General features: G+C 37.3%; 1 protein-coding gene and 1 long non-coding RNA gene across 2 annotated transcripts; one reads left to right on the forward strand and one right to left on the reverse strand.

Moving 5' to 3' along the window:
* Positions 1 to 40,692: 40,692 nt before the first annotated feature.
* On the forward strand, positions 40,693 to 43,523 carry LOC125228267. The gene is made up of 4 exons (XR_007177271.1): positions 40,693 to 41,169; positions 41,632 to 41,769; positions 42,216 to 42,352; positions 42,803 to 43,523. It is a non-coding gene; the product is annotated as an uncharacterized LOC125228267 (long non-coding RNA).
* Positions 43,524 to 60,949: 17,426 nt separating this feature from the next.
* On the reverse strand, positions 60,950 to 108,290 carry LOC125227788 (titin). Its single transcript, XM_048132127.1, has 7 exons — positions 107,997 to 108,290; positions 83,437 to 83,513; positions 73,710 to 73,751; positions 73,389 to 73,595; positions 72,684 to 72,956; positions 64,243 to 71,923; positions 60,950 to 62,461 (listed from the first exon to the last, which is right to left on the reverse strand). Exons 2-7 carry the CDS (start codon positions 83,501 to 83,503, stop codon positions 62,356 to 62,358), a joined length of 8,376 nt encoding a protein of 2,791 aa, XP_047988084.1. The 5' UTR covers positions 83,504 to 83,513; positions 107,997 to 108,290; the 3' UTR covers positions 60,950 to 62,355.
* Positions 108,291 to 121,896: the final 13,606 nt, after the last annotated feature.

Genomic DNA, 121,896 nt, shown 5'->3' on the forward strand with positions numbered 1-121,896 from the left:
CTAAAAATTGTAGAACCGGTCTCCGGCATCGTGGCTCGGAGAGCGTCGGAGGAGTGACCTCAGTTGGCCTTGACAGCTGCGCACTCGTCCACCGGAGCCTCCACTCTGACTCAACCACCACTAGCCTCACCTCACAACATTATAATAAAAAGCTCTCGCTGCAACTATGCGTTACATTACATTGCCATGCCCGCACGCTCGTAAAGGAACGCGTTATATTATATTACCTACAATGTCGTCAAACCGTGATTTGTAGACGTTCATTAGTCGTGGAAAAAGGACGATTCTTAACTTCGTTTGTCGAAAGGACCGTGGATGTCTTATGTGCGTTGCCCATTTGTTATTCTGCCCGAAAAGCACTGCTGCAGATTGTCATGTAATAAATAAGATGTTGAGTCTGTTGAGTATGAAAGTAAAATTAGTTCAACCTTTCTTAAACACTAACGCCGCGTTTATGGTTCAGCGATTATATGGACAAAAGTATTGACATAAGTGGCTTGCCATAACATCACATAGAAGGGACAATGGACATTCCATTAATGGCGGGTGGAGTAGTGGGGGAAGGGCGTAGAGGGAGAAAATTTGTATTGTGCCATGATTTCTAGATATTTAATGAATAATTTACTTGTTCTTGATTAAATTTCTTCATAGTGTTCAATTAAACATTTATTCAATTCAATTCAATCCAAAATATCTTTATTCATGTAGGCCTAATTACAAGCTCTTATGAATAGTTCATTACATATATATTATGATCTTAATCTAACCTAATTATCAGAGAAATTTATTGTTGTAATTATTGTTCATAATATAAGTAATATTGAGTCTATAATATACAATTTCATACAAAAATAATCGTTAAACAAAAAAGCTTAATCTTACTGGTGGTGCTGGTGGCCTTGCCGTAAGAACATGCGACTTTCCACTCGGAGGTCGCGTGTTCGAACCCCGACTCGTACCTACCAATGAGTTTTTCAGAACTTATGTGCGAAATGTAATTTGATAGTTGCCAGTCGCTTTTCAGTGAAGGAAAACATCGTGAGGAAGCCGGACTAATCCCAATAAGGTCTAGTTACTCTTCGGGTTGGAAGGTCAGATGACAGCAGTCGCTTTCGTAAAACGAGTGCCTACGCCAAATATTGGGATTTGTTGTAAAAGCCAGGCCTCAAAGGATCCCAGGCCCCCATGAGCCATGGCTAATGCCGAGATAGCGCAAGGAGGAAGAGGCTTAAATAATCTCACCCTGAATCATATTTTATTCTTATTTGCAAGGGTTTACTAATTTGTACAGTCGTTTTGTATGTAGATGCTTTGAACATCATCTTGTTGACAAATTAACATGGTAAATGATGTATGTAATACGTATTTGTATTAGATAAATAAATAAATAAAGAAATAAATATTATAAGACGTTCTTACTCAGATTGACCGAGTCCCACTGTAAGCTCAAGAAGGCTTGTGTTGTGGGTACTCAGACAACGATATACATATATAATATACAAATACTTATATACAAAGAAAACATCCATGACTCAGGAACAAATTTCTGTGCTCATCACACAAATAAATGCCCTTACCCGAACCCGCGACCCTTATTCGAACCCGGGACCGCGGCTTAGCAGGCAGAGTCACTACACGCTAGGTCAGACCTGTCGTCAAAGATACCACCTGAATTGGGCTTGGTGCCTTTAAATGGATAGATTATAACTAAGTTACGATCAATTCCTAGTAGCCGTGTATACTAGATGTTGGTTACACGAGTAATAGTAGGTAATATTTAGATGCCTCTTGTCTCTTTCTTAATAAACGTTGCCTATCAGATGACATTTTAAATAGTACGTTTCTAAATAAAAGAATAGAATATAAAATATTTATTTGGCACAAAGATACATAATAAAAACAACAAGTAATTAATAACAAGTAGGTACACCAACTAGCGTAGCAGGGAAAATTTATTGAGTAAGTAAGTACTTAAAGTAGGCCACCTTTGTGATCTGTTGGAGCTCGATAGCTGATTATTAAGCGCCTATTTTTTCAGAAAAATTATAAAAACATAGACCAAATCTATTATTATAATGGTTCAAACATGGTGAACCGTATAAACTGGGGATATAAACGCTTAACGTAGGTAATTAGGTGTGTATTCCCAATTATTTCAAACTCTCAAGATCATCAATTTTAGCTGGTATCTTTTTTCACAACTTCCCAAATTGTATAGTTTCTAGGGAAAAAATGTAGTCCTAAGGCTATACTATCTCCCATTTCTGGGATAGTACATCATAATGTTCCACCCGGTATAATAGTTATTACTAAAAGCCTGAAGAAAAATCTGAATAAGTTTCTGACATTACGCAAAAATAACATTAAAAAAATACCAAATAAATGTTTTTGATGTTAAAAGAAACAAAAGGCATACGTTGTCAAGCATTTTAAACAAGTGATTTACTTATTCTAAATAAGTAAGTGTTCTGACAACGATACTTTACAAATTGAGCTCTTAAAAACACGAAGTTCTATTTGTAGCCGTTATTAGTCACTACAACCAATGCGGGCGGTTCATTAAACAAACAAATGCAATCTATTAGTTTAATTTCATGCCTACAAACACTGAGCAGGAATGTAAAATAAACGATATAGGTTCAATGGGTCTCGGTTAATTATTTATGATTGTCATAACAATTTTATCATTGATAAAAATAGTACTGTAGATATATGTATGTAGGTACTATCCTAAATGACTATTATTATTTTATTACAATAAAAAATTTCGTAGTACGGGAGATACCATAAATATTTTAGTTTAATTACCACTTCGTGGTAGGTAATTAGGTATTCATTTTGTTATAATATGTATGTACGAGTATGTAAAGGTGCATCAGACAGACACACGCGCAGAAATTGTAATTCATACCTACTATACCTGTCACAAGAAATAAAGATCATCATTAGAGGGGTGAAGTATAGACGCAAAAATGTAACAAAATACTACGAATTTCTTTGAAATTAGCTTATACTGAGGTAGCCATAGGGTTGCCAACTTTTTTTTAGGGAAATATAGTATTTTAGAAAATTCCACCTAAAAATATAGTACACCGAAATAAAATATAGTACGGTACACATAATCGATAACCAAGTCGTAGAGATCGTTCTTTCTGTCCACTCTAAGGGGCTCCATTCGGTTTTCATCAATTTTTGACAAGTTTTGTGTTGCATTGGTTCTCTTATTTAAGTATCGTCGAAAGTTGTATGGCCGAATATAACTTCCCAACTCACGTTTCGCGCAATTTTATTCTGCCGAATGTTCATTTCCCAACTTATTGTTTTATTTGCCAAGCTCATATTTACCAACTTAACATTTGACCTTTTTTAGGGTTCCGTAGTCAACTAGGAACCCTTATAGTTTCGCCATGTCTGTCTGTCCGTCCGTCCGTCCGCGGATAATCTCAGTAACCGTTAGCACTAGAAAGCTAAAATTTGTTCCCAATATGTATATAAATCACGCCAACAAAGTGCAAAAATAAAAAACCGGCCAAGAGCGTGTCGGGCCACGCTCAGTGTAGGGTTCCGTAGTTTTCCGTATTTTTCTCAAAAACTACTGAACCTATCAAGTTCAAAACAATTTTCCTAGAAAGTCTTTATAAAGTTCTACTTTTGTGATTTTTTTCATATTTTTTAAACTTATGGTTCAAAAGTTAGAGGGGGGGGGGACGCACTTTTTTTTCCTTTAGGAGCGATTATTTCCGAAAATACTAATTTTATCAAAAAACGATCTGAGTAAACCCTTATTCATTTTTAAATACCTATCCAACAATATATCACACGTTGGGGTTGGAATGAAAAAAAAAATCAGCCCCCACTTTACATGTAGGGGGGGGGTACCCTAATAAAACATTTTTTTCCATTTTTTATTTTTGCACTTTGTTGGCGTGATTGATGTACATATTGGTACCAAATTTCAGCTTTCTATTGCTAACGGTTACTGAGATTATCCGCGGACGGACGGACGGACGGACGGACGGACAGACGGACAGACAGACATGGCGAAACTACAAGGGTTCCTAGTTGACTACGGAACCCTAAAAATGGAAAAAAATGTTTTATTAGGGTACCCCCCCTACATGTAAAGTGGGGGCTGATATTTTTTTTCATTCGAACCCCAACATGTGATATATTGTTGGATAGGTATTTAAAAATGAATAAGGGTTTACTAAGATCGTTTTTTGATAATATTAATATTTTCGGAAATAATCGCTCCTAAAGGAAAAAAAAGTGCGCCCCCCCCCTCTAACTTTTGAACCATATGTTTAAAAAATATGAAAAAAATCACAAAAGTAGAACTTTATAAAGACTTTCTCGGAAAATTGTTTTGAACTTGATAGATTCAGTAGTTTTTGAGAAAAATACGGAAAACTACGGAACCCTACACTGAGCGTGGCCCGACATGCTCTTGGCCGGTTTTTTAAAAAAGCAAACTTTCATGTTGTCGAATGTTTTACTTAGCGTAATATATAACTAGTTTATTTATTGTATGTAATGTACCAAATGTTTTATTGAACACCAACAATGTATATGGCGTATTTCGAAAAATATGCAATATTGAGTCTTCTATCGTACCTATTAATATTCTTAATTTCAATAGTTACCTACTTACTTTTTTTACAAGACCCATATAAAAAAAAATACCCATATTATAATCATTTGTTTTGTCTCCGCTGTATCTTTTTTCTGTATCTCTTGCTGAGGTGTGCCAATAAAGAGTATTCTATCTATCTATCTATCTATCTATAAGTAGTATAAGTACTTATATTTTTTATGAAATTTGACATTGTTTTAAAAACATTTTTACTTCAATGAAATCTATACTTTTATAAAAATGCAAAAGCGATTTTAATTTTAAACTAATTAAGGCAAAAATTTTGACCAAAGAACCAGTTTCGGTACTAAAATAGTTCAACTTTGATGCTAAATATCACAGAATCAATGAGCTGTGAAGTAGGTACCTAATTATGGGATGCTAGTTTGTTTAAAGACGATTCTGTTAATATGATATGCTTCAGAAACTATCGTAATATTCATAATAGCAATGGATTCAAATCGAAGCTCATCGGAGTAGAGAATCCCCTTAAGAAATGTCGTTATTTAATATATCATGGAAAAAATACAAATGTTTGCAAACAACGGTGGCTTTATACGTAACTGCAATATTTGAAGGATAGAACGAAGTAATGAAATGTACAGTGAAGGTTAAATATGAATAAAAGCGAAATTTTTTTCAATATCAAAACGCCGCTCCTGGCGGTTTCACCCTAGTGTAAATTCGCCACTGGCATGGACCCCAAAAATATAGTACTTTTGCGTACTATACACGGTGTTTCCGTTATCACTCAAAACCTCATTAGAGGTAAACATTAAAATTAAACTGACAAACAACATCAAACTCGTAGCGGAAAAAATAGTCGTCCAAGTAACCAGCCAGTATGAATACCCCTAAATACTGAAAAAGGTATACAACCTCTAGCAATGCGATATGCACACTGTTGTATTACGAATTTGTAGAATGGGCACGTAAAAAATAACTAATAATACAAATTAAAAAAAAATATTTTACCCCCATCAAGATATAGCTCAATCGATTCTACTCTCGATTCTGAACAAACGGTTTTCAGGTTTTGAGTGTTAAGTGAAACACGGTGTATATGCTTCATATAGAATATAGTACGCTGGGCCAAAATATAGTACAGTACTATATTATATAGTACGGTTGGCAACCCTAGGTGGCCATCAGGCATGAGCACAGTTTTTTTATTTACTCTTGTTGTGGCGTGGTAAAAATACCTATTTTGCTAGCCATAATTTTTCGGATACCTATAAATCTTTTCGAAGGGTAAAAACAGTTACTAACTTATAATAGTTATTTGTTTTACAAGGCAGGCAAAGTTGTTGTTTAATCGCACGTACCAATATCGATACTCGAGCAAGCGAAAGATTCCAATATTGAACCGCGAGCGTAGCGAGTTTAACAAACTAAAAGGGTAAACAAACTTTGGCACCGAGTGAAACACAAAAATGTTCACCACACCAACACGAACAAAATACTGACTATAAAACATCAAACTAAATCAAATCTGTCGATTAATTCAATATTTATGATTCAAAATCATCATTTAAACCTAGGTAAATAGGCTAATTTCCTATACTTGAAATAATAATAGTTCATTAATTTCCCTTTCGCACGTGTATCGTACGACGATTTTTAGTACAGATGGCCATCCGAAGTTTCGACCTGGAATATAATGAACTACAAAAAAACACGATCTGTACTGAAATAGTACATTGTGCAACAAGGGAGGTAAGGGAAACATTAAAGACGCGTGTCACGACTGCCGCAGGCAGGAGTGAATAATAGACACAAGTCTTTAATGTCCTTACCTCCTGAGTTGCACACAATGTTTTTCATCACATTTGAGAGAAAAATACAGAGGAAACAGTCATAAGGCAAAACCTTCAACCGGCGGCGTTGCGACCAGGGTGGCTAGACGAATGGCACAAACGCTCACGAAACGCTCACGAAACGAAGCGCTAGTAAATATCTATCTCTATCGCGCTTGCGTATTGGCGCGATAGAGCCAGCGGCGTATCGCTTTCGTTTGGCGTCGGAGAAATGCCATTCGGCTACGGGGCCTGGCTGGCTCTGCGGCGCCAATACGCAAGCGCGATAGAGATAGATATCTACTAATAGCGCTTCGTTTCGTGAGCGTTTCGTGAGCGATTGTGCCATTCGGCTAGCCACCCTGTAGTGTATCTTGATCTACAAACACTTTTTGAACGAAAACAAACACGAAAATACTGCATATAAATTAAATGCAATGTTCAAAAAAGCATATAAATCATAAATTAATTTTTATTAAGCAGAAACGTCTGCTAACGATTCTAAACATTTTTATATTAAAGGAAAGATTTAGTAGTAGGAAGGAAGGATTTAGTATGGGTTAGCACATTGTTACTGGTGAATTCTCAATATAACTTGAGACTCCAGTGCCGTTACAAGATGTAATAGTCTGTCGGTAGATGGCGCTAGACGTCACCCCAAGACGTGTGTACAAAAGGAAAGGCATGGAAAGATTTGCGAAGTCCGGCGTGGCTTCCGTAGCTCAATTGGTAAGAGCATTGCACGGATTGCAAAAATGGTGCGGGTTCAAGTCCCGCCGGAAGCGTAAATTTTTCCATTTTTTCCTTTAATATAAAAATGCATATAAATCATATAATTGAACTAAAATGTTACTTATTTTTCATTCATTTAAATATTTTGATCTGTTGTACTCTCCGTTGCTAGGCAACGGTGGGTGCCTCGCTTACGCACGCGGTCAAGCGCGAGTAGAGAGCATATTGTCAGACTGTAAATTATAACAATTTATCTGAGTTAAATTTACGAAATAAATGCAAAACACACTGAAATAATTGTAAATCATAAATAAAATGCATTTTTCATACCGTATAATATCTTTTATAGCTTAACTAGCTTTTACCCGCGGCTTCGCCCGCGTAATATAAGTATTCATTAAGATTTTCATTTGGATCCGTAGGGACCGTAGGTTTCTCTGTAGGTATATTTATCTGCGATTATTTCGATTGCACATAATACTTTTGCTTGCAATGATTGTAGAAATATTACACATCGACCACAGCGTAGGTAATTCTATATACGCTGGGGAAACCTTTATAAACATCCCACATAGCCCCTATTTCGACACTATGATCGGTGGGTAAAAAGTACTTTTTTCTATTATCCCTTACAATTTTTTACATTTTGCTTATATTTATCGCAAACGTAATCTTCAAGCAAGCAAACAACGATCGTCTTAGAGCACATTGATTGTAAGAGACCGCCGACCGATTATCCGTATCCCGCTAACGATACCCATATTATCCGTATCCGTATCGCTATCGCTATCGCTATCGCTATCCCTATCGCTATCCCTATCGCTATCCCTATCGCTTTCCCTATCGCTATCCCTATCGCTATCCCTATCCCTATCCCTATCCCTTATCAAGATGTTTAATGATATAACACTTTAAGTTCTCGCGCTTTGTACACATATTTAAAGTCACATACAGGTCGAACGCGATTAATTAACATTATTTTTACCTTTTTTCCCAACGTTTCGGCCAGGTTGCACTGACCGTGGTCGCGGAAGACTGACGTCCCAGCAAAATGTCACCGGAGATGTAAACAACACAAAATTACCCGATATTAATTTATATAAATGTTCGGGGTAGACAAATAAATATAATCTACCCGCTTTTAGTTAATGTTTATTTCCCACCATAATTATTTTAAAGGTAATAATTAATCGCGTTCGACCTGTATGTGACTTTAAATATATGTTTAATGATTTCTTATCAAGTGCTAAAATATAAAGTTTCATGGTTTTATCATTTAAAATTAAGAAATCCCATACAAACTTTCAACCTCTTTTTCAACCCCTTCATCCCTTTTTTTAGAAATAAAAAGTAGCCTATGTTCTGTCTCAGGGTCTAAAGATTGTCTGTTCCAAATTTCATCAAAATCGGTTGCGTGGTTTAAGCGGGAAAGCGTAACAGACAGACAGACAGACAGACAGACAGACAGACAGACAGAGTTACTTTCGCATTTATAATATTAACTAGCTTTTACCCGCGGCTTCGCCCGCGTAATAAAAGTATTCATTAAGATTTTCATTTGGATCCGTAGGGACCGTAGGTTTCTCTGTAGGTATATTTATCTGCGATTATTTCGATTGCACATAATACTTTTGCTTGCAATGATTGTAGAAATATTACACATCGACCACAGCGTAGGTAATTCTATATACGCTGGGGAAACCTTTATAAACATCCCACATAGCCCGTATTTCGACACTATGATCGGTGGGTAAAAAAGTACTTTTTTCTATTATCCCTTACAATTTTTGCTTATACTTATCGCAAACGTAATCTTCAAGCAAGCAAACAACGATCGTACGTAAAGAGCACATTGATTGTAAGAGACCGCCGACCGATTATCCGTATCCCGCTAACGATACCCATATTATCCGTATCCGTATCCGTATCCGTATCGCTATCGCTATCGCTATCGCTATCGCTATCCCTATCGCTATCCCTATCGCTTTCCCTATCGCTATCCCTATCGCTATCCCTATCCCTATCCCTTATCAAGATGTTTAATGATATAACACTTTAAGTTCTCGCGCTTTGTACACATATTTAAAGTCACATACAGGTCGAACGCGATTAATTAACATTATTTTTACCTTTTTTCCCAACGTTTCGGCCAGGTTGCACTGGCCGTGGTCGCGGAAGACTGACGTCCCAGCAAAATGTCACCGGAGATGTAAACAACACAAAACTACCCGATATTAATTTATATAAATGTTCGGGGTAGACAAATAAATATAATCTACCCGCTTTTAGTTAATGTTTATTTCCCACCATGTTTATTTTAAAGGTAAAAATAATGTTAATTAATCGCGTTGGACCTGTATGTGACTTTAAATATATGTTTAATGATTTCTTATCAAGTGCTAAAATATAAAGTTTCATGGTTTTATCATTTAAAATTAAGAAATCCCATACAACCTCTTTTTCAACCCCTTCATCCCTTTTTTTTCGAAATAAAAAGTAGCCTATGTTCTGTCTCAGAACATTATTTTTACCTTTTTTCCCAACGTTTCGGCCAGGTTGCACTGGCCGTGGTCGCGGAAGACTGACGTCCCAGCAAAATGTCACCGGAGATGTAAACAACACAAAACTACCCGATATTAATTTATATAAATGTTCGGGGTAGACAAATAAATATAATCTACCCGCTTTTAGTTAATGTTTATTTCCCACCATGTTTATTTTAAAGGTAAAAATAATGTTAATTAATCGCGTTGGACCTGTATGTGACTTTAAATATATGTTTAATGATTTCTTATCAAGTGCTAAAATATAAAGTTTCATGGTTTTATCATTTAAAATTAAGAAATCCCATACAACCTCTTTTTCAACCCCTTCATCCCTTTTTTTTCGAAATAAAAAGTAGCCTATGTTCTGTCTCAGGGTCTAAAGATTGTCTGTTCCAAATTTCATCAAAATCGGTTGCGTGGTTTAAGCGGGAAAGCGTAACAGACAGACAGACAGAGTTACTTTCGCATTTATAATATTACTAGCTTTTACCCGCGGCTTCGCCCGCGTAATAAAAGTATTCATTAAGATTTTCATTTGGATCCGTAGGTTTCTCTGTAGGTATATTTATCTGCGATTATTTCGATTGCACATAATACTTTTGCTTGCAATGATTGTAGAAATATTACACATCGACCACAGCGTAGGTAATTCTATATACGCTGGGGAAACCTTTATAAACATCCCACATAGCCCGTATTTCGACACTATGATCGGTGGGTAAAAAGTACTTTTTTCTATTATCCCTTACAATTTTTTACATTTTGCTTATACTTATCGCAAACGTAATCTTCAAGCAAGTAAACAACGATCGTCTTAGAGCACATTGATTGTAAGAGACCGCCGACCGATTATCCGTATCCCTCTAACGATACCCATATTATCCGTATCCGTATCCGTATCCCTATCCCTATCTCTATCCCTATCCCTATCGCTATCGCTATCGCTATCGCTATCGCTATCGCTATCGCTATCCCTATCCCTATCCCTATCCCTATCCCTATCCCTATCCCTATCCCTATCCCTATCCCTATCCCTATCCCTATCCCTATCCCTATCCCTATCCCTATCCCTATCCCTATCCCTATCCCTTATCAAGATAACACTAAGTTCTCGCGCTTTGTACACATATTTAAAGTCACATACAGGTCGAACGCGATTAATTAACATTATTTTTACCTTTTTTCCCAACGTTTCGGCCAGGTTGCACTGGCCGTGGTCGCGGAAGACTGACGTCCCAGCAAAATGTCACCGGAGATGTAAACAACACAAAACTACCCGATATTAATTTATATAAATGTTCGGGGTAGACAAATAAATATAATCTACCCGCTTTTAGTTAATGTTTATTTCCCACCGCACGACACACAAAAAAAAAAAAAAGGTAAAAATAATGTTAATTAATCGCGTTCGACCTTATCAAGATGTTTAATGATTTCTTATCAAGTGCTAAAATATAAAGTTTCATGGTTTTATCTTTTAAAATTAAGAAATCCCATACAAACTTTCAACCTCTTTTTCAACCCCTTCATCCCTTTTTTTCGAAATAAAAAGTAGCCTATGTTCTGTCTCAGGGTCTAAAGATTGTCTGTTCCAAATTTTATCAACATCGGTTGCGTGGTTTAAGCGGGAAAGCGTAACAGACAGACAGACAGAGTTACTTTCGCATTTATAATATTAGTATGGAAGTATGGATAATAATTCAATTCAATTCAATTCAAAATATCTTTATTCATGTAGGCCTAGTTACAAGCTCTTATGAATAGTTCATTACATATATATTATGATCTTAATCTAACCTAATTATCAGAGCAATTTATTGTTGTAAATTATTGTTCATAATAATATTGAGTCTATAATATACAATTTCATATAAAAATAATCGTTAAACAAAAAATATATAATTAGGTATATGTATATATAAAAATACATGTCTAGAATATTTCTAGGAAAAATCCAATGTCCAAAAAAAATACAATATTAATTTCATCAACAATAATAATAATAATAAACGTAAAAATAAGAAACCATTTCGAATAACAATTAATCCCACGTTGTTTTATCATTCATGTAGTCTTGTGTTGTATAATAAGCTTTGGAAATGAGTACACGCTTTACATGATTCTTAAATTTATTAATTGACAAGTCAGTAATATGATTCGGAAGTTTATTATAAAATCGAACACAATTACCCATGAATGATTTTTTAATTTTACAGAGCCGTGTGAAGGGCACCGCGAGTTTATGTTTATTTCTAGTATTTATATTATGTACATCACAGTTTTTCTTAAAATTACAAATGTTTTTATGTACATACATAATATTCTCATAAATATATTGACAATGCACTGTCATTATATTAATGTCCTTAAATTTATCTCTAAGTGAGTCTCTATGGTTCATTTTATATATTGCTCGAATAGCCCTCTTCTGCAGAATAAATATGGTATTTATCTCTGAAGCACTGCCCCAAAGTAAAATACCATATGACATAATGCTGTGAAAGTAACTAAAATAAACTAATCGAGCTGTTTTCACGTCTGTTAACTGACGGATCTTGCTCACTGCAAAAGCTGCAGAACTAAGTCTATTCGAGAGGTTAACAATATGGGGACCCCACTGAAGTTTAGAATCTAAAGTTATACCAAGAAAAACTGTACTATCTACCAGTTCTAATTCCTCATCCTTCACAACGACACTTGTTTGCTCATTCCTTACGTTACTATTAGTGACAAACTTAATACATTTAGTCTTTTTTTCATTTAATAATAAATTATTAGCATTGAACCAGTTCACTACTTTAGAGATAGCATTGTTTACATCACTGTGAGCTTGTTGCTGTCGTTTGAGTTTGAAAATAAGTGAGGTGTCGTCTGCAAACAATACTATATCATGGTGGGTCTTTACAAGGAATGGCAAGTCATTTATGTAGATAAGGAACAGGAAAGGCCCCAATATTGATCCCTGTGGTACACCCATAGAGACCAATGACCCAGTTGATCTCTGTCCATTGACATCTACCCTTTGTATTCTACCATTTAAGTAGGACTTGAGTAAATCTAGTGCTGATCCTCTGACTCCATAATAATGTAGTTTCCTGATCAATGTTTCATGACAAACACAGTCGAAGGCCTTAGATAAATCACAAAAGATACCTAAAGCATCTTGTGACTCCTCCCAGGCATCGAAAATATGCTTAATTAGCTCAACACCAGCATCGGTTGTCGAGCGACCCCGTGTGAAGCCAAATTGCTTATTATGCATTAAATTATTAACGTTAAAATGTCGTACTAATTGAGAAAGAACTAATTTTTCAAATATTTTACTGAAAGTTGGCAGCACAGATATTGGTCTAAAGTTAGTGGGGTCAGAGTGGCTGCCGGATTTAAATAAAGGAGTTATTTTGCTATGTTTCATTAGATCAGGAAACTCGCCGCAGTCAACACTGTTGTTGAATATAACTGCTAAGTCAGGCGCTACAACCTCAACTAAGGATTTTACGGCATGGACGGAGACCCCCAGAGGTCACTAGTTTTTTTGACATTAATTGATTGAAATGCCTTTACTATATCTGAGGTACAAACATGTTCAAAATAAAGGTCTCTACAACACTCAGGAACGTTTTCCTCTAATAATGTGACGGCAGATAAGGGTGATGAATTTAAATCCTTAGTTGTGAATGCTGGTATCTCGGTGAAAAATTTTTCGAACTCTGTTGCTACTTCAAAATTGGAATCTATAATTTTGTTATCAATATTCAGTTTAATATCTTTTACTGCGTGTTTCGAGCGACCAGTTTCCACATTAATTACTTTCCACGTTGCTTTAATAATGTCAGAGCTATTTTTTATTTTATTACTAAGATAATTTCGCTTAGCGATATGACAATCTATCTTGAACTTCTTCGAATATTGCTTAACATGTTCTTTAAATTCATCACTCGTATTAAACCGCCGTTCTTCATACAAGGCATACAATGCACGTCTTCGTTGATGTAACTCTGCAGTAGCCCACTCACTAAAAACTGATGCACCACTAACTACGACCGATTTTGAAGTAAATATTGCATTATAATGTTGCAGAAAAGTGTGAAAGAATGAATTATACATACTATTAGGACTCATATCGGAAGACAGGGAGGGTAGCGCCTGAACCAAACTTTGCTTCATTCGTTCCACGCGGTCGGAGGTTACTGGTACAAAAGTTATTTGTTTTCTCAAAGTATTTTTCCTTAATGTCTCAAATACTATCAATTGGCCTAAATGGTCTGATTCTAAGTTGCTAATTACATCTTTAGTAGTAGGAAAAATATCAGTGAAAATATTATCTATACAGGTGGCACTAGTGGCAGTCACTCTAGTAGGCTCCATAAAAATATGATTGAGATTACATGATTTGAAAAGATTCAACAATCTGATACTTATTGTTGAATTTTCCAAAATATTTACATTAAAGTCGCCGCATATAAGTATTTTTTTACTAGAAGATGATATTTTAAGTAGCACAGATTCCATAATTTTTTCAAAAGTTTCAAAATTACTTAATGGCGGCCTATACACACAGACAACAATAAATTGCTCCAATTCTACAGCACTTAGTTCTATAGTCCGTTCAACAGACATGGAAACAATATCCTTACGTTCCTTAAATTTTAACTGGCTATTTATTATAATTAACGACCCACCATGTATGGAACTATGTCTGGTGAACGAACTTGCCACCTGGTGATTATTAAATTGAGGCATTAATTCATTGTTTTTTAACCAGTGTTCAGTAATGCATAAAATGTCTACATAAAATTCGTTCATGAATAGTTCAATTTGTAAATCTTTTCCTCTAATACATTGAATATTTTGATGCACCAGGTGGATATACTTTCCTTGCTCACAGTATTGATTCTTATAGTTACTTAAAATTAAATTGCCAGAGACAGAATCTTTTGTCTTAGAAGCTAGTTTAAATCATTGGTTATGACTGGAACCAATTCCAAGTTCATACTTTGCTGCTCAATAGGAGCAGAGTTGTCTGCCAAATTCTTGGCAGAAATGTCAAATAAATAGGATAGCGATAAAGCTATTTGTCTTTTATAATAATTTGAAAGGTAACATTTACCTTTAGTCAAAAACACCATAGGTATATGGTATTTACTAACAAATTTGTTAGTGTCAATTATGCTAACCTTACTACTATATGTACAAAGATTATATAAAGCTACATTCAACTTATGTCTAGTGTTATTTTCTTTTTTTTCTGCCTCTGACATCTGGTTACAATAGGGAATGTAAAGAAAATAATTTCATGCACTGCCAATGAGTTTAATTGTTCATAATATTTTACTAAATTATTTTTGTTTACATTACCCCTATTCCCCATAAAGATAAGCAGTGTTGTCTTACTATTGATATTACTGTCGTTTAAAATTTGTTTAATGATATTTTCAAAGCTGCTATGATATATATAATATATAATATATATAATATATAATAATATATATAATATATAATATATATAATATAGTAGTAAGTAGTATATAGTAGTATATAGTAGTATATTTATAATATTAGTAGTATAGTAGTATGGAGTATGGATTAGTATGGATGGATAGTAAGTATAAGTCATAGTATAGTATAAGTATATATAGTATATATAGTATATAGTTAGTAAGTATAGTATAGTATAATATTAGTATAGTATATAGTATGGAGTATGGATAGTCAAATTTTGGTTGTGCAATAAAAATCCTTGGCAGATTGAAACATCCTTTGCCTGAAGTATTGTACGGATTGTATTAATTTTTAAAACTAAATCCATTATTCCCTTGGGAATAAAATAGTAGGTACATTATGCTTCAGTAGGTACACGTAGACGCAATGATACCTTTAAACAGCAAATGTGATGAAATAGAACATTACGATACAAGTGCGTAAAAAAGGAAGTTCGAAACGAGTGGCGATAAATTAAAACACGACCGAAGGGAGTGTTTTAAATCGACACGAGTTTCGAATTTTCTTTTCGCACGTGTATGTGCAATATGTTTTAACTGTTTCGCTGTTGAGACTGATTATCTTAGCCTTTTAGAAGAATATTTTACTTTATGCTCTAGAGCATAAAATGCGATTTTATGTCGTCTACGCACGATATAAAGGTGCACTTTTTGAGCATGAGAAGTGAAAAATAATTTTGATATGTTGTTCTTGAAACCTACTTTTTCCAATCTGTTGCTTGACACTTTTTGACATAGTCTATCAATATTAGATTATGCCCCATAATGGCATAATCACTGTCAAAAAAACATTTAGTACTAATAAATATAAATACGTTGTTTATTTTTTAATGGCAATAACTATGCAAATAGGTGAAATCCATAAAAGTTTATATGACATTTTAGTCTTGAAATGTAATCAGGTATACGCTGTTAAAATAATTCAGTTTCCTTATACAGGGTGTTTTTTTTTTTATTTTTTTTTTATTTATTTGGGCTCTCTTGATACAAAGGCAAAGACGTGTAATGGACTAATGTAAACCTAATACGGGCGAACCTCTTAATGGTGGTGAGTATAGGACATAAAAAATAGAATTAGATAACTTTTACTTAAAATTGAAATATTTTTTTATCCATACAAATTAAAGCGGCCCGCAACGTAATGCAAACATACTCGCGTTAAACGCTCATTGACAGTTGTCATTGATTGTCATTGCAGCCACGTTTACAGTACCTTGCTACTTGGAATTTTTTCAAAAATTAATTATAGGGTGAAAGTTAAGACTAACTCAAAAACAACTCTTAATTGATAATAACAATATTGAATTATATGCCTGGTTTCATTTATCGCCCTTATTAGGTTTACGCACTGTATTACACAGTGTGTCCAAAAAAAATCATCGTGATTAATTATAAAGTACTGCTCGCAAGTGGAATTTGTCACAGCTATCAATAAAGCAAGTCGATTTTACCTCCTTTAGATGCTACGTAGGGATAATGGTGATTTATCCGTATTATTACTAAATTACTAGGTTAAGCGGATAAGCCTTTAAACTGTTGCAATAGCACGAATATTGTATCAACCGATCGTGGAATTATACGTACGTAATAATGCAGACTAGTGATTTAGTACAGGTTTTGCTCGCGAGGATCTATATTTCTTAGTTCGCATCGAGGGAAGACGTTATGACTGAAAGTAGAATCGATAGAATCGCTGCATTTATTTTATATTTGTTTCATAAATATTTATTCAACTTTCAGTTTGCCTATAACAAGGTAAACCCCACTGTCTAAGATAAACAATGTATTCTATCTATCATAAGAATATCATCGTTTATACTATTACGTAGCTTCACGGCGATTAAATGGCTTGCACATTATTTTAAACTATAAACAGTAATTAATAAGACCATAATTACAGTAAGATGTACGAAATGTCAGCTAGTTACAGTTTGGAATAAAGGATGATTAACGCTAATGCGACCGGGACGAAACTACGAGTACCTATGTGTTAATTTCTGTAGAAAAAGTCACGCGATAGCCACAGTGATAGTCACCCCAGTGATCCCGAGACACATTTTTCAGAAATTTACACATTTTCCCACACGAATCAATCCTTAAGCTATTTTATTGCATTTAAATAATATTTATTTTTAATTTATTTGGTTTTTTAGCAAAATAAATCTATAGAAAACGAGAACAGAAAAAAGCTAGATACTCTATTAGGGACAATCGACTACAAGGAGATGTATCTACTGATTCTACTGTTTCACCTTACTGCATTGTATGTAATAAGCAGTGATCGGGGATTTGGATGCCTCACACGGGGTGAATGACCTCAAACATTATGCTAGTACGGATATGCCGCGGGATTCCTGGCTTTTTGTGGTTAGAAAAAGAACAGGTTTTTTATCAAAATTTTACGTACCTACCTTTAAATTATCAATTTATTGCTATTACGGGTCAATATTTATAATGCGACATCAAATCATCATTGTTATTACCTACTGCTGAATTTATTTTTCTTAATAAATTAAGTATAGGCCTCACTTACAATAAAATATGTGATTTATTTAAAAATTAACTTCATTGTCGATAAATAATTTAGTGAACATTTCACACATTACATTACGCTACGGTAGTTGCTTACCACCAGGCGATCCTTCTGATCATTTGTCTACTATGACATAAGAAAAATTATCACGTTCCGGACGGCATATCCATATCACTGTTTCTACTTGACATCCCGCAGTGTGGCATCCAAATCCCCGATCACTGGTAATAAGGTGGAAAAGTGGATACATCTCTTTGCATTAGACTGAACATCATAAAAAGTTATTTCAGAAAATTCATAGCTTCTATTATATCCTATCGTGTAACCTACCGTAAGTATTATTGGAAGACATAATTATTTTATTATGTATTTTTTGACGGTCATGATGGGAAGATAAACATAATTTTGACATGTAGCAAATTTATAGTGTAATTTTTGTCCTGAAATATTGAAATATAAATCTTAATCTATTAGGTACTGGACTAAGAGCCCAGAGCCGCCAGACCTTCCTCATTTTTTCAAGGATGAAACTTTGGGATAATGTAGCGTTCGTATCGACGTTTAATGTCTGCATATTACCTAGTTCGACCCGTCTGCCATATTTTTTTCTATAAGGTTTTTTTTAGAAAACAGTTCTCAAAGCTGACTTTTATATATGTATTAGAAAATACTGTTAGGATTTGATAATCATCAATTCCTGACCATTTCCACCGGCCGTAACATTTACCAGACACTTGAAAGTCTCTCTAACTTACCCTAATTCCTTAAGTTACGGCCGGCGCAAATAGTTGGGAAATTATGATTATCAATTTCTAAATAAAGACGATCCCCCACACTCTCAAAAAGGCCGGAAAGTCGTTACACATTACGGCACCTATTGTGTACAACAAATTGCCAAAGTTTATAATAGAGGCTATTAGTTTCCCAAGTTTTAAGCACAAGTTAAAAAAATGGCTCATAGAAAAATGTTTCTACAGTCATAAAGAATTCATTGAATATAAAGATAATACTAACAATGTATATGAATAATCCAATTTAATAATAATCAAATATTAATGATAATAAATAATAATGTTATATGTAAAGAATCGCAGACTATATAAAAATGTATAGTTATTGAACAAATGTATAAAATGGAGATAATGTGTATAGATGTAATTACATAAATATGTGCAATAATCTAATATGGTAAAGTTATGACCTGTAATTTTCATTACCAATAAAGAATGTCTATGTCTATGTCTATGTCTAACAGTATTTTCTAACACATCCTAATATAAAAATCAGCCTTAAAAATTTAAGGAAAGTTATTGTTTAAAAAAAAAACCTTATAGAAAAAAAATGGCCGACGGGCCGAACTAGGTAAGAATTGCAGACATTAAACGTCGATACGAACTCTACATTATCCCAAAGTTTCAGTGTGCATCAGAATGACTGACCAAAGTGGCAGATCGATGTTGGAGTACCATCAGCATTTACTACCTATTTGCTACTATTTACTACCTATATTGATATATTTGCTACCTAAGTTAAAAAAAAGATTTTCCAAAAATAATGTGGGCAGTCATTCTGACGTCAGGATGACTGCCCAAACTGAGTATGTCGGGGTTGGACCCCCTAATTTGCAACAATGTATATACTATGATTTACTACCTATTTGCTACCTACACATATATTTTTTTCAGATTTTTTAGGTAAAAAATAACGATTTTATGAGCAAAGTATTATTTTTAGAGATTTCTTCCATAAAGTGGGCAGTCATTCTGACGTCAGGATGACTGCCCAAACTGAGTATGTCGAGGTTGGACCCCCTAATTTGCAACAATGTATGTACTATGATTTACTACCTATTTGCTACCTTCACATATATTTTTTTCGGATTTTTTAGGCCAAGATTAACGATTTTATAAGCAAAATAGTTTTTTTGTAGAAATGTGTTTCATAAAGTGGGCAGTAATTCATACTTCAAGTTGGACCCCCTAATTTGCAACATTCTATGTCCTATGATTTACTATTACCCATTTGCCTACTTACATAATATATGTATGTTTTCAGATTTTTTAAATATGAAAAATTGAATAAAATGAAATAAATATAGGCCCCAAGGCCCCATTTGCCTACCTACATAATATTATGTATGTTTTCAGATTTTATTTATAAAAAAATAAAATGAGAATATATAGATATTATATGTAGGTAGCAAAGGTAGTAAATCATAGGACATAGAATGTTGCAAATTAGGGGGCCCAACTTGAAGTATGAACGACTGCCCACTCTATGAAACATATTTCTACAAAAAAACTATTTTGCTTATAAAATCGTTATTCTTTGCCTAAAAAATCCGAAAAAAATATATGTGCAGGTAGCAAATAGGTAGTAAATCATAGTACATACATTGTTGCAAATTAGGGGGTCCAACCTCGACATATTCAGTTTGGGCAGTCATCCTGACGTCAGAATGACTGCCCACTTTATGGAAGAAATCTCTAAAAATAATACTTTGCTCATAAAATCGTTATTTTTTACCTAAAAAATCTGAAAAAAATATATATGTAGGTAGTAAATCATAGTATATACATTGTTGCAAATTAGGGGGTCCAACCCCGACATACTCAGTTTGGGCAGTCATCCTGACGTCAGAATGACTGCCCACTTTATGGAAGAAATCTCTAAAAATAATACTTTGCTCATAAAATCGTTATTTTTTACCTAAAAAATCTGAAAAAAATATATGTGTAGGTAGCAAATAGGTAGTAAATCATAGTATATACATTGTTGCAAATTAGGGGGTCCAACCCCGACATACTCAGTTTGGGCAGTCATCCTGACGTCAGAATGACTGCCCACATTATTTTTGGAAAATCTTTTTTCTAACTTAGGTAGCAAATATGTCAATATAGGTAGTAAATAGTAGCAAATAGGTAGTAAATGCTGATGGTACTCCAACATCGATCTGCCACTTTGGTCAGTCATTCTGATGCACACGTTTCATCCTTGAGAAAATGAAGAAAGTCTGGCGGTTCTGGGCTCTTAGTCCATACCTAGTTACCTACATTAGAGAAAAGCCGTTTCAGATAGTTAAATAAATAAACTATGTAACTCTACGGATCCCTTGTTCTCGCAGCAAAGTAGGTTTACTCACACTAGGGAAAATCCAATTCGCTCCGTCGTGTATACGCGCGCACACAGAGACTTGTGACTTGAGGGAAAAATAAAATTTCTCGCTAAGTTTATAATGGGAAAACTTTGAGAACCACTTAATTATGTTAATGTTCGAAACAAAATTTTATAAGAGACGTTTATACATGGTAATGTTTTAATTTAAAAACATTTAAATTGACTTTTCACATGGTGTTATGCTTGAAGATAAGGACTTAGTATAAATGTACACACGTACATATAGGGATGTCTTATGCATATATCTACTCGTACGTATGTAGAGTCAATGTTATTCTCCAGCGCGAAGGAGGGTGGGTTCTTACAAGGCTGTATTGTTTTAAAGTTATTCTGAGTTTTAGCATGTACCGTTGGGCGGTTCTAATCAAAATGTAAATGGTGATTTGCAATTTTATATTTTCATTTCCATGCTAAGATGTCGATATTGGGTCAGTACATTAAGTTTCTTGTGTGAACTTGTGGTATAGATAAACATTTATAAATAGGTGTGTGCATTTCTAACGCATATGAAGTCCATATGTGACTTTTTATTGGAAAAGGGTTCTCATGCTGACGGAAAGGAATATTATGTTTCATTTGATGTTTGTGTGCTGGGCAAACAGAAGAGAGTTGATAAGCAAAACCAATCCATATAACTAATCATCAAAATGTAAAAAATTAATAAATAAAAATTAAAAAACACGACTGCGATTTTAAAGCGAACTGAAAAGATGAAAATAATCTTTAGATATGCTGGTCAGAGTGGTCAGTCAACTTGATTAATATGAATTAGAATAATGAGTGTTTAGTCAGATTCATAAATAGCTAAAGCAAAAATTAATGCTCATGGAGGATATCGTGACCGTACCTGGATATTTTATTTCCATTGCAGTCGGGGGACAATGGACAAAAATCTGACAAGAAGGTCCCCCGACTGCAATTGAAATAAAATATTCAGGTACGGTCACGATATCCTCCATGAGCATTAACTTTTGCTTTAGCTATTTATGAACCTGACTAAACACTCATTATTCTAATTTATATTAATCAAGTTGACTGACCAGCATATCTAAAGATTATTTTCATCTTTTCAGTTCGCTTTAAAACCGCAGTCGTGTTTTTTAATTATTTATTTTATTTCTTACATTTTGGTGACCACACAAACGAACCATAATTAATATTGTCTTCGGTTACCGCGATAGTTACTCATGAAATAAAACTATGGAAACGGATTAAATCGCGTATAATGAATTTAAAATTAATCCGTTTCCATAGTTTTATTTCATGAACCATAATTATTTTATTTAGGTCATGGTGTTGGTTCTTGATATTTTAGCATGAATAAACGTGTAGGTTATTTAACGGCATTCGCTTTTAGACACTTGTACTTTTGTTCTGTGCTTTAAGCACTGACAACAAACCTATTGCATAGCCATAACTCGAGTACGGAGGACAGAGAGAATGGCACATCGTAACAACAACACTCTTTCTCTGCATCCCCACATAAACAGATCCTTCACTTGCCCGCAAAACTACAAATACTTACGCTTTTTTTAACTAATACTAATGAGTTACCACGTAAAACTCAGCAGAATAGTAGTGACGCAGCCCTGGCCCGGCGTTGGACCGCGTACATGGCCTCACTCGATTCTAACTATGAGGGCCTTCAACCACGTGCGTCGGGCTTCGCCCGACTCTATGTATGAGGGCGCCCTGGACGCCCGGCCTTCAATTGAGTGCGTCGGGCTTCGCCCGACTCTATGTATGAGGGCGCCTTGGGCGCCCGGCCTTCAACCGCGTGCGTCGGGCTTCGCCCGACTCTACGTATGAGGGCGTCTTGGGCGCCCGGCCTTCAACCGCGTGCGTCGGGCTTCGCCCGACTCTATTTATGAGGGCGCCTTGGGCGCCCGACCTTCAACCGCGTGCGTCGGGCTTCGCCCAACTCTATATATCTCTCTCTCGACGACCGGTCTGGCGCAGTCAGTGGTGACCCTGCCTGCTACTCCGCGGTCCCGGGTTCGAATCCCGGTAAGGGCATTTATTAGTGTGATGAGCACAGATATTTGTTCCTGAGTCATGGATGTTTTCTATGTATATAAGTATTTATATATTATATATATCGTTGTCTGAGTACCCACAACACAAGCCTTCTTGAGCTTACCGTGGGCCTCAGTCAATCTGTGTAAGAATGTCCTATATTATTTATTTGTACTATATTATTTATTTATTTATATGAGGGCGCCTTGGGTGCCCGGCCTTCAACCGCGTGCGTCGGGCTTCGCCCGACTCTATTTATGAGGGCGCCTTGGGTGCCCGGCCTTCAACCGCGTGCGTCGGGCTTCGCCCGACTCTATTTATGAGGGCGCCTTGGACACCCGGCCTTCAACCGCGTGCGTCGGGCTTCGCCCGACTCTATATATGAGGGCGCCTTGGGCGCCCAGCCTTCAACCGCGTGCGTCGGGCTTCACCTGACTATCTATATATGAGGGCGCCTTGGGTGCCCGGCCTTCAATCACGTGCGTCGGGCTTCGCCCGACTCTATGTATGAGGGCGCCTTCGACCGCGTGCGTCGGGTGTCGCCTGATTCTAAGTATGAGGGCGCCTTCGGCGCCCGGCCTTGGACCACGTGCATCCGGCTTCGCCTGACTCTATGTATGAGGGTGCCTTGGGCGCCCGGCCTTCAACCGCGTGCGTCGGGCGTCGCCTGATTCTAAGTATGAGGCGCCCGGTCTTGGACCGCATCCGTCGGGCTTCGCACGACTCTAAGTATGTGGGCGCCTTCCGGCCTTCGGCCGTATGAAATTAGTCAATATGCTATCTCAGGCTCGGAATGAATAGCTTTGAATAGGTATAGAACTCTCAGATATTTAGAAACTTTATAGAAAAGTTAAAGCTAGTATAGCTTCTTGAATCCATACAACAAATTATACGCGAGTCCCAGAAAACTACCAGTACCTAATGCCAAATGATCTACAACTACAGATGAATATTATACTATGCGTAATGAGATTCTTCTAATTGTTATTCGGCCAAAGAAGCCGTCGGCGAACCGCTGTTGGCCTGCCGAAAATGATTGTATTTTTTCTCGGAAAATCAGTCGGGCACCTGCTTTGATCTGTATATCGACGCAGATTTCTTTTGTATCTTTATGATCGTATTGCCTAATAAACAGACGTAGATGTACCTAGATTAAGTTTTAACGTTTTCATCCCTATTCGCGCGATTCATAATCTATTAACTATTAGGTCCCCGAATAACACCTATTTTTATTCCGGATACCTATATTTTCTATTATCCTTAAAGTCTTCATTTTAATGTCTCATTCAATAATATTTGTTTTTATTAGATTTGTTTAAGTTACATATTTTGAAAACTCTTAATCTCTCGAAACAGGACATAAACGAATATAATGTGTATATATTATTAATCGGCTTTAAAAGCTCTTCATTTTGATACCCCACTCGATAGGCTTGCAAAAAAATTTTTTTCTAAAGTTTGCGCATTATGACGTAATACGCCCGCCATATTGAATTTTAAGTGACGTCACATATCCTATGTTCATTGGGGTGACGTAAGGATTCCAATAATACATCAATTATTTAAATCGGTTAAGGTAATCTTGTGAGGTTTTTAGTTGTTCCATTTATTACGTAATTATAAATAGATGTACCTAGATAGCGTTATTTTATAATCATTATAATGCTTTTAGGTTATTGATTTATTTATGAATGGTTATTTATCTGACGTTTCGACTATTACTGATTATTATTATGAGTTTATATTTATTTCTACTGTACCTAGCATAACAATTAAGAGTTACTTTTCCCCTATGTACCCCTTACATTTCATTAAAGTGTCAAAAGGGCTCTACGTGTTGGCATCGGCTCCGCGCACGCCTCGAAAAGGTTCAGAACACCGATGGTTTCGTGGTGGGAAAAAAATACAAAAAAGTCTAATTATTAGTTTTCATATCATATGTATTATTTTGGTGTTTTAGTAAAAGTGAAATGGGAATTTGTAAAATACAAAACGAACCACTAACGTGTCAGGTTTTTTTATAATAAATTTTTGTAAGTGCTCACTCAGTCCACACGTTTTGAGAAAGTTAAAAATGTAAATATCTTACGATTTGTAGCACCTAAGACACTCGAAAGTACTTCAACATTTAGTAAAAATTTTTACTAAATATCCACCATCTAATATTTTATATTCGTTGTCTGGTTTTAAAGATATTCAGACATAACTTTTCTCATACAAATGTATCAAGTAGTGTGACCACACTATGTCGGCTCCTGATTTTCCCCACCTTCCCATTGTCATATTGAGATTGGGGAGTTTCGTTCAATTTTGATAGTAGTTTATATTAAACTAATACCATATTAATTCTCCATCTGCAAACTGTTTTTAGGTTATGTTCTTGGCCTAGTGATGATGTGTATTGTGTAATTTTTATCGACGTCAGGATAATAACCATATCGACATTCATGCATTAAAAAGGACATGAATGATAATTGGTAAGAAACAAAGAATATAATACTTCACTAGTAAGAAACCAGAACCTGGTAATCTAATCGTGCTAACAGATGAGCGTACCGGATTTGTAAGTGGGAGCGAGAAAATAATAACTATTTCTCGCTCCCATTTACAAGCTAGCAAGCATCCATATGGATGACCTTGGTGCGGTACGGTCGTGTGTTAGCATCTTTACAGCGTGCGTAGCCGAATGGCATTACTCCGACGCCAAACGAAAACGAAACGCCGTGCCAGTTAGTCTGGCTCTGTCGCGCCAATACGCACGAGCGATATAGATGTCGATATGGTTATTATCCTGACGTCGATAAAAATTACACAATACACATCATCACTAGGCCAAGAACATAACCTAAAAACAGTTTGCAGATGGAGAATTAATATGGTATTAGTTTAATATAACTATTATCAAAATTGAACGAAACTCCCCAATCTCAATATGACAATGGGAAGGTGGGGAAAATCAGGAGCCGACATAGTGTGGTCACCCTACTTGATACATTTGTATGAGAAAAGTTATGTCTGAATATCTTTAAAACCAGACAACGAATATAAAATATTAGATGGTGGATATTTAGTAAAAATGTTTACTAAATGTTGAAGTACTTTCGAGTGTCTTAGGTGCTACAAATCGTAAGATATTTACATTTTTAACTTTCTCAAAACGTGTGGACTGAGTGAGCACTTACAAAAAATTATTATAAAAAAACCTGACACGTTAGTGGTTCGTTTTGTATTTTACAAATTCCCATTTCACTTTTACTAAACTATACACATATAATAGCGGTCTAAATCTTATGTTTTTCATCAAAATTCGGCTTTTCAAAAGTGTGAGGATTGAGTGAGCATAAGAAACTATTTGTAAAAAATTAAATACGTCACTAGGTGATCTAATATTTATAGAGGTAGGTTGGCCTATTTTTTACTAAATGTTAGTTAAATGAATATATTCACTGTTTTCGTTGGTAGTTTGTGAGAACTGAGTGAGCACATGTTAATGGCTGTATCTTTTGATTTATCTTTTTACAAATTCAGAGATTCGTTTTACAATTGTTTTAGAACTTTTACTAAATGATCAGCATATTTTTTTTTATTTTCGGAAGGTGCTCACTCAATCCACACACACACATTATTTTGGTGTCAGGTGCTTTGACATTGACACCAAAATAATACATATTCCACAATGCAGGTAATTAATAAAGAATGTACTGAAAACCAGCAACTTTGTAATATCTTCGTTATTGTAGCTATTCGTTTTCTTTACTCTGGTTTAAATGCATTGCGCTATTGACTTTAGCAAATTAATTTAACTTATACTAATCAAAGTTGAGCCAGTGTTTCTGCAACTTTCTATTCAGGCTCCCAGAGAATGGAGCTTTCAGTATAAATACACTATGCCTCTTTGGTAAATGTTCGACTCATTTAACTTCATATGAAGTGATATAAGTAGATTTTAATTTTATTTACCAATTAAGATGGTTTGTAATAAAAAAAAACCTCTTAACTGAATCTTTACTGCATAATAATATATCTAATCTAATTCGTTTCAGAGGTGTCACCTGAATCAAGTTCATGGTATGGGTAGGATGAAATAAATCATAAACATTATCTCATTTCCATTTTAATGAAAATATAATTTCCTTGGAAGAAGGTACATCCAAAGTTTACATCCGTCATTTTGCATGGGCCAACGGTCGAGTGGCGGTGGCAGGGGTACAAGGGGGGCGGCGGCGGGTGGAGCGGCGCCACCCCGCGCCCCCACGGGCCCCACGCGGGATCGATACGTCATTTGAGCTGGTCGCCATGGAGACCGCGAACGGAGCGGGGCGGCGCCGCGGCTTCGGGATGGTGGGTGCACGGAACTCCACGGGCCCGCGGGCCCCCGCCAAATGAAAAAATAGATACAGCCTTATTTGGGACAAATCCCTCTATAAAAACAAGCCAGTTAAGATGATGCGGAATTGAGATGTTTTTTGTTTATTACGTTTGGATATTACTTTAACTTGAATGTTTACTATATTCTATTTGGCTTCCTTTTATGGTTGTAATTTGGTTTGGCCCGCAGTCCGTTCACCGTATGATAGTTGATAACGAGGTCAATGACCGAACACGAGATTTCATAAAGCTACGACCCGCATATTTTGTTTAGGAAAAGGATATTAGATTTTTTTTGTAAGAACTCCGTAACTTTATTAATTTACGTTACACACACCTCAGTTAATATGTTTAGGTACGTTTGATTTTTTACATAGGTGGCTAAATATAAGATAACATTTTTCATCTTAACACTTTCGCTACCAAGAACCCGACTGTCGGGTACACCGCTCGTAGAAGCGTAGCCGATTACATGGGTTTCCCCGTATGTAGCGAAAATGTCGTAGCGCCGCGTAGAGCCCGGTTTCGAAAGTGTTAAGTATACTAAAATTATATATTGAAGCCTATTTTAAACCTTATATGTATATATCTAATAAAATGTATAAATCCTTTTTTTATATTTTCCTAAGTCCATCTTTTATCTTCCAAGCCCTTTATTTTCAATTTACGCAAATAATGTTCAAAGGTTTGTAAGCAGATAAGTCAAGGTTGTAGAGTTTGATTTGCTTTAAAGTAGGTGGCTTAACCCCGGATCGTAACCGGCTAATATTCCCCAATACGCCGGGTTCGGCGGTACGTTGACACTACTTCACCCGCGTTTGACCTAAGGGTTGTTCTGATTCAAAGTTGTTTGAGACGTTTGACGCTTTGAAAATTATAGAGGAAATATAGATCAACATGCAATCCGTATGTAGGTTTACTATAGTAACTTAAATTAGGTATAGCCCACTTTATAGCAGAGGAATGTATTCACATACTATTTTGACTATAATATTTCATTATCAGTGTCTAATTTGATGGAATCTAGCCATCAAATACGTGAGAAAAATAATCCGCCACGGCTCATGCGATCTCGGGGTCATCTTTGATAACTAGCCCCAAGATTTGCGAAGGCAGTAGTTTTACAAAAGCGGCTACATTCTCCTGCTTTGACTTTACTGCTACTTATATAGTTAGCTATCTTTATGTACTTACAACCTTGTACACCGTGGTTTTTTTTTGTTTTCCGATTCGACACGCAGTTAGATTAACAGGAACCACCCGGTATAGGTATCGCTTTTTGTTCAATTCTAAACAATAGTATATTGTGCAACAAGGGAGGTAAAGGGGGGAGGGGAAGTTTGTCAAAGAGTGTTAATAACTCTCGACAGCCGTAGGCTGGAGAGAGTTATAGACACGAGTTTACAAAATCCTTACCTCCTGAGTTGCACACAATATTTTTCATCACATTTGAGAGGAAAACACAGAGGAAAAAAATCATAAGGCAAAACCTTCAACGAATGGCGGCGCGACCAGTAGTCTATTTTTACCTTTATCGAATTCTTCATATAAATCCATTGTTCTTGATTACAAACGCTTTTTGAGCACAAACAAACACTAAAATATTGCATATAAATTAAGTGCAATGTTCAAAGAAGCAATTGTCAAAATATTTGTCGACATTTTCTGATTAAATTATCTGTTGTACTGCCCGTTGCTACGGCAACGCGGTCAAGCGCAAATTGAGATGGCCGTCACAATTTCCTGCCAGGTTACTAATTATAACGATTTTATCTACGTGAAATTTACAAAATAAATGTAAAACAAAATATGTTAGCACACTGGGTATCGCATAGTATCATATACAGCCACCAATACCTTAAAATGCGTAATATATTATAATAGTTACCAAATAACCTGTCTTCTTTTTTTTGTATTCAAATGTAGGTAGTAAAACTAACATTTTTTGTAATTTAATGGACCGGTATTAAATTATGTACTTATTAGGTAATAATGAATTTAGGTACAAAAAAAAAATATTGGGGGACATCCTACACAGATCAACATCAAGAGGTATTGAATGTTTAGTTGTAGTTCACTGGTAATAGACACCTATGTAAGTTGTGGTTACCTATAATTAGATAAGCATCAGTTAAGACTTTTGTAACTAGATTTAAGAGCATGCAAGATGTATTATCTGTTGGTAATCCTAAATAAATAAAATAAAATAAAATTAAAACACACTGAAATAATTGTAAAACATAAATAAAATGCATTTTTCATACCGTATAATCTACTACAATCATAGAATCTAGCATGACGAGGAATCCGACCCGCACTCTTGCTTTACGAAAGGCCATGATGACCAAGGGTGTCCACTGTCCACCAACGAGCCACATTGGCAGTGATGCGGCACATTTGTCACTGCCCCTACCGGCAAACTGGCGGCCAGAGGAAAAGTGACGTTGTCCAGAAGCGTATCCAAAGACGGAGATGGCAGGGCCAACAACCACTGACCCGATTCCCACTCTGCAGCAGCAAGGAGACGAGCACGCTCAGCCAAGCCAAATGACGTTTCAAGAAGATTATTCCGTACTAACTGGCAGAGCGACTCGTCCCACTGCCTCTGCGAGCAAAGATTGGAAGGCAGGTCGCTGAGGCAAGACATGCAATGTCCACGAACTCTTGGCCTCAGCGAAGATGAACCCAAAGTTCCTCCTACTAAACCGTGCGCGCATACACTGACGCCAGCCAGCAGGCAACGCCACACTGGAGATACTCCAGATTCCCAAACGGCCAAATCTTATAGGCAGAGTGGCCTGACTCCAAGACCTCGAATCAAGAGACACATTAAGGATCAACACCAGAGAAGCCTTTAACAACTCGTCCAACTTCAAAAGAAGCTTAGGGAACTTCCAGAAGTGCCTACATCGAAGAACGTACGTGAACTTAGGGACAAACAGGCAATATCGAAAAATGGTGTAAGCCGTATGAACATTAATCTCCAGTAAGCGATCCGAAACAGACTTGAAGTTCTGAATTTTACCCTCCACATAATCCTCAAAAGAGTGGTCCAAAATGGGACACCCCAGGAGATTAGGCGACCTCTCATTCACACTATTTATTCCCGGAGCCACTTCTGTGAACTTCTCGACTATACTTCCCTTGTCCAGGTTAGTACTAGAAACGAAAAGTTCACACTTCGTGAAATTCAGAGAAAGACCAATGGAAGCAAAATCGGACGTTAACCTCCGTAAGTCACACAATACGGTATCCGTATCACCCCCCAGCGTCCCATCATCTAGGTACCATACATTCAGGCTTGATTCGAGGTTCTTTATAATAAGATAGATGGCGAGGCTAAAGATTGCAGGAGCCAAGGGATCACCCTGCTGACACCCGACAGATGAGGCCAAAAGATTCGACTTAAATAACAGCTTAGTTGCCAACTGTAGCACTGCCATACAAATTTGTATACCCTGGGCATTTTCTCCCGGACTTGCGTTAGGAGGGTGCCTCTATCAACAGAGTTAAACGCGTTTACCACATCTACTTTCAATAGCACTCCACTCCCCAGACGCTCCGTATACGTCCGAACTTCGTGGACAGCAGCATCACAACCATTTTTCGCGCCAAACCCCAACTGAATAGAACTGAACTCCTTTCCAAGCCCGTCCAAGTGAGAACGACAGGCAACTTTCGCAGCCAAACGACGAAAAGTGGTCCCAACAGCAATGGGACGTATACCACCGTACTTTTTTTTGGAGAGCGCATAAATTGGCACCGTACGAAGGTCCGGGATACCAGACGGTACCTCCCCCGCCAGCATTTTGCTCACAAGGGCCGTCATAGGACATTGAATTTTATTCAGATTTCATTCCGCATACGTTATTTGATTTAAAGACCTTCCCTTAAACTATCACCGCACCGCTCGCCGTCAGATCATCCTTGCACCCTACAACCTATTGTCACGCACTGTGTGGTTTAGGAGAAATTTGATTGATTGAAAAGAATGGTAATATTTTGCCTATTTTCTTAAATTACTTGAAAACTACACGACTAAAAAATATTTAAAACAATATATTTGAAATACTTATAAAATGCTCTTTCATTTAATATGTAACACAATAAACTTTAATTTTTAATGTACTCCTTAAAAGTGGCCCCTATAATTAAATTTTCTCAATTTAAATTACATGTCCGTCTTTGGGTCACAGGTTAACATATGTGTGCCAAATTTCAAGTTAATCGGTTCGATAGTTTTGGAGAAAATTGGCTGTGACAGACGGACAGACAGACGCACGAGTGATCCTATAAGGGTTCCGTTTTTCCCTTTTGTGGTACGGAACCCTAAAAGTGAAGTCATATATTTATTAAGGTTAATTTGTTTCATTTATAAATGTGTTAAGGCGCGAATTTTATGTAATTATAAGTAGACATCAATAACTCGTGGCATTTAGGTGGCACTTGACAGTGATGTGACAAGTTTTCTTAAGTGTTTTAATGTTAATTATTCCCTACATAGTGGGGCTTTATTGAATAAAATAAAATATTCGAAATATCCGTTTTATCCCGATATCCATATAATTCGAATTATCCGGGTACAAAGTTGGGCGGATAATTGCAAGCCCTAAACATTAAGAAAGCATTCAGAACTTCTATTCAGAGCTTTTTTACCATTACGTCAGTAGAGGTTGAAAGATCGTTTTCTTTAAATACAAACCTTCTTGAGTTTACAATGGCAATCAGTCCAGTGTGTGCGAGAATGTCCTGTAATATAATTAGGAATTATAATGGGTTTGCGCAGGATAATAATACATACATAATTATCTTAATACCCTGTATTTGTAAAGTATTGTATTTATATGTAAATATGTGCTCACATGCTCATTGCGTCATACTTACAACGTCATGCTGACTGAAAATTAATAAGTTTTATCTATAACAATGGTTAGGCCTCAATTGAACATGCCTGATAGAAATCTATTCATCTATAATAAATAATTTACTTTACCTGTCTATTGTAGGTATGAGAATGGCTCATATTATAGATAATTAATTATTATCCGTGTTCTGAAAGTTATAAAATTTAAGGAATAAGTACCTAATTATTGCCCCAACGGCATATAAACGTTTCGGCATTCGAACGTTTTTGTTAAATTATTAAAAACTACGTCATCATATACTATCCGTGTCGTATTTAGAGTTAATATTTCATGTACTCGTATCATAAATCATAATATAAAGTTGGAATAGGATTTCGCTTTATATTTTTAGATTTTTAAATTAAAATTAATATAGCCTTTATTACTGAGTTTTAAGTTGAGTTTGATTTCTCATTTTTGGCATTAAAGTTAAGTTTCATATTTTGGTGTTTGATTTTATATCTGTTCATTCGTTTATAAATTAAGTCCCGTAACTCAGTTTGCCTCCTGGCAAAGGCCTCCTCTAAATCCCTCTAGTGTGTCCTGTCCATGGTTGCTCTTCTCCAGAATGGTCCCGCTGTTAGTTTTATTTCGTCTTCCCATCTACAGAGCTGTGGGCCTTTCTTGCGGCTGTATCCTCTGGGGTACCAGTTAGTGATCTCTTTACTCCATTTTCCTTCTTTCGAGCGCATCATGGCCTGTCCATTTCCATTTTAGTTGGTCTATTCTCTGTAGGAGTAGGATATCTGTCAGTTTGGTCTTCTCTCTTATGTCGATATTTCGTACTCTGTCGCTTCTTCTGAGTCCCAAAACGCTCCTCTCCATCGCGCGCTGGCATGACGCAAGTTTTGCTCTGTGTACTTCTGTGAGGGCCCATGTTTCACATCCATACGTTAAGCATGGGAGGATACAGGTGTTAAATACTTTACGTTTAATTGTCATGCTAAAATCTTTGTTCTTCATAATATACTTTAGGGACCAATATTTTTTCCAACCACTTGTATATTTTTAGATATTAGATTAATTAATTTAATACATCTCGGCGAACGTCCTACACACAGGACGCCCTGTGACAAGATGGAGTGACGTCATCCGCATGTTGGCTGGTGCGGGCTGGATGAGATTAGCTGAAGATCGGGAGCAGTGGCGTGCATTGTGAGAGGCCATGTCCAGCAGTGGACGTGGATGAATTTAATACATGTTATTAAAGTTACCTCTGGCTGCCACGATAGACACAGACCATGAAGACTGAGCTATGGTATATTTTGATATATTTAAGAATAAGAAATTTCTTAAGATAAATATTTCGCTAACTTTCAACCCCTTAATTGCTAAAAGTGGCACTGGAATTTGAGTAGTTTCATATATCCTGGCTACCCCTTTTGGGGTACAAGAGTATGTGTATGTGTGTAATAAGATAATAATATTCCTGCCCTGGTAAGCAAATTTGATAAATTATGATTTATATCATATAAATCAGATCAATATTCTACTATTACGTCATAATTTTTAAAAATTTGAATGAATATTATAGTTATTCTTATACAAATTCAACCTACAACCCACTGAGCATGAAACTTACAATAACTTGCAGTAAGTTTACATACCTCACATTTGTAAGTTTAGAATGTAAGGTCGGAGAAATATGACAACAACATTCAACTTATTGGTAATTTGAAACTTTCAGAAAATTAGTAGTGCTATATTATTGTAACATGACAAATGAAAACTAATATTATAATATTGCAAGGATGTTTTGATTACAAGTTATTTAAATGTTCATTTATTACATTGCTGCAACAAGGTATTAGCTATATTACATATGCAACGTTACAGCAACATTAACTTTTAAACATCAAGTTTTCAATGTTACTTCAATGTCTAAACTTAAAGTTTCCCAAATGTTCAAAATCAATATTACTGCAACTGACCACTTGAAATATTGGTTTTATGCAGTTGCTGCAATATCACAAATTAAGATTTACTTCAATAAAACCTTTTGATATAACCGGTATATTTATTTTATAACATTACAGGTAATTATAAATACAATGTCACAGCAATTGCTTTTTTAAAGAATTCATTTCTCAATGTTGCACCAATTTGTAATATTTACGTTTATTGAACATTTAACATCAACATTACAGTCATTGACCGTTTTAAATATACGTTTTATAATTTTGCTGCGATATCACAAAATTAGCTTTCTTTCAATGAGTCTATTTATAAGGGCATAACATTACGGTAAATTATAAACAGTGTAAATGTTTAAGCTAGATTTTTTTACATTGTTTTTCTACTCCTCTTTTGGAGATTTCACATTCGGTTATTCTCGAGAAAATTCAAAATTGTTATTTCTTGATTAAACTATACCTACTCTGTCAAACAAGTCTGTCAATAAATAAGAACAAAGTAAACTATATGCATCCTATTCTTTAGGTGCGGTCGCTAGACGGCGGACGCAGATCTGGACAATGAATATACACTTAACCGTGCAAATTATCGGTCGACGGTCGCAGACGTGGCCTTGAGCGCATGGACGTCCGATCGAAATCTGGCTCGCTGGATGTTTTGGTCAGCCGAAGCCACGTCCCGAAGACCGTGCACACTGATCGGTCGCGGTCGCGGTCGCTCGACGGCGGACGTCCGCGTAGTATGTTCCTAGCTGTAATAGTTTTCTGTTCTGAGATTAAAGCTAGGAACATACTACGCGGACGTCCGTCGTCGCGCGACCGTGGACGCGGATCTGGATAATGAATATACACTTAACCGTGCAAACTATCGGTCGAAGGTCGTGGACGTGGCCTTGAGCGCATGGACGTTCGATCGAAATCGGGCTCGCTGGATGTTTTCATCAGCCGAAGCCACGGCGTCATACTCTGCAGCCGTACCACCTCGCTTTATTGTGCTCAGATTACCATGGTGGAATGTACCTCTGACGTACCTCTTGTACCTCGTCGGAAATTAAATGTACTGTACATGTAGTTTACCAGAAATATGGGTTTAAAAGGGGTCCGACTGGGGAGTACTACTCCCCAACTTGAAGTTAGGTTCTGTAGACCCTGATGAATAGGTCAGATGGAGAAGGCGGTATTCCTAGGCATGGCACACATAGTGTACCCTTGTTTCGCCGATAAACTTTTCATCGACAACAAATCATCGAAAATTTTGTTCGAGTAATTTTGTTTCAACTACTATTTATTTGAAATTTTCTTAGGTATTATAAATACTATTCCAGTATTCAACTAATATTTCGTCATCACCCAGCAGCAGATGGTTGCTCAAGACAGAATGGCGTGAAAGAATCTTGTAGGGGCTCTGCACCTCTGGGGTGTCCTTAGGATAGGCAACATAATATATGACTACTACTTTACTTTAATTCCCTCTTCTAAATATTTTATATGGACAAATAAAGGCCTTCTAACACATGTCCCTCATTGACTAAGTTATTTATGATTCAAAAATTAAAGAAAAAGAGAAAAACGAGACAATGATTCATGGTTAAATACAGCATTATCAAGTTGTTGGTGAAAGCCAAATATATTGCGACATGTCCTTATTCTCATAAGTAACAATAACAACCAACCTGTCTGGCCTAGTCGGTAATACTCTTTATAATACTGTGTCGGTAGTAACTTAGACTGCTAAGCCACAGTCCTGGGTTTGAATCCTGGTAAGGGCATTTATTTGTGTGATAAGCACAGATATTTGTTCCTGAGTCTTGGATGTCTTCCAAGTGTATAAGAGTTGTATATAAGTACCTACACTACAACACAAGCCTTCTTGAGCTTATCATGGGACTCGGTGAGTCTGAGTAAGAATGTCCTATATTTATTTTTTAGATCTGGCTGTCCCCGACTTGTGCAATAAGGTTGAAAATAAGGTTGCTTTTAATGATATTGAAAGCCATTCAATCATAAAGTAGTCACTATATTTAGAACTTTTAGAAGAGATGTTAGAGATGCAATCCTTTATACAAATAAAACTAAAATATATTTAATAAAATATTTAGAATTTATATAGATCCTGTGGTTGAACAATGATGGTACTGAATTTGAAGTCTTCTGCTTGTGATGGTTCTACCTGATTATTACAAATATACTCTTGCCAGGGGAGGCTCACTCAACTTTTCTTTAATACATTCCGGCAGCCGCAAGTCCTGGTAAGAGAGTTTGATGACCGTCTCCCTGCACAATAGAACTCAAAGTTGCATGCAGTCCGTTGACAGGTTGATGATGATGACAGTGCAGAGCCTTCTGTACTTGTACTTTTATAATTATGTGCTCTTGCTTCTGTCTCAGAACTTGCTTCCTTCAAATGATGGGAGGATCCACTGTAAAATAGAAGAGGTAGATTAACTAACAATAAATAATTATTATAATTATTAGACCTGTGGCCCGTCTTTCGAGAAACGGGCCCCTGGTATTTAGCAATATAAACAATTCATACTAAAAGAAAGAATATGGTTTATACTTACATAAGGTTTTCTTTGGTGTTTCTTTAGCTTTCCAGAATGGTGAATTTACCAATACTGAATCAAGTCTTCTTCTTGTTCTTTGATTCTTTCCACTTCATGTAGGGCTGACAATTCAAACTGACACTGACAGATCTGTATAATCACTACATTTTGAGTTACGTTTTGATCCACATAAAATTTCATAATATATTTTAAAAAGTATTTTTGTGTCATTAATAATTGTTGTAGAAAGAATATACATTTAAAGTGAATCGATACTAAATACAATGTGATGGTAAAATATGCACTTTAAATACTTTTTAACATTCTAGAGTGTAAAATCTGAAAATGAGTTATATGGTTTCACATATTCCGTCAATCGAAACGAAACGTCAAGGAGTTTTTGTTATGCTGACAGCACTGTAACGTAATTATAGCACGACCAGTGTTGTCAGTTCAGAGATTTTTCTCCGATTTGCGGAGAATTTGAGCCTCTAGCGGAGATCAGATACAATCGGAGAATTTCGGAGATTATGAAAAGGTCTCTAATTTTTTGAAGTTAAACCGCTCGGTAAACCTGAATGCATGAATTAAAAATATCAAAATATTCTCAATGTTCTGTGCATTTCTGATATAAAAGCGTTAATTAATTAAAAGTATTAATTCACTATAAACATTTTTCTTTGTTTAAAGACGGTCAACCAAATCTCGGCAGTAAAAAAGCCGGCAATGTAGAAAAATGTATCCTAAACATTGAAGTTGGATGAACGGAATCATCGAGGAGCCATAACACTTAAATTGACCGTCTCGAAAGCCTGCTGGCGTCCACCGTCTGAAAAATTCATAATCTGAATTTGGATTTGTATGACAGATCTAGTGCACGGATTTCCATACAATTCGCAACTGTCCGTGTTATTTTTTAATATTATGTTTTTTTTTTTTCAGATCGATCTGACAGATTGCGAATAATCTGAATTTTCATTGCACTCGATCTGATTTCATTTTTTTTATACTACGTCTGTGGCAAACAAGCATACGGTCCGCCTGATGGAAAGTGGTTACCGTAACCAATGGATGCCTGCAACTCAAAGAGTGTCACATGCGCGTGGCCACCCCATTAGAAACTTGTACACTCCCCTTTGCTGTGTTAAGTATAAGTACACAGCAAAAAGGAGTGCACAAGTTCAAAGGAGGGTTTGGGTTGCCAACGACTCAAAGGACAATAGACGGAACAAATTATTTCCTTAAGTCCTCCCGTCGTCAGCACCCCGCACCCTCGTTGAGCTCTGGGAGCCTTACTCACCGGCAGGAACACAACACTATGAGTAGGGTCTAGTGCTATTTGGCTGCGGTCTTCTGTAAGGCGGAGGTACTTCCCCAGTTGGGCTCTGCTCTAGATTCGAGCGAGACGATATCCGTGTGCCCTACCACAGAAAGCGGAATATCATTCGCTATGCCCTACCTCCTAGCGATAATATTATGACTTTTTAAGATTATGAAATGAAGACTGTATGCATAACTGACAGTTCAAACGTACACTGACAGATTTGTCAGTGTCAGCATACAAATCTTTTTTCAGATTATGATTTTTTCAGACTGTCTCTTTCAGACTCTGTTGCCGTTCTTAGTGCCCTTAGTGGATGCCAGGCTTAAGGCGGAATCGAACTGTGTCGAATCGAGTTCTCATATGCGATTCGACGCGTCGCTGATGGACGCTGTTTAATAAGAAATGCAGATGAGAGATCGCTCACGAAGCGACGCAACTTTTCATACAAATACGTAAGTTGCCGAGCAACTTCGACGACCGTGGGCGAGCTGCGCACCCTTAACAGATATGTTGTAAATAAAAATAAAAAAATTCAGCTCTGTAGGTGGCGCATTCATAGCACAGGCACTAGTTTTCATGTAAAACCAATTAAACTTGAACTCATTATTTTTATGACTTAGATACTACAGTGACAGCTTAAAAAACTACTTGCTAGAAATCTGCCTATTCTGCTGCACGTATTAATTAAGGCACACCACGCCACAGTGTGGAAAAAAAAAGGTTTTTATGCAACCTTTTTTTTGTATGCAACCTGTCAGTTCAATCTGAAAATTCTGTCAGTATGAACTGACAGGTTGGATGCAAATCTTTTTTAAGATTATGAATTTCTCAGACTGTCTATGGCGTGCTTAATGTTAAGACTAGGGAATGCAATAACCGACCAAATTTCATAACCGGTTACAATTTTTTATTATGTGAAGAATAACATTAAGTGTTCACATAAAAAAAAAACACTCACGATATTTTGTACCCATAGGAACTTGAAAATATTATAGAGAATTTATTTGCATACCTCATTCATTCTGTACACCCATGGGCCCACATACATATGTACATACATGGACCCTGATACGGGTGTAGCAAAGTGTAAATGTGTCACTTATTAATATAAATATCTGGGTGAGCGAGCTTCGCTCGGTTTTGTTTCGTATCATTGACATGTGTCGCCATCTAGTTCAAAAATTAATAGTACCTACATCGAGCGAAAGAATTCTCAGTCTTAACAACACAACTACTCCACACGAGATGGCGCGCGTTTCGCCACTAAAACTCAAATAGTGTATTTTTCTATTCATTTTAGCCTTGACCTGTGTCGCTATCTAGTGTTTGCAATAAATAGTACTTACATCGACCGAAAGAATTCTGTCTTAACAGTACAACTACTGCACATGAGATGGCGCGCGAAGAAAAACGCATGAAAACTCGAAAATTCGCGTTTTCCGGGACCTAAGGATAAGTTAGACCGATTTTTCACCCCCAAAACCCCCACATAACAAATTTCAGCGAAATCGTTAGAGCGGTTTCCGAGATCGTCAGTATAAATAAATATACAAGAATTGCTCGTTTAAAAGTATAAGATTGTATTATATTATATTCCATGTACGGGCAGAAAGTTTCAATTTCTAACTAAATGTAATGTACTCGTATAGCCTTCCCATCAGTTGCTCATACCAAGCGCCCCAGTCTTATAAGATGTGCTTGAATTTGATATAATTATTATTGTTGCACAGCTCAGCACATAATATGTGCAGTGCAGTGCATTCCAACTTTCATTATCATTTAATATGTTATCTTTTATTCGAGATACCATTAGTACAAACTCCGTGTTAAAAAAAATTAATAAATATGAAAAAATTTAAAGTATCAAAACTATTTGTCAGTTATTTCTTAATTGCATTGCATGCATATTTTACGTAAATGAATACTTCTTTAAATATACTTACTAATAAATGAGACTAATTACTAGGAAATCAAATCAAAATAGGCAATTTCGTATTTAATACCACACAAATAAATGAAATAAATACCTCGTTCTCAAAGTATTGCTTTTATAAAATTTTGTAAGGATTGTAGCGAAAACGAAAAAGTAGCGGTAAAACATTTAAGTTGGTAACCCTGACGCCCCTTGTGACGCCACGAACATGCGGTGCGAGCTGCGACTAGGGTTGCCAGATGGTCGGGATTTGACGGGATTCTCCCGATTTACGTCACGTTGTCCCGACTCCCGACAAAATGAAAAATTTCCCGAGATTTTACTTTGCAAAAACAACAAACAAAATCGAAACGTCGCACGCGTCGCTGCTTCGGTGCTTAGAAATAACAAGAAATGTTAACTTACTGAAAATTTACACTTAGTCCCATGTCCCATATTACATTATCACATATGTTTGATCATAGGTCTGTATGCCTCTCTTTTTCTTTAACGTGAAGAAAAAGGACGGCATGTTGTCTATGATCATATTTCTATTAAATGATAGTCTAAATCGACCTTAGGCTGAAATATATTCAGGAGGAGGTAATTAACATTTGATAATATAAAATAATTATAACAGACAAAAATATCATTAACATTTTTATTATGAAAAGTTGGAAAAATAACTTATTTGATTTTATTTCGCATTTCTCGACAAAAGTCCCAAAATCCCGATAAAATGTCCTTTTGTTCCGATTTTCGGGCAATTCGATCTGGCAACCCTAGCTGCGACGCTGCGAGTGCGCCACCAGTCCGCCATCTTTCTTACCTTTTTGATGGTTGTTGACTTGTAAATTTTGTAATTAGTTTTTGCCGACGTCCGTTTTTTAAGTAATTTTTGGTATTTTACAAATTGTGTTACTTTAGTGGACACGTGGAGACATGGACGCTGACTGTTGGAAGAATTCGTCAATTCAGACTGGCGCAAAGAGCTATCAGGGCGCGATGCCAGGAATTTCATTGCGAGACAGAATTCGAAATGAGGATATTCGCCAACGCAATAAAGTTACCGACATTGCAAAAAGGATTAACTCAAGTGGGAATGGACCGGCTATATTTTTCGCAGAGATGACGATCAATGGGGTCGCCTAGTATTGCTGTGGAGACCTAGCCTGGGTGGCCGAGGTGGCGGGAAACCACGAGCAGATGGTCGGATGACACATATAGAACGGAGTGGAAACCCACGGAATGCAGACCAGGATCATATAGTAAGTATTTTGTTTCTTAAGTTTTGTATGGATTCTTTGAATGAAATGAGTTCTATCGAGTTAACTGCACTTTGCGTTAGGCGTCCATGTGTTTTATTCTTAGCGCCAGGCAGGCAAGCATGGGATGGCCTAATGTTTTATCATTTATCGCACGACCATGCTTGCCTGCCAGTTCTGGTTATTTATTGATTTAGGTCGAGTTTGTTTGTTTGATTTAGTTTTTAGTTATTTAAAAAATAAAATGCCCTAGGTATGCTGATCTAGGCCTAATCAAGCCAGCAGCAGTGGGACATGTTGCCCGCTCTAACGTTATCCTGTTAATTAGATTATATGAGATAGATTAGATAGAATAAATTTTATGGTATGAGGAGAAAACCATTCAAATCTAATTGAAACTAACTACTTCTACTTGTGTAAATATATTAATGATGCTGATTTATTCAACTAATTTTATATTTTCAGCTTTAGGTATGAGTTTGTTACTTTTGCTCTTAATAACATGGAGTATGTCACAGCTGCTCCACGGGCTGCATTGAAGGGCAACAGGAGCGAAAATGTTAAAATGGAAAGGAGCTCCCCCTTTCAATTAGGGAATCTTAGGTAATATACTATTGTTTTTTATTTGCATACCATATAATTTTTACAATATGTACATATTTGGACCCTGAAAAGGGTATAGCAAAAATCTCTTACTAGTTTGTGTTATTAACTAGATTTATAGTATAAAAATTGAGGTTCCACTCTCAACTGTTTCCTCCTCTAAAACTTAATCAATCAGGATGAAATTTGAGGATTTGAATAATAATGAAATAATCTGTGTCATACCGTTTGGTTTTTTTGGCTAATTGTTGACCCATTTTGACTATCCTACAACAGTCCGACACATATATAAATGATAATAAATATTAATAATCTGTGTTGAAAAAACCAGGGAGGAAATAGTCGAGAGCTTTTGTATGGAGAATTGACCCCTGCTGTAGTAAATCGCCCGTTTCTGCTGAAGTAATTATGGATTGAATAACACTGACTCTCTTTTCTCTTTTTAGGATATGCTAAGGCAAACAGAAGGAGGCAAGGAACGGGACTGCATCAATTGCTGTCTGGAACCAATCTTGTGGGATGACTTCTGGACAGGGAAAAACAATTTCATCATCTACCCTAATACTGACGAATGTTCTAAAACGTAAGTACTTATGAACCCTTCATAAAGGGCAATGTCCATCTTTTATTACAAGCTTTTATTCAACTTGCCTTGTTAGTGTGTTAGTTTGGGTCAAAACGTAGAAGCTAAATTTGACCCACTTCCCGGTTTCCGATTGAGCTGAAATTTTGCATGCATATGTAAATCATGTGACAATGCAATATTATGGTATCATGGCGCTGATCTGATGATGGAGCAGAAAGGTGGTCATAGGAACTTTGTTATGAAACGTCGTATCCCCATTGAGTAAAAAGGGTTTTTAGAAACATCTCGGAGAGCAGTAGACAACTGTTGAAAGAAAGGTACAGTCGGCGATAAAAAAGCTTGTGCCAAAAATGATGTTTTTGCAAAAGACTTATTCATATGCGTTTAGTACAAATTGATTTAAAATAATATATCTAAAGGTTTTCTAACATTTTATAAATTTTACAGGTGCTGTAAGGCAGACATTTCCAAATGTAACGGAGGAAAGTTTCGAGACATGTAATGGTTTCAACATGCTGCTGAGACCCAACTCAAGAGACGTCAGTTTGTACTGTTTAGTCCATTCTCTATTGGGCATGCTTGTATAGAGAGGTATATATATATATTGGAGTACAGACATGGTGTTTGGTATGAGTAATATACATCCTTTTGAGTCAAATAGGACCGGTAGCCACTTTGAACTCCGTGTCCGAAAGGGTCAAAGTATGGAGCTCCCGGTACTCAGAAAAAAAATTCTGGCCTATTTTGAACTTTCGAGTCAAGTTTGGTGTCATTTTTAAACTGTTCGCTTCGTTTTTAAATTGAAGAAGATTAAAAATCACAGTAATATTATAAAGGCAAAAGTTTGTGAGCATACTGTGTTTGTTACTTCCTCACGCCACGCCCAAGTGCCTTAACAAATATTATTTATAAAATTAAGTATGGAGGAAGTACGATATACCCTAAGTTAACACGTCGCTTCTTCTTGATCGTGGGTAACACTCGGGGCGCAGTATAATGATTATTAAAAATCTTTCTGCTGTCCCCTATGCTGCGATGGCGATCGTTGCAGTACTTTCAATATTTTTTTTACATCAAATATTAGAATCATCAAAGATTACTAATAAAATAGGCTTTTTAGAAATATTTTTTAAAAATCATGATTAGTATAAAAATACGGAAATATGAGGATTTGTTTGCATTTCGTGGCTACTAAAAATTCATTATTAATAAATATTGTGCTATATTTTGTTATGGAACCCTAAAAAAGTAGTTACATAAAAATGACACTAAAATTGACTCAAAGCTCAAACTAATCGGCCAGAATTTTTTTCTGAGCAGCAGGAGCTCCATACTTTGAACCCCTCTCCCCCCTTCGGACACGGAGTTCAAAGTGGCTACCGGTCTTGTTTGACTCGGGAGGACGTGTATAATACCCATGTAGATGTAGATGTAGTATAGGGACGCCTGGCCGGATACAGGCGGGCTGTCGATCGCTGGTGCGTTCATTCAGCCCAATTCCCTGGAGTTGGAGCTGCAGGTTACTGTCCCGGCTGCCCTCCCACACTTCTCTCCTCAAATCTTCTTGTTTTCCTGCAGAACATAATACCCATACTAAACGCCAATGCTCTACTCAAAAATTCACTTTTTAGGGTTCCGTAGTCAACTAGGAACCCTTATAGTTTCGCCATGTCTGTCTGTCCGTCCGTCCGCGGTTAATCTCAGTAACCGTTAGCACTAGAAAGCTGAAATTTGGTACCAATATGTATATGAATCACGCCGACAAAGTGCAAAAATAAAAAATGGAAAAAAATGTTTTATTAGGGTACTCCCCCTACATGTAAAGTGGGGGCTGAATTTTTTTTTCATTCCAACCCTAACGTGTGATATATTGTTGGATAGGTATTTAAAAATGAATAAGGGTTTGCTAACATCGTTTTTTGATAATATTTATATTTTCGGAAATAATCGCTCCTAAAGGAAAAAAAAGTGCGTCCCCCCCCTCTAACTTTTGAACCATATGTTTAAAAAATATGAAAAAAATCACAAAAGTAGAACTTTATAAAGACTTTCTAGGAAAATTGTTTGGAACTTGATAGGTTCAGTAGTTTTTGAGAAAAATACGGAAAACTACGGACGTGGCCCGACACGCTCTTGGCCGGTTTTTCCCAATAGAGAACGGACTCTGTTAGTAGACAGTGCATGTTGTTACACGGTAAATTTTTCTAGAAGACCAAATTTATAAGTTCCTTAGTTATTCTATTTTTAACTAAATAAGTTCTTGTACTATAAGCAGTAATCGGAATAGGCAGAGTAGATATATTTATTTTTAAACGAAATGACTTCCTTGCGATAGTATTTTTTCAGTACAGATGGTATTTTTTTTACGCACTAGTGCGAGAAGTGGTTCATTATACGCCAGGTCGAAACTTCGGAGGCTCATCTGTACTGAAAAACGTCGTACGATACACGTGCGAAAAGGAAATTCGTAACTCGTGTCGATTTAAAGATTTTTATCGCTACTCGTTTCGAACTTCCTTTTTTACGCACTTGTATCGTAATGTACTATTTTGCCATATTGGAATCTTTCGCTTGCTCGAGTATCAATATTGGCACGTGCAGTTAAACAATAACTTTGCCCCCTTGTAAAACAATTAACTATTTTTTCAGTACAGATGGTGGTTTTTTTACGCACTAGTGCGAGAAGTGGTTCATTATATGCCAGGTCGAAACTTCGGACTCCGAAGTTTCGTTCGGAAAACTCATCTGTACTGAAAAACGTCGTAAGATACAAGTGCGAAAAGGAAATTCGTAACTCGTGTCGATTTAAAACACTCCCTTCGGTCGTGTTTTAATTTATCGCCACTCGTTTCGATCTTCCTTTTTTACGCACTTGTATCGTAATATACTATTTTAACAGCCTATATTGTGTCCCACAGCTGGGCAAAGGCCTCCCTAGCACACTCAACGAAGCCTACCTCATCGGAATTAATTCGTGTATAAGCGAATTTTGGTATAATTGTAGGGAATGGTGTCTAAATCCACATTCTCAAAGTACTCGGGGGTTTGGATGGAGATAACGGGTAGAGGGGGGGTGGAAAAAGTCCCTTTTTTTTAGTTTTTCGTGAATACTTCTTAAACTGTGCCACGTAGCAAAAAATGTTTCAAGACACAAGTAATCTTCAGAAAATTCTCTACAAAAAAATATGTTCACTTTTTATCTGGGATCATGAAATATGGAGAGGAAAAGATGGACAGAGAAGATTTTTTTTTATAATGCAAGTGTGATGAAAAACATTGTGCGTAACTCGGGAAGTATGAATATTACTAACTCGACTCTTTAAATCGCTCCAGCAAGCCAACTTACTCTCGTTAGTACAATGTACTATTATTGTCCGTCTTTTCCCCTCCATACCACCATTACCACCCCGACCCAAGAGTACTTTGAGTATGTGAATTAAGACACCATTCTCTACAACTATGCCAAAATTCGCTTATACACGAATTATTTCCCCCGACAGGCAGTTAAAAGTTGGGCGTGCTACCCTGTTTTCCGCCACTCGTCATGGTTTTTAAATTTCTTTAATTAACTATTTATCTGTTAAAAAGTTAGTGGACATTAGTTTAACAACGTTTTTTTTAATATTTTATTTTCGAGTTAGGTCAGTTTGCAGTGTATTTTGACCTATTTAGAACTATATTAATTACGGTAGGTTCCCGGGACGTTAGTTACGCAAAAAAAAATGTCGTAAGGAAGTCTACTTTTTATATGTTCTACCAAGTGTAGGTAAATGTACTCTGCCTATTCCGATCACTGACTATAAAGCTTATTAAAACTCCATCGAGACTAGACTTCAATCATTTTTAAGAATTAACTTAATTGCGATTATAATAGAGTTTATACTAATAACATTCACCAGGATAATGTGTCATATTCATATTTTTATCAAAATGTGCGTGTGTACTGACAAAAATCTTTTTCAGTACAGATGGTGTTTTTATACGCACTAGTGCGAGGTCGAAACTTCGGATGGCCATCTGTACTGAAAAACGTCGCACGATACACGTGCCAAAAGGAAATTCGTAGCTCGTGTCGATTTAAAATACTCCCTTCGGTCGTGTTTTAATTTATCGCCACTCGTTTCGTACTTCCTTTTTTACGCACTTGTATCGTAATGTACTATTCTGCGTGTGTTATTTTCTCACCCCCGTGAATTTCGGCAGACTTTTTTGTAAGCAAAGGAGGAGCAGCTTATAAGTAGTATAAAAAGCTATTCGCTAGGTGCATGACTGGTGCTGTTCTCAATTTGTGGGCTTTTCCATATTAAATTAAATTCTATGGTTTAAAGTTAGTTCCAATCCAACGGCCGCTGCTGGCATTGATGTTGGACAAGCCCATGATGACGTGTATTTATAACAATCAGCGCCACTCTGTCAGCACGTTGCCAATACTTATTAGGTTATTACGATTTAATAAGCTTGTAATCGTCACTTTTGTGATATAAGTATGTAACGATCAAAGTTTTCCTTCCCTTGTCACATCCCATAACAATTTAATTTTTATTATTATTCTCAGTATTTATTTTCTTTCTTAGGTTAGGTGTTTTACAATATGTATATAAAAATAAAATATAAAAACATTTACAAAACAATATACAATAAAAACATATAAACATATTATAAAAAACCTAACCTAGGGTGCCGCCAGCAGCGGGGCAGGGCCCAAGCTGCCGGTGGTTAGGGCCGCAGAGAGAGGAACCGTTGAACTATCCGTGCTGTGTCCAAGATCACCGCCTTCTGCATCCCCTTGATCCAGCCACCTAGCGAGAGTCTCTTAAGATGTTGGTCGAGACTCTTCGCTATGAGACCGTTCGCTGAAACGACTATCGGAACAATGATCGTTGATTCAACATCCCACATGGCGGTTATCTCGTGAGCCAAGTCTAGGTACTTACTGGACTTGTCCTTCTCGGCTTTCACGAGATTCTCATCAAGGGGGATATTGATGTCAACGAGCACTGCCCAGCGTTGCGGTCGATCTATTATCACAATGTCAGGCTTATTGGCTACTATAGTCCTGTCAGTGATAATAGATCGATCCCAATAGAGCGTGGCACGACCATTTTCGAGAACTGGCGCAGGTAAGTACTTGTAGTACGGTACTTCGCGGTTCACAAGGCCGTATTGAAGAGCAAGTTGCTGGTGAATAATCCTGGCTACGAGATTATGTTTGTGCAAGTACTCGCCGTTAGCAAGATGAGAACAACCGGAAATGATATGCCTGAGTGACTCTCCGGGACGGCGGCATGCCCGACAAATGTCGACCGTACCGCCCTTCAGGATATATTTCCGGTAGTTGTTCGTCATCATAACTTCGTTCGCAATTGCACAGGCAAAACCCTCGGTTTCTCCGAAGAGGTCCCCGAATCGTAACCAGTTCACCGATGCGAGCAGATTCGGGATCGGGTCCCGTGAGGGCCTTGTAGAATCGCCCGTGTAGCTGCTTGCTCTCCCATACCGCCTTGCGGTCCGCAGTACTTAGTACCACAGGTTTGCGCCAGTTCTCTTTCGCCAAGGAGAGCGGCGTGAGGTTTCCGTTTACTGCCACCACATCACGATACATCCCGCACTCGTTGTTAAGGAAGTAATCCCTGAGATTGTACACCTCACGGTTGTGGAGATCTTTGGCGTTTAGGAAGCCTCGACCTCCGCACTTCCGTGGGATGTACAATCTCATAACAGACGAGCGCGGGTGTAACATACGGTGTGTGATAAGCAGTGAGCGGACCCTCCGATCCAGGGCGTCCAGCTCAGTCTGTGTCCACCTTAGTATGCCAAAAGAGTAAGTGAGTAGAGGCATTACTCAGGCGTTAAAGGCGCGCACTTTGTTGCCTCCTGACAAAAGACTGTTAAGGACTTTTGTGAGCTGACTGAAAAAGCGCTCCTTCACCGACTGTCTAATGCCAACATCCTCAATACCCAACGACTGTGACATACCAAGGTACTTATAGGTTTCTGATTCAGAGATAGATCTGAACGACATCGTCTCAGAAAGCTGTAAATTTTCTGAATTTACAACCTCTCCCTTTTTATTAGTATTATTAAGTACAGAGACTACATTTCTGTTTTTGGTTTATTTTTGAAGATTATTATAAATTTAAAGTGTACCCAGGTATTGGCTGTTGTATTTATTTATATCTGAATGTTTTTCATGTAATGTAATGTAAATGTTTATCATGTATTTCAGTCTGAAAGTTTAAACATATTATTATGTATATTTCATGTGCTGTGGCTAGTGACGTGTATAAGAGCCCTTGTGGCCTACTTGCTGAATAAATGTTTGTATTTTGCTAAGGACATTCTCGTGGAATGCCCCTTTTACCAATACTTCATATTGTGTCTGACTGTTTTGCTTCTTTTGATTTTATTTTGACACAGCCGCAAAGATAGGCGTGGTACCTATTCAAATCTGACATCGACTATCCAAAAAACTAAACAGTCCGACACAGACAATCATTATCATCCAGATTTTAACATTTGATTACGATTGGTTAGGTTTTGGAGAACGAAACAGTGGAGAACAAAACCTTGATTTTTTCGATTTTTTAGGCACTAAATAATAGTAGTAGTATTCACGCACACTGTTTTAAAATGTGTTTGTGTGTATTATAATAGATATGTCATTGTCAATTCAAATATGTAACACCATTAGTATAAATAAGTATTATCACTGTACATTAGTATGGTGCTGGTTTTCTGGTCTGAAGGGTTAAAAGAAAAAAATGAAATAAATTATGTTGGCTGTATATCCATGTTTTTGTTTTATAAACATCAATGATTTTTGTGTGTGGTATTTTTAAAGTTTGACTTTATTTGTTTCTAGTTATTAAGCTGCACACGAACAGCAGCGAGCCTGGGCGAGCCCGCCCGCCCGCCCAGGCTCGCTGCGGTCCGCACGCAGCTCGCAGAGCACCTTGCGTGCATTTGTATTTGCGACGTCCTATCAACCACAAAAATTAATTTCCCTGCAATATCCCTATGAAATGTTGTGCGAACGATTCACGAGAAATATACAAACTTTCAAATACGTGTATTTGCTTATACAAACAAGAAAGTTAGCGAACAATATAAAAGTAATGGGATAGAGTGAGATGGCGTGGAAGTCGTTGCGAGTGCGAGAGGGACGTAGTTATTCAAATTGAGGGTACATATTTCTACATAGGTAACAAATAGCTAGTAAAGATTTGTATGGACATTCCTGATTGAATATTTGTGATAAAATTTCCCATTATGTTTATCGCGTAATTATCTATTGTGTTTACAATACACAACATAATGTTTTGAAGAAGTGTCATAACGTGTAGTTTATATATGTTTATCGGAATATATTCTATAATTAGAATTAAGTCTTAGGATTGAACTTTATTGTTTTAAGGGTCCTTAATTCAAAAACAAAACAATTATTTTTGGGTGTCAGGAGGCTAATTGCGTAAATGGTTATTGTAATAACATAAGTAAGTAAGTATCACTAAACAAGTTGAATTGTTTAGATTATCCTTATAAAATAGGTTGGCACATACCTACACTGCTAAAATAATAAACATACTGTTCCGCTGTTATGGTTGGGTATGCATAAGTACATTATCAGAGGGCGGAATTGCTCATGGCAAAAATCAAACGTCAATAGAGTTGGAACGTTAAATTTTATCGACATTTTCAGCTATCGATAAAAACAGTCACCTTTTAAATTTCTGCCTTTATTTGACCTCTGATTAGCTATCGACCATTTGATTTTGACCTCTTTGACTAGATTAAAAGAATGGTATAACATTTGAATACCATTTTTGTCACTCCTCTTGCAAAAACGTTTGAAAATAAAAATGGTTAATCTAAAACGAAAAACAGTCAACTAATGGATAAAGAAGTATCCTCGTCACTGCTAAAATCAATATAACTGATAATTTCAGTTCAATCGATAGTCGATAAAATTTAACGTTCCAACTCGATTGACGTTTGATTTTTGCCATGAGCAATTCCGCCCTCACATTATATTTATATACAGCTGTGTGCAAAATACCTAATAGCAGTCAATAAGAAAATGAAAACTAAGAGAAATACATAATTAAAAATCAATTAATTTCGAATTTCTTTTATTGTTTTACTTAAATACATAATTATCATTGATTCTAAATTACATTGAAACTTTATTTAAATAATTAGTTATTTGTTTTACAAGGGGGCAAAGTTGTTGTTTAACCGCACATGCCAAAATTGATACTCGAGCAAGCGAAAGATTCCAATAGTGGAATCTTGAGCGTTGCGAGGGTTTCAAGGCATGTAGGTTAAACAAACTTTGCCACCGAGTGAAACACAAAATTTTTCACCTCACCTACACGAACAAAATACTGACTACAAAACCTGAAACTAAATCAAATCCATCAATCTATTCAATATTTTATGATTCAAAATCATCATTTATAGGTAAATTCTACCAGTCAGCTTAAGACATAAAGTTAAAATTTGTATGAAATGACTTTGCACTCTTGTGGATAAAATGCAATTTTGCTATCTGTTTTCGATTAGCAAAGTAAGCCTTTACCAGTTGGTGTGGTGAAAAATATATTGTAAGTAAAAAAGTGGTCAAGAAAAACTGTATTTTTACCCCCTGTCTGGAATCGTTTTAAAAATGATATAGCCAATGGAAAGTATAATCCCAAATTAATTGATTTTGATTTTTTCCCCCTTAGTTTTCATTTTCTTATTGACTGCTATTATTTTGAACACAACTGTACGTGTATAGATTAATAATGGTATTATTAACACAATTAATATTTAAAGAAGTACGTTTTCCGACTAAATAAGTTTTTTATTCAAGCTTAAATGGCGCGGACGTAAAGAAAGGCATTCCCATGTTATGATTATTGAACAAAAAGTAGAAAAGTTGAAGAGAGTTGCTTGCAGGAGCAACTTCAAGAACAGGTATTTACACTGTTTGAATATGTAGGTTGTGCAGGTCGTTTGAGATTATTTTCTGTTAATTTAATGTATGTATTATTATTACATTTTGAGTCTAACAATGTCGACAATGTTATGCTTAATAATTTTATGCTTAATAAAGCGTAGGTATGTTAATTATTGTATACGCATATCTAGGTACTAATTTCTGAGTACCAAATTAGTCAAGGTACAAGCTATCTATATCTACTTACTATGAGCAAATAAAAAAACCAGAACAAATAAAAATATTTTTAAAAGTTATGTATATATTGTATATGTTATGTATATATTGTATATATGTACAATTGTACATATGTTATTTTATAATTGTTTTAAAATAGTTATCTTGTCATCATTCGAAAATTCTCTATGCTCGCGCCATCTATCGCTAGAGTCCTGAAATGCTTATTCTACTCCGTAGTGTTGCGATTGTAAAGTAACCTTAGCTCATTCGAACCCACTTTTTGGGAACAGTTTGTTGAGTTACCGCTAGATGGGGTAGGATGAGGTAAATTATAAATAAAGTAGAGGAAATAAGCATATACTCGTAAATTATAGAATGTTTTATAGACCCAAACGCCAATATTATATGATATATGTAAAGAAAACCACTACACTAGTATCGTTGTTTTCCTCACAATATTAATTTTGAATCTACCGCGTTAGCCATAGAGCATTATGGGTGTCTCAAATGACAGCTGCTGTGACATTGACAGATGACACTGACAGTTCTAACAGCGTGGTGTGAGGTTAGGTTCGTGATTGTGAATAAATCAATTTCGTGTAAAAGAAATAACAAAACCCTGAAGTAAAGGCTTTAAATGTTGTTTCTTTTGTCTTTACAGGTGAGAGGAATATTTGTTAACAGATATTAGAATAGGTTAAACATTGTAAGCGCAATTTATAAATAAAAACTTTTGTCTTTACAGAGAAACGCAATTTCGTCTTTATTTCACTCACCAGTGTGAGCTATCATTATAAAACAACATTTACTGCAAATATTTCAAGAAAAATGGAAAAACTGAGGTTTGATTTTGTTGTGAAAGCTGCAGCAGATGGAAAATCGAATCTTTTATGCATAACCTCAATAACTACCCCGGGTGGACAAACCTATGGATTACCACCGGAACACCAACCTGCCCATGTACATGAAGTAATCACAAACACTTCCAACTATGCAAAAGTAAGGAAATCACTTACTAAAAGACATCAAACAAGGAAGATTTGGATAACATTGACGGAAGAAATATCCAAAGTATATTTGGACGAAGAGGAAAACTTGCAGTTCAACGATATTTACTTGGAAGAAATTTCAGAAAAGATAGATAGTGCTGAATCTATACCTAGTGGATCAAATCATACGCTAGAGAAATTGTTGGAAAAACTACTTGATGAAAAACAAAAAAAATCAGAAACACAAAATTTAGCCAAAATTGCAAAGGATTTCATGATCGAGAAATTTACAGGCAGAAACACAAATGCTTTCCAATGGATAAGAGATTTCAATAAGGAATGTGAACGCTTCCAAATCAAAGAAGACCGGAAAAAAATTGAAGTTTTAAAGAATTTTTTAGAATTTTCTAGTGCAGATTGGTATAGCTGCATGCTCATGAAGTTTACAATCGAATCTGACTGGGACAAATGGGAGAAAAATTTTTGTGAAACCTTTGCCAATAAGGGATGGTCACCCATTAGATATGCCCTCACCTTCAAACACCAAGCAGGTTCCCTACTCGAGTATGCCTTGAAAAAAGAAAAATTGCTTTTAGAGGTCAGAAAATCAATCGACACGGGGACACTTATAGATCTTATTGCATTGGGCCTGCCTAATTATGTCGCTGACAAGATAGACAGAGAAACTTTACAACACACAGAAGACCTATACAATGAATTAGGAAGACTGGAGCATCTTGTCGGGAAGATTAAATATGACAAGAAAAATGTTACAAACCCTGACCCAAAGTCTAAGAAAATTGAAGAGAAAAAACCATGTAAAATCTGCATTAATGAGAAAAAGGGGAAACGTTACCACCCCGAGGACAATTGCTGGTTCAAAGAAAAAAATCAAAAAGCAGTTGTAAAAAGTGTAAACACTTCAGAATTAGAAGTTGAAGTCAGTGACATGAATCCAAAAAACTGAAAGTGCTGCCATTAATAAAAGTAAAGTTGGTACTAAATGACACATTACAACTATTTGGTACTTATGACCCAGGATCCAATGTGTCATTAATAAATGCTAAATTTTTAAAAATAAAAGGAAAAAGTAGTGCAACCGATATAATAACTTCCAACTTGAATACTATTAATGGTGCAAAGAAAACAAAGTGTTTGGTAACACTAAAAATAAAAATATTGAACATTGAGAAGAATATGGATATTTTTGTTGTTGAAAACTTGAACAATGACTTTATAATAGGTCTAGATTGTGTCAAAAATTTCAGACTAATGCAGGATGATGAATTGAATATTTCACAATGCAACAGTCCAGAAGATAAGAAGAAGTTCCAAAATAAAGATGATGTGGAGAAAAAGGACTCAACAATCCATACTCCAAATGCATCTACTGTCAAAATTCCTGATGAACTAGGTGACAAAAATGGAGATGCTTCTACCTTAGAGATATTACCAATGGATGGAATAGACCAATTTCAAATTAACTTCAATGAACACATAGACTCAGATAAATTTGAAATATCAGTTAACCATCTAGATTTACATCAACAAGCAGAGATTGAGAACTTGATAGAAAGATACAAATCACTCTTCGCTAAGGATAAATATGACATCGGCACTGTAAAAGATTATGAAGCTCACATAGATCTGATGCAGGATAAATATTGTTCGAAACGCCCTTACAGATGCACAGCCGAAGATCGAAGAGAAATAGAAGACCAAATATCAAAATTATTACAGAAGAATTTAATTGAGGAATCCTACAGCCCGTTTGCTGCCCCAGTGACTTTGGCATATAAAAAAGAGGATGGGAAAAAGACTAGACTCTGCATAGATTTCAGAGATTTGAACAAAATCGTTGTCCCTCAATCTCAACCATTCCCGTTAATTGAAGATCTAATGATAAAAACGGTAAACTGCAAATATTTTTCTACCTTCGACATAAATTCGGCATTTTGGTCAATTCCGCTGAAGATTCAAGATAGATACAAAACAGCCTTTGTCACACAAGAAGGTCATTTCCAGTGGACGTGCCTGCCGTATGGATTAAAAACGGCCCCCGCCATTTTCCAAAGAATATTAAGCAACATAATAAGAAAATATAAATTATCCGATTTTGCAGTCAATTTTATAGATGACATCTTAATTTTTTCAAAAGGTTTCAAAGAACATGTGCACCACATATCAAGACTACTTGAAGCGATCGAAACAGAAGGCTTTAAACTAAAATTTTCCAAATGTACTTTTGCGAACAAATCTGCAAAGTATCTAGGTCACATAATAGAGAACAATTCAGTCAGACCACTCAAAGACTACTTAACCGCAGTCAAAAATTTCCCAGTCCCAAAAACAAGAAAAAACATTCGACAGTTCTTAAGGAAAGTTAATTTCCATCATAAGTTTGTACCAAACAGCGCAATTATACTGGATCCGTTACACAATTTGCTGCGGAAGGATGTGAAATTCGTATGGTCATCAGAATGTCAGCAAGCATTTGATAAAATAAAAATATTGCTATGTACCGAACCAATCCTGAAGATATTTGATCCAGAATCGCAAATAAATATTTACACAGATGCTAGTATCAACGGAGTGGGAGCGGTGTTAAAACAAGTGGATGAAAATGGAGACAGTAAACCAGTAGCATATTTTTCTAAAAAACTAACAGAATCACAAAAAAAGAAGAAGGCGATATATTTAGAATGTCTCGCAATAAAAGAAGCTGTGAAGTACTGGCAGCACTGGCTCATGGGAAAAGAATTTATAGTATACTCAGACCATAAACCATTGGAAAACATGAACATCAATGCAAGAACTGACGAAGAACTGGGTGATTTGATGTACTACCTGACCCAATATAATTTTACAATAAAATATAACCCAGGAGTTTCTAATCAAGAAGCAGACTGCTTAAGCAGAAATCCAGTATTAGAACCGCATGACAACAAAGATGATTTTTTAAAAGTAGTGAATTTTATAACTCTACAAGATATACAAGCTGACCAAAATAAAAATACAGATCTACAGCATGGAAAGTCATCTATCATAATGGATAACAAAATATATTACAAAAAGAGTAAATCAAGAAACAAAATCATACTATCAGAAGAATATAGCAAAATTCTTATTAAAAATGTACATGATACATACTGTCACATCGGGAGAAGCCAGATGATGCATAAAATTACACCATTTTACACAGCAAGAAATATCACTGTCAATATTAAGAAAATCTGTGACGAATGTGAAATATGTATAAGAACAAATCAAGGATGAAATCAAAATATGGCTTAATGTCTCATTTGGGCCCAGCCACTCGACCGTTTGAGATTGTATCAATTGATACCATTGGAGGTTTCGGCGGATCACGGTCGACAAAGAAGTACTTACACCTGCTGGTTGATCATTTCACAAGATATGCTTATATTTTGACATCAAGAAACCAAAGTGCCAATGATTTTATTAAACTTGTAAAATATGTGACACAAAGCTACGATATTGAAATGGTGTTAACCGATCAATACTCTGGCATAAACTCAAGGGAATTTAAAGAATTTCTGAAAACAAAAAATATTAAAATGATCTTTACAGCGGTTGATACACCATTTTCAAACGGGCTAAATGAAAGGCTAAATCAGACCTTGGTCAATAAGATACGATGTAAAATTAATGAAAATGATAATAAAACAGCCTGGACTACTATTGCACGGAAATGTGTCGAAAAATATAACGAAACAGAACATACTGTTACGAAGTTTGCTCCAAGATACCTCCTGGAAGGCGAAAACGTAAACATCTTACCACCAGAATTAAAATCACAATATTCAAAAGAAGACCTGAAAAGAGACAGAGAACTCGCCTTAAAGAACACAATTAACTCTCACAACTATAATAAGAAGATTTTCGACCGTCATCGAGAAGAACATGAATTTAGAGAGGAGACATAGTATATGTAGAAAATGGAAATAGACTAAACAGAAAGAAGATGGATGAACTAAGAATTGGACCATTCAAAATTCTTAAGAAAATTTCTAATTCTATCTATGAAGTTAATGCCGGACATAAGAAAGCGGAATCAAATCTATACCACATTACTAAACTATCTCCAGTGTAACTTACACAGTGTCTGAATGAACAATTGCAAGATCATTTCTTGCAATTGTTCTCCCAAGGGGGGGAGATGTAAAGAAAACCACTACACTAGTATTGTTGTTTTCCTCACAATATTAATTTTGAATCTACCGCGTTAGCCATAGAGCATTATGGGTGTCTCAAATGACAGCTGCTGTGACATTGACAGATGACACTGACAGTTCTAACAGCGTGGTGTGAGGTTAGGTTCGTGATTGTGAATAAATCAATTTCGTGTAAAAGAAATAACAAAACCCTGAAGTAAAGGCTTTAAATGTTGTTTCTTTTGTCTTTACAGGTGAGAGGAATATTTGTTAACAGATATTAGAATAGGTTAAACATTGTAAGCGCAATTTATAAATAAAAACTTTTGTCTTTACAGAGAAACGCAATTTCGTCTTTATTTCACTCACCAGTGTGAGCTATCATTATATATAATATTGGTATTCGTCTAATAATACATTATTTAGTAACTTACTTTTTTTTTGTATCTTTTCTTATGCTCTTTATTATTTCAGGACCTTTATTTTTATTAATAGAAGCGATAAGACCGCTGATTGCTACCTGTATTAGGGTTCCGTACCAAAAAGTTACAAAAGGAACCCTTATGGCGACGCTCTGTCCGTCTGTCTGTCTGTCTGTCACATATCTAAATATCCCGAGACCTACTTATGCTATCGACTTGAAATTTAAAATATTTATACGAACATTGTTAACCTCTATAAATTGAAAGTATATTTTTTTTATATTTAATAATATTAATTATAGAAAATGGCCAATATGCAAGGGGGGCAAACTGTAAAAGTCAAGTTACTAGGTCAAGTGGAGTATCGTTAGAAAGAACTCAAACTGTACATATCAAAACTATTTTTTATATTTTTTTACAGTGAAAAAAAAAAAGATTTATGAAGGAAAATGTACATAACCCCCCCTATCTTCCATCCTTTTTTTTTTCGCCAGGCAGACATACTGAAGCGCCAATATATTATCTTTCTGACAGCAAACTTCAAAATTGACCAATTAATGTCGATTTAATATGATTGGTGGATTTTGAAGTTTACTGTAAGAAAGATCTGGCACCGCAGTATCGCGGCCTGGCGAAAAAAACGGTTCAGAATGCCCTTATTACGAAAACTACATGTATCTACACACTACATTGAACGTGTGAATTTCGGGCATTAAATTATGATTTGCTGACACGTAATACAATTATTTACTAATCAGTTTTAATAAATCCCCGCATGTTTATCATTATCACCACAGAAACGTTTCGAAAGCTTCGTATTTAGCGAAGTTTTTGAAACTGTTCAATGCTATTCTTTGGTTGCAGGCGCAGCTATGAGTAAGTCAGCAGCTCTATGATGAAAATGAATAAACATCCCACACAACACAATATGAACTGTTTTAATAGAATGCAATAATACCTACCGCATTTAGACAAGCAAACAGTTTGACCGTCTATAACTTATGTTCCGTGTAGGTAGGTATTTACTTAAGGTGACGTTCAAATGTTAAGTGCTGCTGCAAAACTGTTGCGGCTGTAGGCATCGGTAATAGTCCGTTGCTTCTGGAAAGTGATGTATGAAAATGTTGGCATAATTAATGGAAGATTTTTTTTTATTGGGATATGTACATTACAGGCCGAAGTTATTTTTCATCAACCCTCCCCATCCCTTCCCCCTCTGCGTCACCCCTCTTCCCCCCCTTAAATAGCCGAAAATGCGGTTTTTTGCGATTTCTGACAAAACCGTTGTAGATACAGAAAAAGCGTGTAGGAAAAAAGTAATCCTTGATAAATTTACTACAAATCGTTCATTGACACTTTGGTTCTAGCACTTATAGGTTTCGCGTGATCCATCACGAAAGTTGGTTCTTTACTGCAATTTTCTTTAGTGAATGTTAGGTTTTCTCCCAAATTGCTTACGAAATCTGTTTGATATTACTAAAATATTATAAACTGAAAATTCAGGGGGAAAAATCACTACCATGGGTGGGACTTGAACTCACGGCTACTGGATTGATATTCCAGGGCTCTACCAACAGCTACCAAAAGCTCATCCCCAGTCATAGATACACTATATAGATAGATCAATGGTACTCCTAGCGACTACTACCGTGAAAATATTACGTCTTAAATAGTTACTGGAGTTCCAAGACATATTGGAAATTCCACCCATGGTAGTGATTTTTCCCCCTTAATTTTATTTTAGTCATGAGTTACAATATTTTAGTTATATCAAACAAATTTCGACGATTTCGTATGCATTTTGGGCGAAAACTTAACATTCACTAAAGAAGATTGCAGCAAAGGACCGACTTTCGTGACGGATCACGCGTAAACTATAAGTGCTAGAACCAAAGTGTTTATGAATGATTTGTAGTAAATTTATTAAGGATTACTTCGTCCCTACGCGCTTTTTCTGTATCTTCAACAGTTTTGTCAGAAATCGAGAAAAACCGCATTTTCGGCACTTTAAGGGAGGGTAGAGGGGTGACGCAGAGGAGGGAGGAGTGGGGAGGGTTGATGAAAAATAACTTCGGTCTATAACGTACATATTTCAATTTAAAAAAACCTTCCATTAATTATGCCGTAATTTTAGCTAATTTCCCCCTGCTATAAGGAATGCAAAGAAGTAAATTATGCTATTCGCAATTTCGCCGCCGCACTGCTGCCGTATTTCTTGTTGCCTTCTAAGTTCCATGGCTTACCTCCGAACTCGATGGTTTAATTAAATACAGCAGTTAGACCCAACTACTTAGTCGAAATGATAATCGTTGACACCAAAACGCAATCTGTCTCTGTCGCGTCAATACAGAAGAGCGGTAAAGATATATTGATTTAAACTAACACGATCTTCACTCATATTATTAAATTAAAACGGGACTTAAAAGACTAAGGTCAGCAAAGGATGTTATTCCATATCAGATGCCAGGCGTTTATAAGATTGACTGTAGCTGTGGTAGTTCTTATATTGGAGAAACCAAACGCACCATAGCGGAAAGGGTCAAAGAACATATCGCGGCGGTCAAAAAACGACAAATAAATAAGTCTGCGGTTGCCGAGCATTTGCTAGAGTCAGGACCAAACAACTGGATTGAACTGCATAATCCCAGTCCTTTCAACTGAACGTCTTTACTATAGCAGGAAAGTACGTGAAGCGATTGAAATCAGGAAACATCACAATTTCAATCAAAATGAAGGGCAAGGGATTTCATCTTCGTGGAATCCAGTGATTAGCAAGTGTAAACGTGAGAAAACTTCCCGTCCCATACCATCGCATGTCGTGAGTGTTGTATGTAGACAGAGTGGCAACCCTGGCGTAAAAGTGACTGATGACAATCAAGTGCGGGTAGTTCGAAAAACTCGTACAGCTAGAAGATGTTGATACAACTCCCAGCCAGTCTACCCGTGACCACGGAAGTAATGTCATGTCCGAAACGTCGGGTTAAATATAAACGTAAGTTTTACGCGATTAAGTCCCGTTTTAATTTAATAATATGAGCGGTTGTCCGTCTTTAATCGCAGCTTGCAAATTTTTGTAGTTGAAGTCAATCAAAACATAAAAAATGCCTCGTTATAGCCAGCTACGATATCGATATTATCGTAAGCGTTTGAGCATTAGCCTACTCGTACATAACGTATCCTGTTTTGCCAGTAAATTTCGACAAGACAATAAGCAAAATAAGTAAGCCAGTAGCGTTTGTGGCGACTGTCAGTAAAAAAAAAAGAAACTAGCGAAATAAGAAGATTAAAAAGTGAGCCGATTTTGTTTGTACTTGTTCGACAGGTCGGCTCACTTTATATTTCGTCAATTTTACTATGTAAATATGGTCCTATTAGTGCTCTATGATACATATATGTTATTTCACGTAATAGTCACCTATTTTACTAGAGGATACTATTATACTAGTTTTACTAGGGGATAAAGTAGTTTAACCGCACGTGCCAATATTGATACCCGAGTAAATACGTTCAGAATGTAGAATTTTGAACGTTGCGGGGGTTTCAACTATTTCAAGGCACGTATAGGTTAAATAAATTTTGCGACTGAGTGAAACGCAACATTTTTTACCACACCAACACAACAAAAATATTAACTGTAAAACATCAAACTAAATAAAATTCATATTATTTTAACATTTTAAAACCATTCATATTCAAAATCATCATTTTAAGTTTAAACGTCAATTCAACTAGCCGGCTGTGTGTGGGCGTCAATGTAAAATTTGTATGAAATTACATAATATATAATAGTTAATCAATGGTAAATGGGGCCAGTGTTTTAAAGTTTTTTTTAAGGAAAACACAACACATACGTTCATTTGAAATATTTTATTTAAACTCTCTTGCACAGTAGCACAGACAGCTAGATTGTAGCTTGGCAATAACTAATTAAACAAATAAAATAGATTTGAAATAAAATTATCTATTTTCCTGAAAACCTGAATATATTTTTTATAAAAGAAAATCAATATTTTCTCGCATGGACAACCTATCTCATCATGATATACAACCAAAACTACAACTTTAAATAAATAAGATGAAATATAACTACAACTTACATACACAGAAGAAGGTTTGTACGAATTAATGCGATCGTTATTTACATCTTTACATATAATATCATTCCAAAACGACCGCAAAGTCTGTGCAACTTCCGTACCCGTCTTGATCTGTTACACATGAAAGGTCATGTATTTAAGTCTACCAGCACTTTAATATCAAAAGTTACAAAAGATCCTACAATATGCTCGTTAACATCATATTGCAAAAAGTTCTTTACAAAACACTTTTAAAAATATTGGTCACTATTACTAAATAAGTGCTAGTAAAAACTGTGCACCTTCACGAATTAGAGAAAACAAGATCAGTCGTGATGTCACTTTCTGTCAGACGTGGAGGAAGGAAAAGCGCTCGCCAAGGCAGCCCGGCGCGTGCGCCCGCTCTCGTCGACGGACGCTTTTCACCCTATCAACATGAAGTGGCTTCCTTTTTCTAACTTCTAAATTATAATAGTCACTGGTCTTAAAACATGGCTTAAGTACTATACACCTAACATATATAAATTATTACAAATTAAGTAAGGCATTTACATCAGGGATCCTTATGGGTTACTTCATATTTACACGATACTAGATCGCTTATTATAACATCGTGTAAAAACAAAGATTTTGACTAAACTTATTTCGGTAAATTAAGTGTAAATAAGTAAAAATGGTCAAGATTTCGGCGATCTAGCGACCAACGACACGAAGCTGGATGTTGTTTGTCGTTTCCATATAAATATTCTCGATATTAAATTGCTTCGCTTTGGTCAGTTTCACTTTAAAGTGTTAATAAATTTCGAAACTCTGTTATCATAAAGGCATAGTCGATTACAACTTAGCACTATCGTTTGGCACTGACTTTTGTTAATGAAAAGATAAATAATAATAATAAATTAGCCTTAATAATGAAGACCCGAAAACACTAACAATTCAGATTTAGAAAAATCTAATTCAATTTTAATCACAGTCAAGTATTATTGAGTTGTGCGTGCCATGACTTTATGAAAGTTAAAAAAAAAATTACCATATATGACACGAAATCTTACACTACTACTTCCTTCGGGATAATTTGAGCATTATTCTTGTGCATAGAAGAGTAGATGGAAGTATTATCACATAGGTCCTTCACCCTAGTGACGTCGCAGGCGAATGAGTCATCTCTCGGGGGTGTTTCACCTCCGTCGCTTCGCAGACACCGCCGCGGCAATCATCTGTCTGAGCATGGGCTCGGGCGTACACACCTTGGGGTCGCACTTCATTTGACCGTCTCCTCCACATCTGAAAAATATATATGTACATGTTTAACTTTGGTCCAGCGGGGTTTACGAAATCGAGGGTTTGGGCAGTTCTCAGGAGGCGCGTTTTTACGTGTCCAAGGCAAAAAACGTCAAAACGGACTGTTCTAAAAATCTGAATTAATTCAGGCATAATCTTTCTATTTGGTACACTATAAAATGATTTATTTATTATATGTATAATATAAGTAATAAAATATTTAATGCGGAAAATTACCTTCGGTGGGCATGTCCCGCACCCAGAATATGCAAAACAAAAAATCATAACTCAAGATGGAGTTGTTAATCGCAGTTGTTATAGATATTCACGTATAAGGTATTAGTTACCCTATCATATTTTCTGTATAAAAATAATATGTCAGCTAAACTCATCGAGCAAAGACAAATTTACCATGTGTCCCGGGCTAGTGACTGATTTCGGTGTAATTTTTTAAACATGACAGAACTCTTACAAATTAGTAGATTAGGGACACAGTGGCACAAATATAGTTAGTTTTAGCTATGTTTTAACCATTCAGTGTAGAGGAGATCAAGTACCGTTTTATAAAGGGGACTTTTTGAAGGTTTCTCAATCGTTCGCAGGGTTTGGTCCCATGTTTTTTTACCATTCGGTGGATCAATTTACTCCCATAGTTTAAGTGCATTTGTCGTTATGTACGGTACTAATAAATCCTTGAAAGTATGTTATTACGTCATTATGACACCTCCTCTGTATGCTATTGCAGTTATCTCCAAAAAAGCTATAAAATTTGATATCAGTGGAGTTGATTTCCGTGGTTTCGGTGGATTTTTTTACCACCGATATCAAAAAAAGTGACCACCGACTTCGATTGCCACGTTGTAAACTGATTAAATGTCCATTATTTTCTAACATTTCATACTTAAATAGTACGATATACTTTGTAACTAGGTTTCTAAGCAAATTAAGCCATACTATGGGTGCAAAATTCTCTACTCAATAACGACTAGCATATTACCATGTTAAATTTAGTAAAATTGCGTGATTATGAGCCTTTTTACATGACCCTTCATCGAATTAAAATGAAAAAAAAATATCAATAAATTGAATAATACGTTATATATTAAGTTGATATGTGGAATAATGTGTAAAAAATTGAATTCGGTGGGGCAAATTGATTACAGTGCCCAGGATACATAATTTCGGTGATTTTAAAATGTCACCACCAATATTTTTTATATTTAGGCTAGATTTTAATAAATTGACTGACATATCAATAAAGTAGTAAATAAAAATCAGCACCGAAATCAGGCACCGAACGTCATCCCTGAGAATCGCGCGTTTAAAAAAAATAGGTACTTTACCGTTAATTTAACATTAAGTGTTCTATTCCACATCCACTAAAATCTTTTAATACCTATAATTTGAAGTATCAGTCAAAAGGAAAAGTAATTATTTCCAGTGCCAAATTTTAGAGGATTGATCCTTTTCACTAATCTAAATGGTCCAAAGTCCAAATGTGTTACTTGTAAAAGCTATTTTTATAATTTATGTAATCCATACTAATATTACCTCTATAAATGGGAAAGTGTGTGTGTGTCTGTTTGTTTGTCCGTCTTTCACGGCAAAACGGAGCGACGGATTGACGTGATTTTTAAGTTGAGATAGTTGCATGGATGGAGAGTGACATAGGCTATATTTTGTCTCTTTGTAGCCTCTCACTTCCCTAAAAGGTGGGATTGAAGTTTTTTCGAATTTAACGCGAGCGAAGCCGCGGGCAAAAGCTAGTAAAATATAATACTTACGTGCAATGTAAACATGGTCCTGATGATGCTCGTACGACTTCTCCCACTTTGTAGCTGTGACCCTTTATTTGACACCCTCTTCTCTGCGCAGCGCCCTTATAGGCGTGAGGTAAGAAGTGTGGTGGCAACGTTGTTGTCGTAGTTGTCGTTGTTGTCGTAACGTTGAGAGTGGTCGCCATGGACACAGGGCATTCATACCGAGGACAACAGAATCCTTGGATAGGTTCTTCATGACAGCCATGAATAGGAGGAGGACAACTTTGTTGAAGGCAAATAATGTCACTTCTGAAGCAGAAGCAGAAATCGCAAGGATCATCTCGTGGTATTTGCTGTGCAGATACGTATACTTTTCCACCATATCGACATGTACCGGGACCAAAGGAATCTTCTTCTCCGTAATCAGGCTCTTGTCCGTAACCACTAGTGCCACTCGGTGGGAAATGGCTTTCTTCATCAGGTAGTGCCTCATCCGTAGGTTGCACATCGTTGGCCCCAGGTTTCGGTAGTTCTTCAGTAACATCCGGTTGAGGTTTTTCAGGTTCAGCTACCGGTTTTTGGGCTTCGTCCTCAGGTTTGCCGAATTTATCAAGCAACGGTGAAAGTGTTGTGGCTTGTTCTTCGGTAGTAGTCGATTTTGTGGTTGCTACGATAAATTCTTCCTCAGGTGCTTTTGTTTCTTGTGGTTTCTCTGATTCAGGCTCAACGCTTGGTACTAAGGGCTTCTCAGTTTCAACTGCCTCATCGCCTGTCGTTGGCGTGGACGTGGAAATTTCATTAGATTCTACGACATGTGGTTTGTCAGTATCGAGAGATTCAGGTAAAGGAGACATTGTGGTAATTTCCTCAGAAACAGGCGAAGGATCAGTAGATTTCTCAGGTGTGGTAGTTTCTGTCACTTCTGGTACGCTTTGATCCTTGTTTTCTTGCTGTGACTCTTCTGAGACCGTACTAGGGACAGACTCCGTTACTTTTTCTGTAGATACTTCAGGTGTCGATAATTCATATTCCTTTGATGGTATGTCGGAAGGACTAGTACTTGTTTCTACATCAGGAGATATAGTTTTATGCGTATGTTCTTCTAATAATACTAAGTCTGGCGTCGTTTCTGGGTATTCTTCTTTCGTAGTTTGCATAGCTTCTTCAGACACTATTGTTGTTTTATCTGGTGTTTCTACAATTTCTGGAGATTTTGTAACATCTTCTCCAACTGGAGCACTTGTTGGTTCTGGTCTTCTTGTATCTTGCATTTCTGTAACAGGCAATTCTTGTGGTACTGTTGCACCCGACTCAGTATCAATTGATGCAGGTGCTTTAGTTTCTGTTTCTACAGGAATGGGTGATTGTGTCTGTTCGGGCTGCACGAATGGTAGTTCAGTTTTGATTTCTATTCCTTCATGAGGTTTCTCTGTTTCAGAATCTGAACCTGCACCATTGAAAGGATATTCATTTGCCTGTGATTCTGTAATCCTTTCACTTGCTTCAGTTGGTGTTCCAACTTCGGTAGTAAGCGATATTTCTGTTTCGAGTTTCGATGATTCGGTGGGAGTAACGAATTCTTGTGGTTCAGATTTAGTTTGATCATCAGACTTGGTCGTCATTTTTGAGGGTGAGTCTGTTATTGGTTCTTCCTTTTCTGTGGTGGATGATTTTTCTGTATCATGTTCAGTTTCTAATGGTTCAGCTGTCTTAGTAGTAAATTCTTGTTCTGGCGCTTCGGTTATCTCCTTATCAGATTTCGTTGCTATCATTTCAGGAGCGCTTGTGACCGTTTCTGGTGAAATTTCAGCTATACCAGCAGTTGGTTTCTGAGATTCCAGTACTTCTGATGGTTCTGTTGGTACATTAAATGGTTCTGATACGGTTACTTCTGGTGATCCTGGTGTTTCTGTTACTTCCTTTTCGGAAACTGTTGATAATTCTGGAGTGGTTGTTGCCACTGTTTGTGCATCTGGGGCTTTTGTTACTTCCACTGAGGGCACCGTGTCAGATGTTTCAGGAGTTTTAGTATCAGCTGGAATTTCTGGTGCATCTGTAATGCCTTGGGATACCGTTACCCCTGTAATATCTTTCTTCGGTTCCGTTTCAGGAACTTTAGTATCATCTGGAACTTCTGGTGCATCTGTAATGCCTTGGACTTCTGGCAGCTCTGTTATCTCTTTCTTCGGTTCAGTTGGCAATGTTTCGGGAATAGTTGAACTAGTTTCGGGTACTTCCGGAGTTTCTGTCGATTCCTTCTTTGGTTCTGTTTCTGGTAATTCAGGATAGATCGTTGCAGTATCCTGAGAATTAGGTGCTTGTGTATCTTGGTCCGTAATGAAAGTCTCTGGAATGTTTGTAACTATGTCTTCAGCTGCTGGAGCACCAGTCACTTCCTTTTGAGCTTCAGTTACATGTATTTCTGGAGCGTCGCTTGAAGTATCATCATAGGTTGGAGCTTCTGTACCGTCTACTGATGGTTCAGTACCAGGTATTTCAGGAAGAACTGTTACCTTTTCTTCTATCATAGGAATCTTTGTGTCTTCCTTAGATACTGTTTCTGTTGTAGGTAATTCAGGAAGACTTGTTGTTAGATCTTTTGTCACAGGAGCTTCGGTTACTTCGTCTTTGGGTTCTGTTTCTGGGGTATCTGGTACATTGGTAGCGGCATCTGTGACCTCTGGAGCTTTCGTGATATCTCCTTCTTTTTCAGATATTTCTGGTGCGTCAGTCACCTCATATGGACGCTTGGGTTCTTCTGAAGTGTCCTTATCTAATTTTTCTTGAGATATATTTACCACCTTCGTTGCAGTATCTAGTGATTCTGGAGTTTCCGTTTGTTCTCCGTGTGACTCCGTTACAGTTATATCTTGAACAGTCGTTGTAACCTCTTGTGGTTTTGTAGTTTCCGTGTGGGATTGTATTTCCGGTTCTTCAGGCATAGCTGGAGATTCTTTATGAGACTCTGAGGCAGTTTCAGTAGAATAAGAAGGCTTTGTAATCATAGCATGTGGTTCTGGGGTTTCTGTAGTATCTTTGTGAGATTCAGTTATAAACAAGTCTGTTTCTGTTAAAGGAGGTGGTGACTCTGTTATTATTTCTTGCGGTTCCGTTTCAGATATTTTAGGCGCACTAGTAACGGTAGGCTGGATCGCCGGTGATTCAGTTTCTTCCTTCAGGGCATCTGTAGTAATTACTTCTGGAGTAGATGTAACATGTAACTCTGGGCCTTCTGTAATTTCTTTCTGTGCTTCAGTTGAGGGTGTTTTAGGGCTGTGAGACAGCTCAGCGTCAGATTCCGGTGCTTTTGTAAAAGCATCTTGTTCCGGTTTTGCAGTTTGTGATGCACTTTCTAGTGTTTCTGGAGTTGAACTTAGATCGTCATGTGCCACTGGTACGTCAGACGTTACAGTTTCCGGTAACATTTCTTGTGGTTCTTTAGTAGCAGGCTCTGCGGTCGCAGGTAGATCAGATCCTTTGTCGATTGAAGATGGTTCCGTAGGGTGCTCGTGAACTATTAATTCTGGTAGTTCAGTAACATCTTCATCTTCTTTTTCAGTGGTTGGTTTTACTGAGGTCTCTGGGGTGGAAGTAGGTGATTTGGTTTCAATATCGTCACTTGTTCCTTCTTGTGGCATACTAGGCTCTTGGATATCAGCTTCTGTTACAGAAGGTTCCGAGCTTGTTGGTTCATGGATAATTGGTACTGATACTGACGAAGAACCAGTGCTAGTTTCCGTTTGTGGAGCTGTTTTATCTAAATCAACCGCAGGTTTTTCTGTTACATCTATCGCAACAGGTGATGTTCCCAATTCATTTGCAGGTAATTTTGTGGTTGTACCAGAATGATAATCACTTTCACTGGGCTTAATTCCAATATCAGATACTGTTTCTTCCGATGTTATTTTTGTTGAAGGGGGTGATTCCGATGATTCTGATGTAATACGCTCAGTAGTTATTGCTGGTTCAGATGTACCAAATTCATCGTCTCCATGATCTTTCACAATGGACATAGGAGTTTGCGTTTGAATGTCAACTATAACAGGTGCCGGTGTTTCGGCGACTTTGTCTACGTCAGATTCTTCGGCGGGCGTTTCTTGAGGCAAAGTTATAAGCGGTTTGGGCGTCTCAGTTTGACTTTCAGTTTCGTCAGAAATATCGGGAACTGGAGCCTTTGTAACTACGTTATCATCTGGGGTAATGTTTTCAGTGAGATGGTATTCTGGTTTCGATGTACCTTCAGTAGCAATCAACTCAGGGCCTTGAGTGTCTGTTATTTGAGTAGTATCTGGTAATAACATATCACCGGCAGTCTGATCAGTTTCTTGAGGTTTACTGGTGGCAAGCTCTTCAGGTGTCGAAGGAGATGCTGGTAATTCTGTTATTATTTTGTCTTCATCTTCAGGTAAAGTAGTTTGTGCCTCAGGGGATGCTGTTATGGTAATATCCGGAACGGATGTATGATCTTCATATGATTTCGGTGTCGTTGGCGTACCCTGTGGCTCTTGTTCTTGGATTGGTTTCATCTCAACCTTTTCAGTGCTTTGTTCAGGAGCAGATGTATAACGTTCAGTAGGCTCGGTTATTTTTTCTTCAGTATCTTGTACATATTCTGGTTCCTTCGTTGGTTTTTCATGGCCGTCTCTGTCTAGTAATTCAGGAGCCAATGTTAACATTTCTGGTGTTACGGTGGTTTCTTCAGTTATCTTCGGAGAGCTGCCACGAGTTGCTGCCTCGGTTGTAGTTATGTCAATTGTCTCCTTATCTTTAGCAGCATCTTCTGGGACTTCGGTCTCTGTATCGACGATTGGTTTTAATGTTGATTCTGGCAACTCTGTTCCAGTAAAGCTTGGCAATTCTGTAATTGTTTCTTTAGTATCCTTATCAGTTAAGCTTGATATTTCTGTAGTTGGAACTACTGGCACTCTATCCTGTACCTTGGTTACCATATCTGATAGAATGACTGTTGTTTGTTTGTCGCCACTTGCAGTAATGCTCTCCTCCCGTTGACCCTCTGTTGCCTCAGTTACTATTTCAGGGCTCATAGAAATAGATGGAGTTTCATTTTCCTTGTCACTTATTTCATTATATTGAGGGGTTGTACCTGGTTCCTCATCTTTTTCTGATACTGATGCTTTGGTGGTTCCACTGGATTCAATTTCTTTTTCGATAGCAGTAGTCTTTGGTAAGTCGGTAACTGGTTCCTGAGTTTTGGTTTCTGGTTCTTCAGGTAATTCAGTTAATCTTGGGACAAATTCTGTACTAACCTCTGGTATATCAGTTATGTGTGGTACATGATCTTGTTCTTGTGTGCATTGAGTGCCAATGCAATCACTAGGAGGTTTATTAATTTCTGGAATTTCCTGTGTTTTGCATTCTTCTTCGTTGCATTCCCCGGTAGTTGGAGTCTGACTACTTTGACCGCAATCACTACCATCCTTACAATCTTGTGATTCTTGGGGTACCTGCGGTGATAATTCAGACACGCATGACTGACCTGTGCATGGTAATACTTTTTCGGGAGTCTGAACATCTTTACAGCCATCTGGACTGCTACAATGTGTGGAATCATCCTTAGAACCAGTGACATCAGGTTGAATAGCGCAGTCATCTCCTTGACAAGTTGGAATAACAGAAATTTCGCAACCATTTTCATTATCACATTTTTGATCTTGGCAACCTTTTGGATCAGCACAGGGTGGTATAATTTCCTTAGGATCAGTAACGTTAGGTTGACTTGCACAATCATCGCCTTGGCATGTTGGAATGACAGGTGGTGAATCACAACCATGTTCACCATTACACGTTTGATCATTTGAAATTCCAGTTTCACATTTACCCGATGCACAACGTTCCGGTGAGGATGAACAGCTGTCGCCTTTACACTCGTCTGTGGGTATTGATGGATGAGCTTCTTCTGGCTTTTTAGCAACTTCACCGCATCCTTGAGTTCCACATTCTTCAGGCTTAACCACACCCTTGGAATCATCGGCACAACCTTCAGATGTGCATGGTACAGATGGTGTGGTTTCTTTCTCATCCACGTTAATTTTACATTGGTCCTCTTCACACTCGATTGAAGGGGTAGTAATAGGACTTTCTGTTCCTGCCATTTGACTATGTGATTGTGGTGGTACAGTTTCTCGGGGATGGTCACAGACATAAGTAGGACAGCAAGATTCGGGAGAGTCATACATTGGTTGACAGTTATCCATATAGTCTGGTGGTGGACTACAAAGGATTGGTTCACATTTGACAATGCTACTAATGCACCTACAACTGGTGTGACAATGGCTGGTACTAGGTACAATACTGTCGTGACTATAAGTAACGCCGTCAAGTAAGCAATCACCTTCACCGGGTATTCTACCTGGTGCCAATGTGGGGAATGAATCCTCATCAATTTCGTTTTCAATAGGATTTGCAGATGTAATATCAGAAAGGTCAACTTTGCTTGCAGTAGTAAACTCAGTAGCGGTTTCAGATTGTACAGTCGTAGTAACTGATTTAATAAGATCAGATTCCGTAGTTAGTTCCACGAATGCCTCAGTAGTCGATTCTTTAACTTCTTTTTCAATTAACTGCGAAGTTGTAGTTTTGACTTCTTGTTCCATGGATGAATGAGTGGTACTTTCGGTTGTAGCATCTGGAGCTGTGATGTCACTTGCTTTAGTGGTATACTCTTCTAAATGTTTCAGTGTTGTTGTTTCCTTTGGCATTATTTCGTCATCTACTTTCCTTCTACTGGGTAATGTGGTTTCAGCTACTTGGTCTTCTGAAGTAACTATACTAGCTGGGGATGTATGTACCTCTTGATCAGAAATAGTTGATTCTGCAATAATGGTTGGTTCGGTAGCTGTAATTTCTTCATGTGAAGTCGTTTTGTCTGTTGACGAAGGCTCATTTATAGGCAATGCAGTCGTTTTAGCATCATAAGAGGACTCTTTTTCTGTTTCTAGCTTAGTAGTGGTTGTTTCATGTGAAGTTATATCTGTACTGTCCTCTTCTTCTCCACTTGGTACAGTATTCTCTCCCCTATCTGCCTCAGTTGTTGTCTTTTCAGTAGTTTTTGGTTCCGTTTCTGGTACTCCAATAGTGCTTGGACTATAATTGTCTGGAATTTCATCTTGTTCGGTCACAATTAACGGATGAGACGTTTCGCTTTCCGGAAGAAGCAAGTCAGTGGCGTCGGTTGGTTTGAAAGGTTGTTCTTCCCCACTCCCCTCAGTATCTGGCTCCAACGGTGCTGCTTCGGTCGATGGCTCATCCGTTTCACTTCTATATCCACTACCTTCTACACTAACTCTTCTTGGTGGAGATAACGTAGTTATATCTTCGAAGGGCGTTACAGTAGCCATATCAGGTTTCGTTTCAGTAGTGATTTCATCACCTTCACATATGTAGGTATCAGGGCAGCACTGCCCTTCACGTGGAGGCATGGAAGTGCAATTTTTGCCTTCATTCTCCATAGGTGTACCACACTCTTGCACTACACATACAATGTCACCTTTCATACAGTAACAATGTTCGCAAGCCTTTTCTGTTTTTATTAATGCACCATCTGCAAATATTTTGTCATCGTGCACACAATCTTGTGTCATTTGTGTTACAGGTGCAAGAGTTGTGGTGGTCAAGAGGAATCCTGGTGTAGGTCGCACTGTGGTGGTCATGTCGTCCAAGAGTGGTATTTCATCCTCGGGGTGATCTGGAAATAGACAATGGTTATGATTAGGGAAATGTTTAAAAATGAGCATAAATAACTTAAAGGGGTGACATAGGACAATCATGAGATGCATCAGGTTTATGGAAAATGTTATCTTTATATTTTACTCGTTTTAACTGAATATTGTCTTCGGTTACCGCGATAGTTACTCATGAAATAAAACTATGGAAACGGATTAAACCGCGTATAATGAATTTAAAATTCATCCCGACGTTTCGAATTCTTTACAGCGTTCGTGGTCAACGGGTGACTGAGGAAAAATTACAATGTGCAAAAGCTACCCACATACAAAAAATATTAACGAACCATGACCACAAGTAATATACATTTCTAAGGCAGGTTTTTATTTCGTTTTAACTGGTTGTTAAATATAATAGACAAAAATAATTATGATGTCATAATAAGAACGTACTGTTCTATTTTTTTTAAGCTTTTTATTTAAGCATAGGAGGCATAATAATAGTAGGCAGGTAGACCGTAGTTACCTTTAAACCATACATATAATTTCATCACCTATAATATGTAGGTATCAGGCACCATTGTCCTTCATAAATCTGTCGTGAGCGTTATACACTGCCGCTTTGTCAAGCTTCGGAGTATTGTAGATATTTGTGTAGGCTTTTAGTCAATAAGAGCATTTCGTTCCTCACGATACCTACTTGTTATTGTTTAATAGAAAAAAGAGAATAGTTGGGTACTTTGTATAAATCTTGCTGTCAATCGAATTTAAATAATAACTTACCACAGGAATAGCGAACAGGGCAACACACGTCTTTGCGATAAATCGGAGTACAGCCGTCCACATGAAGAGTACATTCTTGCATAACACAAGTCGTCATATTTCGTATGCAGTAGCAATGTTCGCACGGTTTGTTCGGAGAAGGTGGCACCTTGGAGCCCTCAGGGAAGTATTTCCCGTTAATACTGCAGCCGTATCTGTCCAGTTTGCCGAGTCCAGTCTCGCCATATTCAGACAGAGATGACGTCGAAGTCGAGGTGAGTAGGTCAACTGGAACTGAAAATAGGTATTGTGAATAGATTGGTCGATTTCTAATTATTCTTAATAGATGCTTTTGGGTCATACCCATTCGTTTTCTTTTTATTGTGAATGTCATGCCGTTGTGGTCGTCTGAGATAAGCACATGTTAGAAAATGTATTAATTGAATTTCAAGCTCGTATATATTATTATACTAGCTTTTGCCCGCGGCTTCGCTCGCGTTAGAAAGAGACAAAATGTAGCCTATGTCACTCTCCATACCTTCAACTATCTCCACTAAAAAAATCACGTCAATTCGCCGCTCTATTTTGCCGTGAAAGACGGACAAACAATCTGACACACACACTTTCCCTTTTATAATATTAGTATGGATTTCCGTAACTTCAGGCAACATGAGTTTCTTTTTTCAGTTTTTCAGTTTTCATTAAAGAGTATATTATAAAAGTTACCATCAGGACAAGTGACGATAGGGCAGCACTGGTCAGCGCGCTTCTCAACCGAGCAGTCTTGGCCAATGGGCTTGGTGAAGGGGCAGACCCTCAAGTAACACATCAGCATTCGATTGTGGCATGTGCAGTTGAGGCAGGGCTCGTTTGTCATGATGCGGTCACCTTCCCCGTAGTGCTGAAAGTTGTAGTAGCATCCCTCTGAAGCTCCTGAAATTATATTGTCGAACATAAGCTATAATTCTTTATGAATTTGTGATTACACAAAATAGGGCAAGTAGGTATTGCAATGTGACAAGTTGAAAACTGAATTCAATTACTCACCTTCATATAAATCTAGTGCAGTTTGATTACTGGCTGTAGGTGCTGAAAATATAAAACAAAATAATGTTAGTTTTTATTGGAAATATTGTAGGTAACTTTCAGCGAATTGTAAAATAGTTTTTGCCATTAGTAATTTAATCATATTAATATACACATTTAAAAGCTGTTAATGCCTATCATAGCTAATTTAATCATATTAATATACACATTTAAAAGCTGTTAATGCCTATCATAGCACATCTTACGTATTACATGATATTTTCGGATACCTAATTATAATCATACGACAAAATATGCCTTAAAAGTAATGAAATTAGGAGACCGTAAAGTAATTACTAAAACACGTGTGTTCATGGTATGATAATCGAGAACTTGGATTAATTTTTCTAGTCTTGTTAAAACTGCCGTTTTACTTTGTTTTGGTCTTTCAACATTACATTAGTTTTCTTATCAGTGCACGAGTCAAGTTAGTTACGAAGTGTATCAAATGAAGGTGCTGAGTAACTAGGTACCTACTTAGTTCAAGATTAATGATGTATTTACGAAGATGAATTTCCATACCTACGTCAGAGTCGTTAGACAAGAGTAAAAAACCGGCCAAGAGCGTGTCGGGCCACGCTCAGTGTATAGGGTTCCGTAGTTTTCCGTATTTTTCTCAAAAACTACTGAACCTATCAAGTTCAAAACAATTTTCCTAGAAAGTCCTTATAAAGTTCTACTTTTGTGATTTTTTCATATTTTTTAAATATATGGTTCAAAAGTTAGAGGGGGGGAGGGAGGGAGACGCACTTTTTTTTCCTTTAGGAGCGATTATTTCCGAAAATATTAATATTATCAAAAAACGATCTTAGTAAACCGATATTCATTTTTAAATACCTATCCAACAATATATCACACATTGGGGTTGGAATGAAAAAAAATATCAGCCCCCACTTTACATGTAGGGGGGTACCCTAATAAAACATTTTGTTCCATTTTTTTTATTTTTGCACTTTGTTGGCGTGATTGATATACATATTGGTACCAAATTTCAGCTTTCTAGTGCTAACGGTTACTGAGATTATCCGCGGACGGACGGACGGACGGACGGACGGACAGACAGACATGGCGAAACTATAAGAGTTCCTAGTTGACTCCGGAACCCTAAAAAAAACAAGAAACTAGTGACAAATCTAAACTAAATACGAGTGAGCGTCAGGACCCCTGAACCACTACAGATATTTGATGTTTAGTACATACTAAAATTTAGTACCTATTTGATACTATTTGGTACCTGAGTACATATATTTGGTACCTCCACTGATATCGGTAAATCGAGCGAATAAAGTGGCCAGACATTCTGACGTCAGGATGTCTGGACCATTTTTGGTTTACATAGTTCTAGACAACACTACTAATTGATATCTTAGTCAATATTTACTACCTATTTGGTACCTGTCAATATATTTTTTTCAAATTTTTTTGGCATACCAGAAAAAAGTTATGACGGAATTTAAAGTTGTGAGCCCAGCCGTGCCGTTGAAGTATATAGCGCCTGTTTTGACACTGTTTTGTTACTTTTATATTTCGACTATATTAATGCCACTAGTCAGTAGAGATGATGTGCGAGTGCCTAAAAATAAATTCCTATTTAAGTTGACGCGCAGGAGGGCAGGCGGATTTGCCTCTATTCTTTGGACATGCGCTACATACTTCAACGCCACGGCTGGGCTCACAACATTAAATTCCATCATAACTTTTTTCTGGTACGCCAAAAAAAATTGAAAAAAATATATTGACAGGTACCAAATAGGTAGTAAATATTGACTAAGATATCAATTAGTAGTGTTGTCTAGAACTATGTAAACCAAAAATGGTCCAGACATCCTGACGTCAGAATGTCTGGCCACTTTATTCGCTCGATTTTTCGATATCAGTGGAGGTACCAAATATATGTACTCAGGTACCAAATAGTATCAAATAGGTACTAAATTTTAGTATGTACTAAACATCAAATATCTGTAGTGGTCCAGGGGTCCTGACGCTCACAAATACGACGTACGAAATGCAGAGCGAAACAGTATGTTGGTCAATGGTCATAGCCATCATAGGTACTAAAATATACAGGTAAACTCGGCAAAACGTATCCAATATTCCAGTTTTGTTGATTTAGTACTAAGGTACAGCGGGACAAATCTCAACTGGGGGGCAATTAAAAACTGATTCATTTTTTCCATTATTGCACTATTGAGTTCCACATGTATCCCCTGAACACCCGTGCCATTTATAACCAGTGGACACTCTAAATGAATAATGCAAACATTGTAAAACATGGAAAAAATGGATCAGTTACATTTGCCCCCCAGTCGAAATTGTCCCGCTGGACCCTGTAGGCTTAGTAGGCCCGCTGTACACTTACACGTTTTTTAGCCTTATTTAAGACAAAACGATCTTGACATGTTTTTCTATTGATCTTTGATATTGACAAATGTTGGTAGGCTGGTAGAGTACATGGCTGAGCAAGATCTACTACGTTCCCAAAATGTCCCAGGAAGAATGATCCAAACTTACGAACTTTCTGAGAATTGCTGATGTACATACGCACAGCCTACATTAGCATTTAATGCATATGTAATAGAATAGCTTAAATTGAACTCGAAATAAAAGGCTTTTTTCTACTTGTCGACTATAATCTGTCAATTAGGACACCACAGACTAAGCTATAAGTGCTAACTTTTCAGTGTTGGATACTCTATGGCAGTTCCGACTCAATTATAATAAACTATTATAGTTGATTTTAGTTAACTGTAATAATTTCAAAAATAGAACTTCATACAATTTCTATACTAATTTGCGATACCTGGCAAATTTTCCTGCATCTGAAACACATTTTTTTTATCTGTCGCGTTATCGGCCAATCAGAGACGGTTATTACAAACAATTAGTTGCTAGGTAATTCGATGTTGATACAACGGTGAACGACTCTATTAACATTAATTTTAACTTGCATGAATATTTTCGTCCATTGATGATGAAGATGGTGACTCGTAGAAAAAGTATTGTATACAATAGTGATATAATTATTTTCACTTAAGTTTTTAGGCCACTCACTTCGTAAACATGTACTATTGCTTTGTATTATATCACGATTGTATAAAATACTATTTAATTTATTTTATTTATTTTCAGTATTTATTTTCTTTTTTAGGCTAGGTATTTTACAAAACAATATAAAAACATATAAACATATTATAAAAACCTAACCTAGGGTGCCGCCAGCAGCGGGGCAGGGCCTAAGCTGCCGGTGTTTAGGGCTGCAGAGAGAGGAACCGTCGGACTATCCGCGCTGTGTCCAAGATCACCGCCTTCTGCACCTGGCCCTTGATCCAGCCACCTAGCGAGAGTCTCTTAAGATGTTGGTCGAGACTCTTCGCTATGAGACCGTTCGCTGAAACGACTATCGGAACAATGATCGTTGATTCAACATCCCACATGGCGGTTATCTCGTGAGTCAAGTCTAGGTATTTATTTTATTTTTATGTTCATACGAAAAGAAACTTCATGTACTAATTATTACAATTATGTTGAATAATTTTATTTAGGGGTTACTGCTTTCAAATATATTTTAACTATTAATTAATTAAACATTGAGTTAATTGCGTGAGACCTGAGATATCAATTATATTATATTATTATTATTTGATCACCTAGCGGACTGCTAATAGTGAACCTGTTCTTATATAATATTATGATGTCCTTTTAGTGTTGTCCTAATAGGTCATTTTTAGTATCGTGCGAGTGTGTGCTCGTATCGGAATGCGCGTGGAAAATTGCTCGATGGCAATTTAATTGATCACGTAAGTTATGCGAGGCGGTGGCTTATCAGCTGTAGCCGACGAACCGTTAGGGCTCTCTTGTCTGGCTCTATAAGGCGGGTGCACGCTGCCTCTGCACAGATCGTCCAGCTAACGGTCGCCAGGAATGTCGTCAGTATCCAGTTTTTGCGGGCCATGATTTCGACCCTAACACACTTCTACGCGTGGTCATAAAACTGAAATAATTAGGACTGGCAAGCGGAAATTGGTATCCTGTTTACTCGCACTTATAGGATGTTGACCTCTCCTGTCACCTTAATTATTGGGTGGATCTTATCTCAATTCTTAATTGGCAAATAAAGATAACATTAAAATCTTACTTTATAAAACCAGCTCATATCAATTTAGAAGGTAATAGTATTTTATGCAACTGGTGGTTAAAAGAGGTCAAAAAAGGTGAGTGGCGTGGGTAACAATTTGAGGCGAAGCCGAAAATTGTTAATAAAGACGCCACGAGCATTTTTTGACTCAGTTAAACACCGTTGCATACAATACTTTTTCTACGACCAAGCACTTATTTTGAAAGAAAATTATAAATCAACAAATACCTACTTTCAGTCATCTTAGTTATCTAGTGGACCGCCTACCATTTTGAATATGCAGTTTGAGTGCAAACATGAAAATAAAACTGTCTATGGTATGGTTCTTTGAAGCCTGGCCACTAAGACGAATCGAGCCGAGTTGAATCGAGTTCTCATACATTTGAATGCGATTCGACGCGTCGCCAATGAACGCAGCAGAAAACGAAGGAGTCTCGACTCTGCGAATTGGTTTGTTAAGTTGGTAGCAATGTATTTACTGAACTGTAACAGCTATATCATGCTACTGCTACTAAATGTTTTCAGGGTATAGACTAGATAGACTTGTCCTGACATCTTTTATGTAGGGTTTTAAAGTTCTATGCACGACCTTGTAACTCAGGAATAACAGTACGGGAGTAGAAAAATATATTTTTTACAGTAGATATGTAAGTAAAAATGTTTATTTTTGTACATGTTTAAATATGACAAGTTGGAATGGGTAATTTAAGGTACCCAAAGTGCCTAAGTATTCCTAGTTATAGAAAAGTAATGTCTTATCTCTGTAAAGCACATTCCAAAAGCTACCACATGAACTAACAACTAATGTCATTAGATATTTATAAATTCAAATACTATGCCAAGGAGTGCTAATAAGAAAGTCTCTATCAAAAATTCCAAAGTTCTCGTGACGTAGCCCCTCGTTCAACGAGCCCCATACTAATGAATCGCTTTTGCGTCCACATGTACCACTGTGACGTTTATAAAAGGCCCTGCACGAACAAAAAACCACTTAATGCAAAATCGTGCGCTTAGGAACATGGCCCAAGTCAATCGAAATCAGGAGCCGGCTTGAATTTGAAATTTGCACTACATTAATATGGATTGTTGTTTCAATGAATGAATGTCGCCGTGGTCGCCATGCGTGATGAAGTTCACACGGTACACCTAAACATTGTAGGCCGCATTTAAATATACTTCCTATGTAACATAAATTGAATGCGAATTCTTTGAAATGACCGTGCTGCGGATACTAAAACTGCGACTGCAGACCGAAATAGCATCATCTAATAACATGCACCGCGAAACATACGCACAGCCTGTACAGTTAGGCGCAGGGCGCGACCGTTCACCTAGACTACCCAGAGACGGCGCCGAGCGCCGACGCCGAGGGATCCTCCTGGATCGGTTACACTTTCGAATAAACCCTCAAATTTCACCTTATTTCAATACTATATTTTTAAGTGATTTTTGAGATTTTTCTTTTTTAGATTTCTAAGCTACTCAAGTTGCCATGTTCATGTGTTGCTACGGTAGAATCGTTGTTTATTTTATTAGGACTCTTGTAGGAATTATCTTCTATAAATATTCCACTCGTGGAAATCAAGAGGAAAAGCCTTTACCCAGCGGTGTGACAATGCATATAACGGGCTAATTAAAAAAAATGCGGAATCTTAAATCTGTGGGTTTTCCAATACCCGTTTATTCTGATATTTATAAGCGAACCGTTACGAAAATAAACATATAGGAATCGTCATAAAACAAACGGTGCATCTGGCATTATAGTTATATAATATATCAATAAAAGTTCAACGCCCCAGGAACCTGTTTGATAATGTAATAAAATTAAAGCTACAACTCTAGCGGTAACAAGTTTATGCGGATCTGCGAAAATTGAGAAATTACACGTTCGAGCGGAAGCCGGGCGCCGCGCCGTTAGCTGCAGCTCCTGCTCCTGGCGGACAGCGGAAATTAATGACAGTGACAGCCGCATCCATTCCTACAACTTTATTAGATAATTACCCTTACATCTTAGTATAATAATCTTAGGAGAAAAGCTCCAAGTATACTAATTAACATATTGGAATAATCAATCGTATCGTACGTGTCAATTCGTAGCACGCCACAAGCCTACGCTATAACGCCTTCTTTTACATTTATTCTACATAACCTACTAATATTTTCGGTCAGTGGGTCAACTAATATGAACCTATGATTTTTATTGTCTACTTTAAATTATAAATCCGACTTATATTTCATAAAAAAGTCACATGTATTGTAGCTGCAGTACTTATGTTTCACATAAATATAATATTTACTAGAGATTCTCATTGGAAATACCACCAAACCATAATTCATTCTTACGGCAATAATATTAGCATATTATACTTATGACACTTGGTAAGCGGTATAGTCTGTTCAGCATATCGTCATCGATACATTATTCATGTTCGTATCTTATTCCAATAAATACTTATTTTAAAAACGTTTTGCATACATATTGCTAATGTTTATCACGTGTTTAATAAACTATGCGATTGCGTGGACCACCTGAAGAAGGTAATCTATTTAGAGATAAAACTAATTGACACTTACGGGTAATGTTTGTGGTCACTGTATACTCGTAATAAATTGCAAAAATATTGATTTTGACATTATTATGTTTTCTGACAGATAGTCCTAATGCGCTCTGTAACATCTAAATTAAAAATACTTGTTAACCATTGTTCCAACAATTAAGTGGATTGTATAGATAGGTACTAGGGTAAAGTTAATACATGTAAAATTAATAGTCAAGTAAATATTTTAATTGTCACCTTACATTTTGTAATGTATCATTTGCTAATACAGTATTTTTAACCATAAACAAAATACAATAATATGTATTAATTTAAAAAAATTTGTTCGTGATCAGCAGCGCAGGCTTCGTCAAGTGGACATAAAACAAATCAGCTACAGGTTTTGTCATAAATGAAGTAATCCGCAACAGGCTTTGTCAAAGTTAAATACTAAATAACTTGCCTAAGTGGTGCCACCCCGGACCGCAGCTGGCCCAAATGTCCCCATAACACTGGCCGCATTGCCCCGTTGTACAGCCAGGGAAATTTGTTGGACTAGGTACGATCCCGAACGAGGATCGCAACCCCTGCCTCTAAGCCGCCGAGCCAATTCCCACACAAACTCCTTAGCCCCCGCACCCCAAGGCCCTGCAGTCTCCACCGCAACTGGTATAAAGTCATACGTTGGTTCCAAGATCGCTTCTGATTCGCCGCATACTCGGCAGCCGCACCAGCAGCACTGATGGTGTGACTCAGATGGGACGGTGCAAAGGTGCTAACGCACGTTGCGTCCCATAAGAGGCACCGACCTTTCTGCCAAGGAACCAACGTAAGACCATCCGGCCTCTTGCCATCATCACGGCACAATCCCGGAGGCTCCAGGACACATTTATCGCTTGGGGACGCGAAAAACGCCCAGCACACCTCTGATGTCAACTAAGACCATGGTGACCGTCCTCCTGAACCATGGCCCCACACACACATCTGTGCAAATCGCAAACCGTCGACCCCAATTGTAAAGCAACTGCGATCCTAAAGGAATCATTATCCAGCATCGTGCCTAACTGGGGAGAAGGTAACACATGAAGCCATGCCCCTGACTCACACCTAGATGTGGCCTTGAGACGCGCCAAATCCGGGTCGACTACCTCACCCAGCAAATCTGCCACTACCTTCCTACACAAGATGTAGTCCCAACCTCTTTGAGTGGCAGGATTGCTTGGCGGATCCGTCCCCTGACAAATAGACGACCACTTGCTAAATGCCTCCGCAGCAAAAGGTATCTGGGAATTGCCACCATAGTCAGATAATATCCGAGCGACAAGCCCCAAAGTCCCATGTGCTGAGGCAAGGAAAGCCAGTACGCCACGCCACCTACAAACCCCAAGACCCCCGTGATGTACAGGAAGAGCAGCCTGAGTCTACTGTGTGCCTTGATTGTGCCATCCAATTTCGCCACATCATCATCAAACATCCAGGTTGGAGTTCTCATGATATACATTATCCGTGGGCCTGTGTGGTGACGGGTTAAGAATTTCACCACCCCCTTTCTTCCCGTGGGTGTCGTAGAAGGCGACTATGGGATATGGGTTAAATTGTGGCGTAGGCGAGAGGCTGGCAACCTGTCACTGCAATGTCACAGTTTCGTTTTCTTTCAACCCCTTATTTGCCAAGAGTGGCACTGAAGCTTTAGTAGTTTCATGTGTTCTGCCTACCCCTTTATGGGATACAGGCGTGATTGTATGTATGTATGTACATTATCCGTGGCAATGCGAAACAGTTCCGCAGAAGAACAAGCGATACATGAGCGGATAAATGGCTGAGGTGATCCTCGGCCTTAGCTAAAGCCAACCGCTTCTCTTCCAGAGCTAAGCTGACGTCTTCTGGAAATATAGGTGCACCCAAAAGAGAAAAGGTTGACTTTTGCAGGCGACGCAAACCTGCCAATACTGCCTTAACACTGGGTTTCCCCGTATGTAGCGAAAATGTCATAGTGCCGCGTAGAGCCCGGTTTCGAAAGTGTTAAAATCCGACATGGAATCAGAAGCAACCGAAATCACAAGCGTGTTTAATATCTTGCAAAACCGTCTGCGGATTAGAAAGAGACAAAAGGTAGCCTATGTCACTTTCCAGCCCTTCAACTATCTCCACTTAAAAAATCACGTCAATTCGTCACTCCGTTTTGCCGTGAAAAACGGACAAACAAAGAGAAACACACACTTTCCCATTTATAATAATATTAGTATGGATTGTAGGTTAATATATTGTTTTAAAAACGATATTATGTTTGACGTCTATGTCGTTATTAAGCGTTTCGTGTAACTATTTAATAAATCGGTATTAATTACACAGATGCAGACAGTGTGTGATGGTGTAGGTATCATAGCAATGTCATTTTCATTCATAACTCCCTTACGCCTCATTTAGATTTGGGGTTACCTAATGTTCGAAATGTATAAAAATGTTTCTGCTTTGGCCAAAAAATGTTTAAAAGCTACATATCTAAATTTCTTATGTTATGGCCTATACTAGACCGTTAAGGGATTTACCCGTCTTAGATTTATAGAATGTATTTAAGTTACATATAAACTAATGGAGTATAATAGTGTTGACATTGCTAGTGACTCTTTGTAAGGGAGCTTGGAATTGATTATTTTATGCTGTAGCAATAACTGAATGAAATGAAAGGTTGACTAATTATGAATAAATCAAACTCAATTATGAAATTGTCTTTCATGAAATGGTCAAAATGTCTAATCATACTGATTTAAACTTTCACGATTATTACACATAATTATTAATTATGTCTAATTATGCTATGTCATGTCATGACATATTAGGCCTCTAGTTACATAGTGTTGTTTCTGGTTAGGTAGCATCTGTGGCGTATTATTACTTCCAAATAATTTTAATATAAGCACTATAAATATAGTCCAGCTCAGTACTGTGTACAGCAAGTCCTATATTTTGAAAGAAAGTGTGATATGGTCGTTAATAATGTCGTGTTATGACTCACCCGCCGCCGTGGTCGCGATGCAGGCGGCCAGCGCGAGCAGCGCCCCCGCCGCGCACCGCCGATCCATCTGCCGTCGTCTGCAACAATCACAATCGAATCAATTACCCTGCCTCACCACTCGACTCAAGGGCATTGGGGATCGAACACACCGGTAATGGGTAACCGTCACCCTTTACGATGCCAAATGACGTTGAGGAGCGCGCGAATCTTACAGATGGGGTTTACTCGCTTTATTCTCATTACACAATCAAAGTTCGAAGAAGGTGCACATGTATTTTATTTTTAACTGTATGATTTTGATAATGGCACTAGTACATACATACACGTATTTGCATGAACAAAGTGTTAACAAAAATTCTTAACACACCGAAAGCGAAACCGTCTACATAAATATTGCTCATCTGAAATCTTAAGGATACCTAACATAAATTAACCCAGGTAGAAAATGTACCAAATATTGGGAGAGGTCCACCTCAAACAAGACAATAAATATTTCTGTCGGTGTTGGCATGTCGTAAGTTTAAAAACCTATATGTGTAAAAGGGTCATCAGCCTCATTTGGGTATAAAATGCTTCTCTTAGTGTCAGTCTCAGGGTCTGGAACTGTTTTGTGATTTTTGTGACTGCGATTAAGAGTTGCAAGTTGTGAGGTTTGCCTGAGTGCACAGTATTCACGCAATAGTAATGTTGAGCGAGATCAAAATAGGAGTAATTCCTATTTTTTTTGGAAATAATGAGTATATTACACCGCACATACTATTATTAGTTCAAAAGTAGCAGAGGTCTGATATGTTTGTAACCACACTCTTCTTTGTGGTTTGGTTAAGTCGTAATGAGTAGAATAAATATACACGCACCTCAAGAGGGGATAAATACGCAACAGAAACAGAAAAACGTGCTGGAGTGGGCCCCTCGGCCGGGGGAGTGCACTTGTTGGTGTGAATGTGCACACATCAACAATACTAATTACTTAAAGTACCCACGATGATGAGGCTATTGTGACGAGCATGGTTTCAATATAGATTGCAAGGTGTTACTAAAACCTAAAGAATGAAGTTCGCATTGGCGGTACTACATTTTCGATTCCAAATGCGTATATATTTGGGAACTGATTAATATCTGGACCAATTTGCTACAGTTTGGGTTTTATGAACTTTTTACATTCTAAAGAGTCCAGGCATGCGCGGATCCAGGGGGGGTCAAGCCCCCCCACCCTGGAGCCTAGGTTGTCCATACAAATAGACCACGTGACACCCCCCCCTGGGACCTGGGCCTTTATCACGTGTCCCCCCCCCCCCCTCCTGGGCACGAAGCTGGATCCGCACTTGAGTCCAGGCTACCTAAACGTCATTTCCATTTCAATTCGAAGCAACTTTGTTGAGCTGTTTGTAGCATATGGGTGCGGAACGCGGAAACGAGGGTCAAAGGCAAAAATCTAGGCAACCGTTTAGTCCTGAGTGAATGCCAATTTAACTGTCCATTCACCGCCGGCGCGCGGACAATAGCCAACTATGTGGTTCGAGGGAATTCAATAAATTTCAGTATTTCTGTCAATGGCAGTTTAAGTTATGCTACGAACGACTACATGGTTCCCGTAGCGTCCACTGTTTTTTTTTGCGCTTTGGTATTTTATTTACCTTCGTGCAAGTGCTTAGCTTCACTTACCTATACCTGATTTGTTACATGTTTGTAGGATCCTTGTAATACTCGCAGAAAATTTACATAATGTAGCTCTTACCGCCTTTTGTAGAAATACGAGGTGTCATCTTTTTAACCCCCGACGCAAAAATGACGGGGTGTTATAATTTGACGTGTCTCTGTCTGTCTGTCTGTCTGTTTGTCTGTATGTGTGTGTGTCTGTTTGTGGCATCGTAGCTCCCGAACGGATGAACCGATTTAGATTTAGTTTATTTTGTTTGAAATCTGAGTTAGTCGGGAGTGTTGTTAGCCATGTTTCATGAAAATCGGTCCACTGTGTCGGGGGTTATTTCAAATTTTTAATTTGAATAAAAACTATCATCGACATTAGGTTGGTATTAATTCAGCACTTCACTTTATCTTATCATCATATGAGTTTCAATCTGAATTCATGGTGTTGATGATCATGTGCGCGTCCGGTTTTCTTAGAAGGAGGGAAAATTTATTTAAAGTCTTAACTGAAAGAGTTTCAAGCTCTGGTGAGCAAATGATTGTAACCCGGGCTTATTCGCGGGGCTCTGGCCTGGCTGTTACCGTGGGAACGCATCCGTCCGGCCTGTTGTTCGCACACACGCACACTCTGCACATACGCCACCTGTATTTATGTCTACTTACTTAACTGTACTTGACCATCATATATTGCACACAATTCTGCTTGTTACTAAAATTGGCTGTATATGGTACTAAAGTGGTCTGGTCTGAAACGGTCGTAAATAATTACCATGGCAAATGCTAATTACGGCTCTCGTCTAGTTATCGTGCTCAAGTGCAAGTTTCAACGCCAATTTAGTTGACAGTTTATTTTACATCGTATTTATGTTTCTCTATGCTTCGTATTTTATTATTATCCCGTAATAAATATGTATGTAACTAAATACTTATTCAAATTGATTGAAACCTTACAGGACTTTATTAAAAAGTAAAAAACCGGCCAAGAGCGTGTCGGGCCACGCTCAGTGTAGGGTTCCGTAGTTTTCCGTATTTTTCTCAAAAACTACTAAACCTATCAAGTTCAAAACAATTTTCCTAGAAAATCTTTATAAAGTTCTACTTTTGTGATTTTTTTCATATTTTTTAAACATATGGTTCAAAAGTTAGAGGGGGGGGGGACGCACTTTTATTTCCTTTAGGAGCGATTATTTCCGAAAATATTAATATTATCAAAAAACGATCTTAGTAAACCCTTATTCATTTTTAAATACATATCCAACAATATATCACACGTTGGGGTTGGAATGAAAAAAAAATTCCCCCCCACTTTACATGTAGGGGACCTACCCTAATTAAACACTTTTTTCCATTTTTTATTTTTGCACTTTGTCGGCGTGATTGATATACATATTGGTACCAAATTTCAGCTTTATAGTGCTAACGGTTACTGAGATTATCCGCGGACGGACGGACGGACGGACGGACGGACGGACGGACGGACGGACGGACGGACGGACGGACGGACGGACGGACGGACGGACGGACGGACGGACGGACGGACGGACGGACAGACGGACGGACAGACAGACATGGCGAAACTATAAGAGGAACCCTTATGTTAGTTGACTACGGAACCCTAAAAAGGCAAAAATGGAAGCGAGTTTTCTACAGCACAATGATATCAAAAACCAACGACTTGATGACAATACACCGATAAATGAAGTATCGTATGCCCAACGCGACAAGTTGGACCCGACAGACCCGACACCGATCTCTTTATTCTAACCTTATTATGTTGCTATAAATATAAATAAGCGCGTACAGATGATAGCAGGGGTCCTCCGGCTTCCGTCTAGACGCTCTCGACGAGCCGCGGGCGTAGGGTGAGGGTAGGTTCGTCACTATTTGCTTTACTAAGATACCACGTGCTCCGGACGTGAAGAGCTATTCACGTCACGTGTTTATGCCGCTTCCGTGCTATCTTTCTCTTCGCAGGATTGTGTAAAAATACAGTTCAGACTACATTTTCCGCCACAATTTGTTCCTCCTACCGTATACTTGTCGAGTATGTCGATGTGGTGTGTTTTTAGATCAAAAATTGAAGTGGAACAGAAACAAATGGATTTTTTTTATCTCTGATGTCATGGCAAGAACGTGTCTTGTAGATGGTAATTGAAAAGCGCAATGCATAAAATGTGATTTGATTGCCTGCACATTTAGCATGTTGTATTGGAAACATGTCGGCGGAATAACCAGAATATTAATATTTTTTATTGTGCATACACAAACAATTACACCCTTATAATAAATGATTTTTTCTTGGTTCATGTTAAATATATTTAGATAGGTACATACAACAAACTTACTTAAATCACAACTTTAATCTTTAAATTCATGAGTAGTTACCAAAATTTTACCTTCTATAAATTGTGCTCATTTCACAAAAACAATACACGATGGAAGGTACAGGTGACCAAGTTAAATTTAGCTTTGATTAGCTACCTCCGTCGCGCTCACGCTCCGATCACTTCAATGTAGGGTACACAATAGAAGCCCACTTCCCAAGCTTAATTTGGCATACCGTTTACTCCAGCGGTGGTTGCGCCGGAAAGTAACAGTTAATCCGATTAAATAAACTCAAATTTGAAAAGCATGGAGATGAAAGCCGCAAATGTGTGGCGCTCTTAATTGGTTTCCCGAGCATATAACTGTAGATGGGTGCTCTCTGTTATTGATCACGGGTTTATCTACGCGCTGAGCGGAGTGCTACGACGATGCGCTACGCACGCACAACCTACTCATTGCTGCCTATTTGCGTCGCCGATTCTTTTTTTATTGTTAATATTGTTACGCGCTTTGCGGAAAACGATCCTTTCGCGAATTTTGTTTCTTTGTGTTTTCCCCAAGAATATACAATTACTCAACATGGAAAGTTTTATATGTGAGATATTTTAATTTAGGTGCGTAGTGAGCTAAATGATCCGATCGGATGGTCGGCGGGAATTAGGCGCTCGGTCGAGGCGGGTCGGTGTCGGTGGCCTGCCGGCGTGCGCGAGATGTTGCCCAACACATAATTTCAGAGCACTGCAACCACAGCGAGCATTGACACCAATTTATCGAATATTGAACAATGGCTTAGATCAGAGAACTTTACTGTCTTTTGTTTTCGCTACCCTTACATAATTACATAATATATAAACTTTGAGCACAGATATTTGTTCCTGAGTCATGGATGTTTTCTATGTATATAAAGTATGTATTTATCTATTTAAGTATGTATATCGTCGCTTAGCACCCATAGTACAAGTTTTGCTAGTTTCGGGCTCAGCACCACATGGTTCACAGGGACGTTTTTTTTTAGACTTAATCGGTTATACGGTTTTATGTATTGTCTCTGATACCTACATAGCTAGCTTTTAGACACAATTAATGTTAGTGTGCAACGATAATATTTTTTATTCAAATGACTTTCTAAACATATCTGTCATGCAATGTCAGCTGGTAGTGGTACGGTCAGATGCGGCGATCTAGATTGTTGCGCGATGACCGACGGGTCAGCGAGCACCGACGCTCGCGTCGGGTCGCGAATGCTACGCGAGCGCGGAAACTTTTATGTTCTTTAATGCCGTCCCGCCGAGATCCCGATAACGATAGACAGCTCGTTTATCAGCCTCGATCTTAATTGTAGGTACTAGTGAGACTGAACATGTAAGTTCGATTAATAGACGCATACGTGACTGTGGAGCTTTGAAGCTTGTCTACTTACTTCGATGCGTCTGCGCTCGAACAATGCGCTCACGTACAGTATCGCGATTATCAATCGTCGTAAATTACAAGTGATTAGCATATAAGTCGTGAACACGGCAACTGCGAGTGGTAACAGTTTGGGTTACAATCTACACGGTATCGTTATTAGGCGATAATTGTCATCGAAGTGTAGCGGTCGATTAACGGCGGACGGGCGCAATTGTGTACATACTAAGTAGCTGAAGCATGTAGCGTGCCAGTAAACCCAGATGTATGTCGAATGGGCGATTAAATGAATGTACTTCCCAATTGGGTTGCTATGCTATCATATTACGTAAATGGTAACATGCCTACTTAATAAGCGTACATAAGCTAGGATATGTATGGGATCAGTTCAAATATTAGAACTAGATCAGCGACAATTGCAAAACGATTTATTAACCATTATGGTAGGTGCTATTGCATTTTAATCCTTTATTGGACTTGTCGTTCTTATGTAGGGTAAAATTTGGTGAGATAGAGACGAAGATTGATAACGTAAACTCATGTTGACAAGAAAATAAAATAATGTGTTAAAAGAAAATAATCTGTATCAAAAATGTTACATATGTTACATATATTTATATTAATTAAATTTCATGTTGTCGAGATTAGGTAAATCATATGTTACGTATAAGTAGGGAAAACAATAAACATGCATTCAATCGTAATTTTTTATTCCTAAGCAGTTTCATAAAAATGCCATTGTTAAAACCCCGAAAATATAATAGGTAATTCAAATCCAAAAGCGGTTGAAAACTTTACCCAAGCGGCCAGAAAAATAAGTGTATATGGGATCTGTTATCAAAATTTGAGTGTAGAGCGGTATTTGAGAAGTAAGTGAGGGTTATACATTCACGTGGAAGTAACTCGTCGTGGCAGGCCGCCGGTGCCGTACCCGTGTCCCTCAGGGAATCGGTAGGAACTTGGCAAATATTAGTTTCCTTCATGAGATATCTGCTTTTGGTTCGGTTCGTTGACCCGTGCAAATTTTGTGTCAGAGGATTAAAGTGAAAGCTATCTAGACTGTATCATCACACATAACAGTGCTTGGGTTTTTTGTCAAAAAGAGTTTTGCATAGCTTATCGCTAAACGAATCTGCGTTCATGGGCTTCTACGTGTGAGACTACTTGACACTAGGTAGGTAGGTACCTACTCGTCTGCACGTACTGCCCTAGATTCAGTTGGGCCTAAAATTAAATTCTTATTCGTAATTCTCTTTAGGTACCTACATTAAATATTATATTATAATACATGTGGAAAGTAGATTTTTTTTAAATGTGTAAATAATGGGTACTTTTAATACATCCTTCTTCGAAGGTACATATTGAATATTATTTGTATCCAATATATGTAGATAATTTCGGGAAGAGAAAAAACCCATAAATGAATCTACATGGAAGTTGTGTAGAAGTAAAAAAGTGTGTTAAAAATGAAACTCTTCGAAAACTCTTCTCTCATGACGTAAAATAAGTAATGTGCGTTACGAAATTTGTGGACTGGTAGTTTTCATGGGTACCTTCCATATTCGGGACTCGGGTAATATATTTTCTATAATATCACGTAATAGACGCTTGTACTTACTAATATGTTATATGCAGTGAGATTTTTTTTTATCATAATTTAAGGAGCTTAGTCGCCGAGTGATTATGGCGCTCCATACGTTGGCGAACATTATACAGTAGCAAAATTAGTTGATATACATACATTCCTTGTAAATCTTATACAGTAATTTAGCTTGTTCTGACTTAGGTTTGGCCAGCACAAGAGATTTTAGTTAAAACTCCATATTGAGCCACGAGCGATATCGGATCGCACTCGGGCACGTAGCGCTAACGTAGTCCGAATAAGTTAGGTAAATCCGCTCTAGACGCACCTATACCGTTACAAACGTTGGCATTCCATTTCAAAACGAAACCAAATCATCTTATTTCCACGCTATTTAACTTAATTTGGGGTCGTTAGATAATTGAATCTGTGACTTCCAAGAAAAGTATCAGAGAGAAACCAGCAAAAAATGAGATTATCTAAGTTGAGCGATTTTAACATAAAACGTGAAACTGTTAAATTGTGTTCAAAATTAAATTAAAATGTCATGACATGATTATGAAGCTCGCTTATGTGTAAGCGGGCCTAAGCATGTTGTAAAAGCCACCGTTAGTGGGCATGGGCACGAAGCGAGTGCAGCGTGCAGCGAAGGCTCTGTTGCTAGGCATACGCTGAATTCGCGATTGTTGCCCGGCCGCGTCGCTCACACGATGAACGTTGCCCCCGACGCCCGCTCGCATACCTATCCACTACCTACCGCGGCCTGCTGAGATCTAGGTAACATTGCACACGATCATACTCGGCAATATCTTGACATTTTGAAGCATCGATAGGAACAGACATAAGACAAAAAAGTTGAATTATATTTTAGAGATCATTTGAACTGGCTTTCTTCACTCGATCTATTAGTAATGGTAATTGAATAGAACCTGCTTTCGACGAGCGTGGATCTTAAAGTAACGTTCCGGGCTCACCCCTCAGCGTCAAGTGAAGAGCCGCCCTTGCTCTCTGTGTCCCGCCCTCGCGCCGCGTGCGGTGACAATACGACCTACACACCGCGGATACATGCGGAAATTGAAAAAGACTGCAATGTTTTAACTTTCGCACTCCTGGATCGACGTAACATGTTTTCATTATAATCTACTAGGGAATAAACTAAGTATGGCGTGCCATAAATTTGCTAAATTAGCAATTAGTCTTCCAATCCAATACAGCTAAGTTATCCCGATGCAATATGAAACCGGAGTATCCGGGCCGGCGCGGCTGCACCCGCCTGACACCGGCTATTAGGGCGACCGCTGACCCGTGCCACTTACGCGCCCCTCTCACGTACGAACAGCTAAACCAACTATACAGCGGGTCGGGTACTAAATCGGTGACTTTTGAACTCCATTCCCTCGAGTACGAAATCTAATTAAGATTTAAAGCTCAGTTGATATGCTTTTGCGATGGCGGGTGGGCGTGCGAGTTGTGTTTTGTTATGTTAACAGTTAACCTTACCAGGAAGTAAGGGCTTCAGTGCGATGTCTATTGACTTGCATTCGCAGGCATGTTCGAATGCTTCGTGTCGAACTGTGTTTACGAGCGTCTGGACGATAGCTAACCGGCCGGCCCGTCATTACGCCCATATCTCTGTGTAAGGAATGAATGGCAAGCTTTTGCGAACGCATGCCTTGCATGAGCTTTAAGAGGTTTGGCACGTATTACTAAGATTTATTCTTCTGAAAAGCTCCTTTCAGAGCTTAACATGTAACCGGTAACACGTAACTCTCAATCTAGGTTCCCATTCTTAACCATCAGCCAATGTGCATTACCTACTCATGAATCCTAAATAATCATCTCATTTAGTATTATGTATTATTAATAGTGCAACAGTATGTTGGTAACATTCACTTTCATACCGTGAAAGGTGTAGGTAATAACAATAGCTCCATGGTTCATGTTTTTACAGCGGGATTGCACTGGAGCGAACCAGTTAGTTTGTAAAAACTATAATATGTAGCACTAGGCATGAAATATACATTGCATTATCATATTACACGGGAACCGTGGTCATCGTTCAGAAAATTATGCGATTCGTTTTCACTTGGAAACCACACGGGGATAAAAATGCACATAAACAAAGAAAGCCTAGCAATAAAAAAAACTATGGCGAGGGCGCAGGCCGCTCCGGTATCCTGCACTTGAATTATTCTACCGCATATTCTTGCAATCGAGAAGCAGTAATTATATCGCGTGATAGCTTAACGATGCAATTCCCATCAAGATAAGTACTAGGTTTATTGTTATTTAGGCATTATAAAGGGTGAGCTATAAAAACTGACTTTTAATCAACTACTTTCAGCCATCTTCACTATTTATACCCACGTAAGGTTATAGCTTACCTATAGTTAGATGCCGATGCCGCGTGTTTGATCACTGTTGTAATTTAATTTTTTATTTATTTTTATGTTTAATAAATTTCTTATTTATCTTTTATTCTACATACTCGTACATGCCTACATGTTATATCCGTGATGAATAAACTACTTACTTCTTTACATGATGTATCTAACTAAACCTTTAACATTAAGAACTTAGGTACTTATTTCATTATACATATACATTGTACCTACTTAACATATGACATTTTGTATCTATCTCGTCATGTAGTTTTGAGAATAAAGACGATTGCGGAAATAAATGAGCGCGCTATGCATGGGAACGAGGGTAGATAAAATAATAGGGATCGCGAGCTTCGGTCTGAATGAGTCGCTTCCCCCGAGAGAAGCTCGCCGGGGTCAACCTGTGCGTGCAGCATCGACCCACATTTGAAGGATTACAAGTAGCTGTTGAGAGAATTTACCGCTATCTTCGCCATATAAGCTGTATGGATATTAGGTCGCTACGAGCAAAGCATGCTCTTGCGCCGACATCTGCGCAAATATTGATTTAGTAAGTCGGAACCACAATGGCGTCGGTTGAGCTCGGGCAGCCTAATGTGCGGCCGCAAGAGCCGTCGATGCCATATTAACATCAGGTTTTCGTTAAATTACTTGCCACCAAGATGACCAGTCCACGTAAAATAAAATAAATATTTGACGTATTTCTTTCCCACGCGTGTCTCGACCTCAAAAAAAAAACCGGCCAAGTGCGAGTCGGACTCGCCCACCGAGGGTTTCGTATCCGTACAAACTTTCAATAGTTAAAATAATCTCATGGTTCTCATATAACTCTAAAGACGTGACTAGAAGTATAGGTACTAATGATCATTACCTATTGTGTATAGCGCCATCTCTCAGTGAATTCTGCAACTAATTTGCGCGACCTGTATAGTATGTTGGTTTTTGAGGGATAATTGTTTAAAATGTTAACCGAGTTTTTACTTTATTTGAAAGAGAATGTTTTACGTAAAATCTCGTATTCATTTGGTGTACGATATACATCCACAAAAGTTTGATTGAAAGAGAAAGAGGTTGAAAGGTTAACTTGAAAGTTAAAATCTAAAAAGCTTTTTGTTATTTAAAAAAAGTTTCCAAAATAGACACACGATTTTATTTTTCTTGTAATATTTAGCATAAAACCAATGTTTAGTTAAATTTTCATAATTTTTCGTTGGTGGTTGGTTGGTATTTTTTACATTTTCCTTCAAAATTCTTTTTTTCCCACAACCAAAAAAGAAAATAAAAATATAGTTTTGATAAGTACAATTTAAGTTCTTTCTAACGATACCCCACTTGCCTTGTAACTTGACATTTACAGTTTGCCCCTTTTCATTTTGGCCATCTTTTATAATAAATATTAATAAATTTATAAAAATAATACTTTCAATTTGTAAAAATTTACAAAGTTCATAACTGTTCCAAATTTCAAATCGATAGCATAAGTAGTTCTCGAGACATTTAGTTAATCTACAGACGGACCGGCAGACAGACGGACAGAGCGGCACCATAAGGGTTCCTTTTGTACCTTTTTGGTACGGAACCCTAAAAACACTCACGATCCCAAACGAAAATTAAACATTCATATACAAACTGTTTGGCATAAGTAAAAAAGGTGAGATTGTATAAATATGTATATTTACAAGTAAGTACTGAATTCATATGATGGATAAGTAATACGTTACTCATTTAAAGTAAAAAAGCTGTGTAGTGGATAATCTTTCTCTAGAAATCTTTACGCCTTTCGGAGAAACGTATTATTGTTTTGACAATGGAATGGGAAACAAAAGAACGGTTTGAAATTGGTACAGCGGCCGCGCCCACTGAAACAGTCGGTAAGTCGGTAGAAGTGCCGTGTTTACATGCCCGTTTCCTTGCCCTCTCCAGCATAGGTGAACGTTTATAAAAAGTTTTCAATTTAAAATAAATAATCGACTCATCATCAATTGGCGATTAGTTAAGTGTGTTTCATAAAAACTATTGGCGCCTTCCGCGGTTCCGCTCCTTCCGCCTAATTACACGACTCATCTACACGAGTTCACTAAAAACGCCCATGTAAGTACTGTACTTAAGCACCTACTCTATTTGTTTTGGTATGTTTTACACTTGTACATGTTTGTTCAAAACACATTAACTCGCAATGAAAACACGCTCAATTATTAAGAACAGTTTGTCATCCAATAAACGTTAAGCGAGAATCATGAGTAGGAAATGAGCTCGTATTACTTGTCATTATGCAACATGCAATATTAATGGTGGTTTTGTACCGTTACCAACTGCGCCGCCGCAATTTTTAAGAAACCACTTACCGCATCGAAATACATGTTTACCTGCCCGTAATAATATCATACTCCGGAAACACGACTAGCACCGTGGTCAATTGGAAATTTTCAGGTCTAACTATAAAAGGCTTTTCCCCTTAGTTACCTTCCAAAAAATCGAGATATTCGATAGTTTATTTTTGCACTTATTTGTTTTAAAAATCCTACAACACAAAATCGTAGGAATGCATTTAACATAAGAAGGTTGTTTGAGTTGGGTTTTTAGCATCATAGTAATTAGGTATTTCTAACTGAATATTTTTTTAAATTAAGAAATAGGTTTCTACCGGAATGTCTAGATAAAGTAAAAAAAGTACATCTAGTTTTCGGTTCATGTGACTTTGTTTTTAGTATAAACCTTATACCGCTCCCTCTAGTACTCACAACATGACTCGAAGACACAGAACATAATTTTCGGTACAGATGGTGCTTTTTTTAAACTGGTTCATTTCTTGTCAGGCCAAAACTTCGGAGGGCCATCTGGACTGAAAAACGTCGTACGATACACGTGCGAAAAGGAAATTCGTAACTCGATCTCGTGTCGATTTAAAACACTACCTTCGGTCGTGTTTGAATTTACCGCCACTCGTTTCAAACTTCCTCTTTTCCGCACTTGTATCGTAATGTACTATTAAGAATGCCAGATAATAATGGCTGTCATTTAACGGATTATTTATATTATAATCAATAAATTTCCAGAAACTATTCACACCGTTGCAAATCGTAAATATTCAGGCTCTTATATGTTTACCTTATCGATATACATACAACATTCAATTTGTTGAGCATTTAAATCGATTAACATTACTTCAGATAAATAAAAGTTTTTTATTGTTTACATGGGTGGGCCGATTGTACATAATTATACCTAGACCTGACACGTGTCAGATGTAGCATCGGCAGCTGCAGCTACCAATATTATCATAAAACAGACATTTACCCGACTACTTAGATTGTTATGGATAGTATGATCATAACATAAGCAATTTTATATGGTTGAATAGATATATGAGTTCTTCAAGTGACATTTGTCATTTGAAGTTATTGAGTTCTGTTTTGATATCACGTAATCATTGAAATCATTAAAAAAAATTGTTTGTGAAAATTTGAAATTACGGCTGTCAATTTAATTCAGTAGAGCTGACCGAAGAGCTGGCGACTTCCTCGCACAACGTATCAGCATTGCGATACAGCGAGGAAATGTCGCCAGTGTCCTTAGTACAATGCCTCAAGGGCCTATTTTAGACATTAGCTAGCTTTTAAGTTTAGTCTTAGTTTCTTATATAATTATGTAAATATGTTCATGTAAATACGAGATTAAAATTCAGTAGTATGCAATCAGGGCTATTGTGAAATATTCAATTTATGTAACATATTTGTAAGTTGAGGTAGGTACTTGTGTGTACAAATTAAAACAGACGAAAATATAGTATACAGATTTCCGAAGCCTAACTTGGCATTGCGACGCACAATTCAGTAGAAAATGTCATCAAGTGATATAAAAATAATATACAATTAGATATTTTACTAAAAGTGCAATTAATCTTATTTATTTGTATTAATCTTTACAAGCCACGTTAAAAAAATAATTTTAGTGAATGTGACATATTGTGCCTTCCTCGATAAAACTTAAATTGTTTTGTCAATATTCAGTACTAGAAATGTGCTTCGTGAATGGTTTTAATTTATTGTTCGAAAATGTATTTCACAAAATAATACATGCGATACAAGAGCGGAAAAGAGGAAATTCGAAATGAGTGGGGACTCGAGTAGGATGAGCAAGTTGCACTATAAAACGCAATTATCGCCTAATGCGAGTACATCTACTCTCATGCCACATCTCGGACACTGGCGATCAAATATATGACAGAGGCGCGTTCCTAGCACCTCGTGTAGGTGAACGCGTACCTACCATGCTTGTAAGTATGAGTGAGATATGACAGGCAGTAACTGTGAGGTAACCGAAAGGGGGTGGGCGGCACTTTCAGCGGAGAGCGGGAGTGGCCTTACTGTACGATAGTACTCTTTATTATACATACTGTGCTCATGGGGTGTTTTTTAGGGTTCCGTACCAAAAAGGTACAAAAGGAACACTTATGGTGCAGCTCTGTCCGTCTGCCTGTCTGTCACATTACTATTTCTTTATGAGATAGGAGGCAAACGAGCAGACAGGTCGCTTGATGGTAAGCGATCACTGCCGCCCATGGACACCCAAACACCAGAAGTGTCGGAGGTGCGTTACCGGCCTTTAAGATGGGTGTACGCTCTTTTCTTGAAGATTCAACTTTGTATGGAAAAAATAAATTCTATGACATGCTTGCAGTCTTATATTACTACGCGTAGAAATGTAGTAAGTAAGTAAGAGTCTTTTAAAAAGCCTATTTAGGTGTGTACATAATTTACTAAAAATAGAAGTAAGGAAATAAATATTACATCACTTCTATAGTTATCGCGCCCATAATGACCATCAAGCATATCTGTTTTTTACACCATAATATAAGAACAGAAACGATCGTGATTAGTTCCAACATCAAGATATTGAATGAATACCTACGTATAAGAATTATAATTATTGTTATGAAAAAAATAGAACCAAAAAATGCCTATATTATATTCATTCAAGGTGAAGATGTCTGCGCACGAATGTCTAGAACAGAATTTAGGGAAGCGCGAAGCAGGAAGTTCTGTCGCAGATTACTCGCGTGATCGTTTAACTAGCTCGATAATAGGTATTAACCTGCACCGCCTCTGTCTGTGTTAGGTCCTTGAGGAGTAGATATGTTTTTGCTAACCTGAATTTAATTATATCGTCCGAGTTAAATTTTAAACTAAGGTATGGTGAGTTTTATCTTTAATTTAAAAAATAATCCCGTAACGTATTATATTTACGTATTCGCTTAAATATAGAAGCTTTAACGGTCTTTTTCGCAAATTTATTGATTTTCGTGCACGCTTCCTTTGAGCGTTCCTCGAGTGTGAATAATTCATGTCTCGAAGACTCGGTTGACATATTACTTTCATCGACTCTCCCCTTATGGAAGAGAAAAATGTGATAAACGCAGTACTTCAATACCATGGACTGTGAAGTGTTTTCTTTGATATACGGTAGGCACATTAATATGAATTTTCAATAGGGCCGCATAAGGTTTTGTAAATGCAAGAATAATATGCACTATTTAATAGATTTGAATAGTTCCGGGTCATATTCGGAGACAGAAGACGCCGGTGGCGTTACACGCAGCTTCCGAGGTGCAAGCGCCTACCTCGCAGGACAATGACATCGCGCGTTCCGCACGATAAAACACAATCTGGACATTATGGAGAGCACAAACTATCTTACTCGCGTAAAAACTGTTTGATACTATTTATAATTGCGTCATTAAGAACTCTATGCTTGTTTCGCGAACAGTGACCTGTTTTCCGAGATCATTCACTCGCCATTTTTACGTACTTAATTTAATTATGAATTTTGGAATACATGTGAGCGCGTTTTCATGTTACTGTACCCACTAAATGGGCCATTACCATAAAAAGAGCCAAAACTTGATATATACAGTGGTTTAAGAATTCCTTAAATTATTGTATTATCACATATTAGTGTTAATGGTGTAATAAAAAAATTACTTATATTTTTTTCTATTTAATATTCTTATATTTTTATACTTCTTTATTGTGTTTTTGATAAGATCAGATATATCAAGCGTTAGTTTAGGTCTTAATGAAATATTGTCTTCATAAAAAATACTATTTATCTTAATAGTTCCGTATGAAAATTTATTGTTTCGAGTTTCATTTTAATGTTATAACTATCACAAAGTGACACATACTTAAGCACTACATTACCGCTTGATAAAGTTTTATTAAATAATATGTTAATTACAAATATTACACACCTCAGTTTTATACATCACGGTTATATCGAAAATACATATCATTCTATCAAAAAGCCAAATAATACGTCAGATCAGCAACTGAGACCTGTTCACATATTGCACAACGCACTCGAGGACAAGGACTGCCATGAATGTCGTTGGCGCTGCAGAATATACTTACAATATACCTAAATACACCTAGCAGAGGCTCCATATATTGCCGCAGACACCCCCCAGCAACGCAAACGCCGTATATCGGTATAAATAGTAATTGGTAAAAGACCTACTCAAACACGCCATGAGAATTTTTACTCGGTAAATGGTAAAATGGGCATGTCTATTTGTCTTGTTACTTAGAGTGTGTGTGCCACGACCCGTAGACAACGCCATTCAGTTTCCGTGGGCTGGCTAACACAACTCTCCTCGGTTGACTCTTCGTCAATAAATGCTAAGAATGTTAAAATGTCTTAGTTTAGTGTTTTCTTTAAAATACTTACTGTGAAGGAATGTTATTTGAATAATTTGTGTATGATAGAAAGTTTAGGTATAGGTACTAAATTTTTTGTGAACAAAATGCTTCTATATGTGTAATTTACTGGGTAATGTAAAATACCCTATAATGGACGGTGATGCCATTATGGACAAAAAAACACAAATCCTTAAAAATAAGTATCTAAAATTAGTTACTAAAAAACTGACGGCTAAACTAGAGTCATAGAGCTGTTTAATTTTGAAGTTTCATTTAATTCGGTTATTTCTGAAGGATTTGGCGGCAAGATAAAAGTCATCAGATAACTGAAAAGAATATCAAGGCGAATTCTTACGAGTAGTAATGTTGCTAAGAGAGTTGAGTTCATGTATAAAATAAAAAAAAATAATACTCGATGTAAACTTGAATGAGTTTTACTTACTGCATTAACCATGAGAAAAGGTATAAAACATACTAGTTTGTTGCTCCAAAGATATAAAGAAATAGTGTTATTTTGCGAGTGTCCATTACTGGAACCAGAAAACTGCGTACCTCTTATGATGGACAAGGAACACTTTACCTACGAAACCAAAATTTACAAGAAACAATCCTATGTTAAAATAACCCAATCTATTTTTATTTGGCGTATATAAAATTGACTCATTGAGTATCAGTTGGCTTTAAAAGTAAAATTTAAAACTTATTTTACTGTCCATATAATGGGGGATCCATTACTGGAGAACTGCCGTCCATGATTGAAAAAAAAACCACATAGTTTTAATTTGTTAACTATGAAGAAACCAATAGGAGTATCTATTCTGCAATACGCTTGAAATGTAAAAGAAGGATAAAGACATTCAAGTTTTAACACGCTTAGCGGTAAAAATTTTACACGTATCAGTGAAATATCAAAAATAGGCAAAATTTTATCTTAAACTGTCCATGATTGGGTCCGTTACCTTAATATTTAATGAATTATTTTTGTATAACGTGCTTTTAAGAAAATCTTTTAATCGGATTTATTTGAACTTCAGTATTTTAAAGTTGAAACAAATATAAGCGGCTAATTCATTAATCACACAAATAAAACGGATGTGATAGTAAGTAGACCTAATCTAAGTAAGACCAATTCTAATTGAACTTTGTTAACAACATTTAAAATTTATGTAGGTGAGCCCATTCTCACGTACGACAATTAAAGAGTATCTAAGTTAGGTGTTAGCTCTTAATAAGCAGGTCGACCATTGGCCAGGGGTGATGATATTACATTAACAAGACGAGATTTAGCACAGTGACGTCAGTACTTTCACGCCTTATACGTTACTGATTGACATGAAAGGAGATAACTATTGTAATAAAAACTCAGACCAGCAAAAAACTCGAGCTAAATAACATCATAACCTACATTCCATTAGGCGGTACCGAGCGCCTAGCGAGCCCCGCCATTGAATGTGAATTTTAAACGGACCTCGAGTAGGGCCATATTTGTGTGTTTCTCTTTATCGGTCATTGTGACCTGCATCACAGCTCTTATTCTGATATTGATATTCAGGCGGCGAGCCGTCGCGAGGTTTCGTACCGGTCACTAACTTACTCGCTTCTCGTTTACATTAGGGACCAATAACCATCCTGCCGTAAAAGAAAATTCTTTTTCTTTGTTTCGCTGACATGGGAGAAAGTTTTTGTCCCTACCGGGACTTATAAATATATTCCCACGCAGACTAAGCTCCAGAGGTGTCTACATTTTGCATTTGCAGAAAGTTTATATTTTTGTGCCTAACTACAACAGAAATTATGTTGTTTGCTCGTCGCTTAGAGAGTCAAGGTTAACTGCACTGAATACCCATCGAATGACATAATATAAGGTTATCTCTCTTCTTACAAATGAATGAGCAATTTTAACAAATCTTACAAATAAAGGCAATGCATACCGTGGCATTGAAGTTTTCTTATTAAATTTTGTGTTTGTTAAGTAAGTGTATACCATTACGTTCCATCAGTATAAATAACCTTGAATTACGGACTGAAACAATAGAACCAAATTAAAATGTGTTTTATGATTATGACGTAAGTAATTCAAACTTTAATAAATCGCGTAAAGAAAATGTTAAGTGATACATACTTGCATCTACACTTCTACACTATCGAGGATTAAGTGGGTTAGGCCGACTAAATAAATACCCGAAAGTTGAATTTCACTTAAGGTACAGCGGGGCAAATCTCGACTGGGGGGGGGGGGGGGGGGGGGGGGCAATTGTAACTAATCCATTAAATAAATAAATAAATAAATATTATAGGACATTCTTACACAGATTGACTGAGGCCCACGGTAAGCTCAAGAAGGCTTGTGTTGTGGGTACTCAGACAACGATATATATATAACATATAAATACTTATATACATAGAAAACATCCATGACTCAGTAACAAATATCAGTGCTCATCACACTAATAAATGCCCTTACCGGGATTCGAACCCGAACTAATCCATTTTTTCCATTATTACACTATGATGTTGAGTTCTACATGTATCCACTGAACACGCCTACCATATAACCGTATAACCGGTGTACACTCTATTTAATAATGCAAACCTTGTAAAAAAAATGGACCAGTTACATTTGCCCCCAAACGATATTTATCCTGAGAATGGTTAATAAGAATTGGTTCCCTAATATACTTTTTGGTATCGTTTTTGAGGAAGTCATTATAAGTAGAATATTATAATAATATAGAAGTTAACTCTTTTTATAACGCAAAACATTATCATTTAATGGTTAGTAAATAAAGACTATTTATAGTTTTAATAAATTCTATAATGATTGTCACGACAATATGATTAGATTATCACGATGTGCACGCTTTGATAGTTACATAATAGTACGCGAATATCTCAATGAATATACCATGAAATCAAAGTCACGTCACGACATTACGACCGGGCCTCCGCGCATTTCGGGTCTACCCCACTTGACTCGATCCGGCCGTGATTACAATATGGCAAGGGAAACAGAAACGGTTTCCGAGGTTTTTTGCGACATTCTTGTGGTCCGGTAACGGTGCCCGTTCCTAGAGCATCGGCCCGGCCGCGCGGGCGCAGCGTCGCCGTCGTGCACTACACTTCTACTGCACTAGGAGCCTCTCTTCGATTAGTTCGGAACAACCCATTTTTACCATTAAGTACACACACACACACACTTGAAACATTCTTGATACCATCGATTAGATTTTCAATCTCAATTTGCCTAACTACTCATTATGTGTGCTATTCAATGGTCTTTAAAAATTACTGGTTATCCAACTGTGGAGTGTTGTGGACTTTTATTATTTTAAGACCATAAACCCACATGGAACTTATGTAGGTAAAGCATAAATGTGAATGGCAACACATGTGCTTCGAGTGTGGAAGGTTGTGGAGGTCAATGGCACCGGCGCAGATTCAGTTCCCCATAAGTTGCCATTTTCCCAGGAAGCGGGCGGCGCGGCGACGGCGGCGGCGCGTGGCACCGCGGAGCGCGCCCGCGCATTCTGTCACGCCGGGGCTTGCGCGCGCATATTGACGTGCACACATTAATGCGAAGTCAGCAGATCTTCGACAACTTTTGAGGGCAGTTCATATTATAGATGCGGATTCAATGATGTCTATGTTTCAATCTGATATTATTGATATGATTTTTAACATACTCGTAGGGATTGATATTTAGTTAAGGGATCTTAAACCGTGTAGAGCGCGCATCCACAGATCCACACATCTACAAGGGCTATAGCTTTTATAACATTCACATGAACCATTATTTTATTTTCAATTATTTTTATTTTATTTTTATTAAGCGGCCATTAAATCATGATAGTCGATAGAAATTAATTATGATATCAATTTTACCACCTATAGTTTTAGTGCAAGTTCTGCAAAATGTATATACTTAATTCTAATTTCGGTAATTTTAGCATTTACAAAGCCAGGTGAAGTTAGGTAATACTATGCGAAGTGACGGGAATTTACGATAGCAATTTGCTTGACCATTTTATATGTAGGCAGCGATCTACATAATATATACATATCAATAAAATCTTTGACCCTGAAAGTGTGACAACTTATGCAATAAAATAGTCAAACTTATTGTCGCAACGCAACCTAACCAGAAGGAAGAAGGTAATCTAGTCATTTAACTCTCATCAACAAGGCGTGTATCCGCAGCCTAAATGCTTGAAACAAAAGAATCGGAAGCTTTGCCTCAAGTAGTCGGCCTTGTTACTCTGCCGTCATCGATGGCTATTTACCTATTTATACGTGACTTCAATTAAATTATTCAACTTCAAGTTGGTCATGTAACGTAACATGGAAAACATGGAAAATGTAACGGATAAATCAAATAATATAATTCAACATTAAGCGTGACATCGTTTTAACTCCTCCGCAATGTGAAGGTGAAGCTCTGTTTTTGCATTTGTTGAACAAGTAATTTAAGCCTTCCACAGTTTTATGGCGCCTCACCAGATGATAACCTCTGCGTTTTCTACTTATGTTGTTAATGATTAACTGAAAATTAATGGATAAAAAAAGCTCGTAAAGAACTCTAACTCCACCTAAAGCATTATATTTCCTAATATTTATAGGCGACTATGGGATATGGGTTAAATTGTGGTGTAGGCGAGAGGCTGGCAACCTTTCACTGCAATGCCACAGTTTCGTTTTCTTCTAACCCCTTGTTTGCCAAGAGTGGCCCTGAAGCTTTAGTGGTTTCATGTGCTCTGCCTACCCCTTTACGGGATACAGGCGTGATTGTATGTATGTATGTATTTATAATAACGATGACCAAGGTTAGGTAGACATTGTAATTCGAGACCATCAGAAGCGACGGAAAGTACTCAAAGTTTTAAAACAATATAGTTCGGTTGATGTGGCCGGGAAATTTTATACTTAAAATAAAAATAAATAAATATTATACGACATTCTTACACAGATTGACAGAGTCTCACGGTAAGCTCAAGATGGGTTGTGTTGCACTATACTTCTTATGTTAAAAAAATGTCATGATTAATAAAAAAATATAAAATACATCGCGGTTTATTGTAGGGTCGGGACAGTGGGGAGGTCCTCAAAGTGCATCGCGAAGGCGTGTGGCCGCCTGGCCGCGGCGTGAAACCTTCACCCTGCACTTGAACTCGCGCGCCGCGCCGCCGGCTCCCACCGCGAGTCGCGACGCGACGCCAATACTAGCGGCGCAATCATCCGGATACATCGCCAATTTTTACAATTAACGCATTCATTCATGCATTAGATTTTATATTTTTTTTATGAAGTATCTACTGTATTAATATCGATTATACTATTTATACAATTTCATTAGGACTTTTCGCGAATTGAATGACCATGACAATTATTCGTGGCCTTGTAAAAAGTTCAATGTGATTAAAGTATCGTGTAAGATGCATTAGGTAATTCCAAATGACAGAAATGCTTGGGTAATTTCGAAAGGGAAATCTTGATATGATAGAAATAATGGTGATTTGTCTGTTTTGACTTTCGGAATTAGACGACTTTCGAAATTACCCCAATGCACCTTATTTATTAAGTACGTTTTAATACAGCCACTTTTTGTTATTAAAATTTTAGTATTGGTTACATTTAGCGATTGTTCGATTAATAGTAATTTTATAAAAAAAAATACAAATGCCCTCTCTTATTTTCGCTGCTTATGCTTGTTCAACGAATATTGTTTATGGTATAAAGAGACTTAATTCGATGAGAAATTAAAGCTTGTTAGTACACACGAGTGTACACATGAATATTAATAAGGATAAAAGGCACTTACTTGTAAACAACTTTATACATTTTTTTCTAAATATGTTGACTCGACCCTGAGCTTACAGCAGCAGTGTCCATTCGAACGTTAAACTTTAGTTTAGACAAACATCAATTCCAAGTAGTTATTAGAAAATAACTAGATAATGTACATAATGATTTTTGTTTCGACAATATTAAATAAATTAAAATGACTAGTAAGTAACGAGTGAAAAAAAAGAGACCTTCAGACAGAATTTCTATCGAACCAATTAGTTTTACAGTATTTTTACAAGCATCATGGTACAACACTTAAATATTCATAAAAATCATAAAATTTAGTAAAATATGTCCTTGTATCAAATATGACATATTTACATTGATATTGTATACATTATGTATATAAGTATAGATAGAATATCAAAGTACGTCATATTTTGTCATATTGATATTGTCTATTAATTGTATTAGAATAGGTAATTATGTTAAATCGATCTATCATAAGTGAGATGATTAGATGTCATATAGATTACCTCATGACCTCAGTTATTCGATATTCAAAGAATTTATTAATTTATGTTTATTCTCCACCTTTAATTTTATTATTTTTATAAATAAAAAAAACACAACATTTACGTTTTAATATAGAGTTTCAGACTTCGTATTTTATTTATAAACATAACCCTTTATTTTATTTATTTATGTAACTTTGATTACACAGTAGAATAAAGAATAATTGTGTGTGAAAATTGCATTTCGCGGTTTGAAAATAATATGTCGAGCGATTTTCGATAATACATAATATACGACGTTCAGTGTGTCCCCAATCGACAATAAAGTTATAAGGTCGAGTACCTATTACATATATTATAATGAAGACCATTTCTCGGGCGAATGATAATGGTAGAAATTATAATGTAATTAGTTCTTGTCTATACTACGGATGTTAATCAAAAACTTCATCACCAGCAACACTTTAGGGTCGCAATAAACTATGTGCTCAAAGATCGCATATTAGCAAATTAAAATAATCTAAGGCTGTATTCATTTATACGCGATATGCATATATAGCCGAAGATATATGCACCGTGTACTATCAGACCTTTCGTAAAGAAAATTTGTACGTATTCTCCTCCTGGCAAAAGTTAAGAAATGCAACTACAAAACAAACATTTAGGATTACTTCCAGTGTTACCCAAGTATTCAGATTCCCTATCTAACATACCTAACATTCTAATAGACGTCTGTAAAATATTAGTTTATAGAGTGCTGATTAAGCATCTTCCGTTTGCGTTTATGTCACATGAGGACGTTTTGTCGATTTGTGCACCTCCGCGGCTAACGAGCGTTACATGACAGACGTTTTTTAGGCTTGAAGGTCGCCACCGAACTCCTAAACAAAAATTCATACACTTGCACGTCTTAATTACTTCCATCTCATCATGACTTTTACAATACATAGTATAAGTAAATAACGAAAACTATGTAATATTTATTTTTAAATAAGTCATTGTTAATAAGTTATTGTTCTGATATCTTGTTGGTCCGTGATATAATATATCTCAATTAAAATATTTACATAAATAGACATCATCTTTATTTAATTTGAATAACAAGAATAGCCTGTATATTACTTAATAAAGGTATAATAAGTATCCTCAACTTGTTGACTTTTATATGATTTTAATAATAATGTGAACAGCGCTCAAAATATAAACCGTTGATTTGTTTCGAAAGTAAAACAATCATATACTAGTACCCGCCTAAAAGCTTCATTAGAAACATAGCGCGCCCGCGCCAAGCTCGTGAGCGCTAATCACGTTTGTTTCTTTCATTGTTTTCAGTCACATTGAACACGCCTGTAATAAACTCCGATAGTTTAAATTGCCTTGTTTCAGCTGAATGAATTGTTCAGGATTAAGTAGAGGAATTAATTTTGTTGTACTTGGTAAAGTACAATCGAGAATGATTAGTGGTTGGCGGTGTGAAATATTGGATCCGCCACGCCGCGAGCGCGCCGCACGGGCCGATCGGATCCACTCACGAAAACCTATTCAAACCTTTATTCACTTCTCTGATTCACCGCTCTTCTAACTATTTATTTTATTGCAGGACCAGGTAATTAATGAAAAATAATGTTTAACGTGCAAAGCGAGACTAATAATTAAGTTAAAGTATGAAATTATGATTCCATAGGCGTTCATGTGGAAAATTTGCAATATTTTTTTATTATAATTCAGTTTATGGTGCGTGATACCTTTATTGCATTCTTAATTAACTTTTGCATACAGTTGCTTTATTTAAAACATACATAGGTTTATTGGGTTTTATACAATTTCTTGTACCTATGTAATTTTTTTCAATAACGTTGTGGTAAGCAATTGATACATATATACTTCTCAGTTATAAATGAAAAACAATGAAAAATATAAAATAGTTTCATAAAATAGAATAAGGAACTGAAGAAAATCTTGTTCATACTCAATTTCTACTGAATGAATAGGATCGTTCTCACGTTAACTCTGCGGAAAAGCTCGCCGGCCGGCTCGTAGCCGCTTCAGCTACAACTTATCTCGCCTTCAGGTATCTCGCATTCACTATTTACTTACCACTTGTACACAACTTTTATTTTAACATTTTTATTTATTATTAAGTGCTATTATAAAAGTGATTGTATGCCTAATAAAAATTGTTTTTCCGCAAATATTTCGAAGTTTTTACAAGACTTACCTCTGTTACTGAGTGTCAGTGCGAATGTCGAGGTCGTCAATTGCGGGTCGGTAAAATGTTTATGTCACTAGAGTCCAGCTGGGCTGAAGAGCGTCTCGTGGAGCCCGGAGCGTGGTGTCTGCGGCGCGGCCGGCCCGGCACTGACGCGAGGCGGTCGGCGGAGGCGGGCGCTCGCGCGGTGCCGCCGCTCTCGGGAGCTGGAGGCTTCGCGGCGAGCTTTCAGCGACACAAGACTCGACCCGTACGCACTGCACACTGCACTCGCCCTTGTCTACCCACGCGGTGCGAATCGCTTCTCAATCGTCTACTGTTCTGAGCGCCCGACGTACGTTTGAACTCTTCGCGACGCCCGCTTTAGCGTATAAATATGAGGGCCGGTGGCGGGGGCGCCGGACCGCGACGCATCACGAATCCACATACACATAAATTGAAGATGCAGCTGTTGTCCTCCCCATTGATTTTATAACTTATCATTCTGTTACACCCAATTAGTAAACCCTCAACTTCCGAACGATATCACGACAGCCGCTGCATTCGCGGCGCGTATGTTATGTTCTGATAATTACAGGTACGAGTTCACATAACAATTGTGTCATAAGCGGGTGCATTGTTACTGCAGTTAAGAAATTACAAGATTCTTTCTATCCGTTCGTGTAATTTGTAAACTATACACGGGTGCTACAAAAGCTCGTAGCTTATTATAACGTCTAACCAATACAACTTATAAAACAAAGGCCCCATCATGTCTGCCTGCCTGTATATTCGCTATAAAGTCATAAAAAACTACAGAACGAATTTTCACTTTCCTTTTTTGCACCAATCTATAAAGTTATTCTGGAGAAACGTTTAAGTTTATACTCCATTAAAGTTTTGTAATAAATAGGCTACTAGACTCATATCGAATTTGGCACAATAAATGATTGTCCTCTGTAGTATTTGACATAAAAAGTCAATAATTATAGATTTTGGGTATTAACAGTGACGACTGACGACTCCGTATTTTCGATTAAAAATGTGTGTAATTTTTTTTTGGGCCACCGAAAACACTGTCAGCGATGTAATGACGTCATCAAATTCGAACTTACTTCTTGTCAAAACAATCAGTGACATGATGAACTTTATGCCTCATACTTAAAAGTCAGAAAATGTTATTTTCGAATATAATGACCTGATGCATAGATAATCTATAGATTAACATGACTGTGTTGTTTTCGCCTGATTACGTAAAAGTATACTTTAATTTTTGCTGTTTTTAGGTCATAAGTAATAAAATATGCCAATATTTTATTTCGGTTAAAAAAGGGTCAAGTCAAAGGGTCAGTGGCGTGAAGTGACGGGTGTTACCTGCGACCGGAGGATGCCTGTGAATCTTAAAGGCCTTGTCTATAAAAGCATAATAAGACCAGGGGCCTTACCATGATCTCTTAACGCGATTCAGTTTAGGACCTAAACTGAACTGCGTCGCTATTTCCTACCACGACATTGTTATTGCGATCAAATTTCGACCGAGCGAGCGATAAGCGTCCCAGCCGTTTCATTCACTCATCTCAAGTGTATTTCGTACCATGACATGCCACTTGAGCCTAAACTGAATCGCAGGAATGTCAAATTTAGCGATTCATAAAAAGTTACTCACTTACCGCATTATTCTGAATCGCTTTGTTGTAACACTAGCGATACTAAATAGTTTTGTGTTTTTTATAAGGAGTAGGAGATGGAAAATATAACTAAAGCTAGTTTCATCACCTGATTAATTTATTATTTTGGTTTTTCGATCCTTACCGATTCGATAATAATAGTTATTTGTTATACAAGGGGGCAAAGTTGTATTTTAACGCCGAGTGTGGAATTGAAAAACGAGCAAGTGAAGGGATCTATAGTTGAACCACGAGCGAAGCGAGTGGTTCGAGAATAGAATCCTGAACTTGCGAGTTTTTTAACACACGAGAAGTAAAATACGTTTGCACCCTAGTGTAACACAAAACTTTTCCCCTCACTATAGCGAGGAAACTACAAAGCAAAAAATGTGTTTATCACTGCTTCCTACTAGTTCCACAGGTGGTAAATCATCTTATTACTATATTCACCTACTTTAATCAATTTTAAAGCAGTTAATTTGACTTTATTCAAGGTCAAATTACTTTACCCACTAGTGGATAAAATGCGTTTTTACCCGCTGGTATTAAAAGACAAAACACGTGTTTCCGAGCTAGTGAGGGGAAAAATATAAAGTTTTATGATTTTGTTTAGTAATATTTACGGACCAACTATTCCAACTAACTACACGTTTTTACATTTTTAGAGTGCCCTATGATCTCGCAACTTTCGCAAAAACGCAAATCAAAAAGAGCGAGAAAAAGTCTGATCCTTTTGTAGTCGATATGCAAGGAGTCATGTTAACACTTGCGACTAACTATGCCTAGAACTAGGATGGCTAAGGAATCAACTAGGTCTAGCATAACTTAGCGATATACATTAAATTTAGACACGAGTGAGCTACCTACAAATACTAATGACTTACGTATTTGTTAAAATATCATCCAAACACTGCGAGTTCTATAGCCGAGCACAGCACTTCAAATACATAAATAAAAACTTTATTATTAATTGGGTGAATCAACTTTTTCTTGCTTTTTGCAAGAATTGCCCATACTTGTTATTAGCTTTACTTTTGTGAGTTTTAACCTGGCCATCGTGAATAAAGATCCTTATTTTTATTTTACGTTAAGGGAATAATTAAATAAAAAAAACATTTACAATTAAATCTATATGTGACCCAGTGGAAGAGACACTTTTTTCATACAAAAGTGAGGGACAGCTATGTCCACTGGGTCACTGCTCGAAATAAAGTAATAAAATAGCAAATCCTATAAAATCATGATGTATTGCATAGCTTGTATATCTGTTTTTAATATAATAAGTATAAACTAATTACACTAAATACAAATTAAATTTTCTGACCACATGTAGTCGAAGTATGCGTAATTTTGCTGACAAAGAAAAGTTGATTCACCCAATTACCTACTAGTCAAGGGCGCGATGTTCTAAACATAAGCTTCAAGTCATTATATATATTTTTATCATTTATTTATAGTTTTGTTCAAAAAGACACGATATTTTACATAAAATCATTGTAATTATTGTGAATTTTACATTTAAATATTTTAAATGTTTCTTTTTCCAGTTTTAAGAATAAAATAAAATTAAAAATTAGTAATCGTTCCTGGTTTTCGAACGATCAAACGTCACAAGGGGAAAACGAGATAGATTTATACGATTCCTATAGCGTCATCCTTTTCTTGTCAAAACGATTCAGTTGCGAACCAGAGACAATATCGGTCTTTCATTCACTTGTACGCGGTTCAGTTTCGACTCTGAACATTGGAGGTCATGGTAGCAAATTGAGACACTCAGTTTAGGCACCTAAACTGAACTGCTCTGCGTTTGAATCGTTTTTAAAAAGATCGTGGTAAGGCTGCAGTTCTAACTTATGGGAGTGAAACGTGGGCTATGAAGCACCAACATGTCCGGTCTGTCCAAGTCACAGAAATGAAGATGCTTCGGTGGATGTGCGGAGTAACGAGGCTCGACAGGATACGCAATGAACATGTTCGCGGTAGCCTCGGAGTACGTGGTATCGCCGATAAGCTACAAGAAAGTCGACTGAGATGGTATGGACATGTGAAGAAAAGGCCTCCTGAGTACATAGGAAACGTTGCTATGGATCTGAGCATTGCTGGGTCCCGAGGAAGAGGAAGACCGAAGATGAGATGGGCAGATACCATAGCAAAAGACATGATAGCCTGCGACGTTTCAGTCGACGACACGTCCGATCGTGCGAAGTGGAAGGAAAGGACAGGAAAAGCAGACCCCAAAATCAGATGGGAATAATAATGCTGAGGAGAGAGAGAGAGAGTTAAAAAAGGGTCAAGTATCCTATTCATTTTGGGGAATAAATAAAAATATTCGTGGCGTCATTATTAACAATTTTCGTCTTCGCCTCAAATTGTTTCTCACGCCACTCGTCTTTTTTTACCTCACTTAAACGCCAGTTGCATAAAATACTATTATAACTACTTATAATAGTGATATAATCAAGCTTTTCACTCTCGTACCGTACTATTAGGCCACGCAGCAAGCTTCGTGGCCTAAACATGGTACTCGACTGAAAAGCTCTCTATTATATCTCGATTGTATAAAATACTATTATCGTTAATAGTGATTTTCCCGTAAATACATAGAAAGCTCGACCAAGGGGCAACGCACATGCGTAACATCTCTGGTCTAGTTGACGTGCGGTGACCGATTACCATTTGGCGGACAATATGCTCATTGCTCGTTTGCATCCGACATATTAAAAAAATAGTAACTAGGACGAACGATTATCCATTATTGTTTGATTAAGCACTGTATTGACTCACTGTCCTATTCGTACTCTAAAAATCATAACGACACATAAAGTCGTCGTCAATAGAAATTGTCAAACAAACCATTCTATAAAATATCAATATTCTAGCACAATCTTATTATTCTAAAGGTTAGGGATCATAATGTGATATGGATTAAATAACACATGGATTTAGCCAGTATCTGATGAGTTAGGATAGAAATTAAAGATATGTTGACTACAGGGTTTGTTTACATTGTTCACAAATTCTATTGACGGCGACTTTACGACACATCTCCAGACTTGTGAATTTTCTTTTAATTGTACAATACGATACAAGTACGGAAAAGAGTCGTGTCTACCCCTACGACCGTGTCTTAAGTTATCGCCACTCATTCTCTTTGCACGTGTATCGTACGACGTTTTTCAGTAGGTACAGATGGCCCTCCGAAGTTTCAACCTGAAAAGAAATGAGCCACATTTTGAACTAGTACGTAAAAAAAGCACCTACTGAAATAGTACATTACATATAAGTGCTTAAAAAAGGAAGTTGGATACGAGTAGCGATAAAATAAATCACGGCCGAAGGGAGTGTTTTAAATCCACACGAGTTACGAATGTCCTTTCGCACGTGTATCGTACGACGTTTTTCAGTACAGATGGCCCTCCGAAATTTCGACCTGGCATATAATGAACCACTTCTCGCACTAGTGCGTAAAAAAACACAATCTGTAGTGAAAAGTTTATTTATTGTTTTTATGTACATTTTCTGTCAAAAGACCCACAGGATTCCACGATTTTTTTGCTTGTTTGTTTTAATGAAACTAAAAAATTCAAATGAATTAATAAAAACAATACAAAGGCAAATCAACGAAATGCAATTTAATAAAAAAATACAAATCAACGAAATGGATTTACTATCTTGCTGTGATGTTTAATATAGCAAAACAGAGATTCAAGGAGTTATTGTGAATACAACGATATTTCAAGCCTTTAACAACTAAGTACAAAGACGGGAATTGTTTACGACATCATCATTCAGGAGATCTTAGTCTAATTAATAATGCGCATATTTAAAATTTAATTGTCATAAAAGTTGAATAAGGTCAGTGCGGGCAAGACCGGCATACTTTATTTGAAATAAAGTTTAAGTGGATAAAACTAGACTAGGTATTAAAGTAGTGCCGACGGAAGTTATTTTTATCACATAAATTTACTTTAATTCACCATAGTATTATAAAAGCTGTGTAGAATATAAAATTTGCTAGCCCATAGGACCATGACTCGCTACAGTATTAAAGTAGTCTGGTAATAGTCTAGTTTTATCCACTCAAACTTTATTTCAAATAAAGTATGCCGGTCTTGCCCGCACTGACCTGACAATTATTATTATTTTTTTAATAACTCAATAACCGTAAGAGTTAAGACGCTAGTTTCTTAGAGAAATTAATTGTATTTGATCTAAAGAACCTTCCCTTAAAGTTAACAGAATTTAATAAAAACAGGGTGTATAACTCTGGAATTTTGGGAGCGTTCAAATTAATGTTTGCCACCGACGTGGTATATAAAAAAATAACTTATGTGCAGATAAGCTACCTCTTTTAACCGCCGCCTCAAATCTCTCAAGGAAGGAAGGTTCTCAATTCGTCTGTATGTTTTTTTTTAATGTTGTTCCACGATATCTCCGTCGTTACTGGACCACTTTTGAAAAAAAATTTTTTGATTGAATGTATATGCATACAAATTGGTCCCATTTTTCTCAGAACCCAGTTCTGATGATGGGTTCCTGGAGAAATCGAGGGAACTCCTCAAATCTGAAAGGCATACATATGGTGATTTTTGTGTTTTTAAAGGAACAGCATGCATTTACGTACGGAACAGTGACATTTGGTGCAGTGGAACTGCTGATGATGGTCAGAACGGAACTCCTCAAATCTGAACGGCACGCTTATAGCTTTGGTATTTTTATAAGAACAGCATGCACTTACGTCCAGAACAGTGACATTTGGTGCAGTGGAACTGCTGATGATGGTCAGAACCGAACTCCTCAAATTTGAACGGCACACTTATAGTGACTATGGTATTTTTATAAGAACAGCATGCACTTACGTCCAAAACACTGACATTTGGTGCAGTGGAACTGCTGATGAAGATCAGAACGGAACTCCTTAAATCTGAACGGCACACTTATAGTGACTTTGGTATTTTTATAAGAATAGAATGCATTTAAGTGCAGAGCAGTGACATTTATTTAGTTATGTTTGTTAAGAATATTGAGTTTTCAAGTCAAATTTTGTGAAGCTTCGATTTCTTATAATCGGATTCATGAGGGATTGAGGAAACTCCTCAAACCTTTATGTGTATATTTATTTGTGTTGCCATCAAATAATTAAAGCATTAAAAGGAGTTTAAAAAAATACCAACACATTTCTACATAATCCAATATTCGCAAGTAGCTTTCACCAGAACCTCAAAGGCGGCGGTTTTTTTTCTTAAAAATGATGTGATATACCGTACCTAGTCATACAATGAAGTTAGTTATGCCATTATTAAAGATCGTTATCAGCGTGCTGTATTGGTGGCAGAGTATGGTTGACAAAAAAACAAATACACAAGTATTTAAAACACTACATTATTATACTTAACAAATTATGAAATCTAAATATATAAAAGAAGAAGCTGACTGACTGACTGACTGACTGACTGACTGACTGACTGACTGACATATCAACGCACAGCCGAAACCGCTGGTCCTAGAGATTTCAAATTTGGCACGTAGGTTCCCTATACAGTGTAGAGGAGCACTAAGAAAGGATTTTCCAAAATTCACCTCCTAAGGGGGTCAAATGGGGGTTCAAAGTTTGTATGGGGAAACAAGATTAGTTTGACTAATTTATTCGAAACTTCACAGGAAGATTCCTTAAGACATATGACTGAATACGTGTTTCAGGTTTTTTGAAAATTTAACCCCTAAAAGGGTGAAAAGGGGGTGATAAAGTCAAACAATCAATATGGGTATCGTTTTTATGGTTTATCGGGTCGCTGATCACGATAAATACAACGTTTTTAAAATCTAACGAGGCGGAAGTGAAATACCTTCTCCCCTGTTGTGGTGCAATGGGGTTTAAATATCAAAAAAATATATAAAAGAGGATATTGACTGACTGACCGACATATCAACGCACAGCCGAAACCGCTGGTCCTAGAGACGTCAAATTTGTCAAGTAGGTTCCTTATATAGTGTAGAGGAGCACTAAGAAAGAATTTTCCAAAATTCACTTCCTAAGGGGGTCAAATGGGGGTTCAAAGTTTGTATGGGGAAACAAGATTAGTTTGACTATTTTATTCGAAACTTCACAGGAAGATTCCTTAAGACATATGACTGACTACGTGTTTCAGGTTTTTTGAAAATGTAACCCCTAAAAGGGTGAAAAGGGGGTGATAAAGTCAAAAAATCAATATGGGTATCGTTTTTATGGTTTATCGGGTCGCTGATCACGATAAACACAACGTTTTTAAAATCTAACGAGGCGGAAGTGAAATACCTTCTCCCCTGTTGTGGTGCAATGGGGTTTAAATATATAAAAGAAGATATTGACTGACTGATTGACACATCAACACACAGCCGAAACTGTTGGTCCTAGAGATTTCAAATTTGGCACATAGGTTCCTTATATGGCGTAGAGGAGCACTAAGAAAGGATTTTTCAAAATTCTCCTCTTAAAAGGGTGAAATGGGGGTTCAAAGTTTGTATGGGGAAACAAGATTAGTTTGACTATTTTATTTGAAACTTCACAGGAGGATTTCTAAAGAAATTTGATTTGTTTGATTTGATTTGATTTGAGAATTTGAGAATTTGATTTGATTTGATTTGATTTGATTTTGAATTTGTTTGTGTACTTAACACAGCAAAAGGGAGTGTACAAGTTTCTAATGGGGTGGCAACGCGCATGTGACACTGTTTGAGTTGCAGGCGTCCATAGGTTATGGTGACCGCTTTACATCAGGCGGACCGTATACTTGTTTGCCACCGACGTTGTATAAAAAAAAAAAAAAAAACCCTAAAGGGGTGCAAAGGGGGTAAAGTCAAAAGCACAATATGGGTATCGTTTTTATGGTTTATCGGGTCGCTGATCACGATAAATACAACGATTTTAAAATTTAATGAGGTGGAAAAGAAATTTTCTCCCCTGTTGTTGTGCAATGAGGTTAAAATATCCAAAATAGCCATAAGTATAGCTTTAGTTTTTATCTTTACTTCTGGTTCAAGAGATTTCAAATTAACACGGAAGTTCCTTAGAGGAGCACTAAGAAAGGATTTTTTATAGTTCACCTCCTAGCATGATAATTTGACAGGGGCAAGGACAGGGACAGGAACGGGATAGGGTTAGGGATAGGGATAGAGACAGGGACAGGGACAGGGACAGGGACAGGGACAGGGACAGGGACAGGGACAGGGACAGGGACAGGGACAGGGACAGGGACAGGGACAGGGACAGGGACAGGGACAGGGACAGGGACAGGGACAGGGACAGGGACAGGGACAGGGACAGGGACAGGGACAGGGACAGGGACAGGGACAGGGACAGGGACAGGGACAGGGACAGGGACAGGGACAGGGACAGGGACAGGGACAGGGACAGGGACAGGGACAGGGACAGGGACAGGGACAGGGACAGGGACAGGGACAGGGACAGGGACAGGGACAGGGACAGGGACAGGGACAGGACAGGGACAGGGACAGGGACAGGGACAGGACAGGGACAGGGACAGGGACAGGGACAGGGACAGGGACAGGGACAGGGACAGGGACAGGGACAGGGACAGGGACAGGGACAGGGACAGGGACAGGGACAGGGACAGGGACAGGGACAGGGACAGGGACAGGGACAGGGACAGGGACAGGGACAGGGACAGGGACAGGGACAGGGACAGGGACAGGGACAGGGACAGGGACAGGGACAGACAGGGACAGGGACAGGGACAGGGACAGGGACAGGGACAGGACAGGGACAGGGACAGGGACAGGGACAGGGACAGGGACAGGGACAGGGACAGGGACAGGGACAGGGACAGGGACAGGGACAGGGACAGGGACAGGGACAGGGACAGGGACAGGGACAGGGACAGGGACAGGGACAGGGACAGGGACAGGGACAGGGACAGGGACAGGGACAGGGACAGGGACAGGGACAGGGACAGGGACAGGGACAGGGACAGGGACAGGGACAGGGACAGGGACAGGGACAGGGACAGGGACAGGGACAGGGACAGGGACAGGGACAGGGACAGGGACAGGGACAGGGACGGAACGGGATAGGGTTAGGGATAGGGATAGAAATAGGGGACGGGGACGGGGATAAAATGCAGGTGGCTCAGTGGGAAGGTATTAGTAAGTAGGCATCGGCGAGTATCCTGCATCCGTAATAACTATTACATTCAATGTGCTGTAAGAAGATCGTTGTTTGCTTGCCTTTTATATGTTTACGTTTGCAATAAGTATAAGCAAAATGGAAAAAATTGTAAGCGATAATGCAAGGAAGTACTTTCTACCCTACCGACCATAGCGTCGAGATACTGGCTATGTGGGTTGTATGAAGTTTCCCCAGTATAAATATTTAAATAGGTAAAATACATACATATTCGTACCTACTACCTACGCTGTGATCGCTTTGTAACAATTCTACAATCATTGCAAGAATTTATTTTAAAGCAATAGTAATATGTGTAAGGTACAGTCAGCCAAAACCGGACCGTACAGCAAATAGATCAGTTACAATGGCCCTCCAGTCGAGAATTGCCCCGCTTTACCTTAATCGAAATAATCGCGGACATCTGTACCTACAAAGAAACCTACGGATCCAAATGAAAATCTTATTTTTTGTAAACGTTTCAATAAGAATACTTTTATTACGCGGGCGAAGCCGCGGGTAAAAGCTAGTATATACATATTTATAATTCTTAGCCAATATGCCATTATTTAGTGACACCTTAATGCGTCGAGAATTTATGTGACACCCTAATGCGTCGAGAAAGGCGGCACGGCATCCTTGTAGCGGAGGCACCAGTGAACTCTAATTTAGACTATTCAAATCAAGTTACGACTTTAATCTCATTAAACCGAACTATAACTTTAGTTTCTTAGAGTTAACATACTGGAGTTTAAATCCAATTTGAATTTATATAAAATTAAAGCTCCGTTACTCAAGCCAATGTCCAAGCCAGCCATTCAAACTATCCGGTAGGATATTGTATATTCATCAATTCAAATTAAAAGGCATCAAAATAACTGGCCCGGTTTAAACGGTAAAGCTTACATCTGTAACTGATCCGGTCATTTATGAAATTAACAGATTGCAGACATCATTAACAAAATAATCGATTTTTAATTAAGTAGGTATATGATTATGGTAAATGTGTACCTATAGGAATCAGCAGCAGCTGGTCCATACAAGCCGATTCCCACCGGCTTGCCTAAAATTGATTACTAGTAAAGTACCTAATATTAAGGTAGGTTTGTTTTTGCTTTGGTGTTGCCTAGCAGAAATTTTCACCAGCCGCCACTGATAGGAATACATACATATAATCTGATAGAGGGATCTATTCCTAGCTTATTAGCTTTTCTGCTTCATCATAGCAGGCAATCGTGGCTTTGAAACGAATGGTTAAACTTTGCATTCTGACTTGTACTATTATATATTCTGTGATTCTGATATTTTAGGACGTGTTCTTGTGATTAATTAGAATATGATATCTTATAATTTTCTTGGTACAAACAGATTTTTCTTTATATCGGTGGCTTTTTGGCAGTTTTCGCGTAGTATATGTATAAATACAGTGTATTCAGGACATCATACTAAATGCATCAATGATACCAAGGAAACTCTTACTTATAGCTCGGCTACAACGGAGTAAAAAATTGAATTTATTATGTAGCGGAAATAGTGGGAATATTTGGGCCCAGCCAGTCCCAAAACCAGGTAGGATTTTGTTTAGCTATGGGATACATAAACAAATGTGTCTGGTAAATGTAATAATGTGCATGATATTAAATACATAATTGTAGTTTGAGGTATATACTTATACCTATCTAGAAAAATCTAGTTGCTGAGTGTATTAATACAGATTGCATTGAGATTTTTTTTGTGTAAAGGATGAAGTGGCTACAATCCTATGTTGCACCCTATAATGTGCATACATCAAGCCTGCAGATTGCCACATAGAGACTTTTTGTAGTAATCAGGTATCCAGGATCAGAAGCTATAATTATGATGTGAAGATGTGGCAAGTACTAGTACTGGCAATCTAGGCGGGGGCAATGCCTCATAGGCAGCCGGGCCATGACTGGAGCTCTCGCTGCAGTTCTCCTGTGTCATTGCTTACTAAAAACTTAAAAAGGAACATCCTTACGAGTTAAACTCTGGTGCCTGAGGCTGGTGTTCCAGCCTCAGGCACCAGAGGACTTGGTCACTTTTTCTTTCATATGTGTAATTTATTTCGGTTTTAATTTATATACATAGTAGTGTGACTACTTTAAGACAGCACAAGTTGAAATATTTTCAATAGATTATAATTTAACTTGTGTTCATTAGAATCCTTACGAGTGTATGTAAGGTATGAGTATAAAGTACACTGTTGTATTCGTAGATAGAACCTGTAGTCCGCTTGTATAGTCATAATATCACGTTTGAAATGTGTCCAAATATAAAAGTAAGGCATCCCGTCTGTTTTAAAATTATTCGCATACTATACATATACTTAAACACAATTGTCATGCATTATCATGCAGGTGAGTTGTAGACATTTCTTTCTTATATCAATATCACGTATATTTTAAATCAAGAAGACAACTGTTTTCATATGTTTGGTCAGTATTATACGGGTTCAATGAAATGAAAACATATTTGAGACCTTGCTTGCTACGAGTGTTGCCATAAATAAATAAATAAATATTGAAAGTGCCTACTACGGCAGTGTCAACATAAGACATGTTATAGTAAGGTACAGCAGGACAAATCCCGACTGGGGATATTACACTATTAGGTTGAGTTCCACATGTATCCACTGAACACGCGTGTCATATATAACCAATGGACACTCTAATTAATAATGCAAACATTGTAAAACATGGAAAAAATGGATCAGTTTCATTTGTCCCCCAGTTGAAATTGCCCCGTTGTACCTTACATAATATTAAGCTTTTATCTCGCACTATAGCGCGTAGTGTAGTACTTACTCTATGTGTTATGTCGAAACTTTAAAGGGCCATACCTTACCTTATGCCCCATATGTACTGCAAATCGTGGTACGGTATACGTGCGAAGAGGGAAATCGTACCTCGTTTAATTTCTTCTTATGCACACTTACCGTATTGTACTATTACATGTTGACGTTTTGTAAGGTATGGACACTGAAAATTATGTCATTTCGTCAATTGTTTCCACAATCTAACCAACTTGTGTAGGGGCCCATAAAATGTTTGTTTATCTTAATTTTACGCGACATGACAGAGATCGGGAATATTAATATTAATAAGTATTTTGCAGACCGTCAGTTATAGATTTTTAATATGCATTTTAATTATTTGTTCGGTTTTATCGTTTTGTAGAGCCACTTATTCCTAAAGGCCAGTGACACCTCTATCTGCTTGCTATTTTTTATGCTGATCCAAGCGGACTCAATCCTAACATAACGGCTGCAAACATTACTATGCTAATTTATTATTAGGGTATTTTCTTATTGGCATCCGCAATGTGACACACATTTTATAGACTTAACTGTAGCGGAAATATGATTGATAGTTGACCGTATAAGTAAGCTTCAGTTGTTGTTTGTATCTGCAAGACGGGCCGAGCACTAATAGATGAACGTGTTCAACTGGTTATATTTGTTTTGCCAATGGGCATGCTACCTACTGGCCTGTTCTACACCCCGATTAATCTAGCTTAATAATTCTTATATATGCATGCCCATCACAAAACCTAATCGCGCTTGCTCGCAACACAATGTCATTCATTATCATTAATTCATTACACGAGTTTTTTGACAATTTATAAAAGTTTGTTAAGTTGAAGGTGTTCTGTCGTTCCCGAGAAGATTATCATAAAGCGTAGCAGGCAACGCCACCTGCGCCGAGCCCTGAAGACAATTTCGGGCGAACGTGCGGCCGCGGTCGGATCGGATATAAGCCAAATAAAGAATCCCAATGTGTGCAGATTCCGTGGCTGTGTAGTAGTAGCTATTCGTAGGTAGCGACTATTGATTTTGTCCACCCCAGACCGAACGCTCGCCGAACTGCATCGCTTCCGCGGCCTAAAACTATTGTCTATCTATTATTATCAAATTATTAGCATTACACCCAATAAAAGTGTCATTTTGAATATCGGTATCGTCGTCAAAGAGAGATCTGTTTCAAAGTTACGGTAATATGAATCATTTTAAATTAGCTACAAATAAATTAAATCATTTTCTATTTGGCTGACATTAAATAAAGATGTTTTGAATAAATATTAT

This window comes from Leguminivora glycinivorella, chromosome 7 (genome assembly GCF_023078275.1).
Source record: "Leguminivora glycinivorella isolate SPB_JAAS2020 chromosome 7, LegGlyc_1.1, whole genome shotgun sequence".
NCBI classification, from domain to species: domain Eukaryota; kingdom Metazoa; phylum Arthropoda; class Insecta; order Lepidoptera; family Tortricidae; genus Leguminivora; species Leguminivora glycinivorella.

What these genes read in the sequence shown, in the direction of transcription:
- LOC125227788 (XM_048132127.1), bottom strand. Translation starts at nt 83,503, where the DNA reads ATGGATCGGCGGTGCGCGGCGGGGGCGCTGCTCGCGCTGGCCGCCTGC. An exon ending in CCCTGTTCGCTATTCCTGTG is followed by an intron (nt 71,924 to 72,683) that starts GTAAGTTATTAT and finishes GTCTATTTCCAG; the next exon opens with ATCACCCCGAGGATGAAATA. An exon ending in GGACCATGTTTACATTGCAC is followed by an intron (nt 62,462 to 64,242) that starts GTAAGTATTATA and finishes TATATTTTTCAG; the next exon opens with ATGTGGAGGAGACGGTCAAA.